The sequence below is a fragment of the Elephas maximus genome, chromosome 26 (assembly GCF_024166365.1).
Source record: "Elephas maximus indicus isolate mEleMax1 chromosome 26, mEleMax1 primary haplotype, whole genome shotgun sequence".
NCBI lineage: Eukaryota > Metazoa > Chordata > Mammalia > Proboscidea > Elephantidae > Elephas > Elephas maximus.
The window spans coordinates 39,500,542-39,612,329 of NC_064844.1; the positions used below are offsets into that span (position 1 = coordinate 39,500,542).

Below are 111,788 nucleotides of genomic sequence, written 5' to 3' on the forward strand. Positions count from 1 at the left end.
AGGCACATCAGAGACGCAAAGGGCTGGTACTAGGGTGAGGAAGGCATGATGGGCTACAGGGCAAGGTGGAAACTTTAGGTGCTGAGAATTTACCCTCCTGTCCTCTCACTGAGATGGCTGGGTGGGGCAATTGGTTTGTTCACAGCCAACTTGATGGCAATGGGGTTTGCTCTCCCAAACAACAGTTATGCCTCAGTTGCTCAGGGTAACAGGAATGCCCCTGGACTAGCCACCTAGGGCCAGTCTCCTTTGGCCTGTTCCTCGGTCATGGACTATATACCTATCTCCACTGGTGGCTGCCAAATTTTGTGTGTGCTGAGGCAAGGGCGGGTTAGAAGAAGGTGACAGCTTTCCTTCTATCCTTCCTTCCCAGTGCTAAGTGATCTAGTCCTCTAAAGGCTCTTGGTAACCCCAGGGACCTAAAACAGGGCTTGGCACATAGTGGGCACTCAATAACTCTTTGCTGTATTGAATGTTGAATTGTGGGCCAGTACGGAAAGGTTGTGAAGGTTCCACGCATGGGAGATCTTTGGCTTTTGGCATTACTGACAAGGTGGATCTGGGTGCATGTTAAGGCCTCTTTCTCATGATAGATGGAGAAATTGAGACTGATGGAAATGACACACAAACACACAAGTACTCCCAGGGCTCCTTTCTGCAAGCCTCAGGGATATTGTAGGAAGAAATCCAAGAAGCAAATGCCCCATGTCCCCACAGATTTCACACTTGACTAAACTCAGGAGGATGCACCACTGACTGCTTTGGCAGCTCTAAGATACAGGGCTTAGCAGTTTGGGACCAGGGTGGGGGAAGGTCTTAAAAATTATTTCCCAGAATTCTCAGTCTTAGCTAAGTGAACTTAGAAGGACTGGCTATACAAAGGGTCAGGGACTGATAACAGGAGAGAAGAAGTTTTTTGGTCCTGGGCTTCCCAGCCCAGATCCTCAGAACAGATCAGAAGGTGGCATGGGAGGCGGGGGTGGGGGGTTGGGGGCGAATCCTGTGTCTGACCGACCTGGGCCCGCCCCCAGACGACTCTTCTAGCGTGGGCCTGGTCAGAAACCAGGAAAGTCCCTTTAGTCTAGAGCAGGTGGGCAGGGCTGTCTGCCCCCATAGGCTGCAGCGGCCACCGTTTATAGCAGGCCAGCGGCTGTACCGTAGGCTCTGTGTAAGTGTGGGTGGGAGGAGGGGGAGGGGGGAGAGCACATGTCCAGTCTCCCTGGGCTCACCGAGCTCAACCTCTCAGCAACGACAGGGAACCATTAACTTGGATCCTGGATTTTCCTAACGGATTAAACGTGACATTCCTCATCCCTTAGCCTCCCCTCCATCCATAACAGACTCAGAAATAGCTCGACCCAGGGGGCCTGGGAAGAGGCTCCACCCCTCCCCAGGAGACCGTCCTGGGAGCAGGATGTACAACAGGCCCCAGGCCAAGAGCTGCGTGCTCAGGGAGGGGCTGCCCGCTCCCGCGCCTCTCGAACTGGCAGCAGTGGGTGGGGCGGGTCCGCGCTGTCTCCTGTCCCTGGAGCTCATCTCGGGCCCGCGCGGCTGCGAGGATTTCGGGAACTCCAGCGGGCTGGTGGGGCAGTGGAGCGAGTCGGGAGGTTCAGCCGCAGCAGGCCGGACTTCCCTCCACTGCCCTCGGCTCCGGGCGAGTCCAGGGTGAGCCGGGCCACGCGGAAAACTATGCCAGGAATTCGGCCCAGGAGGGGCGCGGGGTGGGTGGCGTGGTGCAGGCCGCGTGAGCGGTGCCTGGAACCGCAGGAGGTTAAACATTAGCGGCCTGGGACGCCGGGCAGTGGGTGTAGCCGGGAGCGCGCTGCGGGCGCCTCCCCTCCATCCATAACAGACTCAAAAATCGCTCTGCCTGGGCACCCGCGCTTCCTGTGCCCCAGCGCCGTCCTGCTCTGCACCCAGGTACCCCGGCAGGAGAAGGACCCGCGGGGGGCGATGGAGAAGAGCAAGACTAGGACCCGGCTTCTCTGGGAAAAAAGTGACGTGATCTGGGGGACTTGATACTTTGAGGCCTGTTCTGTAGGTAAAGGGGGATTTTTCAGTAATAATATGATTAAAAAAACGAACACTTTTGGCATCTCTAGTTCTCTGAGTCCTGTCCCTAGGCTGGAGTTTAGCAGGAGTAGCAACGGTATTTTCCTTTTGAGGTGGCTGCAGATAAAAATGTACGGGAGACTTGTTTAGCTCAGGGCAAAGGTCCAGGAGGCAGAGAGAGGAGGGATCTGGGAGGGCCTGGCCCTGGGCCCTAACAGAGACTACCTTTCATTGAGCACTCCTTTGAGGCCCAGGTGTTTGGAGGGAGGCCTGGTGAGCTTGAGATGCTCCACTCTGGCCTCCCAGACAGATGGATCTGGTTGATCTGGTTGGCTACATCGGTGGTCCCTCTACTGTGTCACGCCTTCCCCTGGAGCTGGCAACTGGCCGGTAAGGCCAGGCCAACATAGAGGACGCTGGTCCTCCAATGAAGTGGTTAGTAATTGGTTTTTTGTTTGTCACTAAGACATCAAGGGCCTGGAGACATACTGTTTAAGTGGGAATATTTTTGGGCACCATCCAACGTGATAAAGTGGACTCTTGAAGTTGTATGCTTCAGGCTGGGAACAGAAGCCTGAATTCATCTGTGAAACATAATAAGGGTGGGTTCTGCCTAAAGCGGATTTTTTAAAAAAAATAATATTTTATTGTGTTTTTGGTGAAAATATACACAGGAAATTAGGTTCCCATTTGACAATTTCTATGCAAATTGTTCAGTGACATTAGTTACATTTTTCACAATAAATCAACATTCCCTTTAATTGCATTCTGGTTTTTCCGTTTCCAGTGCTCTAGTTTCCCTGCCCTCTCATCTTCTCATCTTTGCCTTAGAGTAATTGTTGATCTTTTGGTCTCATATAGATGGTTTTTTTAGTGGACCACCATACTCATGGGTAATATCCTTTATTTTGTGTGCCAACCTGTTACTTTATTTTTTTTAATTTTTATTGTGTTTTAACTGAAAGTTTACAAATCAACTCAGTCTCTCATACAAATATTTATATACACCTTGCTATATACTCCTAGTTTCTCTCCCCCTAATGAGACAGCCCACTCCTGCCCACCGCTCTCTCTTTTAGTGTCCATTCCGCCAGCTTCTGACCCCCTCTGCCATCTCATCTCCCCTCCAGATAGGAGTTGCCAACATAGTCCCAAGTGTCTACTTGATCCAAGAAGCTCATTCTTTACCAGCGTCTTTTTCTATCCCATTGTCCAGTCCAATCCCTGTTTGAAGAGTTGGCTTTGGGGATGGTTCCTGTCTTGGGCTAACAGAAGGTCTGGGGACCATGACGATGGGGATCCTTCTAGTCTCAGTCATACCATTAAGTCTGGTCTTTTTATGAGAATTTGGGGTCTGCATCCCACTTCTCTCCTGCTCCCTCAGGGGTTCTCTGTTGTGTTCCCTATCAGGGCAGTCATTGGTTGTACCTGGGAACCATCTACTTCCTCTGGTCTCAGGCTGATGTACTCTCTGGTTTATGTGGCCCTTTCTGTCTCTTGGGCTCATAATTACCTTGTGTCCTTGGTGTTCTTCATTCTCCTTTGCTCCAGGTGGGTTGAGACCAACTGATGAATCTTAGATGGCTGCTTGCTAGACCCTAGACACCACTCTCCAAAGTGGGATGCAGAATGTTTTTTTGTGTGTGTGTGTGTGCTTTAAGTGAAAGTTTGCAATTCAAGTCAGTCTCTCACACAAAAACACCTTGCTACATGCTACCAGTTGCTCTCACCCTAGTGAGACAGCCCGCTTGCTCCCTCCACTCTTTCTTTTTGTGTCCATTTCTCCAGCTTCTAACCCCCTCTACCCTGTCATCTCCCCTCCAGGCAGGAGATGCCAACATAGTCTCAAGTGTCCACCTGATCCAAGAAGCTCACTCCTCACCAGCATCCCTCTCCAACCCATTGTCCAGTCCAATCCCTGTCTGAAGAGTTGGCTTTGGGAATGGCTCCTGTCCTGGGCCAAAAGAAGGTCTGGGCACCACGAGCACTGGGGTCCTTCTAGTCTCAGTCAGACTATTAAGTCTGGTCTTTTTAGGAGAATTTGGGGTCTGCATCCCACTGCTCTCCTGCTCCCTCAGGGGTATTCTGTTGTGTTCCCTGTCAGGGCAGTCATCGGTTGTAGCCAGGCACCATCTAGTTCTTCGGGTCTCAGGCTGACCTAGTCTCTGGTTTATGTGGCCCTTTCTGTCTCTTGGGCTCGTAATTACCTTGTGTTATTGGTGTTCTTCATTCTCCTTTGGTCTAGGTGGGCTGAGACCAATTGATGCATCTTAGATGGCTGCTTGCTAGCGTTTAAGATCCTAGACGCCACTCTCCAAAGTGGGATGCAGAATGTTTTCTTAATAGACTTCATTATGCCAATTGACTTAGATGTCTCCTGAAACCATGGTCCCCAAAACCCCGCCACTGCTACGCTGGCCTTTGAAGCATTCCATTTATTCAGGAAACTGCTTTTGGTTTAGTACAGTTGTGCTGACCTCGCCTGTATTGTGTGTTGTCTTTCCCTTCACCTAATGTAGTTCTTATGTACTATCTAATTAGTGAATACCCCTCTGCCTTCCTCCCTCCCTCCCCCCTCTCATAACCATGAAAGGATATTTTCTTCTCTGTTGTTGTTGTTGTTAGGTGCCGTCGAGTTGGTTCTGACTCATAGTGACCATATGCACAACAGAGCAAAACACTGCCCGGTCCTGTGCCATCCTTACAATCGTTGTTATGCTTGAGCTCATTTTTGCAGCCACTGTGTCAATGCACCTCGTTGAGGGTCTTCCTCTTTTCCACTGATCCTGTACTTTGCCAAGCATGATGTCCTTGTCTAGGGACTGATCCCTCCTGAGAACATGACCAAAGTATGTAAGACGCAGTCTCACTGTCCTTGCTTCTATGGAGCATTCTGGTTGTACTTCTTCTAAGACAGATTTGTTCGTTCTTTTGGCAGTCCATGGTATCATATTCAATATTCTTTGCCAACACCACAATTCAAAGGCGTCAATTCTTCTTCGGCCTTCCTTATTCATTGTCCAGGTTTCACATGTACTTGATGCGATTGAAAATACAATGGTTGGGCCAGGTGCACCTTAGTCTTCAAGGTGACATCTTTGCTCTTCAACACTTTAAAGAGGTCCTTTGCAGCATATTTACCCAGTGCGATGTGTCTTTTTATTTCTTGAATGCTGTTTCCATGGGTGTTGATTGTGGATCCAAGTAAAATGAAATCCTGGACAACTTCAATCTTTTCTTCATTTATCATGATGTTGCTCATTGGTCTTCTCTGTTTAAACTATTTCTTGAGTTCTTGTAATAGTGGTCTTATACAATATTTGTCCTATTGCAGCTGACTAATTTCATTCAGCATAATGCCTTCCAGATTCTTCCATGTTATGAAACGTTTCACAGATTCATCATTGTTCTTTATCGATGTGTAGTATTCCACTGTGTGAATATACCATAAATTATCCATGCATCCGTTGGTGGGCACCATGGTTGCTTCCATCTTTTTGCTATTGTCAACAGTGCTGCAATGAACATGAGTGTGCATATTTCTGTTCGTGTAAAGGCGCTTATTTCTGTAGGATATATTCCAAGGAGTGGGATTGCTGGATCATACGGTAGTTCTATTTCTAGCTTTTTAAGGAAGTGGCAAAACAATTTCCAAAGTGGTTGTACCATTTTACATTCCCACCAGCAGTGTATAAGTGTTCCAGTCGTTCCACAACCTCTCCACTATTTATTATGTTGTGTTTTTTGGATTAATGCCAGCCTTGTTGGAGTGAGATGGAATCTCATTGTAGCTTTGGTTTGCATTTCTCTAATGGCTAGTGATCATGAGCATTTCCTCACGTATCTGTTAGCTACCTGAATGTCTTCTTTAGTGAAGTGTCTGTTCATATCTTTTGCCCATTTCTTAATTGGGTTCTTTGTCTTTTTGTAGTTGAGTTTTTGCAGTATCATGTAGATTTTAGAGATCAGGCACTGACCGGAAATGTCATAGCTAAAAACTTTTTCCCAGTCTGTAGGTAATCTTTTTTATTCTTTTGGTGAAGTCTTTGGATGAACATAGGTGCTTGATTTTTAGGAGCCCCCAGTTATCTAGTTTTACGTCTGCATTCTTAACAATGTTTTGTACACTGTTTATGCCATGTATTAGGGCTCCTAATGTTGTCCCTGTTTTTCCTTCCATGATCTTTATCGTTCTAGATTTTATATTCAGGTCTTTGATCCATTTTAAGTTCGTTTTTGTGCATGGTGTGAGGTATGGGTCTTGTTTCATTTTTTAGCAGATGGATATCCTGTTGTGCCAGCACCATTTGTTAAAAAGACTGTCTTTTCCCCCATTTAACTGTTTTGGGGACTTTGTCAAATATCAACTGCTCATATGTGGATGGATTTCTGTCTGGATTCTTAATTCTGTTCCATTGGTCTATGTATCTGTTGTTGTACCAGTACCAGGCTGTTTTCACTACTGTGGCAGTATAAAATCAGGTAGAGTGGGGACTCTCACTTTGTTCTTCTTTTTCAGTACTGCTTTACTTTTTTTTTTTTTTTTTTTTTTTACTTATCAGGGGCCTCTTTCCCTTCCATATGATGTTGGTGATTTGTTTTTCCATCTTATTAAAAAATGTTGTTGGAATTTGGATCTGAATTTCATTAAATGTATAGATGGCTTTTGGGAGAATAGACATTTTTACAATGTTGAGTCTTCCTATCCATGAGCAAAGTATGTTTTTCCACTTATGTAGGTCTCTTTTGTTTTCTTGCAGAAGTGTTTTGTAGTTTTCTTTGTATACATCTTTTACATCTCTGGTAAGATTTATTCCTAAGTATTTTACCTTCTTGGGGGTAACATAAATGGTATTGACTTGATGATTCCCTCTTTGATGTTCTTTTTGTTATTGTAGAGGAATCCAACTGATTTTTGAAAGTTTATCTTGTCTCCCAGTACTCTGCTGAACTCTTCTATTAGTCTGAGTAGTTTTCTTGAGAATTCCTTAGGGTTTTCTGTGTACAAGATCATGTCATCTGCAAATAGGGATAGTTTTACTTCTTCCTTGCCAATCTGGATGCCCTTTATTTCTTTATCTAGCCTCATGGCTCTGGCTAGGACCTCCAGCACAATGCTGAATAAGAGTGGTGATAAAGGGCATCCTTGTGTGGTTCCTGATCTCAAGGGGAATGCTTTCAGACTCCCTCTATTTAGGATTATGTTGGCTATTGGCTTTGTATAAATGGGCTTTATTATGTTGAGGAATTTTCCTTCTATTCCTATTTTGCTGAGAGTTTTTATCATGAATGGGTGTTGGACTTTGTCAAATGCCTTTTCTGCATCAATTGATAAAATCATGTGATTCTTGTCTTTTGTTTTATTTATGTGATGGATTACATGAATTGTTTTTCTAATGTTGAACCATCCCTGCATACGTGGTATGTATCCCACTTGATCATGGTGAATTATTTTTTTGATATGTTGTTGAATTCTATTGGCTAGAATTTTGTTGAGGATTTTTGCATCTAAGTTCATGAGGGATATAGATCTGTAATTTTCTTTTTTAGTGGTGTCTTTTCCTGGTTTTTGTATCAGGGATATGCTGGCTTCATAGAATGATTTTAGGATTATTCTGTCTTTTTCTATGCTCTGAAATGCCTTTAGTAGTAGTGGTGTTAACTCTTCTCTGAAAGTTTGGTAGAACTCTCCAGTGAAGCCATCTGGACCATGGCTTTTTTTTGTTGGGAGATTTTAATTACCTTTTCAATCTCTTGTTTTGTTATGGGTCTATTTAGTTGTTCTGTTTATGTTAGTTTAGGTAGGTAGTGTGTTTCTAGGAATTCATCCATTTCTTCTAGGTTTTCAAATTTGTTAGAGTATAATTTTTCATAGTAATTTGATATGATTCTTTTAATTTCAGTTGGGTCTGTTGTAATATCACCCATCTCATTTCTTATTTGGGTTATTTGCTTCCTTTCCTTATTTTCTTTTGTCAGTTTGGCTGATGGTTTATCAATTTTGTTGATTTTTTCAAAGATCCAGCTTTTGGTCTTGCTATGTGTTTCAATTGTTTTTCTGTTGTCTATTTCATTGAATTCTGCTCTAATTTTTATTATTTGCTTTCTTCTGGTGCCTGAGGGTTTCTTTTGTTGATCTTTTTCTATTTGTTCAAGTTGTACGGATAATTCTCTGATTTTGGCCCTTTCTTCTTTTTGGATGTGTGCATTTACTAAAATAAATCGACCTCTGAGCGCTGCTTTCACTATGTCCCTAAAGTTCTGATAGGAAGTTTTTTCATTCTCATTGGATTCTGTGAATTTCTTTATTCCATCCCTTAATGTCTTCTATAATCCAGTCTTTTTTGAGCAGAGTATTGTTCAATTTCCAAGTGTTTGATTTCTTTTCCATATTATTTCTGTTATTGATTTCTGCTTTTATGGCCTTATGGTCAGGAAGATGCTTTGTAATATTTCAATGTTTTGGATTCTGCTAAGGCTTGCTTTATGGCCTAATATGTTGTCTATTCTAGATAATGTTACATGTGCACTAGAAAAGAAGGTATACTTGGCTACTGTTAGGTGCAGTGTTCTGAATATGTCTATGAGGTCAAGTTGGTTGATTGTGGCATTTAGATCTTCCATGTCTTTATTGAGCTTCTTTCTGGATGTCCTGTCCTTCACCGAAAGTGGTGTGAAGTCTCCTACTATTATTGTGAAGCTGTCTATGTCACTTTTCAATGGCGATAGTTTTTTTTATGTATCCTGCAGCCCTGTCATTGGGTGTCTAAATATTTAATATGGTTATATCCTCCCAGTATATTGTCCTTTTAATCATTATATAGTGTCCTTCCTTATCCTTTATGATGGAATTATCTTTAAAGGCTATTTTGTCAGAAATTAATATTGCCAGTCCTACACTTTTTGGATTGTTGTTTGCTTGAAGTTTTTTTTTCCATCCTTTGAGTTTTTGTTTGTTTGTGTCTCTAAGTCTAAGGTGTGTCTCTTGTAGGCAGCATATAGACGGATCATGTTTTTTTATCCATTCTGCACTCTTTATCTCTTTATTGGTGCATTTAGTCCATTTACATTCAGCGTAATTACACATAGGTGTGAATTTAGTGCTGTCCTTGTGATGCCTTTTTTTGTGTGTTGTTGACAGTTTCTTTTTCACACTTAATTTTTCTGTGCTGAGTAGTTTATCTTTATATATTGTCTTTTCCTCATATTTGTTGTTGTTGATTTTGTTTCTGCTGAGTCTCTATTTTTTTAAATTTTATTTTGATGTATAGGATAGTTTGTCTTCTTTGTGGTTACCTTAATATTTACCCCTATTTTTCTAAAGTTAAACCTAACTTTTGTTTCTTTTTATCACCTTGACTTCTTCACCATATGAAAGATCTATGACTACATTTCTTAGTCCCTCTTTATTGTTTGAATGTTGTCTTCTTTTACATAATAACATCGCTGTTTCCCTATTTTGAGCGTTTTTTTTATCTTGATTTATTTTTGTGATTTCCCTGTCTGGATTGACATCTGATTGCTGTGCCCAGTGTTCTAGTCTTGGGTTGATACCTGATACTATTGATTTTCTAACCAAAGAACTCCCTTTAGTATTTCTTGTAGTTTTGGTTTGTTTTTTATGAATTCCCTAAACTTCTGTGTATCTGGAAACGTCCTTATTTCACCTTCATATTTGAGAGACAGTTTTGTTGGAGATATGATTTTTGGCTGGCAATTTTTTTCCTTCAGTGCTTTGTATAAGTCATCCCATTGCCTTCTTGCCTTCATGGTTTGTGCTGAGTAGCCTGAATTTATTCTTATTGACTCTCCTTTGTAGGTGACTTTTTGTTTATCCCTAAAACCCTTTGTCGTCGAGTTGATTCCGACTCATAGTGATCCTATAGGACAGAGTAGAACTGTCCCATATGGTTTCCAAGGAGCGGCTGGTGTATTTGAACCACTGACCTTTTGGTTAGCAGCTGTAGCTCTTAACCACTATGCTACCAGGGTTTCCTGTTTATCCCTAGGTGCTCTTAAAATTCTCTCTTTATCTTTGGTTTTGGCAAGTTTGATTACAATATGTCTCGGTGACTTTCTTTTGAAATCTACCTTATGTGGAGTTTGATGAGCATCTTGGATAGATATCTCCTCATCTTTCATGGTATCAGGGAAGTTTTCTGCCAATAAATCTTCAACAATTTTCTCTGTATTTTCTGTTATCCCTCCCTGTTCTGGTACTCCAATCACTTGTAGGTTATTTCTCTTGATAGAGTCCCACATGATTCTTAAGGTTTCTTCATTTTTTAAATTCTTTTCTCTGATTTTTCTTCAAATATATTAGTGCCAAGTGGTTTATCTTCAAGTTCAAAACATCTGCCTTCCACTTGCTCAATTCTGCTCCTCTGACTTTCTATTGAGTTGTCTAATTTTTTAAATTTTAATGTTAATCTTCTGAATTTCTGATTGCTGTCTGTCTATGGATTTTTCCAGCTTATTAATTTTTCATTATGTTCCTGAATAACCTTTTTAATTTCTTCAGTTGCTTTATCTATGTGTTCCTTGGCTTGGTCTTTGTATTGCCTGATTTGCTCCCTGATGTCTTGAAGGGTTCTATATATTAATCTTTTGTATTCTGCATCCGGTAATTCCAGGAATGCACTTTCATCTGTAAGATCCCTTGATTCTTTGTTTTGAGAGCTTGTTGAGGCAATCATGGTCTGTTTCTTTATGTGAGTTGATAATGCCTGTTGTCTCCGAGCCATCTGTAAGTTAGTGTATTAGTTTATTTTATGTTTGCTTACTGTATCCTAGCTTCTAGCTTTGTTTTGTTTTGATATGCCCAAATGTGTTGCTTGAGTGAGCTAGCTTGATTATTTTTGCCTTTGGAGTTCTCACGGTCTGTCCCCAGATGGCTAGAGCTGTTATCAGGTATATTAGTCTAGGAGTCCATTCACTTTTCTTGTATGAATTCAGCTTAAGTGTCCAGGTAGCTGATCATCAAGTGTGTGGTACAGGGTGTGTCCTACAGTCTTAGAGGGTGGGGGGTGATTGGTGTAGGTACCGGTATCAGATTGCAGCAGGGAGTCATGCTCTGAACAAGGCAGAGGACTGAGAATCATCCTCTAAGTATCTCTGAGGAAAGCATGTCCCTCTTCCCTAGAGCATACAGTTGGTGGGTTCTGCAGATGGACCATGGGCACCCAGTGTTTTTGGTTGTGAAGGCTGGGAGGTACCAGTTATCCTTGGACCCCTGTCGTGTTTGGCTGGGTGACCTGAGTAGAGCCGCCAGTCCTTAGACCCCTCATGTGGGTAGGTGAGGACCCTGTTTAATAGGCAAAGTGGTGTCAAACATCAAACGCCCACCTCTTCACTGCATACCGATACAGTTGTAGTCTGCTAACAAGGGCCTATTCTCCTGAAATAGGCTCACACAGGTCCATGCAGGGGAGAAAGGTACCCAAAGTCTATGGACTATTTACACCTGGACAGGAACCGCTTCTGTCCTGAACTCCCTAGGCTAGTCCCTAGGTTAGTAGAGCTGGCAAATTACCTTTTCCCTCTATTGGAATTTATTCTCTCTCTAAGCCTGGGAGGATGGCTCTAGGCACTCAACAGGGGCTACCTCAGGCCCAGGGAAATCAACAGCTGCTGAAGCCAGCTTGGGGGCTGAGGTGGGGGTGGGGTGCAGTAACGTACAGGCAAGTACTTAGCTTTTGCTGAGAGTGCCTTTCTTCTCTGGTTTTGGAGATGTGAATAGGCTGTGCAGCTGCCTGCTTCTTCCTGAGGAAACTGCAGCTGACGCTACTACCAGCCTGCTGCAGCCATTCCCGGGAATGGTGCCTGAGGGCTCCCGGCAATTCAGGTCCGGTAACACCTCTCTGTTTCTGAACCATCTCTTCCTCCTGCTGCACCGTTCGTTTTCTAACTTTGCCTTTGATATTCAGGGCTCCTAGCTTGTCATAAATATACTCGTTTCACTTGTTTTTTCGGGTCTTTGTTGTAAGAGAGCTCACTGGAGTGTCTGTCTATTCCAACATGTTGGCCCTGCCTCCCCCCAAGGTGGATTTTGTGCGGTCAGTTGGCCCAGGGACTGGAGACAGGAGAAACTCTGCCAAGAAGCAACACCTACTCCAAAGGACAGAAATCACCAGTTATATTCTAAGCTGTTTTCTTCTAGATGTGAAAAGCAGTTTTGGTTTGTGGTGATTCTATCCCTGGGAAGGTAGACAACATCAGAACCTAGTCCTCTTTTCTAAAATACATTTGAGGGGTGCCAGTTAAATCTTTATTTTTTAGAAAATCTTTTTGTTGCAAAAACTTAAAATAAGCTTTTGACAAAACCTTAGGCACTGTCTTTTAAAAATGTCACCTTAAAGTTACTGGGAATGGGAAGCCAGCTGTAAGGGAAAAAGCTTTGTACCTAGTGGAGTCAATCTTTCTTTTGCTACTTGGTGGATCCCCGAGTAGGTGTAGCTCCCCTAGCCCCAGGACACGAAAGAGCAGGAAGGGGTACTGGTTTCTTCAGAAAACAACAGAATCAGAGAACACTGCCAAGGTCTGTAACGGTAGTGCTCCAGAAGAGTCCCTGTGCCCCTGTCATTTCCATCTCTGTTGGGGTCTCCAGTGCACCTTTGCCTACCGTGTACGCACAGCCTGTTTGCAAACTGTGTGAAGGTTTCCTTGGCAGCCACAACAATTAGCACTAATGATACATCTGAGCTCCCTGGGGCAGGCACTTGTGAAGTTAGTTTGGGAGCCAGGGCAGGTTTGTAAATGATTGCCTGGCAGCAGTCTTAGAAGCTTGGCACTTGGCTCCCTCCAAATTCTTCTCTTGGCTGCATTTTTGAGGCAGCAGAAGAGACACTAAGATGGTGGTGGTGATGGTAGTGGTGTAGTCTAGCTGTCAATTTGTATCAGAAAATCAGTAAGAATTTATTTTAAAAAATTCATTGTTGATTTTGTGAAAGTTATCTTTACAGTTTGGAGTTTGTAGGTGGGTAGGTTTCAGAAGAGCCATAAAATCTCCAGGAATTGTTTCACAGTGGAATGGCTACCTTTTGAGGTGGTGGATGTCTGATCACTGGGGGTATACGGTCTTCCTATGTTGGATGTGATCACCCAACATAGAAATCATCATTTCAGTAATGAAGCAAGTTTGGGGTATGAGCATAAATATAAGTTTTTTGGTTCCGCTTATTCATTGCATTTGTCTAGACTTGTCAGGTTTTCTGGGACCTCATCAAAACATCTAGTGGTGGTTAACACAGCTTCAGATTTCCTAATGACAATGAGTATTTCTGCCTTGTTTTTCTATTCCCAGATGTGGGTAAAGGAGTCTGCTGATAATTCAATCTGGGGAAAGCATGGGCCTGGGGATGTGTGGTTTCCAGGTAACCTGGAGTACTCTCATTTGACTTCGCCCATCCAGGACTAAAGCTGTGGAGCTGCATTGCATCAGCCAAGCCCAGGCAAGATACAGGGAGAATTCAGGGTCTCCAGCACAAACCCTGTTGCAGGGGCAAATTAACCAATAAGCAAGGTACACATGGGCTTACCTGTGCTTACTTACTAACTGGTGAAATTTTGCACTACAGATTAGTAGGTAAGCACAAATAAGCCCATGTGTACCTTGCTTACTGGTTAATCTGCCCTTGCCCTGTTGTGATTAGCTGTAAACTCTGTCAGCCCTTGCAATTTGGTCAAGAAATCTCAGGTATTGTAAAATTTCCATCGTGGGAATAGTTCGTTTTTTAAAAATTTTATTATTGTGCTTTAAGTGAAAGTTTACAGTTCAAGTTAGTTTCTCATACAAAAATTTATACACATATTCTTATGTGACCCTAGGTGGTCTCCCTACAATGTGACAGCACACTGCTCCTTTCCACCCTGGATTTCCCTTGTCCATTCAACCAGCTCTTGTCTCTTTCTGCCTTCTCATCTCACCTCCGGACAGGAATTGCCCATTTAATCTCATGTATTTACTTGAGCTAAGAAGCACTCTGTTCATGAGTATCATTTTATGTCTTATAAAGTCCGGTTTAATCTTTGTCTGAAGAGTTAGCTTCGGGAATGGCTTCAGTTCTGGGCTGTCGGAGAGTCTGGGGGCCACATCATCCAGGGTCCCTCCAGTCTCAGTCATATGATTAAGTCTGATCTTTTTACTAGAATTTGAGGCTCTGTATCCTACTTTTCTCCTGCTCCATCAGGGACTCTCTGTTGTGTTCTCTGTCAGGGCAGTCATTGGTGATAGCTGGGGACCATCCAGTTCTTCTGGTCTCAGGCTAGTGGAGTCTCTGGTTTATGTGGCCCTTTCTGTTTCTTGGGCTCTTATTTTCCTTGTGTCTTTGGTGTTCTTCATTCTTCTTTGCTCCAGGTGGATTGGGACAAATTGATGCATCTTATATGGCTGCTTGCTAGCTTTTAAGACCCCAGATGCCATTCACCAAAGTGGGATGCAGAATATTTTCATGGGAATAATTTGTATATTATTATTATTGAGAGGTAGTTTGGCATAGTTCAAAAGCTTTGGAGTCAAACAGAACTTGGCTTGAATCTTGGCTTCATTACTTAGTAGCTAATTTGGGGGCAGTTCTCTTAGCTTCTCTGAGCCTTAGTTTCTTCATCTGTCAGATGAGGCAAATAATATTTACTTACAAGGTCGTATGACGACAAGAAATAGTATAATATTTAAAAGCTGACACAGCGCCTAGCATATACATGCTTAATAAATGATAGCTGCTTTCTTCGTCATTATCATGATCATCCTCAAATTCCCACAGCTCTGCTTATCTTTTGATGCTGGAGACCTATAACTTCTGGGGTTCTAGAGAAAGATAGGCATGGCATTTTAGGGGTGCAGTAAAACCTCAGGAACTCAGACTCCTAACTCAGAATTCTGTATTAGGAGACTGGCCTGCCACCCTCTGTGTTTACAGAGTATGCTGTGAGTGTCAACATGAGGGTATAAGGGCTGTTAAAGGAACAAGTGGTAACACTGTGGCCTCAGCATTTTTGTAGCCACTTCTCACTGATGTGCCTGAGCCCACCTACAAGGGCTCCTATACTCTAAGCCTTCATTAGCAGCCAGTTGGATTAAGTTAAGGATGGCACATGGTCAACAAATTAAGCATTTTACTAAGTTACTAAATTTACTAAGTCCAAATTAAGGACTTCTAACTCCATTTTTACTCTTTACCCAATTCTCATTTCTCCAAGACCCCAAACTGAATTGTAGGATTTAAGGTGGATATTCTAAGATTTTGAGAGCTTTGCTCAGTTCAGCAGCAATCTGTGTTGCAGGTATTGTGCTAGGAGCTGGAATAGAGATAGGAATAAGCCGTGGTCTCAGCACTTGTGGAGGTCATAGCCAGGGGATTGTGTGTGGGGGAGATAGAAATGTCCTGGTATGGGCCTCTCCTTGGTGCACCCACACACCCGGTCCTGGCTCCTACCCTAGCACTTATCTAATTTCTGTACATTTTTTTCTTTCTAGAGATTAAACTCTGGAGCCAGACACTGTCACTTGTTGTGTGATTGTGGAATAATCATTTCCCCTCTTTGTTCACCCTTCAGTTTCTTCATCTGTATAATGGGTTGTCGTAAGAATTAAATGGGACAATTCCTTTTAAGCCTTAGAACTGTGTGTGGAGCATAGTAGGATTCCAGAAACACTTATTCTGTTTATTCATGATGGCAGAGACTATTGCCTTTATTGCTTTTATGGTTCGTTTTATGTGTCAGCTTGGCTAGGCTATGATTCTCAGTGGTTTGGTAGTCATTGGACTGATTGCTCTTCCATAATATAGTATAATGTGATCACCTCAATGATGAGATCTGATACAATCACCTTCATGATGAGATCTGCTATGAGCAGCCAATCAGTTGAAAAGGGAGTTTCCTTGCAGATGAGACCTGCCTCCAATATACAAATGGATATTCCAGGAAGGTTCTCACTCTTGCTGTCATTCTCCCTCTGCCCTTTAGTTCTTGGGACGTGAGTCAGCAGCCCGCCACAGGACCTGCAGGTTTTGGGATTCATCAGATCCTGCAGCCCCGTAAGCCAGCAGCCTGCTGTCTGACCTGGGTTCATCAGCCCCTGCAACCACGTGAGTCAGGAGAAGCCTCCAGCTTGACACCTGACTCGTAACTTGCCAGTCCCTGCAACTTGCCAGCCTCCACAACTGTGTGAGCCATTTCCTTGAATTAAACCTCTCTCCGTATATTTACATACATATGTTTTACTGGTTTTACTCCTCTAGAGAACTGAGCCAAAGATATCTGCATCAATCCTGAGTGCCAAGTGTTATGCCTGGTACTTAATAGGGAATCAGGAATTGTTTGTTGATGGGATGGATGAGTGAAGGTTGCACAGCCACTCAAAACAGGGCAGAGTGTGGTGAGAGTAACCAAAGGAGTGTACACTTTATGCTCTGGGAGCCTAGGAGTTGTTGTTGTTAAGTGCCATTGAATTGGTTCTGACTCATAGTAGCCCTATAGGACAGAATAGAACTATCCCATAGCGTTTCTCAGGAGCGGCTGGTGGATTTGAACTGCTGATCTTTTGGTTAGCTGCCTAGCCTAGGAGAGGGGCAGGGAATTCTGACTGTAGCTCTGGAGAGATTTGTGGTGGTGATCACTCATGAACAAAGCCTTGAAGCATGTGTCCAACTTCAGAAGAAGCAGAAGGAGGTGGTGGATGGCCATCTATACTGAGAGGAAGGATAGCATAATGACTAAGAGCCCAGTCTCTGGAGCCAGGCTGCCTAGGCTTGATTCCTGCTTTCTGGACCTTGGGAAAGATTTTTTTTTCTCTTTAGTTTAGATAATAATAGTACCTACCTCAACAGGTATTGTCTTGGTCATCTAGTGCTGCTGTAACAGAAATACTGCAAGTGGATGGCTTTAACAAAGAGAAATTTATTCTCTCATAGTCTAGTAGGCTACAAGTCCAAATTCAGGGAGTTAGCTCCAGGGGAAGGCCTTCTCTCTCCAACTCTGGAGGAAGGTCCCTGTCATCAATCTTGCCTTCGTCTAGGAGCTTCTCTGCACAGGAACCTTAGGTCCAAATGATGTGCTGTGCTCTGGGCGCTGCTTTCTTGGTGGTATTAGGTCCCCAGGTCTGTCTCTTCGCTACTCTCTTTTATATCTCAAAAGAGATTGGCTTAAGATACTATCTAATCTTGTAGTTCTCATTAATATGACTGCCACTAATTCATCTCATTGCATCACAGTGGTAGGATCTACAATCACTTCAATGACAAAATGGTAGACAATCGTACAATACTGGGAATGATGACCTAGCCAAGTTGACAGATATTTTTGGGGGACACAATTCAATCCATGGCAGGTATTCTGAGGAGTACATGAGCTATTCTTTGTAAAGCACTTAAAAATACAATAAATATGTTATATATTATATAAAATATAATAAATAAATATAAATAAAATAAACAGCCCAGAGGTATGAAAGTATGGACAGTAATATCGTAAGTGGAGATGTAGCTAGAAAGGTAGTTTGGAACAGTTCATAGATGTCTTTGAATGTCTTCTTAAAGAATTTCAAGCCCATGTGGAACACATAAAATCCATTCCCATATGGCTGAAGCACAATGGTGACTGCCTTTTTTAAAGAAGACCTGTACTCTTCAGGTTGTCACAATCCCCAACACTCCCTACTGCAGTGGTTTTGAGTCAGTTGGCCTAGGTTGAGACCAAAGGACCTGCATTTCTAACAAGTTTCCAGGTGATACTGATGTTGCTCGTCCAGGGACCACACTTTGAGAACCACTGATTTATTATATTTTGGACTCCAAGATGGGGAATCAGTTGCCATTTATCATCAAGCTTGTACTATGGCTTCTCTTATTCTTGGCCCATTTCAGGCATTTATTTATTTTATGAAAAATTATACTCATGCATTCTTGGCCCCTGTGGCACTTGAGCCACATTTCCTGGTATAATCAGTATGGGAGGGCTGGGTCTAGAGGCCTCAAGAAATAAATGCCCAGAAAGAGATTTGGGAGAGTCTGAGGCTCAGCTTGAAGAAGGGTTATGGGTAGCTGAAGCTGCAGCCATGTGTGAACTCATCCCCAGGAAGAGTGTGCAGGGAGAAATGGGTTGTGGGTGAACAGCAGAGTATCAAGGGGGCACTAGGAAGGATGGAAGAGGCTGGGAGGAGAATTCAAAGAGGTAGGAGGAAAGCAGAGAGAGAGTTGATGGAGAGTTCTCTGTGTTGTTATTAGAGAGAGGGCTGTTGGCAAACATCTGAAGCCAAAGCTTAAATAGTTAAACAAGTAGTTCTCGGGTGAGCTCACAGTCTGTGGGAGGTCAGGAAGCAGGTATCCTGTTACCCTTGCTCACAGCATGCCTGGTAACCTGCTGTTGCTCCGAGGCACGGCTTGTTGTGAGCAATTGTCTCTGAGGCTCAGGTAGCTTGGAGCTGAGCATGGTGAGTATTGTGTCGCCTACCCTTTTTTTTTTTTTTTTCGTAACCCTGCATGTTAAGTAGAAGTGTGCTTGTCTTTCTCTTGATGGTCATGGTAGGGGTACTTGCAGCTGGATAGTTTTGTTTCTGGAGCACTTATTGGGGAAGAGTGTCTGAGAAGGGAAAGATGGGAGCTAAAACTGAAAAGGCGAGTGGGCAGCATTCAGTGGGTGGTCTTGAAGACCAGGGTTTGGACTTGGTACTGTGGAAAACAAGCAGCTGTGAGGAGCTCTTGAGATGTGGTTAATACATGTTGGTAACCCAGCACCGGGCACTAGGGCTGACACACGTAGGCGTTCTGTAAATGAAGATAAAAAAAAAAAAGATATATATATATATTTTTTAAATTGGCAAATCAATGAATTGGAGTTTTGAGGGACGAGAAATTTTAGAACAAATAACCCCAAGAGTCAGTGTTGGGTGGTTCAACATCCACAAGTTTTGGAGCTAGAAACACCTGCAATTGTACTTCAGCTCTGGCCTCCCTACCTACAGTTTAACTTCTCTAAGACATCAGTTTCATTGTTTATAAACAATAATGATACTTGTTTGTGGGTTGGTAGGTGGTATTTGTATCTAGCACAGAGGCTGGTACTCCCTGCATAGGGGCCAGTATTATTATTCTTTTTTTAATTAATTTTTATTGTGCTTTAAGTGAAAGTTTACAAATCAAGTCAGTCTCTCATACAAAAATTTATATACACCTTGCTATACACTCCTAATTGCTCTCTCCCTAATGAGACAGCACACTTCTTCCCTCCACAGGGCCAGTATTATTACTGAGTGCTTTCCCCTCACATCTTCTCCGATCCTGTCCTGTGAGGTAGGCAGGACAGGCATTATTGCTACCTTTTACGGATGAAGCCAGTGAGGTCCCGTGAGGTGCCTTTCCTGGAGGGCCTTCCCTTGTTGCATACCCAGCCCTACCATTTCTTCAAGGCCTTTCTCTTTCACGAGGTCAATGACCCTGTAATTACAGGAGAAAGAGAGGACACAGTGTGGTGGTCATTTGGTGGCTCTGCACCCGTGTTAAGTTGCTGTACTTTATCCTGAGGTAAATGTAGGCTGCAGAAGGACCAATTCATACATTTGACAGCTCTTTCCCTGACCGAGACCTCTGACAGGCACTTAGGCAGTAGAGGTGAGTCTGGGGGAGGGGGATTCACTGGGGACCTACTATGTGCCAGGCTCTGGGCTGGGTACTTCAAATGCCTCGTTCCTAACCACAACCTTACAAAATGGGCCCTGTAGTCCCCAGTTTACACAGGAGGCTTTAAGATATGGAGGGACTTGCTGAAGGCTAAGGAATTGAATCCATATCTGTGTGACTGCAAAGACCACACCCTTTCTTTCCACAGCTCTGGCCACATTAGCTCATATCACACAAACCACAGTCGCTAGGTAGACACGTCACCTCACCCTGCTTAGGCTCTTACTAGCCAGGTGTGTGGTGCATGTAACCACATGCACCTTGACCAACTTGGACTCACTTCTAATTTTCTAGGCCCTCTCTCAGGTCATTGGCCTGCTGCCGTGGCCTTGGTGGCACCCTTCTTCGGTGGTCAGCCCCAGGCTTCTCCCTCCCATGCAGTCCTCTGCAGCCACTACTGAGGGCCTCAGCAGCCCGCTCTTTGGGGCCTACACATTCCCTGCCTTCAAGTTCCAGCTGCGCCATGACAGCGTGGACTGGAGGCGCATCAGCGCCCTGGATGTGGAACGAGTGGTGCGGGAGCTGGACGTGGCCACCCTGCAGGAGAACATCGCTGGCGTCACCTTTTGCAACTTGGACGGGGAGACGTGCAGCCGCTGCGGACAGCCTGTGGACCCAGTGCTGCTCAAGGTACTGCGCCTGGCGCAGCTCACCATTGAGTACCTGCTACACTGCCAGGATTGCTTGAGTGCCAGCGTTGCCCAGCTTGAGGCCCAGCTGCAGGCCAGCATGGGTCAGCAGGAGCGTGGTCAGCAGGAGCTGGGCCGCCAGGCTGATGAGCTCAAGAGCATGAGAGAGGAGAGCCGCCGGTGCCGCAAGATGATCAGCACCCTGCAGCAGCTGCTCCTGCAGACAGGCACCCACGGCTACCACACGGTGAGGAATCTCCAGCACGGCTGGAAGAGTGGGAGGGCTGTGAGCCCCAGCCACTGGGCCACCACCTTGGACCCCGAAGCCACTGAGGGACATTCTCACTGGTTAGGAGCAGATTTTAGAGATACTGCTCACGGCCAGAGAGCCCAAGGGCATCTGATCAGGTTCTACCAAATGTGTGTGTGTGTGCTTCTGTGTGTAAACTACAGGTAGTCCCTGATTTAACATGGGGTTCTGTTCCGAAGACTCCATTGGAAGTTGGTCCAGACGTAAATCGAATATCTCTTTTTCTTTTTTTTAGTTTTCATTATTATTGCCATTTATTATCAGTATCTTTGCAAAGCCAATCTTTGAACATCTGCAAGTGAACAGCTGAGGATGATAACTTCAGCAAATTATATGGTGCAATATTGTATGTAGTCCATATTACTAATGATAAGATGTACACAAAAAAATGATGGTTGTAAATGCAGCTCATTATAATTTGAATACATCCTAAGTTGGCAGCCTGTACATGTGGGGGTTGTGTATGCATAGAGTGTGTTTGTATTTATCAAGATGGTGTGTGTCTGGTGTATATATGTGTAAATGTATGAAGGGTGTGTGTGTTATGGATACTGTGGATATGTGTGTGTGTTTAATGTGTGTATGTGAATTTTTGGAGGGTATATCCATGTGTGGTGTGTGTGTGTGTAGAGTTTGTGGTGTGTAATATGTGCTTGTTTGTGTGTATAACAACAACAAAAAAACCAAACTCATTGCCCTTGAGTCGATTCAGTTTTATAGTGACCCTATAGGACAGAATAGAACTTCCCTATAGGGTTTCCAAGGCTGTAAATCATTTTGGAAGCAGATTGCCACATCTTTCCCCTTTGGAGTGGCCGGTGGTTTGAACCACCAACCTTTCAGTTAGCAGCCAAGTGGTTAACCACTATGCCACCAGGGCTTCTTTTAGAAGGATGTATATAAGGATGTATTTATGGAGGGTGTGTGATTTATTCATGGGTACTTATGTGTGTATTAACAGAGGGTATGAGTGTGTCTGTATATATGGAGGGCTATGTGAGTATGATTTGTGTGTGTATGTAGAGAGGGTGGTGTGTAAAGGCTTGTGTGTATGTGTGGAATCAATGTGTGGTGAGGGGCTGGTGGAGGCAAGCCCTTTTTGGAAAAGTGACTCCATTATCCAACCAAGTGACAGTTCATCATTCAGAGCAGCATTTGAGTGTTTGCCTCTATCTCCATGGAAAGTGTAGGCTGAGGATACTCACCCTTTAAGAAACCATCATGGGAACCAGGTCCTGTGCCAGGCTCTGAGGATGTAGGCATAAGTCATGCTGGTTCAGGTCTTCAAGGAATTCATGGTTTGGGGGTAGGTGGGACAAAAAGAATCATTATGACACAATATTAATTGATAGAATGGTAATTGATATAATACGATATAAAGTTAATTATGATTTAAAAAAGGGGTAAGAATCCTTTCAGTAGGTGACAAAACAGTAACCTAACTAGGCTTAGGCCAATAGGAAACTTATTGGTTAATTTAAGTGAAAAGTCCAGGGATATGGTTGGTCTCAAGTGTGGCTTGCCCCAGGAATCAGATGATGTCACCAGAATCTCACATCTTTTTCCGCAGCCCTAGGCTCCTCTTCCTCTGTGTAGGTACCATCCTCAGAAAGTTTCTGTCCCTTGCAGTGGCAAGTTGTTCACTGCAATGCCAGCTGCTCATTTTCCTGGATTCAAGGCTGGCATGAAAGAGGGCCTACATTGGTCCCAGAATCACAGCCGATGTCTCACCATGTCTCATTGACTGTATTTGGGTCTTCTGCCCATCTCTGAACCAATCACAAGGCCTAGAGACTGTAGGTTCTGATTGGCTTCCATGGAGCCCAGGATGGACTGAAGGACTGAGAGTAAGGGAGAGGGTGATTCTCCTGAGGAAAGTTGAGGTGCTGTTATCAAAGGAAGAGGGTGCAGCTGCTGTTCAGCCAAAAGTGAACAAATGTCCACTACACATCAGGAAAGTGTTAGGAGTTGTGAAGCATAGAGGAGGGAGGGGGAGAGTCCTCCCAAGGTGGTTTTTAAATTGAGCCTCGAATGCTGAGCACAGTTTTGTGAACAAGTGTTATAGGCAGACATCAAGGTGCCATGCCAATGTGATGGAGGATGGCTTTTCATGGCTTGGGGGTGGGGTTTGTGTGGAGGTTGAAAGATGGTTAAAGATGGCACAGGAGAGAATAGCAGAGCCAGATCATGGTGGTCTTGAATGCCATACTAAGGAGTGTGAGTTTTAGTCTGATGACAGCGGGTAGCTGCCCAACTTCTGGTGCCTGGTTTGTGGCTGTGCTGTTTGAAGTGAGAAGGGGGAAGAGAGAAGGGTGGGATGAAAGAAGAGACTTGTGATTTGGAATAAGATGCCTTATACAATATCCTCTACCCCATCTAGCTGATTCTAACAACTAGAGGTTTGTTTGTGTCACTTTAGAACTACAGAGTACACAAAGTCTGTCAATCCAGGCTGTATCTTGATTGGGTTTGACTATGGGTGACAGAAAACCCCAAATAACATTTGTCTAAACTGGATAGAAGATTATTTCTCTCTCTCATGAACAAAATCTAGAGATAAGCAATCCAGGGACGTTATGAGATGCCACGATTATCAGGGACCCAGTTTTTTCTGTGTGTTGCTCTGTCAGCTTCATCGTGTGGCTCCTGCCTTATGGTCCATGATGGCTGCCTGAGTTCCAGCTCTCAGGTCTACATTCTATCCAACAGGAGGAGGGAGTGCGAGGAATGGCATGACTTGTTCTTTAATGACACTTGCTGGAAATTGCCTGTACCACTTTTTCTTACATGTCATTGACTAGCACTCGATCACACAGCCACACCTGGTTGTAAGGGAGACTTGCAGCCTTCCTTGGCCTCATGGCCAGCTACAGATCAGGGTTTCTATTACCAAGTAAAAAGGAGAAAATGGACATTGGGGAACAACTGGCAATTTCTGGCTCATTTGCCTTAATGCAAAAAGATAGGTTTTATTTAACCTGCCAACTTACCCCGATTGACTAGTAACGGAAGCTTGCAAAGCTGTGCTGGGAAAGATTTCTGAAGTTTAACGGTGGAAATGATAGATTGGCAGTGTCTGAGATGCATTTGGAGAGGGATGTGGAATTATAGCTGCTATTTATTTGCTGTTTTTGCCTCTGGTGATTCTTAACCCTGGGTGAGACCTCAGGATTTTTTTTTTTTTTTTGAAAATTTCAGACATATACAAAAGTAGAGTGAGTAATATAATGATCCTCCATCTACAACCACCCAACCCAACAGTTACCAACTCATGGCCAATGTTGTTTCGTCTGTTCCTATACCCGCTTTCCCCTGCCCCTGGATTGTTTTTAAGCTTATTTGTTACATAATTTTATCTGCAAATATATCAGTATTTGTCTAAAAGGCAAGGGCTTCCACTTTTAAGCAAACACACAATATCATTTCCACACACAGAAATCAAGAAGCATTCCCTTAATGTCATCAAATATTCAGCCAGTGTTCCCCATCCCTCAGGGCACTGGTAGTTTTTTAAATCTCCCCAGGTGTTTCTAATGTGCACTTGGGGTTGATGTCACTGCGTTACTCAGTAAATCAGATTCTTCATTTCTGAAGCAGCTCAGTGGTCCTGAGGGAATGGGAGTTTTTATGTGAGGGGAACCTAGATGACTCAGGTGATCCTAATCATGCCCTCCCCACTGCATCCTTTCTGTGTAGTGCCACCTGTGTGACAAGATGTTCATGAACGCCACCTTTCTCCGGGGCCACATCCAACGCAGGCATGCAGGCATGGCGGAAGGCGGTGAGTCCAGGCGGCAGCCCAGGGCCCTCCTGGGACTGTGGAAGGGCCTGGGGCTGGTGTTTAGTGGAGTAAGGGTGGGACATACACCAACAAACCTGCCTTCAGAACCCCATCATCTAGTTGAGGATGTGAGGCCTACCTAGGACGCTGGGCAGGGTTTCTGACCACGTGTGTTGGGGAGAAGGGGTGGGAGTCAGACAGGTGGGTTCCAGTCTTTTTCCCTTTCTATCGCACAATTATTTTCCCCTTCCCCATCACCCTTGAGTCTCAGTGGCCTCTACTGTGAATAGGGGCAGTCAGACCAAGTGACTTTGAAGGGCCCTTACCTCCCAGCCCTACCGTGAATCTGCCATTCTCTGACGCTAACTACCCATTGCCATCAGATTGATTCTGACTCACAGCAATCCCATGTGTGTCAGAGTAGAACTGTGTTCCATAGAGTTTTCAGTGGCTGACTTTTTAGAAGCAGATCACCGGGCCTTTCTTCCAAGGTGCTTCAGGGTGGCCTTGAACTGCCAACCTTTCAGTTAGTAGTTGAGTGAGTTAACCGTTTGGAGTAACCAGGGGCTCCAATGCTAACTACAAATGAGCTCAAATGGGGCAAATGAGCAGCTGACCATTTCTTTGACTTCTGTATTTAACATAACCTTATCATGACATAAAGGAGCCCTGGTAGTACAATGGTTAAGCTGAGGTTAATGGTTCGAACCCACCAGCTGCTCTGAGTGAGGAAGACCTGGAAATCTGCTCCTGTAAAGATTTCGGCCAAGAAAACCCTACTCTGCCACATGGGGTTGGTATGAGTTGGAATCGACTTAACAGCATGCAACAACAACAGTCATGACTTAATGACTTTAATTTTACCTTTTAAAACAACAAAATAAGTAGCAAAACTATGTTTTCCTCATGAAGAAATTTGCAGACTTCATTCATTTTTTAAGGTTCAACAAGAAATATCTTTTAAAATGTATAAATATAAAAATCCTACTAAATAAAACTTTTTTCTTATTTTTTCGTCTTTTCAACTTTTGAATTGCTGACTTTTCGGTTAGCAGTCGATCACTTTACATTGTGCCACCAGGGCTCCTGAACACGCTTAGAGTTTTAAGATAGTGTCATTTACCTAATTCTGTGCATTTATTACATGTCTAATTCTTCTTGGAGCTGCAGTAGAGGCTGCTAAGGAAAACTACATTTTCCATTTTTAAAAAATTTTTTATTGTGCTTTAAGTGAAAGTTTATAAATGAAGTCAGTCTCTCATACAAAAATTTATATATACCTTGCTATGTATTCCTAGTTGCATTCTCCCTAATGAGACAGCACACTCCTTCTCTCCACCCTCTATTTCCGTGTCTGTTCAGTCGATTTTCCATTTCTTAAGTAAACTTATTTTGATGAAAATATGTCTTTAATATAGAAAATATAAATTTAGAGAAGGGAAAATTAAAAATAATGAATAATATCACCAGTAAATGTTTTGGTGTATTCTGTCAGTTTATTTTTCTGTGTACATATATGGTCATCATATAGTATGCAGTTTTGACCACTGCTTATTTTCATTTAAGAATATATCATATTGTCCAGTGTCATGAAATCATCTTTGAAAGCATGATTTTTATTTTTTATTATTGTACTTTAGGTGAAGGTTTACTGAACAAACTTCTCATTATACAGTTAGTACACATATTGTTTTGTGACATTGGTTACCCAGCTCATGGTGTGTTGCCAGTCTCCCTTTTTGACCTCGGGTTCCCTATTACCAGCTTTCCTGTCCCCTCCTGACTTTTAGTCCTTGCCCCTGGGCTAGTGTGCCCCTTTAGTTTCCTTTTGTTTTATGGGCCTGTTTAATCTTTGGATGAAGGGTGAACCTCAGGAGTGACTTCCTTACTGAGCTAAAAGGGTGTCTGGGGGGCCATATTCTTGGGGTTTCTCCAGTCTCTGTCAGACCAGTAAGTCTGGTCTTTTTTTGCAAGTTAGAATTTTATTCCAGCTCTGTCCAGGAGCAGTCAGTGGTGGTAGCTGGACCCAGTCTGGTGGAGGCTGTGGTAGTTGTGGTCCATTTACCATCATATTTGGGCAAGAGTTTTTGGTTAGCAATTTTTTTCTTTCATGGTTTTATGTATGTTATCTCACTGTCTTCTTGCCTGCATGGCTTCTGCTGAGTAATCAGAGCTTAGTCTTATTGTGTCCCCTCTGTATGCGACTTTTCATTTTTCTTGAGCTGCTCTCAGGATTCTTTCTTTGTCTTTGGTTTTAGCGAGTGTGATTATGACATGCCTTGGTGATTTTCTTTTGGAGCCTATCCTATATGGGGTTCATTGAACTTCTTGGATGATCGGCTTTTCATCTTTCATGATACCAGGGAACTTTTCTGGCAGCAATTCTTCAGTGATCCTCTCTGCATTTTCTGTTTTCTCCCCCCTGTTCTAGAACTCCAATCACTTGCACATTTTTGCTTTTGATTGTATCCCACATCGTTCTCAGGGTTTCTTCATTCTTTTCTCTGATTTTTCCTCAAACAAAGTGGTATCCAAGTATTTGTCTTCAATTTTGCTGATCCTGTCTTCCATTGTTTCACACCTGCTCCTCAGACCTATGACACTGTCCATTTCTGAAATCTTGTTGTTTATCTCTAGAATTTCTAATTGCTGTTTTTGTGTGATTTCTAGTTGTGAATTTATTTTGACATTTTGTTCCTGTATTATTTTCCTGAATTCTTCCATTGTTTTGTCTGTCTTTTCCATGATTTTCTCTCCCTTTTCCATGATTTTCTCTGCTTTTTCCATGATTTTGTTTATTTTTTCCTCATTTTTGCCTACTTTTGCCTTCAACCCTTGGGTAGCTCTGAATATTAGAGATTTGAGTTCCCTATCAGGTAGTTCCGGTGGCTTTTCTTCTACTGGAAGGTCATCTGGTGTTTTATTTTGGATGCCTACTGGAACCATCTGTCCTTTTTTTTATGTTTTGATATAGTCTGCTGTCTTCAGGATGTTCAGTAGTTATTTTCTTTATTGATTGATTATAGATTTGTTTATTTTGTCCTCCTTTTTTGTTTATTTGGTTATGTCTGAGCTGACATGTTGGAGGTTCTCTGTTGTTTGCTGATCTGTGAGCACAATACTTCTCACCACCTTGTCCAATAGACAGGGCCATTTGCTCAGCTATGGACCAGTAGGGCAGGTCCAGTGCAAGGGGAGGGGCTGGGATGGGTTGTTTGTGGCACATACTGGGGCTGACAGGGCAGGGGTGGGGGTTAGTGCATGGTATGTTCTGGTAGACTCCCTGTGCTGCTTGGGAGTGTGATGTTCAGTGTATGCTGCAGATAGGGAGGAGGGGAAGGGGTGAGGTTGTGATGTGTGGAGCTGAGTGGGTGTGGGAAAGAAGAGAAAGAGGAGCAAGAAACAGGAGCCAAAAAAGAAAAAAAAAAGTGCTGATGGAGCCTGCCATTGGATTGGTACAGACCTGAGGAAGCTGGTCCTGGTGGCTTTCTAGACAGGCAGTGAGGCACAGCCTGTCAAGAAGGGACAGATACAGCACATGCAGCTAGATGGGCAGGAGAAAGGAAAGGTAGGAAGGGAGAGAGAGATAAGAAACTGATTTAAGAAAAAAAAGGAGAGAGAAAGGCACACATGGCTAGGTGATTAGGAGAAAGGAATGGAAGGAATGTAGAGAGAGACAAAAAAACATGAAAAAAAAAAAAGAAGAAGAGAGAAAAGAAAAACGCCCCAAGGGAGCCCACCGGAAGTGGGTCCCCAGCTAAATGGTGCTGCACAGCTTGTCAAGAAGGAGCAAGATGGTGGACGGTATCAGGTGTTCAGAAGAAGGGTAAGGAAGGAGGATAGAGAGAGATAAGAAACTGAGAAAAAAAAGAAGAAAGAAAGTAAAGAAGAAGAAAAAAAGGCCCCAAGGGAGCCCACTGGAAGTGGGTCTCCAGCCAAGTGGCACTGCACAACCTGTCAAGAGATGGCACACAGCACCAGGTGTTCAGGAGAAGGGTAAGGAAGGAAGGTAGAGGGAGACAAGAAATCGAGAAAAGAGAAGCAGAGAGAAAGAAGGAAAGAAAGAAAAAAAAAATACCCCAAGGGAGCTTACTGGGGTGGTAGTACGGACCGGAGAAGTGATTCTCCAGCCTCGCAGCACTGCACAGCCTGTCTAGAAGGGGCAGAGATGGCACACAGCACCAGGTGTTCAAGAGAAAGAAGGGGAAGATGGTAGAATGAGACAAGACATCAAAAAAAAGAAAAAAAAATCTGCAAGGAAGCCCACTAGCTTGGCAGCGCGGATCAGGGAAGTGGCTCCCAAGCTGCTAGGCATTTCACAGCTCTTCTAGAAGGGGCAGAGGTGGCACCCAGTGCCAGGTATTCAGGAGATGGGAAAAGAAGGAGAGTGGAGAGAGACAAGAATCCAAGAAATGAAGAAAAACAAAAACGAAAAAAGAGAGAGAAAAAAAATGCCCCCAAGAATCCCACTGACATAGCGGGGAAGTGGTTCCTCAGCTGAGTGACACTTCACACCTGTCAAGAAGGAGCAGAGATGGCACACAGAGCCAGATGTTCAAGAGAAAGGAAGGGAAGGAGGTGAGAGAGAGAGAAGAACCAAAAGAAGCTGAAAAAAGCAGTAACAGGAACAAAATATGGCACCGGAGGAGCTGTCCAGTGTGGGCAGGGTGAATCCAAGTGGCATGGAGCCAGTGCCTTCCTGGTTGGGCAACCGTGGCCCACTGGGAAGTGGCAGAGGCCAAGCAAGCGAAGAAGAGTCGGGGGTGGGAAAGCATGTATTGGTGGTTTTTCGGTGCTCAGTCTCCTGCTGGGAGCCCGGTGGCTGAGGAGCTGAAGATGGTGAATCTGTGCCACGTTAGCTGATAGGGCACCTCCACTCTGTATCTCTCCTCGCTCTCTGTTCTCTTTCAGTTTCTTATTCCCTTTGGTGCTTGGTTGAGTTCTTCATCTCTTCATTTGACACTTAGAGTTCCGCGATTGATGTTTGTCTCTGTTTTACTTAGTTTTTTGGGTCTTTGCTATGGAGGGATGGCATGATGCTTCTGTCTATACTGCCATGTTGGGTCTGCCTCTCCCTAAAAGCATCCTTTTTAAATATCTGAATAGTGTTCCACCATGTGGCTATCATAACTTATTTCACAATATCCTTCTCTTGAATATATGGGTTACTGAAAAATTTCCCTATTATAAATCACAGTATGGTGAATATTCTTGATTGTAAATCTTTGTGCATATCTCTGATTATTTCCTTAATGTAAAGTGCTGCAAGGGGAGAGAAAATTGGCTCTCAAGAAAGCTCTTGCTATGTTATATTCATGAGCATTTTGTTCTCAGGCAGGCGGCTTCCCTGATGCCCCAGTGCTTGTGTTCTACACTTACTTGAAATCACTTTATTAAATCAAATTAATTTTTACTGCATCTAAAAATTGCTTGTTTCCAAAAAGTCCAACCTGAGAAAAACCATGTCTCTTTTCAAAGAAGAGGCTTCGAGTTTTAATAATAGCACCATCTATCTAATAATCACTAAATATATGTTAAAAAATAGTAAATGTTTAAGTACGATTGTCTTTCTCACTAACCCTTAACTCTTGCTTTACCAGTATGTGGTTTAGTTAGAATGTTCTTTTATAATTCATTCTGAATCTATTCTTTTTTTTTTTTTTTAACTTAAACATTTTAGAGTATACACTTAAAGCAGCTGTGGTTAAAATGTTCCTTCATAACACATGCTGCCTTTCTTTCCTTCGAAATTTAAAACTATGCACTTAAAGCTACGTTACTCGTTCTGTATCTTGATTGTAATGGTGTTTTCTCAGATATATGTATTTGTCAAAACCCATTGAACTATATATTTGAAATGGGTGCTTTTTTTGGTAGGAGTTGTTTTAAATATATATTGTGGTAGCAAAACATTTGCCATTTCATCAGTCTTCACATGTATAGTTCAGCGACATTAATTCTGTTTGTTCATCATGCTGTTCAAATATCACCATGAACTGTTCTGGAAATTTTCCAACACAAATGAGTGCATTTTATTGTATGTAGATTATAATTCAATAAAGTTGGTTTAAAAAAAAAAGCTGTATTACAGAAAAAAGAGCAAATTTAAAACTACAATTATTTTCATTGCTTTAAAGTCCCCTCTGCTGTCAGGTCAGAGATGTGTTCTTTGTACAGTGTGTACTTAATCGTGTGCGCATGCTCATTGGTACTCTGCTTCTGTTATTCTAGAAATTTTGCATTCACATCTCCACACGTCAGTACTGTCAAAATATATATTTTAATTGACAGCACCGTGGTGGTGGTATTGTTAGTTGCTGTTAAGTCGATCCCAACTCATGGCCACCCTGTGTGTGCAGAGTATAATTGTGCTTTATAGGTTTTTTAAGGCTTTGCCCTTTGGGAAGCAGATTGCCAGGCCTGTCTTCTGAGGTACCTCTGGGTAGTAGTCACCCTGTTGGCTAGTAGTCGAGTGCTTTACCATTTATGCCACCCTGGGACTCATCACTGCAATGATAAAAATGATAGTTCACACTTATTGAACTGTCATGTCAGGCATTATGCTAAGCATCTTGCATTATTATCACATTACATCCTCACAACAATTCTCTGAATTAGATGTCATTATTATCCCATTTTGGAGCCCTGGTGCTGCAGCGGTTAACAGCTTGGCTGCTAACCAAAAAGTCGCAGTTTGAATCCACCAGCTGCTCCTTGGAAACCCTATGGGGCAGTTCTCTGTCCTATAGGGTCACTAGGAACTGGAATTAACTCGATGGCAACAGGTTTGGTCTTTTTGGTGTATTATCCCATTGTGCAGTTTGGGGAAACTGAGGATCAAGGAGTTATGTAATCTGCCCAAGGTCCACCTACAATGCGGGAGACTGAAGTGTGACTGCAGAGGCTAGGAACTATATACACTTTATTGCCCTTTTGATTTAACTTGGTCACCTTCTCTTTGCACAGACCCCACGGGAAAACAGAAGAAGCAGGAACAGCCAGTGGAAAAGGTGCTGGAAGAGCTGCAAGCCAAGCTGAAGTGGACCCAAGAAGAGCTGGAAACCCAGAGGGAGGCTGAGAGGCAGCGGCGGCTCCAGGTGGGCACGGAGAAGAAACGTCAGGGAGACTTGGGGTTGTGGACTACCCAGGAGACCCACGAGGCTCATATATTCCTCAGGGCCAAAATTCCTGCAGCCTTTTCCAGAGTTGGGAGTCAGAGCAAGACTAATGCCTTTCTGGACTTGGCAAATGATTTTAGGTAGCCTGGAAAGGAAAATTAAATTCTATTGCCAGACCTGTACGGCCAAAAGTGGAGCAGAGAGTTATAGTCTCCAGCAATATTCAACATTCTCTGAGGGTACTCCGGCCTGAATTTTAACTTCTTATACTGTTCTGTTAGCTAGCTCTTTGAGGACAAAGGCTGGGTCTGATCCTAAAAGCTCCAGAACCTAACCCAGAGGAGATGCCCAATAAATATTTTTAGAAAGAAAATGCATAAACTTACCTCATTGATTTCTTCATTTATTCCTTATTTACCCAGAATGCATTTATTGATCAGCTGTGCCAGGTATTGTGAAGAATATAAAGAGAGAGAAGACATGATCCCTATCATCGACAGACTTTATGATTTAGATAAGACTGTGCCTCACTCCAAGTCTAAACAACGGGGACTGTGGGATAAATGTTCTTTCGGTCTCCCTAGCAGGTCTTTGGTAAATACTTGCCATAATGTGGAATTAATGATTCCATCGTGCTTGCTTTTCTTTGTAGGAAGCAGAGATCATTCGTCAGAAGGAAATAGAAGCTAAGAAAGAATTTGATGAATGGAAAGAAAAAGAGATGAAGAACCTTTATAGAGAAATAGACAAGCTAAAGAAATTATTTTGGGATGAATTTAAAAGTGTTGCCAACCAGAACTCTGTGCTAGAAGAGGTACCCTAAATAAAAGGCTTTTCGAATTCCTTTTGTTGAAAATCTGCTTCTTCTCAAAATTCGTTTCTTAGTTTGTACAAGTCTTATAGATTCCAGAGGCCAGGGTCTGGCTTTGAATCCTTGCTCCATCACATACTGTGTGACCTTGGGTGAGTTACATAACCTCTCTGTGCCTCAATTTCCTTTTTGCAAGATAGGTTGCTGAAAGCATTAAATTAGCACATATGCAGCACTTAGTACAGTGTCTGGTATATAGCAAGAACTCCCTAGATAGGATCCTTATTTTCGCAAAGGGTTTTTTGTCACTGGACAAGAAATGAGACAAAATTTAAGTGAATTCTTTTCTTTCCCAACAAATATTCGCTGAACTCTAGCTGTTGCCCAGACACTCTGTTGGGCTTTGTGGGGGATCACAAAAAATAGGTAATATTTACAGATTGTATTTAGTATTTTCCAGCCCTGGTACAGAGCAGTTTGTACAGGCTAACTTTTAATCTTTATAACAACAAAACAGCCATTATATTCTCCGTGTAGGTACATCACTAGCTTATTAATTTCTTTTAATGTTCTTAAAAAAAAAAAGCTTTACAGGTAAGGAAATTGAGGCCAGTAACTTCCCCAAGGTCATTCAGCCAGTAAGCGATAGAGCTGGGATTTGAACCTAGCTCTTTAAACTCCAAAGACCCTATTTTTCTACTGGATGTACTATCAAGTTTATTCAGAAAAACATTATTAAAGCTATCACTGGACCATATCTTTCCATACAAGCTTGTATGACTAAAATTGTATCAGGGAAAATTTTTGAGGAATAGTATTTTCAAAATGTGTTTAGTTCTCATAAGCTATCCTAAGATCAAGGAAAATCTTTTCTTGTGTTTTTGAAAGTAAACTGACTTCTAGTGTTTTTCACAATCATTCTACGTTTCGCCTAAAGAAACACCCAGGTAACTTTCCTAAAAGAGGATTGTCATAGGAGATGGCTGGTGTGTTGGGTGATCCACCAACTCAGCCTGAGATGGAGAGTTAAGGATGGAGCGCAGTGGGGTATATGTGTGTAATCTATAATGGCCGTAGCCCTGTCATCCTAAATGTTCCCCCACAGTGGCCAGAGATGACTTGTGGAAGACAGGGTGCTGCTCCACAATATGGAGCATGCTCTTAACACCCACCTCTGTGGCTATGATTCTGGAGTCATCTAAACCTCCTCTGACTTGCACATTTCCCCGGACGCAGCTGAGTTATTGCTGCAATACATGGCGTTTGAGTTCTTAACTGCTGCTTCCATCAGGCGACCTTGGGTTTTGAGTACAGCACAATTTCAGTGAAATTGAAATTACGCTCTTGAATTCTGTTCTTCGATGGGAACCTGCTTCTCCTGTACAAGGGCTGACCCCTCAGGAGAACTCTAAAGAGAACGAGTTGCCATCAAGGTGATACTGACTCATGGTGACCCCAGGTATATTAGAGTAGAACTGTGCTCTGTCAGGTTTTCAATGGTGATTTTTCAGAAGTAGATTGCTAGGTTTTCTTTTGAGACGCCTTTGGGTGGACTCAAACCTCCAACCTTTGGTTAACAGTCAAGTTCGTAGCCTGTAGGAGAACCATAGTGAAGGGGAATGTTGATTTTTGTGACTATTTGTAGGGATGTAAGTATTTAGTTGGGGGTTCTTGTTCGGGATAAGGTGTGCCCTTTAGACGCAGTTCAAGGTATAAAAGACATCATGATCAGATGTTCATCTAAATAACTGTCTTGGCCTTTTCAGAAACTGCAGGTGCTGCAGTCCCACAGTGTGGCAGAGTCTAATCTTGAGTTCCTGAGGGATGAGGAGCCTAAGGAGCGACTCAGGCTTGCACAGGAGCTCCAGGCCCTGAGGGAGAAGATGGGAATTCAGGTAAGCTGATGCCCCAGGCTTTTCTTCCCAGATCTGGCCAAGAACCATGTTTAGTCTCTTTTTCTTGCTGTATGGATTTAGATAAGTTCTGCAACACTTCCAATAGGGTTCTAGGTGAGGATGGTGACATGCATGTGTGCAATATCAGATTTACCTGGGGCTCTTTTTCAAAATACATACAGCTGTGCCTCCTGTTTGACACTTCTGCCCCCATTCTGATCTCAATCCAGTTGAAAAAAACTCTCAGAAAGTGTGGTAGTCTCCTAATTTAAGATCCCAGTACCCAGTGCCTTGGGATGAATTCAGTGGTATTTAATAACCAGCTCTCCAGAATGAAAAAAACTCTGATTGTAGCATTTGCCGGTTTCCATGGTGTAAATATTCCCACCATGGATGATTGCAAGCTACCAGTATGATGGTTACTGTATGTAGAGGACATGTGCTCCATCTGCTCTTGCAAGCCTGTAGGAGACAGTTGCAGCCCCACTGAATGAATCTTAAGTCCATTTATATGATGGTCTGTTCGCTGACGAATTCAGTGACAAGGAAGGACAATGGGCTCAGTCCATAAATCATGCTGTGCTTCTGTTTCGTTCTCAAGTTTGTTGAGAAAGAGCTTAGTGTCTAACTTTTCACAAGTCTCACATTTTGAAAAAGGCCATTCTTTATCTGTGAACTGTGTTCACATCCCATGCTGACTTTTCTGTTAATGGTGCTTTTCTTACCAATTTGTGAGTTTGTATAAGGCATGGAAATGAACCCTTTGTTCTTGTTAGGCTATTTTCCTCAGTTTTCTATGGGTTCTTCAAATTTGTTTATCATGAGTTTGGACATCCAAAAATTTATAATGTTTATGTGGTCAAAATTATAAAATTATCGATCTTTTCTTTGTGGCCTTTCCTATTCTAAGATTAAAAAAACTGTGTTTTTGTTTAGTACCTTTATGGCCTTATTATTTTTTTTTTTAAGTGTTAAATTATTTTTAGTTTTAAATATATTTTATTGTGTTTTTGGTGAAAGTTTACACAGCAAATTAGGTTCTCATTTAGTAATTTCTATGCATATTCCTTTGGACTAATCTTTCCCTTGTATCTTTAGTTTTCTTCATTTTCTCTTGCTCCCAAAAGAATGAGACCAGTGGAGTACCTTAGATGGCCACTCACAGGCTTTTAAGACCCCAGACGCTACTCACCAAAGTAGAATGTAGAACATTTTCTTTATAAACTATGTTATGCCAATTGAGCTAGATGTTCCCCAAGACCATGGTTCCCACAGCCCTCAGCCCAGCAATTTGGTCCCTCAGGGAGTTTGGATTTGTCTATGGAGCTACCAGGACCTTGCCTTGTACGGGCTGTGCTGGCTTCCCTAGTATTGTATACTGTCTTACCCTTCACCACAGTTACCACTTCTCCATTGTCTATTGAGCATTTTTCCATCCCCACCCCTCCCCTCCCTTGTAACCATCAAAGGTTGTTTCTTTTTGCTTGTAAACCTTTTCATGTGTTTTTACAGTAGTGGTCTCATACAATATGTGTCCTTTCGTGATTGACTTATTTCACTCAGAATAATGCCCTTCAGATTCACCCATGTTATGAGATGCTCTGCAGGTTCATCATTGTTCTTTGTCTTTGCGTAATATTCCATTGTTTGTATGTACCACAGTTTGTTTATCCATTCATCTGTTGATTGGCATCTAGGTTGTTTCCATCTTTTTACTATTGTTAACAATACTGCATTGAACATGGATGTGCATACGTCTATTCGTGTGAGACTCTTATTTCTCTAGGATATATTCCTAGGAGTGGGATTGCTGGATCCTATGGTATTTCTATTTCTAGCTTTCTAAGGAAGTACCATATTGTCTTCCAAAATGGTTGTATCATTTTGCATTCCCACCAGCAGCGCATGAGTCTGATCTCCCCGCAGCCTCAAAAACATTTGTTATTTCCTGTTTTTTTGATTCATGCCAGTAATGCCAGGGTGAGAGAGTATCTCATTGTGGCTTTAATTTGCATTTCTCTAATGGCTTGATCGCGAGCATTTCCTCTTTTGTCTGTTGGTGGTTTGAATATCTTCTCTGCTTAAGTGTTCATTTCCTTTGCCCATTTTTTAATTGGATTATTTGTCTTTTTGTTGTAGAGGTGTTGGATTTTCTGTAGATTGTAGAGATTAGACCTCTTTCTGATTTGTAACCGCCAAAATTTTTTTCCCAGTCTGTAGGTTCTCTTTTTACTCTTTTGGTGAAGTCTTTTGATGAGCATGAGTGTTTAATTTTTAGAAGATCCCAGTTATCTAGCTTATCTTTTGGAGTTTGTGTGTTGTTGGTTATTGTTTATATCTTGTTAATGCCATGTATTAGGGCCTTCTAGCTTTGATCCTATGTTTTCTTCTATGAACTTTATAGTTTTTGGCTTTGTATTTAGATCTTTGATCCATTTTGAATTAGTTTTTGTATATGGTGTGAGATATGGGCTCTGTCTCATTTTTTTGCAGATGGACACCCAGTTTTGCCAGCACCATTTATTAAAAAGACTGTCTTTTCCCCATTTGATGGACTTTGGGTCCTTGTTGAAGACACGGTGACCGTAGGTGTATGGCTTTACATCTGGGTTCTCAATTCTGTTCCATTAGTCAATGTATCTGTCGTTGTACCAGTACCAGGCTGTTTTGACTACCGTAGCTGTATAGTAGGTTCTGAGGTCAGGTAGTGCGAATCCTCCTACTTTATTTTTCTTCTTCAATAGTGCTTTACTTATTCCGGGCTTCTTCCCTTTCCATATAAAGTTAATGATTAGTTTTTCCATCTCTTTAAAGAATATCATTGGTATTTGGATCAAGATCGCATTGTATTTGTAAATTGCTTTGGGTAGAATTGTCATTTGCACAAAGTTGGGTCTGCCTATCTATGAGCATGATATGTTTTTCCCTTTATGTAGCTCTCTTTTGGTTTCTTGCAGCAGGGTTTCGTAGTTTTCTTTGTATAGGTCTTTTACATCCCTGGTTAGATTTACTCCTAAGTATTTTATTTTTGGGGAGGCTATTATAAATGGTATTGTTTTCCTGATAATCCTTCTCATCATTCTCTTTATTGGTATGTAGGAATCCAACTGATTTTTGTGTTTATTTTATATCCAGCTACTCTGCTGAATCTTTCTATTAGTTCCAGTGGTTTTCCTGTGGAGTCTTTTGGGTTTTCTATGCATAGTATCATGTCATCTGCAAACAGGGACAGTTTAACTTCTTCATTACTGATTCAGATGCCCTTTACTTCTGTTTCTTACCTTATTCCTCTAGCCACGGCTTCCAGTACTTCCTACTCAAGTACTTTGCTTTTGCCAAGAGCACCATTCTTCTCTGGTTCCAGAGGTGTGACTAGGCTGTGTGGCTGGCTGCTTCTCCCTGAGGAAACTGCAGCTGAACACTAGTACCAGCCTGCCGCCTCCGTTCCTGGGAATGGTGCCTGAGGGCTCCCCCTGATTCAGGTCTGTTAGCTCCTCTCTGCTTCTGAACCATCTCTTCCTCCCCCTGCCCCTCGGTTCATTTTCTAAGCTTGCCTTTGATGTTCAGGGCTCCTAGCTCATCATAAATACACTCATTTCACTTTTTTTTTCGGGTCTTTGCTATAAAGAGGGCTCTCCGAAAGCGTCTGTCTGTTCCGCCACCTTGAGCAATATTTCATTCTGTTATAAAGTTGTTGCAGTAAATTGGAGCTGACTATGCAAACGGTGGTGGCTATGGCTGATAGCGAAAATGTCGGCAGTTGGAATCCACCAGGAGCTTCTCGGAAACCCTAGGAGGCAGTTCCACTGTGTCCTATAGGGTCGCTATGAGTTGGAATCGACTGGAAAGCAACGGGTTTGGTTTCTCTTGTTTATTTTGATGAGTAGGTTTTTTAACTTTCTTTGTGGTTACCTTGAAATTTACCCTTATCTTCCCAGGTTTGAAGCAGTCTATTATTACTTGTTATTGCCTTGTCTTCCTCTCCACTAGAAGGTTCTATACCTACACTGTTTATTCCCTCTTTTATTGTTCTGAGGTTGTTGTCATTTACGGAGTAACCTCTCTGGTTCTCTGTTGCAATTCTTTTGGTTTGGATAGTCCTTGAGAGTTCATTTCCTAGGTTGATATCTGGCTGGCACAATCTTGTATCCTAGATTCAGGCTGTGGTCTGATGTTTTTCTTAGACCAAAGGACTCCCTTTAATAATTCTTGTAAGTTGGGTTTGGTTTTTACATACTCCCTTAATTTTTGTTTATCTGAAAATGTTGTAATTTCACCATCATATTCGAATGAGAGTTTTGCAGGATATATTATTCTTGGTTGGCAATTTTTTTCTTTCAAGGTTTTATATATGTCATGCCATTGCCTTCTTGCCTGCATTCTTTCTTTGGACTAATTAGAGCTTAGTCTTATTGTTTCTCCTCTGTATGTGACTCTTCATTTTTCTCGAGCTGTTCTCAGGATTCTTTCTTTCTTTGGTTTTAGTGAGTGTGATTATGATATGTCTTGGTGATTTTCTTTTGGGGTCTATTCTATGTGGGGTTCATCGAGCTCCTTGGATGGTCAGCTTTTCATCTTTCATGATATTAGGGGGTTTTCTGTCAGCAATTCATCAATTTTCCTGTTTTTTCTGTTTTCTGCCCATGTTCTGGAACTCTGATCACTTGCAGATTTTTGCTCTTGATTGTATCCCACATCATTCTCAGGGTTTCTTCATTTTTCTTTGTTCTCTTTTCTAATTTTTCCTCAACTAGTTTTTTAGTGTTGTAACCCCAGTGTTTGTCCTCAATTTCACTGATCCTGTCTTCCAACATTCCAAACCTGCTCTTCAGACCTTCTATGACACTGTCCATTTCTGAAATCTTGTTGTTTATATTTTGGATTTCTAATTGCTGTTTTTGTATGATTTCTAGTTGTGAATTTATTTTGGCATTTTGTTCCTGTATTTTCTACTGGAAAATCATCTGTTGTTTTATTTTGGATGGCTTACTGGAACCATCTTGTCCTTTTTTTTTTTTTAATATGTTTTGATATTGTCTGCTGTCTTCTGGACATTCAGTAGTTATTTTCTCCATTTATTGATTGTAGATTTGTTTCCTCTTGCTTTTTTTGTTTTATTTGGTTGTGTCTGAGCAGGTGGGCTGTGTGTTCTTTGTTGTTTGCTCATCTGTGTGGATGATACTTTTCACCTCCTTGTCCAATGGGTAGGGCCAGCCACTCAGCTACGGTGAAGCAGGGCAGGCCAAGCTGAAGGGGAGGGGGTTGGATGGATTGTTTGTGGCATGTTGAGTTGACAGGGTGGGCTGGGAGTCACTCCAGGCAGGGTACTTCTGGTAGACTGTGCCTGTCCTGCTTGGGGGTGTGATGTTCAGCATACGGTGTAGCTAGGAAGGAAGGGGGGGAAGGTTGTATGTGTGGAGCTAAGATGGGTATGGGAAAGGGGAGAGAGAGAAGAGAGAAACAGGAGCTAAATACAAACAAGAAAAAGATTTCTAAGGTAGCTTAGAAATCTAAAGTAGCTGAGGGCTCCCCCCGATTGAGGTCTGGTAAATCCCCTCTGCAGGGGGAGTTGAGAGGGGAGAGATGAGAAACCAAGAAATGTAGAAAAATAAAACAGGGGGGAAAAAGAAGAAAATAGTAATAAATATATAAAAATTTAAAAAAAAAAGAAAGAAAAGAAAAGCCCCCAGGAATCCCACCAGTGCAACTACAAGACCAGGGAAGTGGCTCCCAGGCCACTTGGCACAGCCTGGCTAGAAGGGGTAGAGATGTCATACAGCACCAGGTATTTAGGAGACAGGAAAAGAAGGTAAGTACAGAGAGACGAGACACTGAGAAATGAAAAGAAAAAAAGAAATGTCCCCATGATCCCACTGATGTGGCTGAGTAGACTGGGGAAGTGGCTCCCAAGCCACACAGTACAGCCCGGCTAGAAGGGGCTCCCAAGCTGGGAAAAGAAAAAAAAAACAAACAAACACAACAAAATAAAAGAAGAAAACAAACCAAAAACTTCCCAGGAATCCCACCAGCATGGCAGCTTGGGCTGGGGAAGCAGTTCCCTAGTCAAGCCGCACTTCATATCCTTTCAAGAAGAAGCAAAGATGGCACTCAGAGTGATGTGTCTGAGAGAAAGGAGAGGGGACATGGTGAGAGGCATGGAAGAAACCAAAAGAAGCGGAAGAAAGCAACACCAGCAACAAACAAATGGCACTCTGGGGCCGGCCATTGTGAGCAGGGTAAATCCAAGCAGCAAGGGCCCAAAGCCAGTGCCTCCTGGCTGAGATACTGTGGTCAGTGGGAAGCAGAGGAGGCTGAGCAGCAGGAGCAAAGATGGGGGGGTGGGAAGTCGTATATCGCTGGTTGCTGGGTACTCTGTCTCCTGCTGGGAGCCCCTTGAAGCCACTTTCCTGTACTCCCTGTCCACCCATCTCTGATGTGGGCTTGGCGAATCCAAGCGGCATGGACCCTGTACTTCCTGGCCAGCTGAGTAACCACAGTCAACTATGAAGCAGGGGAGGTTCAGCAAGGTGGAGAATGATGGGGGGGTGGGAAAGCATATGTGGTTACCAAGTGTTCTGTCTCCTGCTGGGAGCTTCCTGAAGCTGCTTTTCTGTACTCCCTGTCCACCAATCTCTGACAGGAGTCCAAGATGGCGGATCTGTGCTGCATTATCTGATAGGGGAGCTCCGCACTTATCTCTCCTCACTCTGTGTTCTCTGTCAGTTTCTCATTCCATTCAGTGCTTGGCTGAGTTCTTTATCTCTTCATTTGACACTTAGGGCTCCAGACTGACATTTGTCTCTGTTTTACTTAGTTTTTCAGGTCTTTGCTATGGAGGGATAGGGTGGTGCTTCCGTCTATAGTGCCATGTTGACTGAAGCCCTCATTTTTTTTTTTTTTTTTAAGAAGCACAGTACTCACGGGTGATATTATTCATTTTATGAGTCAATCTGTTATTTAGCTGAAAGGTGACCTCTGAGAGTGATTTTAGTTCAAAATTTAAAGGGTATCTCAGGTTGATAGTCTTGGGACCAGTAAGTCTTCTGTTTTAAAAGAATTTGTGTTTTATTCTACAGTTCTCTCCCATTCTATCTGGGACCATCTATTGTGTTCCTGGTCAGTATGTTTGGTAGTGGTAGCCAGGGACCATCCAGTTGTTTTGGTCTCAGGATAGATGAGGCGTGGTTCCAGTAGGCAATTAGTCCTGTAGATTACTTTCTTCTTTGAGTCTTTGGTTTCCTGCTTTCTCTTTTGCTCCAGATGAGTGGAGACCAATAGTTGTATCTTAGATGGTTGATCGCTTGCAAATTTTAAGACCCCAGAGGCTACTTACCAAACTAGGATGTAGAACATAAACTTTATGCACTATGTTATGCCAGTTTACCTAGTGTCCCATGAGACTATGGTCCTAAGCCTTCAAAACCAGTAAACCAGTTCTGCGAGGTATTTGGTTATGCCTAGGAAGTATCCATGACTGTACCCCCTACATGCTTTATTATATATATGAATATATGAGCAGCACACTCAAACATGTATATATGTAAGCCTACAGATACACCTATGCGTGCATGCATATATACACACATATACCTTCCTAAACACATATTTGCATACCTGTGTAACTCACATATTTTTTGGTTGTTACTGCAGTTGTTACAAAATTGTATATGTTATAGCATTTTCCAGTAACACCCCATATTATTGTGTACTTCTTAGTGTCATCGTTTACCTTTATCAAGCTGTGTACACTTTACTCACATTTGGTATTGCCTTTCCCATTACCAAAAATAACAAATGTCTACTGTCTGGAGAATTATTCCACCTCCCTCCCCTCTCCATCCCTGGTAACCACCAAAGAACTTGATTTCTGTGTGTATGCCTTTTTATAAAAGGAATCATACGGTATTTCCCTTTTTTTGATTTATTTCACTTAGCATAATGTCCTCCAGATTCATCCATGTTACAAGATGTTTTGTGAACTCATTGTTATTCCTTATCGCTGCATAGTAATCCACCGTATGCATATACTGTATTTTGTTTATTCATTTGTTGATGGGCACTGAGGCTGTTTTCATCTTTTTGCTATTGTGAATAGTGCTGCCGTGAACATAGATGTGCATATGGGTCTTATTTTTTATGTTTAAATATTTGACCCACCTGGAATTTATTTTGGTTTAAGATGTGCGATAAGCACTCAAGGTCATATTTTTTACAGGCAGCCAGCCACTTGTTCCAACACCATTTCTTGATAGTTCATCTCCCCTTGACTAAGTTTCCATTTTTTCCCATGTTTATCTATGCTTCTATTCTATTTCACTGCTCTGTTTGCTTTATCAGGAGCTAGTACTTTTTAATTCCTGTAGCTTTATAATATGTTTTAATATCTAGAGGACCCCCTTTGATAAAGTTTTTTTCTTTTTCAGAAAATGGAGTGGAAGAGAAAAATGAAGGAACTGCAGGAAAAGCATGTGGCTCAAAAGAGGGAGGTAGCTCTTGTTGGGCGGCCTGGGGGAGTTTGGTTTCCTGTGACCACCTCTTCTAATTCAGTACTTCCTACCTGCCCTCCCTCCGAACTGGCTGGCAGATATTTTACTGCCTTATATTGTTCCTGGCTGCTGACCCTTATCGATACCTAGAAGTGGTCAGCTGTCCAGTCAGTGGCTTTCTTAGTCAGGAGCAAAGACCTCCAGGCCTTCTCTTTTGAACCCATCGTATCTGTTACTCTGTGGTGTCCCTTTTGCTCTGACCCTTTCAGGCCTTCTGAGCAAGATTGTGCTATAGGCCTGAGATGAATAGCCTTGTCATTTTCTGTTTGGACCCTTTTTGAAATTCCACCCCGGAGAGAAGCAGGTATCTGTGGACTTCAGTAACAGTTCAGGGATAGCTCAAATGGATGGACTCGGATATGGAGGCCAGTGAACAGAGAGCGGCAGACCTCAGATCAGAGAAAACAGCTTCTATAAAAATGTTCCAGAGAAGGAGGCAATTTGAGGGAGATGGCTAACAAGAGCCCCAGGTTCTGCCTGCAGAAAGCTAAGAAGATGAAAATGCTTGGATCAGAGTCTGGCACATGGTGGCTGCTTAAAGTTTCTTCTGGCAAATACGAACAAATAGCCTTATTTTCCTTCTGTTCTTACACCAGAGGTAGCGTGTTAGCACATTTTCTTCACCTCTTTTTTTTAACTGACAACATCCATTGGATGATTTTTGAATGGCCTCAACTTGCCTGACTGCCCTGAAGTGGGCAATCACACCTGGTGGAGAGCTGTTTCTGCTGTGGTCTTAGGGGCTTGCATTCCATTTTCACTTCTCCTCAGGCACAGTTCAAAATGTCCAAAGACTAGAAAGTAGTTTTGTTAGAAAGTCATTTGCCCAGTTCTGGAAATCTGCTACTCTGCTTCAGGTGAAACCCTGACAGCATTTGCATACAGGTGCGAGGCCTGCAGACACAGAGCTCTGAGAGGTCCCTGCAAATGTCTGACTGACAACCATCCTGTTCCCACCAGCTGCAGGAGGAGAATGAGAAGCTCCAGGCCTCCCTGTCCTGGGAACAGAGGAAAGCTGCTGCCCAGTCCCAGCACCATACTGGCACCCTCTGCTCTCAGCTCCAGGATCAGGCCAGGCTCATCGCCTCCCAGGAGATGGTAGGTCCACCACTCCTCTCAGCCAGGCCCTGGTGCCCCTTGGCCTCTTTCCTTTGAGAATCTCCTTAGATTCTTCTGGGGTCATCCACACTAGGAGCCTGCCTTCTTCCAGGGTGAAGATGTGCCTGTCTTCCTTAGGGGCTGCCGGAAGATTGGTTGACTCTATCATCAGAGACTACATTAAATACCAGGTTACCTAGTTGATACTTGTGTTACCTCATTAAGCCTCATGACAGCCCTTTGAGGCAGGCAGCACCTCCTCCCATCTTCATTAGACAAATGAGAAAACTGAGACTTGGGAGGTCATGGACCTTGCTCCAGTTTACACAGGACACTTTGTTTGACAGGGTGAGAATCATCCTTATCCAGGCAGGTGGAGTATAAAGCCAGTGCTGCTTATACTATGTTCCCAGGCATAATTTCCTTCTTTTTTTTCTTTTAATTGTACTTAGATGATGATTTACAGAGCAAACTAACTTCTCATTAAACAATTAATACACCTATTGTTTTGCGACATTGGTTGCCAACCCCACGACATGTCAACATTCTCCTCTTCTTGACCTTAGTTTTCCCATTACCAGCTTTCCTGTCCCCTCATGCCTTCTCATCCTTGCCCATGGGCTGGAGTGCCAATTTAGTCTCATTTTCTTTTATGGGCCTGTCTAATCTTTGGCTGAAGGGTGAACCTCAGGAGTGACTTCATTACTGAGCTAAAAGCGTGTCTGGGGGCCATACTCGTGGGGTTTCTCAAGCCTCTGTGAGACAAGTAAGTCTGGCCTTTTTTTTTTTTGTTAGAATTTTGTTCTATATTTTTCTCCAGCTCTGTCTGGGACCCTCTATTGTGATCCCTGTCAGAGCAGTTGGTGGTGGTAGCCAGGCACCACCTAGTTGTGTTGGACTCAGTCTAGTGGAAGCTGTGGTAGTTGTGGTCCATTAGTCCTTTGGACTAATCTTTCCCTTGTGTCTTTGGTTTTCTTCATTCTCCCCTGCTCCAGATGGGGTGAGACCAGTGGGGTATCTTAGGTGGCCGCTCACAAGTTTTTAAGACCCCAGACGCTACTCACCAAAGTAGAATGTACGACATTTTCTTTATAAATTGTGTTGTTTTTGTTAGGTGCCATCGAGTCGGTTCCGACTCACAGCGACCCTATGCACAACAGAACAAAACACTGCCTGGTCCTGAGCCATCCTTATAATTGTTGTTATGCTTGAGTGCATTGCTGTAAGCCACTGTGTCAATCCACCTCGTTGAGGGTCTTCCTCTTTTCCGCTGACCCTGTACTCTGCCAAGCATGATGTCCTTCTCCAGGGACTGATCCCTCCTAAAACATGTCCAAAGTATGTAAGACGCAGTCTCACCATCCTTGCTTCTAAGGAGCATTCTAGTTGTACTTCTTCTAAGACAGATTTGTTCGTTCTTTTGGCAGTCCATAGTATATTCAATATTCTTTGCCAGCACCACAATTCAAAGGCATCAATTCTTCTTCGGTCTTCCTTATTCACTGTCCAGCTTTCACATGCATATGATACGATTGAAAATATGATGGCTTGGGTCAGGTGCACCTTAGTTTTCAAGGTGATATCTTTGCTCTTCAACACTTTAAAGAGGTCCTTTGCAGCAGATTTACCCAATGCAATGTGTCTTTCGATTTCTTGACTGCTGCTTCCATGGCTGTTGATTGTGGATCCAAGTAAAACGAAATCCTTGACAACTTCAACCTTTTCTCCATTTATCGTGACGTTGCTCATTGGCCCAGTTGTGAGGATTTTGTTTTCTTTATGTTGAGATGCAATCCATACTAAAGGCTGTGGTCTTTGATCTTCATTAGTAAGTGCTTCAAATCCTCTTCACTTTCAGCAAGCAAAGTTGTGTCATCTGCATAACGCAGGTTGTTAATGAGCCTTCCTCCAATCCTGATGCCCCGTTCTTCATATACTCCAGCTTCTCATATTATTTGCTCAGCACACAGATTAAATAGGTATGGTGAAAGAATACAACCCTGACGCACACCTTTCCTGACTTTAAACCACCCAGTATCCCCTTGTTCTGTCTAAACCACTGCCTCTTGACCTATGTAAAGGTTCTTCATGAGCACAAGTGTTCTGGAATTCCTATTCTTCGCAATGTTATCCATAATTTTGCCTTTGCCTAGTCAATAAAACACAGGTAAACATCCTTCTGGTATTCTCTGCTTTCAGCCAGGATCCATCTGACATCAGCAATAATATCCCTGGTTCCACGTCCTCTTCTGAAACCGGCCTGAATTTCTGGCAGTTCCCTGTCGATATACTGCTGCAGCCATTTTTGAATGATCTTCAGCAAAATTTTGCTTGCATGTGATATTAATGATATTGTTCTATAATATCCACATTTGGTTGGATCACCTTTCTTGGAAATAGGCATAAATATGAATCTCTTCCAGTCATTTGGCCAGGAAGCTGTCTTCCATATTTCTTGGAATAGACCAGTGAGCACCTCCAGTGCTGCATCTGTTTGTTGAAACATCTCAATTGATATTCCATCCATTCCTGGAGCCTTGTTTTTTGCCAATGCCTTCAGAGCAGCTTGGACTTTTTCCTTCAGTACCATCAGTTCCTGATCATATGCCACCTCTTGAAATGGTTGAATATCAACTAATTCTTTTTGGTATAATGACTCTGTGCATTCCTTCTATCTTCTTTTGATGCTTCCTGCGTCTTTTAATATTTTCCCCATGGAGTCCTTCACTATTGCAACTCGAGGCTTGAATTTTTTCTTCAGTTCTTTCAGCTTGAGAAATGCCAAGTGTGTTCTTCCCTGTTGGTTTTCCATGTCCAGCTCTTTGCACATGTCAAAGATTTTTATCAGCTGCTGCAGTCTGAAATTGATCATAAAATTGAACATAAATTATGTTATCAGGCATAATTTCTTAGCGAATACTTTTTTTTTCATGTATTAACAGCCTCTGATGAGGTTTTCAGATAAATCGGTATGATGACAAGGCACTTACTAAGTGGCTCCCTCCTAGAACTGACCCCTGTGACTCATATTGCTGATAATTCTCTGCCCAGCCCAGACTCAGCTCCCCCTCCTCAACCCCAGGTTTGTGGAGAAGTTGCATCTTGCCCTGTTTGGAGCCCTTCTGTGGTCTCAGTCCTTGAACGGTCTGACACCACCCACCTCAGGGACCAGCCTCCACACAGCTTAACCGGACTGAGAGCCCACTTTTTTGGCTGAGCCTGCTTTTCCTGTGCCTGCATCCCTGGATTTTCTGTTTTCCCAGCCACACTTCACCCAGTCAACATATCTAATCCACCCCTCTGCTGATTTTCTTTTCATTGTTTCCTCCAAAACACTTTTAGCTCTTCACTGCTGTGTCTACCTCAGGTCTAGCCTAGAGATTTCCTCATTGTATTATCCAGACTCTTGTTTGCAGTTATTCAGTTTGGAACCCACTGGCTAAATTAACAGAAGAGTTTAATAGGGGTTAGTTTTTATTGTAACAGCAAGAGAAGTGAACAGGTCCTGGCCTTGGTTTAGCTGCAGAATTATGCTATTGGGAATCCAGACTTTGTCTTTCTTTTTCACCATCTTTAGTGTGTTAACTTTTGTTCTCATGCTTGACTTTTCATAGTTGCAAGATGGCTGTCATAGCACCAAGCATCACAACCATATTCAATGGAAGATGTTAAAAAGGCCCCTTCCGAAGACTTTAGTTTATATCTTACTGGTCAAAATGAATTATTCACTTGTACAGCTTTCCTTGCTAAAGTTGCAAGGGAAGCTGTACAAGTGAATAATTCATTTTATAATCTTTAGAGTAGAGGTAGGCAAGGGAGGAAACAGTTGGGAGTTGATGTTGGCTCAGTTATACTTCAGTATGTGACACAGTAAGTAGCAAAAGACAACTCAAGCTTAAATAGAGGAAGAAATTGGTCATAAGGATGAACAGGGTATCTCACAGAGCCCAAGGCAGGGGAGCAGTGAGTGTGGGAATGAACTGCAACCAGAGAATTAGTCAGGTGTTTTCCTCTGCTGTTTGTCTGTGTTCCTTTCTCTATATCTGTTTCATTTTTTTTCTTTTACCCTGAAGATTAACTTCCTCTCCTTATCTGTTCTGTGTGGCGAAATAAACAACAAACCCCAAAGAGCAAAAGCAAAAGAAAAATGGCCACTGACAGCTGTTGACTTTAGAAGTTACTAGTCCTGGATTCTTTTTTTTTCCCCTGAGGGAATGTGGGGGGGCAGGAATCAGCATTAAAATTTTTTTTTTTTATTGTGCTTTAGGTGAAAGTTTACAGAGCAAATTCGTTTCTCATTGAACAGTTAACGCACAAATTGTCTCATTGGTTGCCAACCCCTCAATGTGACAACACTTTCCCCTTCTCCACTCCAGGTTTCTTGTTTTCATTCATCCAGTTTTCCTGTCCCTTCCTGTATTCTTGTCTTTGTTTTTGGGCTGGTGCACCCATTAGTCTCATATACATGATTGAACTATGAAGCACATCCCTCACATGTGTTACAGTTGGCCCTATAGACCTATTTAATCTTTGGCTGAAGGGCAAACCTCAGGAATGACTTCAGTACTGAGTTAAAAGGGTGTCCAGGGGCCATACTCTCAGGTTTTCTCTAATCTCTGTCAGACCAGCAAGCCTGGTTTTTTTTGTGTGTGTGTGTGTGAATTTGAATTTTGTTCTACATTTTTCTCCCCCTCTGTCCAGGACTCTGTATTGTGATTCGGGTGAGAGCAGTTGATGGTGGTAGCCTCCCACCATCTAGTTGTTCTGGGCTCAGTCGTTCGGGTAGAGATTGTGGTAGTTGTGGTCCATTAGTCCTTTGGACTAATCTTTCCCTTGTATCTTTGTTTTTCTTCATTCCCTTTGCTCCAGCCAGGATGGGACTAATAGATGTATCCTAGATGGCCACTTGCAGGCTTTTAAGACCCCATCATAGTTGGATATAGAATATTTTCTTTATAGCCTGAGCTAGATGTCCCCTGAAACCATGGTCCCCAGCCCTCAGCTCAGTAGCTCAGTCTTTCAGGGCATTTGGATGTATCTGTGAAGCTTCTATGACTTTGCCCTTGTCAAGTTGTACTGACTTCCGCAGTATTGTATACTGTCTTACCCTTCACCAGAGTTACCACTTATCTACTATCTAAACCAAAAACCAAACCTAGTGCCATTGAGTCGATTCCGACTCATAACGACTCTATAGGACGGAGTAGAACTGCCCCATAGAGTTTCCAAGGAGCACCTGGCGGATTCGAACTGCTGACCCTTTGATTAACAGCCGTAGCACTTAACCACTACACCACCAGGGTTTCCATCTACTATTTTTCCTCCCCACCTTTCCTCTCCCTCGTAACCATCAAAGATTGTTTCTTTCTGTGTGGAAATCTTTTCATGAGTTTTTATAATAGTGGTCTCATACATATTTATCTTTTTGTGATTGACATACTTCCCTCAACATAATGCTCTCCAAATTCATCCATGTTGTGAGATATTTCACAGATTCATCACTGTTCTTTATTATTGAGTAGTATTCCATTGTGTGTATGTACCATAGTTTGTTTATCCATTCATCTGTTGATAGGCACTTATGTTGTTTCCATCTTTTTGCTATTGTGAACAATGCTACAGTGACCATGGGTGTGCATATGTCTATTCATGTGATGACTGTTATTTCCCTAGGATATATTCATAGGAGAGGAATTGCTGGATCATATGGTATTTCTTTTTCTAGCTTTTTAAGGAAGCACCATATCATCTTCCAAAATGGTTGTACCATTTTGCATTCCCACTAGCAGTGCGTAAGAGTTCCAGTCCCCCTGCAACCTGTCCAACATTTGTTATTTTCTGTTTTCTTGATTCCTGCCAGTAATGTTGGAGTGAGACGGTATCTCATTGTAGTTTTGATTTGCATTTCTCTAATGGCTTGGCTAGTGATCATGAGCATTTTCTCATGTGTTTGTTAGCTGCTTTAATGTCTTCTTTGGTGAAGTGTCTGTTCATATCCTTTGCACATTAAAAATTTTTTTTATTGTGCTTTAAGTGAAAGTTTATAAATCAAGTCAGTCTCTCATACAAAAATTTGTATACACCTTGCTATGTACTCCTAGCCGCTCTCCCCCTTCTCTCGTGCCCATTCAGCCAGCCTCTGTCTCCCTCTGCTGTTTCCTCTCCCCTCCAGACAAGAGCTGCCCACATAGTCTCATGTGTCTACTTGATCCGAGAAGCTCACTCCTCACCAGTATCATTTTCTATCCCATAGTCCAGTCCAACCCCTGTCTGAAGAGTTGGCTTTGGGAATGGTACCTGTCTTGGGGCAACAGAAGGTCTGGGGACCATGACCTCCGGGATCCCTCTAGTCTGAGACCATTAAGCATGGTCTTTTTACGAGAATTTGAGGTCTGCATCCCACTGCTCTCCTGCTCCTTCAGGGATTCTTTGTTGTCTTCCCTGTCAGGGCAGTCATTGGTTGTAGCCAGGCACCATCTAGCTCTTCTGGTCTCGGCTTTTGCCCATTTTTAATTGTAGAGGTATTGAATTTTCCTATATATATTAGAGATTAGATCTTTGTCAGATATGTCATAGCCAAAATTTTTTGTCCCAGTCTGTAGGCTCTCTTTTTACTCTTTTGGTGAAGTCCTTTGATGAATGTGTTTAATTTTTAGAAGATTCCATTTATCTATCTTATCTTCTGGTGTTTATGTATTAATATTTATGGTTTATATCCTGTTTATGCCATGTATTAGGACTTCTAGTGACTAGTCCTGAATTCTTGACCCAAACCTGGACAGGCAACTATGGCTGTGGTGTGAGGTCATGTTCAACGTGGCTGTCTTGTCAGCAAAATGTGGAAGAAGGAAGAAAGAGGCAATTCCTGGAAAAGGGAGACAATTCAGTAAATATCCACATTCTGCCACCTGACAGAGATCACTGTCTGCCCCTCTTCCTTCTAGGGGAACACTCTGCTCAGAAGGAGGGGAGCCTCTTCCTTGCCCTGGCAGTTTTCTATTAATTATATCAGTGGTACTTACTGTGTGCCAGGAAGCATGGGTCTCCCACCCTGCAAGCTACAATCCTTCTCTGAAGAGGGGAAATCTTGTCTTCCCACCTGGGGAAAATGGAATATGATGCCTTCCAATTGCCAGTGTTCAGCTTTGGTGCAACCCTCTCTCATGTATGGGCAGCAGGAGATATGTGGAGGGCTTGGGTGGTACATTCAGAGCCCTTTCTGGCTCCCATTGGGTGGCATGGAAACTGGCTGTCCTTTCATCACTCTGCTAAGCAGATCCATTGCTCTGAGCAGAGTTCTGACAGTATTCCGTGCTGCCTGCAACCTGCTCTGTTCCATCTCTTTGCAGATCCAGACCATGTCCGTCAGGAAGGTGGAGGGTAAGTCTGCTTGGGGGTTTTGTAACAACCTTGGCTGCTATCTTGGGTTTCTTACCCCTTCTTTTCCCTGACCAATGTATTTATAGGTTGGGAATTGGTGACAATAGCCCCTGGGACATGTGGTGTCTGGCTTCCCAGCTGGGGTGAGGGAGGGAGAGAAGACATTAACATGTGGGACAGACAGGGCTCTGGCCTGGCATTTGCACTGAAGGCTTTCCATATAGCCAGCTGGGTTTCTTGCCCAGCCTGGTTTTCTCTGTAAGGTAGTAGAGACGATGAGAAAGGGTGAGATACTGGGGATGGTGATTGATGGAGCAGGCTCTTTCTAATTCACCACACCTGTGGTTCAGGTCTTGGAGTTGGACATATCTTTATCTTGTTCCCAGTGTGTAGCAAGTTGGCCCCAAATCCATGTAGATGTGACTGATTTGGCATATGCACTTTCCTCCTCCTCTTGAGCACCCTGGTGTGCTGGGGAGGGGTGGTGGTAGAGGAGGAATGGAGTGTAGGGGCTGGCATCTAAAGGTATACAATAACTCACAATGGGCTGTTTCTGCTTGGAGGATCCTGGCCATCCCCTTATGAAACCCCATACTCCACACTCCACCCCAATTGCCCTGTCCTGTCCTTTCTGCATTTTCTTGCAAACCCATATGTCTCTCTCATCCCCTACCTTGAGGCTAGACATTCATTTCCTAGCCTCGCAACCTAAGTGCTGGAGCCAGAATGGTACCAGTAATAAAAGCTTTGCCAAGTGCTTCCAATTCATTGTCTCATAACATTGTCCCCACAATTTAATGGGGAGTTGGCATTATTATCTTCTTTTTCTGTATGTGGAAACTGAGGCTTAGAGAGGTTCAAGGACTTGCCATCTCATGCTCAGCTAGTGAGGGGCAGAGCTGGAATGTGGGCTCTGGTCTCTCTGCTTCCAGGGTCCATGGTTGTGACCACTACTCTGTCCTGCCTCTCTCTGGTAAAGATGAAATGACTGGAGGGGTTGTGCCTTCTAGCTGGCACTCACCTAGTGTTCCACACTTTTCTTAAGTTGAGGATGGGGGTCCAGGGCACTGGAATTGTTAACTGTTCCTTCCTCTCCCCAGGGACCCTCCAGGGACCAAAAGCTGCAGACACAGAGGAAGACTCTTCTGAGGAAGGTGGGGCCTCCTTTTCTTACCTGCATGTCCAATGCGGAAAACAGATTTACTGCCTTCTTCATTGTTTAGTTTGTCTCTACTTTACCTGGTCACCTGAAGCTGGGATGGAGGGAACTAAAAACCTGAAATAAATGTTTCTTAAGCACCTCATATGTGCCAGGCATTTTATACATAGGTACTTACCTGCAATCTGCTGGTTCACTGATGGTTTAGTAACTTGTCCAGAGTTGTGGAGGAGTCAGGATTAGGAGCAGCACCTGAATCAGAGCCTGTGCCCCGTGCCTACCACCCTGTCTCTTGCCTGGTACTATCCAGAGCAGTGGAAGAGAACCTGCTGTATTGGCTTGAAAATGGTCTTTGCTATTTTAGTCTCTGTGGCAAGTGTGTTGCAGATCACACAGGGCTTCACTAATGTACAGGAATCCTCCCCACTCCCTCTTTGGAGCACTGGGTGCCTACTGTTTTTATTCAGTCCACTGAGTGACTGATTCTGATTCACAGAGCTCTCACTCAGATGTTGAGTGAGAATACAAAAGAGCGGTAAAAAAAAAAAAAAAAAAAAAAAATAGACATGTTCCCTGACCACTAGGAGCTCCCAGGATAGTCAAGGAGAAGAAACTCTTGTGGAAAGATCAGAAAGCGCTCACAGGCCAACCTACTGACTGGTGCCTGCCATTCGAATGAGGCTGCTATATGACAATTTCATTTACCCAACAGACACATCCAGGAGGCATTTTATTTGCATGACCAGAGTTCATTACGGGGTATTTTAATATAATTTTTTTCTTTATATTTTGAGAAGGTAATCTATGCACTTGGCAAAAAAGTAGAGTATACCCACTGCACTTATTGACATGGTTAGGGTCCAAAGACCAGGTGGTTATTTTAAAATTGACATTATGCAAAAATGGAAGATGACCACATTTGCTCACAAAATGGAGGATGACTGCATCACTACATAACTGCCACACCACTGAGAATCATGGCCCAGCAAAGTTGACACATAACCTTAATCATTGAAGCCAGTGTTAACTCTTGCCTTACATCTTGGCATTTGTCACGTCATTAAGGCACAAAATAGTTGGGTAGTAGATTTTTTACTATTACTGTAAACGTGAAATGTAAATAACAAGACAGTTGGTAAGTGAGAAGTAGGTGTAACGTAAAAGGATGTACAGTGAGAAGTAGGTCTCTCTCCTGCTCTGTTATCTAGTCTCCTTTCCAGCGGTTCCACTGTTAGGTAATGTTTTCTCATGAGTCTTTCCAGAGACACTCTGTGCAAATACAAGCACGCTGCTTTCCTTTTTCCCAAATGGGAGCACTCTATACATATTGTCCTATAGATTTATTTTCTTAACAACTTATCTGGGAAATCATTTCATGTTCCTTTGTATAGAGCTACTTCAGTTTTTTTCCCAGAGCTTTGCAGTGCTCTATTAGATAAACAAAGATTAATTTAATCAGTCTCCTCCTGTTCCTGCCCCCAGATATTTTTTTTTCAGCATTCACAATGCTTAATTCCATCTCTCCCATTAGCTACCACTCCATTTCTTTGCTCCATTCTACAGCAAAACTTAAAACATTGTCTATCCTTGCTGTCTCCAGCTTCTTCCCATTCTTTTCTTAAATCCACTTTGTTGTTTTTGTTTGTTGCAGTCCAGTTGGTTCTGACTCAGGGCAACCTTATATATAATAGTATAATACGTTGCTCAGACCTGTGCCATCTTCATGATCTTTATTGAGATATAACGCACATACCATCCAATTCACCCATCAACATGTACAATTAAATGGTTTTTAGTATATGTATTCACAGATGCGTGCAACCATCACCATAGTCAATTTTAGAACATTTTTGTCACCTCAAAAAGAAACCCCATACCCTTTTGCTATCACCTGTATCCTCCCACCTCCCCTCAGCCCCAGCCCTAAGCAACTACTAACTACTTTCTGTCTATATAGATTTTCCTATTCTGGACTTTTCATATGAATGAAATTATATACTATGTGGTCTTTTGTGACTAGTTTCTTTCACTTAGCATAATATTTTCAAGGTTCATCCACGTCGTAGCATATGTCAGTACTTCATTTCTTTTTATGGCTGAATCCCCTCTCCCTCAGATATTTTAAATGTTGTATCGTCTAGTGCATTTAACATTGGAATATAGTAGTAAAAGTGAGTTACATATCACTTTTAGGGAAGGTCTCTGTTGAATAACACAAGGTCCACAGGTGGAATGAACCACGTTCTCACAAACTAGGAACCTAACTCCTAGGGAGGGAGGGTCTAAGATGAAGAGTTGGGAGACCCTGGCTATGCCCCTGCTCTGTTACAGTGGGGTCTCACTTGGTGTCATATTGTGCTGTGGCTGTTTCTGTGCTTGCCTACCTCCTCCCTTACAGTGGTTCTTGGAGGTCAGTTCCAGACGAGCAGACCCCCCTCACCTCCCCGCCCCCTCCTCCGCAGCACTTGGGAACTTGTTAGAAATGCAGATTCTCAGGCCCCAGCCCACGCAAACCGAATCAGAAACTCCGTCAAGTTTGAGAACCACTGCTAGACTGTGCCTCTCTACAAGGGGCTGCACATTAAGAACCACCTGGGGGACTTGTCAATAACTGAACACCCTAGACCAATTAACTCAGAACATCTGGGGGCAGGGGCCGAGGTAGGAGTAGTATTTAAAGCTCCTCGGCTAATTCCAACGCACATCTAAGGCTGGGCCCGTGCTCCATTGTAGACTCTAGCGATCGCCAGTCACATGGAAGGCTTGTTACAATGCTGATTGTGGGCCCTGCCCCCAGAGTTTCTGATTCAGCAGGTCTAGAGTGAGGTCTGAGAATCTGCACTTCAGCAAGTTACCAGCTGGTACTGAAGCTGTGGTTCACAGTTTGGGAAACACTGGCCTAGAACAATTGGTTCTCAGGCTTGAATGTTTGTTAGAATATTAGGGAGTTTTTTTTTTTTTTTCTTTTTAGAAAAATTGAAGCTTGGAGTCCACCTTCAGAGATTCCAATGTAATTTAATTGGCTTAGGATGGGGCCCAGATGTTTCCAGCATGCAACCAGGGTTGGGATTCACCACTCTGGACTGTGAGCTTGTTGAGAAAAGAGAGATGGTTTTCTTCTGTGTCTCAGCACCCAGCACTATCTGGTCCACACACTGATTATTCAATAAATGTCTGTTGAGTGAATGAAAGGGCTCAGAACAACTCTAACCGTTGAGGCCCCCCACATTAGACCTGAGGAGTGCTTCTGGGAGCCTTCTCTGACTCACTCAGGAATGTTCCTGTGTAGCAGTTACCACATTTTATTGTAATTGCTTATTTTGTTACCTTCTGGATCAATATTTCTGAAAGTGTAGTCTGTGGCTCACCTATATCAGAACTATCTGTGTGTGCTAAAATGCAGGTTCCAGGGCCTCTCTGCAGACCTACAATATTAGATTCTCTTGGGGTGGGGCCAGGGAACATGCATTTTTAATCCACACCCAGGTAACTTTGATATGAGCTAAACTTGAAGGGAGAGCCACTGCTCTAGACAGTAAACTTGAAGGAAGCAGGGACCTGTCCTACCTGTCCACCATTTTATCCCCAGGACCAGAATAGAACCTAGCATGGTGATGGCCATGGTTGAGTTGGAGGTGGCAGCAGGTGGGGCTTGCATCCTGGGATCAGAATGGAGCCCCAGCAACAGGCTGCTGTCAGTGCTCAAGTGCTGAGTTAATCCACAGGCTGACTAAGCCCAGATCTTGGTGGTCCAGACCCGCAGGGGAAGAGAATTCTGAAGGTGGGTGGAAGGTCTGAGGCAATGGAATCCAGGAGCAGAAACACCCCTGCTTCTGACCGAGCAATTGACACTTCAGCAGAGCTCGCAGACCTGAGACCAGGGTCACTGGCAGAGTGAGGGCCAGGTGGGTGCAGAGGGCCTTAGGGAATGGCGGTCGGATGTCCAGGCTGACCTCAGTGATTGTCTTGTGCTGCAGAGCTGCTGAACTCCCAAGATGGACAGCAGAAGGTGCTGGCAGCTCTGAGGCTTAACCCTACCTTGCTAATGCAGTTCAGACCACTCCTGGAGGAGAACCTGGAAGAGAAATTGGAAAGCATGGGGATTCGGAGGGTAAGTTCCAAGGCCTCTATCTTAAGGGCCGATACCTACAATTTAGATACAAAGTGTTCTTAGGCCGACAAATGATTTGTTGTCCTTTACATTGTAAGCTTATTCATCTCATGTATTCTAGTTGGGGCACCTTTGGTGTCCAGGAATCGAAACCCATGACACAGCTTCTCCCTAATCTTTAACTTTTTCTACTACTGCTTAACCTAGTTTTGCCCTATGTTCAGACTTGATTAAACCATTTCTTTCTAAACTTGATTAAATCCTCATTTTGCATTCAGATGCCTCCCAAGACTCTTAGATGGGTTGAAGTCAAAAGTCAAAGCAACTTTGACTAGGTTTTGGAAGGGTACCTGGCTCTTGTCTTTTGCAGTTTATTTTTTCAAACATTGACAGTCATAGACATCGTGTCTGGGAATACAAAAAGGAACAAACTGTGGTCTCTCACCCTATAACCTGTTTGGTGGGGAGCATGTCCCGTCTAAGTGACTTATGCTGTAATGTGGAAGAAGGGATGCAGCCACATGACATTATCCTGCTGTGCACATTTTGATGGGCTTGCAAACACTGAGCTATCACACTTCCAGCAACTGGTGGAGCTGCTGCTCATCCTCCTCTGATCCTCATCTGGTGCCCTCCTAGAAAGCATCAGATGCTGGTCACAGTGACTCCCTAGTCAGCAGGATTGAGGAGCTTAGGGGAAGAAGAGGGAGAGCCTCTGTCTCCAAAGGTGAACTTCTGTCTCTTTGAGGGTGCAAAGGGAATCTCAGTTCAGACTCTCAGACATATGGAGACCATCCTAAAAGCCCAGCGGGAGCAGAAGGCTGGAAGGTTTTCTGAATTTCTGAGCCTGAGGGAAAAGCTTGTCAAGGAAACTACCAGCAGAGTGAAGGAGAGACAGAAGAATGGGGCCACTGTGGCCCAGACAGATGGTGAGCCTCCAGGTAAGCTGGGGAGTTGGCTTGCTTGGGGCCCTTGCCCTGGAAGGGTCCAGTTCTCACCAGAGCTTGTTTGCACAGTAGAAGGATGTGATCCCTGCTTACCTTCAGGGACATTGCTTTGAAAGTCCAAGCTGGCAGGGTCCTCAGTGGTTACTGAGTCCAAGAGCCCTCTGTTGGGAAAACTGAGTCAGTGGGTGGGGGCGGGTGTGAGCCATGTGTCCAGGGTCAGTCAGGGAGTTGGAAAAAGATCTAGAGCTAGAACTTGTGGTCACCCCTGGACTTCCTCTACTAAGACATGCTGCCTCACTTTGTTTAAATTCTGTGTTGCTTTACTTGCTTCGACCACAAGCTGAGCTTCTCTCCCACAGAGTACAACTTCCTTCCATTTCTGGATGTACAAACCAGGCATGTCAGTGCTGGGAGACAGGCCCAAGGACTGAGAGCCTTGAGGCTGCAAGTGGAGGCAAATAAAAAGCAAATGAAAACTTTCTCAGAGCGGAGCTATTCCCTCCTCTTGGAACCATGGGAGGGCGCAAGAGGCTGGGCCAATTCTATGTGTGAGCAGATCCTCAGAGCTCAGGCTTGGTTTCCTGGACCTGGCCACAGCTGCTGCTTTGCCGCTTGTCCCTGCCCCTGGGGGCCAACACAAGGAACGCCCAAGTCTGTGGATAAGGGCCCTGGAATGTCTGTCCTCAAGGACGTTATGGAGCTAGAGAATTTGTGAAAGCCCCAATTTCTAGAGGATTGCCAGATCCGCTGGCGGGCATTAGTGCACCTGGGTCCTCTCACATAGAGTGATGCCCCAGCTCCTCTCATAGTGTCTCCTCAGTCGTGAACATGTGCGACCAGAGGGAGGTCAATTCAATTGTCATCTTGGGCCTAGACAGACCCAGCTCTTCTCACAAAGGGATTTTCCAGAATGTGGTCCACGTATCTCTGGGGATATGAGAGAGGATTTTAATTGGTACATAGACCAATATTTTTAAAATTTAACCTTTATTTTTCTTCATGTGAATTAGAAAACATTACTAGTATATCAATCCTGTGATCTCATGGAAATTACTACTTAGACAAGTGTAAATCAGGTATCTTATGTATAAAAGTGATGTCATTTTATATAAAAATGTTAAACAGATAACAGGAGAGTTGGTATGAGAATATGGTAAAAATTGTGTCTATGATTTGGGAAACTCTGTCCTATTTAGTTTAAACTTGCAGTCTTAAAATCTCTAAGGAAAGGACAGCTCTTAGCCTCTTGCACACAAATCTCAGGCAGAATTCCTTCATTTCAAGAGTATTTGTCTTGGTTGCTAACTTGTCTTTCACACTTCAATTTAACCTTGTATTTCTCTGCTCATTTGTTCAAACTTTCACTTATGCATTCACTCATTCACATAGTATAGTGTTTGCTGAGCCTGACTGTGCTAGTATGTGCTTCTCCCCTGGAAAACCAGTTTGGACAAGGTAGACTGGGACTGTGATGGAGCCACGCACAGGGGTAGTGGGAGCTCAGAGGAGGGAGGGGCCAGGGACTTGGGGAAGATGAATGGAAATGGCGACCAAGTGCCAGCTTACAAGAGAAAGGAAAGGGTCTTGCTCCTTCTAGGTGCCATCCTCCCCATCCAGTCATTGTTCTGTGGTCAGAAAGCAGGGGGTAGAGACCCTATTTGCCTTGTCTCCCTTCGCCTGCCTTGTGGTTCTGCCTACTCTGGGGTACCCCTGAGGTGTGAGGTGGGCATTGTGCTTTTAGGGCAGACTTTGTAGCCTTCCAGCTTTGTGCCCACATGTTCCCTTTCTGGGTCCCACAAGTGCTATACTAGTGCTCTTCTCCTGCCCCCACTCAGACAGTGCCTCTTCTCTTGTTTTGGAGCAAGGCCATGCAGTATAGCAAAGGCAGTGGCAAGAGCTCTGAATTTGGGGCTGATGACTTGGGTTCACATCTACCACTTCCATGGAATCCTGGGCAAGCAAATCTCTTAATCTCTTGAAGCCTTTGTCAAGTAGGGAAATAGTCTCTGAAGATGCTCTGAGGTCCACTTCTGAGTAAATGCACTCTCTGAGAGCAGTGTATTTCAAATGTTTTTGACCTTGAACTACAGTAAGAAGTGCATTTTACATTGTGACTGAGTCCACACTTACGAGTTTTATGGAACAGTACTTACTCTGACTCTGTAATACACTTTCTCTCTTCTTCTGTTTCCATAAAAAGATTACTGATCTTGGACTCCTCCCTGTGTCTTGATGCAGTTTGGAAAACAAGAGTGTGTGTGTCTAATAGCATGTCTTTGGCACCCTCTTGCAACAAGCAGCATTGAGGAGGAGGGTGTGGGTGGACCTTGAAGGCCCATGTGGTCCTGTGGTGACCTCTGGTGGCAGCAAGGCCTTCCTGCAAGGCTGTCTATACTCCAATGGCTGCAGTTTGGGTGGGTAGAGAGGGGAGATGGCCTTGGTGAGGCCATTCTCTAGGACTTCTGACGTGAGCTGCAGACTTGCTCTTCTTGAGGCTGGCTGACTCCTGTTTGTCTCCTGTAATGACGATATGACCCTAGGACAATCGGCTTGCCCTCCTGGTCTCTGATGAAATGACAGTCCCAACCAGGGACTGGAGTCAGGCCAGTGGTGGGACATCTGGATGGGGTGGGGGTGGGGGAGTAGGGAGTGTAACTACCAAATCTGCTTTGGCTGTTACAGTGTAAAAGTGACTTGTTCGTTCTCTTTCCAATGCTGGACCCTTTTTGTACATTCAGTCCAGCCTGAGGGCCCCGCATAGGTATGCTCTGAAAGTCATTCCTGTGTTTCCAGTCAAAAGCCAGCAGAGCTCACTGGTCACCAAAGAGGCCTATCCGAAGGCTGGGACTCTGCATGTCAAGTCACCATCCAAACCAGCAGAGCTGCCCACGCTGACTCTTCAGAGCTGTGGCCCTGGCCTGACCCAGATGCCCATTCCCACTCCATGCCCCCGAGTGTATGGCTCTGCCAGCAGCCCCGCTTCGTTGGGGCCCCGGCTGAGGTGAGCTCCAGACTCTGCACTCTCATTGGGTTTGTGGTGGAGGGGCCAGCTCCAGATAGCCCTGCTCTGGGCTTCCCACAGGCTTCTGCAGACAAGTGAGGGACAGAGACAGATATGAACAGGAGATGCCTCAGGTGTGATCCAACCTGCACTCTGAAGAAGAAACTGGGGATCCTTTGTTCTCAGCCAAGTAGAGAGAAAGAGAGAGAGAGAAAGAGAGAGATTTACTTCAAGAGATTGACTCATGTGATTGTAGAAGCTAGCAAGTCCAAGATTCATAGGTCAGGCAGCAGGCTGAGACTCTTGGAGGCTTGCATCCCAAGATCTGTAAGGCAGGCAAGGGAAAGAGTGAAGAGTTGAGAAGGAGAGCAAGAGAGAGCAAGTTCTACAGAAATATCTATTTACAGTCTAGAGGCCGAACATACCCTAAGGAAACTCAATTTTCCGTAATGTAATGTAATTGATTGATTACATTATGTGAGGTCATTACATTAAATTGCATTATGGAAGGTCATTATGTTACACTACATGAGATTACATTATGGAACAGCAACTAGTGTTTGGCCAAACTACTGGATACCATAGCCTAGCCAAATGGCACGTAAAATTAACTGTCACACCTCCCCTCCTTTTACCCATTTCTCCCCTAAGCCCCAGTCACCACCTGAAAGGGCTGGGTTCTCAGGCAGGCAGGGATGCCCCTCTGATCCTCATCTTCTGCAAGGAGAAGCTGGTGTGATGGCTGTACTTCAAGATAGTTCCTGGCTGTTGTCTGGGCCCAAGTGACGGGGCAGGACTTGCTCTGGACAAACCAAACCAGTTTGCAAGGTTGTGAAGTTTAACTTAAACTTTTCTTTCTGATGTGTGTACCCCTAATTTTCCCTCCTACATGCAATGTCTCAGTACACCCCCATTTAGTTCTGAAGATGACTCGGAGGGAGACACTGTGCAGTGCGTGTCTCTTCAGCGGCCACAAGTTCCTTCCAGGATGGGGTCCCGGCTGGAAGATGACTGGGACTGGTCTGACACAGAGACCTCAGAAGGAAATGCCCAGCTCTCTGGCAAGGGCTCAGGTGGGCTGGCTTCCTCAGGTGAGTGAACTGTGACGCTGGGGTAGCCCTTTTCCACCCCAGATTTCTCTAAGCCCTGGAAACACCCTTTAATTTTCTTTGGGCCTTCTGATTTGGCATATCTTTCTATTGTGATTTGGAGAGGTTGATCCTCCCTGCCATCAGATATAAGGAGCTCTGGTGGCACAGTTGTTAAGTGCTTGGCTGCTAACCAAAAGGTCAGCAGTTTGAGCCTACCAGCTGCTCCATGAGAAAAAGATGTGGCAGTCTGCTTCCATAAAGATTACAGCCTTGGAAACCCTATGGGGCAGTTCGACTGTCCTATAGGGTTGCTGTGAGTTGGAATCAACAAAATGGCAATCTTGTTTTTTTTAAATAGGCCATCAGACATTTTCTCGGAATAGCAGAGATATCAGTAGAAAGACAGAATTTGGGTGAGATTTATTTTGTCCCTTGTTTCATCATTGAATTGTTTAATTGTTTGAAGTTGTGCGGAGTCCACTTACCCTTTTCTTATCCAGGTTCTTAGCAGTAGAGAATAAACACCAGGCCAGATCCATGAGATGAAATCCTTGCTCTAATAATTGTGAAGGGGCCTAGTAATGCATAAGGCATAGTCTTCTGGTTAAGGATGGATTGGAGAACATTCAGCACCTGAAGCTCCAACCTTCTTAAACCCAGACCATGGTTGTACTTGTGCTCGGGCCTGGGTTGGCAAAGCAGACCCTGAGTGGGCTTAAATAGGCAGCTGTCTGGAAGATCCCAGCCAGTCTCCAAGCCCAGTCGCAGGTGCAGGATGAAGGCCAGAGAGAAAAAGAAAGTTGGTGTTGCATTTTTAACGCAGCAACCCACTCCCAGGTAAGACATGGCCCAGGGGATGCTGTGGTCCTACCCTCTGGCTGGCTACTTTTCCTGAGTAGGAGAGAGTAAGAAGGTAGAGAGAGAAACTGAGAAGGTGAGAGAAATTGAGAGGGTATCTCTCTTATATGCACCCATCTTGGGGAATAGACCAGACATTTTCTGGTCTATGGAACCCTGAGGCAAGAGAGAGAAGGGTTTCTTTCTAAGTTGTCTCTGGGTTTTGTAAACGGTTAACCTGCTAGGCTGTTAACCAAAAGCTTGGCGGTTCTAGTCCACCCAGAGGTACCACAAAAGAAAGGCCTGATGATCTACTTATTAAAAATCAGCCACTGAAGACCCTATAGAGGACAGTTCTTCCATGAAATACGTGGGGTTGAAATAGGTGGGGTTTGATTTTTTGGCTTTCTGTGTTGTCATTCCTGGGTGCCCACCAAGTGTGGCACTGAGCAAATCTCTTTGCATGTGTCCCTCATTTACTCCTCACCCAACCCATGAGGTAAGGCTGTACTACTCACATCCTTACACGTGTAGGAACTACGCCTCCCAGATGCTCAGTTACTTGTTCAAGATTACAGAACCAATGTTATGGCCCATTGATATTATTCTGCATTATGTTTTTGAAGTTAATGTGTTAGAATCGTTTTTACTTGTAAAATAAATTTTTTTTTTTCAGAAAAAAATACCTTTAGCCATTTTCCTAATTTTAAGAATATGGGCACCATCTTTTATGCTGCTTAGGCTCATTAGGTCTAGAGGTCACGCTCAGCACGGTTAACGCTCATGATGGTAAAAGCAGCCTCCGGGGTAAACCTAGGTTACAACTTTAAGGGAACACAGTTTGCTGTGACATTTTCACCTGTATGTATGAAGTCTAACAAACGTAAATTTTGATAACAAAAGAATAATGAGGAGTGGATTTCCCAGCTAGCCTTGAGATATGGAGGGTGACAGCCACAGAAGGTCACATATTGCCTAAAGTCTCCATCCAACAGTCTTTGGGCCATAGCAGTCCTTTTAATATTATAGGAAAGTTCTTTGTCATTTTAAGCAAAGTGACACTGTTTCCTAGAGCTGCATAACAAAGTACCACAAAGTGGGTGGCTTAAAACAAGGAAATTAATTTTCTCAGAGTTCTGCAGGCCAGAAGTCTGAATTCAGGGTGTCGGCAGGGCCATGCCGTCTCGAAAGGCTCTAGGAGAAGATCCTTCCTTGTCTCTTCCAGCTTCTAGTGGCTCTAGGCATTCCTTGGTTTGTGGCTGCCTAACTGTAGGGATGCTATCAGTCGGAATTGACTCGATGGCACTGGGTGGGAACTCCATTTCCTGCCTCTGTTGTCACACAGTGTCCTTCCCTGTCTGTCTTCTCACAAGGACACCAGTTGTAAAGAGATTTGGGCCCACCCTAATGATCTCATCTTAACTAATTGCATCTGCAATGACCCTATTTCCAAATAAAGCCATTTCCTGAGGTTCCAGGGATTAGGACTTCAACAGACCCTTGTGGAGGACATAATTCAAATCATAACAGATATTCAGTCTGTTGATGAACAGGGTATTATAGAAATTTAAGTTAAAGTTATGGTAACTGGAATGAAAATACTCATTAAACTTGTGGTTTTATTTATTTTTTTTCACCTTCACTCACTATATATTTTTTATTGTGCTTTAAGTGAAAGTTTACAAATCAAGTCAATCTTTCATACTAAAATTTTTATACACCTTGCTATATACTCCTAATTGCTCACGCCCTAATGAGACAGCCCTCTCCTTCCCTCCACTCTGTCTTTTCATGTCCATTCAGCCAGCCTCTGACCCCCTCTGCCCTCTCATCTCCCCTCCAGATAGGAGATGCCAACATAGTCTCAAGTGTCTACTTGATCCAAGAAGCTCATTCTTCACCAGTATCTTTTCTATCCCATTGTCCAGTCCAATCCCTGTCTGAAGAGTTGGCTTTGGGAAGGTTTCCTGTCTTGGGCTAACAGGAGGTCTGGGGACCATGACCACTGGGGCCCTTCTAGTCTCAGTCAGAGCATTAAGTCTGGTCTTTTTACGAGAATTTGGGGTCTGCATCCCACCGCTCTCCTACTCCCTCAGGGATTCTCTGTCGTGTTCCCTGTCAGGGCAGTCATCGGTTGTAGCTGGGAACCATCTTGTTCTTCTGGTCTCAGGCTGATGTAGTCTCTAGTTTATGTGGCTGTTTCTGTCTCTTGGGCTCATAATTACCTTGTGTCTTTGGTGTTCATTCTCCCCTGCTCCAGGTGGATTGAGACCAATTGGTGCATCTTAGATGACCGCTTGCTAGCGCTTAAGATCCCAGGCCCCACTCTAAAGTGGGATGTGGAATGTTTTCTTAATAGATTTTATTATGCCAATTGACTTAGATGTTCCCCGAAACTATGGTCTCCAAACCCCTGCCCCTGACACACTGGCCTTCAAAGCATTCAGTTTATTCAGGAAACTTCTTTACTTTTGGTCTAGTCCAGTTGTGCTGACCTCTCCTGTACTGTGTGTTGTCTTTCCCTTCACCTAAAATAGTTCTTGTCTACTATCTAATTAGTGAATACCCCTTTCCTTCCCTCCCTCCCTCCACCCTCTCGTAACCATCAAAGAATATTTTATTTTCTGTTTAAACTATTTCTCGAGTTCTTGTAAGATAGTCTTATACAATATTTGTCCTTTTGCAACTGACTGAAAGGACAAATATTGTATAAGACCACTCAGCATAATGCCGTCCAGATTCCTCCATGCTATGAAATGTTTCACAGATTCATCATTGTTCTATATTGACGCATAGTATTCCATTGTGTGAATATACCATAATTTATCCATTCATCTGTTGATGGGCACCTTGGTTGCTTCCATCTTTTTGCTATTGTAAACAGTGCTGTAATAACACGAGTGTGCCTATATCTGTTTGTGTAAAGGCTCTTATTTCTCTAGGATATATTCCAAGGAGTGAGATTGCTGGATTGTACGGTAGTTCTATTTCTATTTTTTTAAGGAAGCGCCAAATCAATTTCCAAAGTGGATTGTACCATTTTACATTCCCACCAGCAGTGTATAAGTGTTCCAGTCTCTCCACAACCTCTCCAACATTTCTTATTTTGTGTTTTTTGGATTAATGCCAGCCTTGTTGGAGTGAGATGGAATCTCATTGTAGTTTTGGTTTGCATTTCTGTAATGGCTAATGATCGTGAGCATTTCCTCATGTATCTGTTAGCTACCTGAATGTCTTCTTTAGTGAAGTGTCTGTTCATATATTTTTTAATTGGGTTCTTTGTCTTTTTGTAGAGTTTTTGCAGCATCATGTAGATTTTAGAGATCAGGCGCTAATTGGAAATGTCATAGCTGAAAACTTTTTCCCAGTCCGTAGGTAATCTTTTTTATTCTTTTGGTGAAGTCTTTGGAGGAGCATAGGTGCTTGATTTTTAGGAGCTCCCAGTTTTTTTTTTAGTTATCTAGGTTTTCTTCTGCATTGTTAATAATCTTTTGTATACTGTTTATGCCCTGTATTAGGGCTCCTAACGTTGTCCCTATTTTTTCTTCCATGATCTTTATTGTTTCAGATTTTATATTTAGGTCTTTGATCCATTTTGAGTTAGTTTTTGTGCATGGTGTGAGGTATGGGTCTTGTTTCATTTTTTTTCAGATGGATATCCAGTTATGCTAGCACCGTTTGTTAAAGAGACTGTCTTTTCCCCATTTAACTGACTTTGGGCCTTTGTCAAATATCAGCTGCTCATATGTGGATGGGTTTATGTCTGGATTCTCAATTCTGTTCCATTGGTCTATGTATCTGTTGTGGTACCAGTACCAGGCTGTTTTGACTACTGTGGCTGTATAATAGGTTCTTAAATCAGGTAGAGTGAGGCCTCTCACTTTGTTCTTCTTTTTCAGTAATGCTTTACTTATCCAGGGCCTCTTTCCCTAACATATGAAGTTGGTGATTTGTTTCTCCATCCCATTAAAAAAAGCCGTTGGAATTTGGATCAGAATTGCATTGTATCTATAGATGGCTTTTGGTAGAATAGAGATTTTTACAATGTTAAGTCTTCATATCCATGAGCAAGGTATGTTTTTCCACTTGTGTAAGTCTCTTTTGGTTTCTTGCAGCAGTGTCTTGTAGTGTTCTTTGTATAGGCCTTTTACATCTCTCGTAAGATTTATTCCTAAATATTTTATCTTCTTGGGGGTTACTGTAAATGGTATTGATTTGGTGATTTCCCCTTTGATGTTCTTTTTGTTGATGTAGAGGAATCCAACTGATTTTTGTATGTTTATCTTGTATCCTGATAACTCTACTGAACTATTAGTTTCAGTAGTTTTCTTGAGGATTCTTTAGGGTTTTCTGTGTGTAAGATCAAGTCATCTGCAAGTAGAGATACTTCTTCTTCTTTCTTACCAATCTGGGTGCCATTTATTTCTTTATCTAGCCTTATTGCTCTGGCTAGGACCTCCAGCAAAATGTTGAATAAGAGTGGTGATAAAGGGCATCTTTGTCTGGTTCCTGATCTCATGGGGAATGCTTTCAGATTCTCTCCATTTACGATGATGTTGGCTGCTGGCTTTGTATAAATGCCCTTTATTACATTGAGGAATTTTCCTTCTTTTCCTCTTATTTGTTGTTGTTGATTTTGTTTCTGCTGAGTCTCTATTTTTTTTTTAATTTTATTTTGATGTGTAGGATAGTTTGTCTCCTTTGTGTTTACCTTAATATTTACCCTTATTTTTCTAAATTTAAACCTAACTTTTAGTTCTTTACATCGCCTTGTCTTCCTCTCCATATGAAAGATTTATGATTACATTTCTTAGTCCTTCATTGTTTTCATGTTGTCTTCTTTTACATAATAACATCGCTGTTTCCCTGTTTTGAGCGTTTTTTATCTTGATTTATTTTTGTGGTTTCCCTGTCGGAATTGACATCTGGTTGCTCTGGCCAGTGTTGTAGTCTTGGGTTGATACCTGATATTATATTTTCTAACGAAAGAACTGCCTTTAGTATTTCTTGTAGTTTTGGTTGTTTTTTTTTTGAATTCCCTAAAGTTCTGTGTATCTGGAAATGTCCTAATTTCACCTTCATATTTGGGAGGTAGTTTTGCTGGATATATGACTCTTGGTTGGCAATTTTTTTCCTTCAATGTTTTATATAAGTCATCCCATTGCCTTCCTTGCCTGAATGATTTCTGCTGAGTCGTCCGAGGTTATTCTTATTGACTCTCCTTTGTAGGTGACTTTTCGTTTGTCCCTAGCTGCTCTTAAAATTCTCTCTTTATCTTTGGTTTTGGCAGGTTTGATTTTGTCTTGGTGACTTTCTTTTAGAATCTAACTTATGTGGAGTTCGGTGAGCATCTTGGAGAGATAGCATCTCATCTTTCACTATACCAGATGTTTTCTGCCAACAAATCTCCAACAATTCTGTCTGTATTTTCGGTTATCCGTCCCTGTTCTGGTACTCCAGCCACTCTTAGGTTATTTCTCTTGATAGAGTCCCACATGATTTCTTCATTTTTCAAAATTCTTTTATCTGATTTTTCTTCAGATACATTTGTGCCAAGCGCTTTATCTTCAAGTTCAACAATTCTGCTTTCCACTTGCTGAATTCTGCTGCTCTGACTTTCTATTGAGTTGTCTAATTCTGTAATTTTATTGTTAATCTTCTGAATTTCTGATTGCTGTCTCTCTATGGATTCTTGCAGCTTATTAAATTTTTCATTATGTTTTTGAATAATCTTTTTAATTCCTTCAACTGCTTTATCTGTGTGTCCCTTGGCTTGTTCTGCATATTGCCTAATCTCCTTCCTGATGTGTTGAAGGGTTCTGTATATTAATCTTTTATGTTCTGCATATGGTAATTCCAGGAAGGCACTTTCATCTAGAAGATCCCTTGATTCTTTATTTTGAGAGCTTGTTGAAGTTATCATGGTCTGTTTCTTTATGTGATTTGATATTGACTGTTGTCTCTGAGCCATCTGTAAATTATTGTATTAGTTTATTTTATGTTTGCCTACTGTATCCTAGCTTCTTGATTTTTTTTTTTTTTTTGATATGCCCAGATTGGTTACTTGAGTGAGCTACCTTGGTTATTTTAACCTTTGAAGCTGTGACATCCTGTCCCCAGATGGCTATAGCTGTTATGAGGTATATCAGTCTAGGAGTCCATTCACTTTTCTTGTATGGATTCAGCTCAGGTGTCCAGGTAGCTGCTCATCAAGTATGTGCTAAAGGCTGTGTCCTACAGCCTTAGAGGGGTGGGGGTGGTTGGTGTAGATACTGGTATCAGGTTGCAGCAGGGGCTCACACTCCGAACAAGGCAGGGGGCTGAGAATTGTTCCCCAAGTGTCTTTGAGGAAAGTGTGTCCCTTTTCCATAGAGTGTACAGGTGAATGGGTTCTGCACATGGGCCATGGGCACCTAATGCTTTTGGTTTTAAGGACTCAGAGGTACCAGTTATCCTTGAATTGCTGTCGTGGGTGGCTGGGTGCCCTGAGTGGAGCCACCAGTCCTTAGGCCCCTGATGTGGGTAGGTGGACCCTGTTTAATAGGCAAAGTGGTGTCAAACATCAAACGCTGACCTCTCCACTGCACAGCTGAAATGGTTGTAGTCTGCCAACAAGGGCCTATTCTCCTGAAATAGGCCCACACAGGTCCATGCAGGGGGAAAGGTACTCAAAGTCCACGGACCATTTATGCCTGGACAGGAGCTGCTTCTGTCCTGAGCTCCCCAGTTTAGTGGAGCTGGCAAATTATCTTTTCCCTGAATTATGAATTTATTCCTTTTCCAAGACCGGGAGGAGGGCTCTAGGTGCTTAATACAGCCTATCTCATGCTCAAGAAAATCAACAGCCACCGAAGCTGGCTTGAGGGGTGGGTGTGCGGTAAAATAAGTGCAAGTACTTAGCTTTTGCTGAGGGTGCCATTCTCCTCTGGTTCCGGAGGTGTAAGTAGGCTGTTTGGCTGACTGCTTCTCCCTGAGGAAACTGTGGCCGAATGATAGTACCAGCCTGCCACAGCTGTTCCTGGGAATGGTGCCTGGTGGCTCCCAGTGATTCAGATCTGGTAACTCCCCTCTGCTTCTGAACCATCTCTTCCTCCCCCTGCCACTCAGTCCATTTTCTAACTTTGTCTTTGATGTTCAGAGCTCCTAGCTTGTCATAAAGGTAAGTGTTTCATTTGTTTTTGGGGTCTTTGTTGTACAGGGCTCACCAGAAGCATTTGTCTATTCTGTCATCTTGGCCCCACCTCTCCTTATTTGTTTTTGTACTTTAGATGATGGTTTACAGAGCAAACTAGCTTCTCATTAAACAGTTAATAAACGTATTGTTTTGTGACATTGTTTACCAACCCCACGACACGTCAACGCTCTCCCCTTCTCAACCTTGGGTTTCCCCATTACTAGCTTTCCTGTCCCCTCCTGCCTTCTTGTCCTTGCCCCTGGGCTGGTGTGCCCCTTTAGTCTCGTTTTGTTTTATGGGCCTATCTAATCTTTGGATGAAAGGTGAACCTCAGGAGTGACGTCATTACTGAGCTCAAATGGTGTCTGGGGCCATACTCTCGGGGTTTCTCCAGTCTCTGTTAGACCAGTAAGTCTGGTCTTTTTTTTTTAGTTAGAATTTTGTTCTACATTCTTCTCCAGCTCTGTCCAGGACCCTCTTTTGTGATCTCTGTCAGAGCAGTTGGTAGTGGTAGCCGGGCACCATCTAGTTGTGCTAGACTTAGTCTGTTGGAGGCTGTGGTAGTTGTGGTCCATTAGTCCTTTGGACTAATCGTTCCCTTGTATCTTTTGTTTTCTTCATTCCCCCTTGCTCCTGATGAGGTGAGACTAGTGAAGTATCTTATATGGACTTTCAGAAGCTTTTAGTACCCCAGATGTTACTCACCAAAGTAGAATGTAGAACATTTTCTTTATAAACTATGTTATGGCAATTGAGCTATATGTTCCCAGAGACCACGGTCTCCACAGCCCTCAGCTCAGTTATTTGGTCCCTCAGGGAGTTTGGATGTGTCTATGGAGCTTTCATGCAAACTTGTCATTTTCTAACAGGCTACAATGACTAATTGAATAATTTTCTTCTAAAACAACCATGTCAACTCCCATTCTTTCAAAGTTTTCTTGGGCTGTACCTTCTGGCTTCATTTTCTAGCCAAGGCTTAATTCAAGAACATAGAACTCATAGTTTTGTGTTTCCAAAGCTAGTAAGTGGGGGCTCTGGGATTTAAGTTTAGGACTAAGTAATCTGCAAAATTCATGCTTTTAATGAGTTTTGCGGTGCTTTGTCATGCCCACAGCATAATCTCAGCCTGCCAGTCCTTCAGAAACCACCAGAATCAGATCTTCGGAGAGGTAGCAATGGTCTGGCAGGTGGTGTGATAGGATGGAAAGAACACTGAACTGGGAGTCACAAGTACTCAGATACTTCTTGGCTCTCTCACTTGCTTGCCCTTTTACAAGGGGCTTCGATTCCTTTGATGAAAAACGAGGTATTTGGACAAGTTGATTAATGAGGGAGTGAGGAACACAGTACCTTGTACATTCATTGTTGTTAGCTGCCATCAGGTAGGGTCCGACTCATGGTGACCGTATGTTTAATAGAATGAAGGTCTTGCATCATCCTCACAATTTTTGGTGTGTTTGGGTCCATTGTTGCAGCTATTGTATCAATCCATCTCTTGAAGAGATTTCCTCATTTTCACTGACCCTCTATTTTACTAAAAATGATGTCCTTTTCTAATGAACTTGATACATAGCAAAGCCTTAAGAAACATTTCTTAAGTGAATAAATGAACCATGGGCTGTTGCAATGGTAAAAGTCTGTTTGGGTCCTCAGACATTTGAATCCTAGCAGATTGTTGTTAGCTCCCTACTTCTTGATCATACTTGGGTCATGGACGTCGTCTTGGTCTACCATGTCACCAGGGGTCCATTGATAATCTCTGTTACTGTTTAGCCCTCCCTTTCTGCAGAGAGTTCTGCAGAAAGCCTGTCTTGCCTGTAGCTTGCCTGTGCTGATTTACATCTATGATGTTTCTTCTTGTTTCTGTGTGGAGACATTGAAGGAGGATGTCTGCATGTCGGCCACACAGTTCATGTACCAAACTAAGCCGAGGTCACACCTCAGCCTCCTATTAAGAGGGGAGAACAACTTCCTAAGCCTTTGTCACCAGCCAGGTTGCTTAAGTCTGCACGGTTACATTTTTTAAATATTCAGGCCTCTTTTCACCATGCTCATGTTGGCCTGGGCCTTCTCTTTCTCCTTATCCTACTTCTTTGTGGTTACCTTACCTTCTTTCTCTGACCCTTCTCCACACTCCCTATATCCACACAGAACCCTGGACCCAATTCACATGAATGAAGCAGTCATTCTCCGGGTTTTCCCGCTGACACAGCCACTTGTTGCTCTTCCAGGAACTCTGGTACAGTCCATGGTCAAAAACCTGGAGAAGAAGCTCAAGGTTCCGGTGAAGAAGCCATCTGGAGGGGTCAGTCTGTTCTTACTGCCCAATGCTGGGCCACAGAGAGCTGCCATGCCAGGACAGAAGCCTCAGGTAGAGTATAGGATGCTTGGATGCAAATCTCTACAGTGCCTACTCCTAATTTGAGGGGTCTGGGGTGAGAGCTGGGGTGGGAGATCCAACAAGTGGCAGCCTTGTCCTAGTGGGACATTACAGGTGACCTCACTGCCTCCCTCTGCCTCTGCCCAGATCGTGGGATGGCCACCTTGAAATCCTATTTTATTTATTTATTTATTGTGCTGTAAGTGAATGTTTGCAGTCAAGTCAGTTTCTTATACAAAAACTTATACGCACATTGTTGTGTGACCTTAGTTGCTCTCTCTACAATGTGACAGCACAGTTCGCCTCTCCACCCTGTATTTCCCGTGTTGATTCAACCAGCTCCTGTCCCCCTCTGCCTTCTCATCTTGCCTCTGGGCAGGCGCTCCCCACATAGTCTCATGTGTCTACTTGGGCTAAGAAGAACACTCACCAGTAGCATTTTATGTCTTATAGTCCAGTCTAATCTTTGTCTAAAGAGTTGGCTTTAGGAATGGTTTTAGTTTTGGGCTAACAGAGAGACTGGGTGCCATGTCCTCAGGGGTCCCTCCAGTCTCAATCAGACCATTAAGTCTGGTCTTTTTACTAGAATTTGAGTTCTGCATCCCACTTTTCTCCTGCTCCATCAGGGATTCTGTGTTGTGTTCCCTTGTCAGGGCAATCATTGGTAGTATCTGGGCACCATCTAGTTCTTCTGGTCTCAGGCTGATGGAGTCTCTGGTTTATGTGGCCCTTTCTGTTTCTTGGGCTCTTATTTTCCTTGTGTCTTTGGTGTTCTTCATTCTTCTTTGCTCCAGGTGAGTCGAGGCCAATTGATGCATCTTAGATGGCCGCTTGCTAGCACTTAAGACTCCAGACGCCACTCACCAAAGTGGGATGCAGAACATTTTCTTAATACACTTTGTTGTGCCAATTGACCTAGATGTCCCCAGACCCTGACCCCTGCTTCTCTGTCCCTCAAATGGTTTGGTTATATTCAGGAAACGTCTTAGCTTTTTGTTTAGTCCAGTTGTGCTGACCTCTTCTGTATTGTGTGTTGACCTTCCCTTCACCTAAAATAATTCTTGCCTACTATCTAATTAGTGAATACTCCTCTCCCTCTGTTAGCCATCTGAATATCTCCTTTGGTGAAGTGCCTGTTCATATCCTTTGCCCATTTTTCAGTTGAGTTATTTGTCTTTTTGTTGTTGAGGTTTTACAGTATCTTGTAGATTTTACAGATCAGATGCTGATCGGATTTGTCACAGCTAAAAATTTTTTCCCAGTCTGTAGGTTGTGTTTTTATTCTTTTGGTGTTTGATTTTTAGGAGCTCCCAGTTATCGAGTTTCTTTTCTGGTGTTTGTGCATTGTTAGTAATGTTTTGTATACTGTTTATACCATGTATTAGGGCTCCTAGTGCTGTCCCTATTTTTTCTTCCATGATCTTTATCATTTTAGATTTTATGTCTAGGTCTTTGATCCATTTTGAGTTAGTTTTTGTGGATGGTATGAGGTATGGGTCTTTTCATTTTTTTTGCAGATGGGTATCCAGTTGTGCTAGCACCATTTGTTAAAGAGACTGTCTTTTCCCCATTTAACTGACTTTGGGCCTTTGTCAAATATCTGCTGCTCATCACCTTACCCTTGCCATTGAGTCAATTCATAGCGACCCTGTAGGACAGAGTAGAACTGCCCCATAGAGTTTCCAAGGAGCGCCTGGTGGATTTGAGCTGCCGAGCAGCTGCTCATAGGTGGATGAATCTATGTCTGAATTCTCAATTCTGTTCCATTGGTCTGTGTATCTGTCGTTGTACCAGTACCAGGCTGTTTTGACTACTGTGGCAGTATAATATGTCCTAAAATCAGGTCTTGTGAAGCCTCGCACTTTGTTCTTTTTCAGGAATGCTTTACTTATCCAGGGCCTCTTCCCTTTCCATATGAAGTTGGTGATTTATTTCTCCATCTCGTTAGAAAGTGCCATTGGAATTTGGATCAGGATTGCATTGTATCTGTTGACTGCTTTGGGTGCTTTGGGTAGAATAGATATTTTCACACTGTTGAGTCTTCCTATCCATGAGCAAGGTATGTTTTTCCACTTATGTAAGTCTCTTTTGGTTTCTTGCAGTAGTGGCTTGTAGTTTTCTTTTTATAGGTCTTTTAAATCTCTGGTTAGATTTATTCCTAAATATTTTATGTTCTTAGGGGCTATTGTAAATGGTACTGGTTGGTGATTTCTTCTTTGCCATTCTTTCTGGTGGTGTAGAGGAATCCAACTGATTTTTGTATGTTTATATTGTATCCTGATAATTTGCCAAAATCTTGTATTAGTTCCAGTAGTTTTCTTGTGGATTCTTTAGGGTTTTCTGTGTATAAGATCAAATCATTTTCAAGTACAGATACTTTTACTTCTTCCTTACTAATTTGGATGAGCTTTATTTCTTTAGCCTAATTGCTGTGACTAGGACCTCTAGCACAATGTTGAATAAGAGTGGTGATAAAGGGCATCCTTGTCTGGTTCCCGTTCTCCAGACTCTGTCCATTTAGGATGATTTTGGCTGTTGGCTTTGTATAAATGCCCTTTATTATGTTGAGGAAGTTTCCTTCTATTCCTGTTTGCTGAGAGTTTTTATCATGAATGGGTGTTTGACTTTGTCAGATGCCTTTTCTGTATCAATTGATAAGATCATGTGGTTCTTGTCTTTTGTTTTATTTATGTGGTGGATTATGTTGTTTGTTTTTCTGATGTTGAATCATCCCTGCATACCTAGTATGAATCCCACTTGGTCATGGTGAATTATTTTTTGATATGTTGGTGAATTCTATTGGCTAGAATTTTTTTTGAGGATTTTTACATCTAAGCTCATGAGAGATATAGGCCTGTGATTTTATTTTTTTGTGCTGTCTTTACCTGGTTTTGGTATCAGAGTTATGCTGGCTTCATAGAATGAGTTTGGGAGTATTCCGTCCTTTTCTATGCTCTGAAATACCTTTAGTAGTAGTGGTGTTAACTCTTCTCTGAAAGTTTGGTAGAACTCTCCAGTGAAACCATCAGGGCCAGGGCTTTTTCTTTTGTTGGGAGTTTTTTAGTAACTTTTCAATCTCTTCTTTTGTTATAGGTTTATTTAGTTGTTCTACCTCTGTCTTAGTTTAAGTAGGTAGTGTGTTTCTAGAAACTTTTCCATTTCCTCTAGGTTTACAAGTTTGTTAAAGTACAATTTTTCTTAGTATTCTGTTATGATTCTTTTAATTTCAGTTGTGTTTGTTGTGATATCATCCATCTCATTTCTTTTTTGGGTTGTTTGCTTCCTCTCCTGTTTTTCTTTTGTCAGCTAGGTCAGTAGTTTGCCACTTTTATTGATCTTTTCAAACAATCACCTTTTTGTCCTGTTAACTCTTTCGATTGTTTTTCTATTCTCTATTTCATTTAATTCTAATTTTCATTATTTGCTTTCTTCTGGTGCCTAAGGACTTCTTTTGCTGTTCTCTATTATTATTATTTTTTAATTTGTTTGGGTTGTAGGGTTAATTCTTCGATTTTGGCCCTTTCTTCTTTTTGGATGTGTACATTTATTGTTATAAATCGACCTCTGAGCACTGCTTTTGCTGTGTCCCAAAGGTTCTGGTAGGATGTGTTTTATTCTTATTTTATTCTATAAATTTCTTCATTCCATCCTTAATTTCTTCTATAAGTCAGTAGTTTTTGAGTAAGTTGCTGTTCAGTATCCCTGTGTTTGATTTTTTTCCTTGATTTTTCTGTTATTGATTTCTGCTTTTATGGTCAGAAAAGATGGTTTATAATATTTCACTGTTTTGGGTTCTGTTAAGGCTTGTTTTATGGCCTAATATGTGGTCTATTCTGGAGAATGTTCCACGTGCGCTGGAAAAGAAAGTATCCTTGGCTGCTGTTGGGTGGAGTATTCTGTATATGTCTATGAGGTCAAGCTGGTTGATTGCGGCATTTAGATCTTCCGTGTCTTTTATCGAGCTTCTTTCTGAATGTTCTGTCCTTCACTGAAAGCGATGTGTTGAAGTCTCCTATTACTGTGGCCCTGTCTGTCTCTCTCTTCAATGATGTTAGAATTTGTTTTATGTATTTCGGAGCCCTGTTGGTGGGTGCGTAAATATTTATTATGTTTATGTCCTCCTGCTGTGTTGACCCTTTACTCATTATATAGTGTCCTTCTTTATCCTTTGTCGTGGGTTTTACTTTAAAATCTATTTTGTCAGAAATTAGTATTGCCACTCCTGCTCTTTTTTGATTGTTGTTTGCTTCATATATTTTTTCCCATACTTTGAGTTTTAGTTTGTGTCTCTAAGTCAGAGGTGTGTTTTTTGTAGGCAGCATATAGACGGATCGTGTTTTTGTTTTTTTTTTAAATCCATTCTGCCCCTCTCTGTCTCTTTATTGGTGCATTTAGTCCATTTACATTCAGCGTGGTTATTGATAGTTTAGTGCTGCCATTTTGGTGTGTTTTCTTTTGTGTTGTTGACAGTTTCTTTGTTCTAAATTTTCTGTGCTGAGTCGTTTTTCTTTATGTATTTTCTTTTCCTCTTTTTCATTGTTGTTGCTTTTGTATTTGCTGAGTCTTTATGTTTTTCTTGTTTTTTTATTTTGATGCATAGAATTGTTAGTTTCCTTTGTGGTTACCTTAATATTTACCCCTATATTTCTATGTTTAAACCAATCTTTTATTTCTTTGTATCACCTTGACTTCCTCTCCATATGAAAGATCTGTGACTATTCTTTTTACTCCATCGTTTTTGTTAGAGTTGGATTTTTTTGGTTAGAACTGTTAGTTGGTATGTGGGCTCAGGAGTCCGTTGACTTTTCTTGTATGGATTCAACTCAGATGTCCAGATAGTCACTAAGTGTGTGGTGCAGGGTCTTACCTACAGTCCTAGACGAGCAGGGGTGATTGGTGTAGGCACAGGGGCAGTAGGGGGTCATGCGCTGAGCAAGGCAGGGGGCCAACAACTGCCACTGGGAGTGTGTTTTGAAAGCATGTCCCTGTTCCTTAGAGCACATAGGTGGGTGGGTGTTGCATCCGGACTATGGGTACACAATACTGTTGGCTATAAGGACTGGGAGACACTACTTATTCTGTACCCCTGTTGTGGGTGACTAGGTGTCATGGGTGGAGCCACCAGTCCTCAGGCCCCTGATGTGGGTAGATGAGGACCCTACATAATAGGCAGAGAGGTGTCAAATGTCATGAGCCTGCCTCTCCACCATATAGCTGAAACAGACTTCAGGTATATACACTGTTGTACTGTGCTAATGAGGGCCTGTGCTGTTGAAATGGGGCCACACAGGCCTAGGCAGGGGTGAAAGGCATTCAAAGTCCATGGACCCCGTTTGCCTGTGCCCAGGCAAAGGATCTGTTTCTGCCCTGAGTTCCCAGTTTAAGGGAGCAACCAGATTATTATTTCCCTATTTGTTAATTTGTTCCCTCACCAGGGCCTGGAGAATGACTCAGGGCGAATGCAGGGTCCTTCTTCTGGCCCAGGGGATGCAGCTGGCTGGGATCCAGTGCAGAGTGGGAAGGGAGCAGGTAAGTGGGTGAGAGGTTTTTCCTGAAGGGGGGTATTTTTAGATTGCGGTACTTATCGTTTGCTGACTGCAGGCCATTTCTCACTTGTTCTGGATGGTTGAGGAGACTCTCCGATGTTCAGCATCCCCCAATGTGGAAAATGAATCCTGAACGCCTCTGCTTGCCTCACCATATTTCTTCCTCTCCCTGCCATTCTGTCCGATTCATCAACTTTGCCTTTGATATTCAGGGCTCCAAGTTTGTCATATATAATTGATTCATTTTTTTTTTTCCTGGTCTTTATTGCAAGAGTAACCACAGGAAGTGTCTGACTACTCTACCATCTTGACCCCGCCTCCAATCTTTTATTTCTTTATGTGCCTTGACTTCATCTCCATATGAAAGATCTGTGTCTACATTTTTTTGTCCCTCTTTTTTGTTTTAAAGTTGTCATCTTTTATGTAATGATGTTTCTCTGTTTTAAGTGTTTTAGCTTTGATTTATTTTTATGATTTCCCTATCTGGGTTGATATCTAATTGCTTTGTCCTGTGTTCTCGTCTTGGAATCGTATCTGATTTTATTGACTTTCTAACCAGAGGACTCCCTTTAGTATTCTTGTAATTTTGGTTTGGTTTTTTGCAAATTCCCTAAACTTCTTTTTGTCTGGAAAAGTCCTAATTTCACCATCATATCTGAGAGACAGTTTTGCTGGATATATAATTCTTGGCTGACAATTTTTTTCCTTCAAGGCTTTATATATGTCATCCCATTGCGTTCTTTCCTGCATAGTTCCTGCTGAGTAGTCTGAACTTAGTCTTATTGACTTTCCTTTGTAGGTGACTTTTTGTTTACCCTTAGCTGCTCTTAAAATTCTCTCTTTATCTTTGGTTTTGGCAAGCTTGATTATAATATGTCTTTGTGACTTTCTTTTGAGATGTTTCGTGTGGGGTTTGATGAGCATCTTGGATAGATATCTTCTCATATTTCACAATATCAGGGAAGTTTTCTGTAACAAATCCTCAACAATTCTCTCTCTATTTTCTGTTATCCCTCCCACCCCTTTCTGGTACTCCAAGCACTCGTAGATTATTCCTCCTGATAGAGTCCCACATAGTTCTTAGAGTTTCTCCGTTTTTAAAATTCTTTTACCTGCATATAGAACTCTTCAAAAGATCAGGAAAGAGATAAGGCAAAGTGCAGAACAAGCCAAGAAACACACAGACAAAGGATTAGAGGAACTTAAGCAGATTATACAAGAGCATAATGACAAATTTAATAGACTGCAAGAATCCACAGACAGCAAGCAGAAATTCAGAAGACTAAAAATGAAATTTCAGAATTAGATAACTGTTTTTTTTATGTTGTTGTTAAGTGCTTCATCTTCAATCTCACTAATTCTGATTTCCATTGCCTCAATTCTGCTCCTATGACTTTCTATTGAATTATCTAATTCTGAAATTTTATTTTTAGTCTTCTGAATTTCTGTTTGCTGTCTCTCTGTGGATTCTTGCAGTCTATTAAATTTGTCAAAAAAATTTTTAATTAAATTTGTCATTATGCTCTTGTATAATCTGCTTAAGTTCCTCTAATGCTTTGTCTGTGCATTTCTTGGCTTGTTCTGCATTTTGCCTTATCTCTTTCCTGATCTTTTGAAGAGCTCTGTATATTCATCTTTTTATTAGCCTCTGGTAATTCCAGGAAGTTATCTTCATCTGGAAGATTTCTTGATTCTTTGTTTTCAGACCTTGCTGAAGTCATGGTCTGCCTCTTTATCTGATTTGATATTGGCTGTTGTCTCTGAGCCATCAATAGGTTATTATATTTATTTACTTAATGTTTGCTTACTGTGTACCAGCTTCTTGTTTTCTTTTGTTTTGATATGCCCAAATAGGTTGCTCAAATGAGCTAGTTTGATTATTAGCACTTTTGAAGCTCTGACATCCTGTCACCAGGGGGTTAGACCTGCTACTAGGTATATGAGCCCGAAGTCCATTTACTTTTCCTGTATGGATTCAACTCAGGTGTCCAGGTAGTCAGTCATCAAGTAAGTGGTGCAGGGTCTCACCTACAGTCTTAGATGAGTAGGCATGATTGGTGTAAGCACAGATGTCTGGGGGCAGTAGGGGGTCATGTGCTGAGCAAGGGAGGGGGCTGACAGCCACCCCTGAGAGTGTGTGAGGAAAGCGTGTCCCTGTTACCCAGAGTGTGTAGGTGGGTGGGTTTTGCAGCTGGACTATGGGCACCCAATACTGTTGGTTGTAAGGACTGGGAGGCACCACTAATTCTTGGATTCCTGTCGTGGGTGGCTAGGTGGTGTGGGTGGAGCCATCAGTTCTCAGGCCCCTGATGTGGGTAGGTAAGGACCCTTCTTAATAGGCAGAGTGGTGTCAAATATCACGAACCTGCCTCTCCATCATATAGCTGAAATAGTTGAAGTTAGACTTCTGGTGTATACCCTGTCGGATTGTGATAATGAAGGTCTACACTGTTGAAATGGGTCCACACAGGTCTGTGCAGGGGGGAAAGGCATTCAAAGTCCACGGACCCCTTATGCCTGTGCCTAGGCAAAGGATTTGTTTCTGCCTTGATTCCCTAGCGTAGGGGAACTGGCAGACTTTTTTTTCCCGTTTGTTAGTTTGTTCCTTCTACAAGGCCAGGAGAATGGCTCAGAACGCACAACAGGTCCTAGTTCTGGCCCAGTGAAAGTGACTATCACTGAAGCTGACTTGGGACCCAGTGCAGAGTGGGGAGGAGTCAGGTAAATGAGAGAGAGGTTTTTTTCCCAAATGGTTGTATTTTGCTCCACGTGGTAGATTAGATGCAAATATTTTTCTTTTGCTGATTGCGTGCTGCTTTTTGCTGATTCTGGAGGTGTGAGTGGACTCTCCGCTGCTTGGTCTCTACCGATGTGGAAAATGTGTCCCGAATGCCACTGCTTGCCTCACCATGCTTGTGCCAATGGATCTGGCCTGTGGGGTGCCGGTTCCCATTGGGCCAGGTCTGGCAACTCCTCACTGCTTCTGAACCATCTTTCCCTCCCCCTGCCATTCAGTCTGATTTAACTTTGCCTTTGATGTTCAGGGCTCCTAGGTTGTCATATATAATTGATTCACTTGTTTTTTCAGGTCTTTGTTGTAAGAGGGACCACAGGAAGCATCTGACTACTCTGCCATCATGGCCCCGCCTCTTTGAAATACTATTTGTACATGCTGTTTGTGGCAATGTTAACATTAAAAGGTCTTTCAGTTCATTATACAAGCAGCTACTCAGTAGGTTTAGTTTCTGCTGACCAATGCATGCTCCCATTTCCTACCTGTGAGAGAATCTCAGAACTGGTTCTGTGTCTGGCTTCCCACATTTGCTGCCCTCTTCCAGTTCTGTTTCACCTCACGTGGACTGCTCCCTATTCCTTTACTCTGCCAGCGACTTCAACAGAATGGGGTAGTGGAGTGGCAATCACACGGCATGTCAGAATAGGCACAACAGGAAACGGAATATTTAGATCACTGAGAATGTCCTGATGGCCTTGGTGTGCTCAGGCTCTGGCCACCATCAGATTTAGAGCTTAGATGTTCAGCCTCCCCACCATTACCAAACCCTCCTCACTGCCCTCTTCTCCTCCTTGCCAGGGAACAACTCTCACATTCCTGTTATTTTCTTAGAAAAATTTAGATATCTCTTTACACTCTCATTTCTCACCTTTCTCAACCAAAAAGGTACATCTTAGGATGAGCAATGTTAAAAAACCCAAAAACCACTCTGTCGAGTATGTTCTGACTCACAGTGACCCCATAGGGTTTCCAAGGCTGTAAAACTTACGGAAGCAGACTGCCATATCATTCTCCTGAGGAGTGGCCTGTGGGTTCCAACTGCCAAAGTTTTGGGTAGCAGCCAAGTGCTTTAACCACTGTGCCATCAGGGCTCCTATGAGCAATGGTACTGCTCTGAAATGCAGAAATAGTGGGCAATCAGTTTTTGGTTTTCTGTTGCCCCGGTTTTTCTTCATACTGTATTTAGTTTATCACACAGCTCATGTATGTTTGTGAGTCATGAGTCCAGATGATAAAAAAAAAAAAAAAAAAAATGATTTAACCCTTTTCCTACATTGTAAAGTAAGGTCAACAGCCCAAAATGGGTTGAGGCCCTATTCAGAGCATGCCTGCTACCCTGGTCCCTGGCTGGTTTCTGATTGGTTGACCTTATATTCTAGGAGAAAATGCATAGGATGGCTTATGTCAAAACCCAGGTGACCATGGAGCCTCTGGGCTAGCAGGGCACTGAGAACCCTGGTGGAGAAGGCCTGGGCTGCGTGCAAGTTCCTGTAGTCCGAGGGGAACCTGGCCAACTCTGAACCTTACATTGACTGCAGTCCAGACACTTTTCTGGCTGAAGGGTTCCCGGTACTCCTGAGCTCCCCTCATGTTCTTTCAGTCTCAATGCTCACCAGGCCTGAGAAAGCCAGTCTGAGAGGCTGTAGGTATTTTAGCCCATAGTGTATTCAGCTCAAGAACCTGGAATGGTCAAGGCTTTGGGCTTTCAGCTCTATCAAGTGTGGAGAATTAAAAAACATGCACAAAGTTAAAACAAGAGCAACCTAATCTGCACATAGGCCTTTCCAAGGAACTTGTCTTGGTTTGCTTAGTGGTATTGCAGGGGATACGTTACAGTGATTGAAATCACTCTGGCCCCAGGTTTCAGAAGTAGGCTTTCAAAGACAGGGAGACTTGAGAAGGCAGGAGGAGCAGTATCTCCCTACTGCTTCCTTCCAAATCTGCGTTTTGTCCCCATTTTCATCCTGTGTCTGCTGCCTCCTCCCTGGTCCCATGCATTTTCTTCTCCCTCTCCTCTCCTGCAGGTATCTGAAGATGAAAGTGACTTGGAGATCTCGTCCTTGGAGGACCTCTCCCAGGACCTGGACCAGGAGAAGCCGAAAACCTTGTCTTGTTCACAGCTCCCTGAGAAGTTTGGCAGCAGCCCTTGGAGCTCCAGTCGATCCAGGGTCCCTGGATGGTGATCTGGCCCAGAGCCTGGCTGGCCAGAAGGACCCGCCTTGTCACTCTGCTGGGGCCACCTCAGGTCCCACCCAACAGAAGGGGCTGCTGGGCTTCTTGTTTTCACCAATGACCAAGAAGTTTTCTCCCTTTGAAGAGAAACTGAGTAGGGGAGAAATATGATTTCTTCTCACCCCACCTATGAGGGGTCCTGCCCCAGAGGGCCAAGAGTGCCTGGCTGGGTGCCCGTGGGTCTCAAGGATGGTGAAATGGCTATAATAGGACCTCCAAGCACTTTGTTTCCATGACCTCCACGTCCACACCAGGCTGGAAGGAGCTACATGGTTTTCATTCCTGAGCATTTAATAAACCTGGAGGAACTCTGTGGAGATGGGTCTTATATGTGGAGATGGGTCTTATATGTGGTCCTTTTCAGGACAGATGCCTCCATCAATCATTCAATGATTGGTCCAAAGTCATTTATAGAGTGCCTACTCTGTGCCAGGCCCTCTAGCATTTCACTACCAAGTTGGGAGTACAGGCAGAGGTGAGTGGGGCAGTAAGTCTACAGCTAATGACAGTAAACCGAAAACCAAACCCTTTGCTGTTGAGTTGATTCTGACTCATGGCAACTCCATCTGTTATAGAGTAGAACTGCTCCATAGGGTTTTCTTAGCTTTAATCCTTATGGAAATAGATCTCCAGGCCTTACTTCTGCAGTTCTGCTGGGTTGATTTGAACCATCAACCTTTAGGTTGGTAGCTGAGTGCAAACTGTTTGAGCCACCCAGTAGTAAATCCAATGGAAGAGATTAGGGTGTTATGGGAACATAGAAGAGGTTACCCGACGCAGCTGGTATTATCTTGGAGAACTTCCAGAGTTGTGATGTCTAGAAGGATTTATTCATGGTAGGAGGGAAGAAGGGCCATTTGGCTGGGGGCTTATACCCCAAAGGACCACAAATTTCATTTTTGACATCTCTAAAATCTAAAATACATAACCATTGTATATTTTTTTAGCTTTGGGATGAAGTTGATAAGAGTGCAAGAGGTTTATTGAGGAGTAACAGTTGTGAAAGGTAAAGGTTGGGGAAGCAGGGTTGGGCAGGGAGAGAGAGCTTCAGACTGTGAAGCAGATCTTACCCCTATGAGAGGAAAGAAGAGGAAGCAGAAAGGGCAGGGAGAGCCCTAGACTATAATTGCAGGGCTGACCAACCCTCCACCAATCCAATAGGGAGCTCCAGATCAATAACTGCCCCCTACAGAGTGGCCCATTGGGCAGGCATGGCCAAGCCCTTGTACTCCCACCCTGCTCAATCATTGTCTGGGCTGCCCAGGAAGAGCTAAGCCTCTACTTGTAAAGCTGAGATGAATCTTGTCAACTAACTGCAGTCCTCATGGCTAAACAGCAATTTCTTTCCTGAAGAACTTCTGTGTCTGTCACAGCAAAATATATATTTAACTTTTTATTATGGAAAATTTCAAACATATGCAAAAGTAGAGGGAATAGAGTGATGAGTCCATGTCCCCATCATCCAGCTTCAGCCATTGTCAACTCATGGCCAATCTTGTTTCATCTATAGCCCACCACCTTTCTCTCTACAATCCTGGCTTCTTTTGATCTTTGGTAGGAGAAACCAGGGGAAGCATGACAGAGGAAAGACATTGCAGAGAGCAAAAGGGATCTGGTGGTGGGGTGAGGTTGTAGGAGGAAATGAGGGTTAGAGTATCATGAGACTAGAGTATTGGTGGTGGTGGTGGTTAGCTCCTGTTTAGTTGTCCTGGGACTCATGGAGACCATGCACAAGGGAAAGAAACAATGCCCAGTCATGTGCCATACCCACGATTGGTTGTGGATCGGACTGTTGTGATCCATAGGGTTTTCACTGGCTGATTTTCAGAAGTAGATTGTCAGACCTTTCTTCCTAATCCATCTTAGTCTGGAGGATCCGCTGAAACATGTTTCACATCATAGCAACTTGCAAGCCTCTGCTGACAGATGGGTGGTGGCTATGTATGAGGTGCATTGGCCAGGAATGGAACTCTGCTGGAAGGCGAGAATTCTTACAAAACTTTATGTGGGGATTGGGTCCAGAATAGACAATTTGATCCCATTTTAGATCTCACACCTTTGAACAACTGAGGGAGTATAGAATGGATGATCCCAGTAGTGTGAGAGGAAGGGGAAGGGACAGCAAGTGGGAGTAGTAATGGGCGTTCATCCCCCTCATATCTCCTTTTCTGTAAACAGCCAAGTTTTCCTATTCACTGGGGTTAGGTAAGGTCCTGGTGGTGCAGTGGTTAAGAGGTACGGTCTGCTACGGCTGCTAACCAAAAGGTCGGCAGTTCAAATCCACCAGCCGCTCCTTGGAAACCCAGTGGAGCAGTTCTACTGTCCTGTAGGGTCACTATGAGTTGGAATCGACTCAACAGCAATGGCTTTTTTTTATTATTATTACAGGATTAGGTAGGGGACATGTAGACTATGCTTGTGGTGCCTGGAGCTGCATTCTTGATTTCTCCTACTGCATTCTGATTTCACACAGCTTTGAGCATACTTCCCAGCACATTGCTAGCCTCCCACATCACACACATGCCCTGGGATCTCTGCTTTTTGCCTGAGCATTCTCTCTGATGCTATGGAAATCTGCACAGCATACTTGCAGGGGCAACCTGGAAGTAGGGGAGAGAGAATGCTTCCAGGGACAGTCCACAACCAAGGAGGAATGGGAGTTGGCGAGTAAATGCTCCAGCCTTCTTGGGCTTCTGTGGGACAACTTTTGAGGCTTATTTCACATAGTTCTTCAGAGAGCCCAGTGCAAGTGAGTCCCACATGCTCATAGCAGTTACCACTTATGTGCACCCGTTGGTTGGCCTTTCTCCCTCTTGTTTATTTTTCTCACTCACTTCTGCAATTTAGGAGCATCTCTGAAATAAATTAACCTGCATCCAAGTCCTTACCTCAGACTCTGCTTTCAGGGGGAACTGAAATGAAGATAGGAAGAATGTGTGTGTATGTCTGTGTGTGTGTATGCTGGTGATAATTACCAGTGAGAATACTTTGTTTTTGAATGTTCATTATAAAATTCAGTGTTTCTAAATGTGGTTTTCTATGGACTTTGACTTGTCTACTAGCATTACTTTTGCATCGCTATGCTGTTCACCCCTCCTCACTTTCAAATACATTACTTTTTTTTTTTATTAACTTTTATTGAGCTTCAAGTGAACGTTTACAAGTCAAGTCAGACTGTCACATATAAGTTTATATACACCTTACTCCGTACTCCGACTTGCTCTCCCCGTAATGAGTCAGCCCTTCCAGTCTCTCCTTTTGTGACAATTTTGCCAGCTTCCAACGCTCTCTATCCTCCCATCCCCCCTCCAGACAGGAGATGCCAACACAGTCTCAAGTGTCCACCTGATATAAATAGCTCACTCTTCATCAGCATCTCTCTCCTACCCACTGTCCAGTCCCTTTCATGTCTGATGAATTGTCTTCGGGAATGGTTCCTGTCCTGTGCCAACAGAAGGTTTGGGGACCATGACCGCCGGGATTCCTCTAGTCTCAGTCAGACCATTAAGTATGGTCTTTTTGTGAGAATTTGGGGTCTGCATCCCACTGATCTCCTGCTCCCTCAGGGGTTCTCTGTTGTGCTCCCTGTCAGGGCAGTCATCGGTTGTGGCAGGGCACCAACTAGTTCTTCTGGTCTCAGGATGATGTAGGTCTCTGGTTCATGTGGCCCTTTCTGTCTCTTGGGCTCTTAGTTATCGTGTGACCTTGGTGTTCTTCATTCTCCTTTGCTCCAGGTGGGTTGAGACCAATTGATGCATCTTAGATGGCCACTTGTTAGCATTTAAGACCCCAGACGCCATATTTCAAAGTGGGATGCAGAATGTTTTCATACTAGAATTATTTTGCCAATTGACTTAGAAGTCCCCTTAAACCATGGTCCCCAACCTCCCGCCCTTGCTCCGCTGACCTTTGAAGCATTCAGTTTATCCCGGAAACTTCTTTGCTTTTGGTCCAGTCCAGTTGAGCTGACCTTCCATGTATTGAGTATCGTCCTTCCCTTCACCTAAAGCAGTTCTTATCTACTAACTAATCAGTAAAAAACCCTCTCCCATCCTCCCTCCCTCCCCCCCTCGTAACCACAAAAGTATGTGTTCTTCTCAGTTTATACTATTTCTCAAGATCTTATAATAGTGGTCTTATACAACATTTGTCCTTTTGCCTCTGACTAATTTCGCTCAGCATAATGCCTTCCAGGTTCCTCCATGTTATGAAATGTTTCACAGATTCGTCACTGTACTTTATCGATGCGTAGTATTCCATTGTGTGAATATACCACAATTTATTTAACCATTCATCTATTGATGGACACCTTGGTTGCTTCCAGCTTTTTGCTATTGTAAACAGAGCTGCAATAAACATGGGTGTGCATATATCTGTTTGTGTGAAGGCTCTTATTTCTCTAGGGTATATTCCGAGGAGTGGGATTTCTGGGTTGTATGGTAGATCTAACTGTTTAAGATAACGCCAGATAGATTTCCAAAGCGGTTGTACCATTTTACATTCCCACCAGCAGTGTATAAGAGTTCCAATCTCTCCACAGCCTCTCCAACATTTATTATTTTGTGTTTTTTGGATTAATGCCAGACTTGTTGCAGTGAGATGGAATCTCATCGTAGTTTTAATTTGCATTTCTCTAATGGCTAATGATCGGGAGCATTTTCTCATGTATCTGTTAGCTGCCTGAATATCTTCTTTAGTGAAGTGCGTGTTCATATCCTTTGCCCACTTCTTGATTGGGTTGTTTGTCTTTTTGTGGTTGAGTTTTGACAGAATCATGTAGATTTTAGAGATCAGGCGCTGGTCAGAGACGTCATAGCTGAAAATTCTTTCCCAGTCTGTAGGTGGTCTTTTTACTCTTTTGGTGAAGTCTTTAGATGAGCATAGGTGTTTGATTTTTAGGAGCTCCCATTTATCTGGTTTCTCTTCATCATTTTTGGTAATGTTTTGTATTCTGTTTATGCCTTGTATTAGGGCTCCTACGGTTGTCCCTATTTTTTCTTCCATGATCTTTATCATTTTAGTCTTTATGTTTAGGTCTTTGATCCACTTGGAGTTAGTTTTTGTGCATGGTGTGAGGTATGGGTCCTGTTTCATTTTTTTGCAAATGGATATCCAGTTATGCCAGCACTATTTGTTAAAAAGACTATCTTTTCCCAATTAACTGACACTGGGCCTTTGTCAAATATCAGCTGCTCATATGTGGATGGATTTATATCTGGGTTCTCAATTCTGTTCCATTGGTCTATGCGTCTGTTGTACCAGTACCAGGCTGTTTTGACTACTGTGGCTGAGTGAGGCCTCCCACTTTCTTCTTCCTTTTCAGTAATGCTTTGCTTATCCGAGGCTTCTTTCCCTTCCATGTGAAATTGGTGATTTGTTTCTCTATCACATTAAAAAATGACATTGGAATTTGGATCGGAAGTGCATTGTATGTATAGATGGCTTTTGGTAGAATAGACATTTTTACTATGTTAAGTCTTCCTATCCATGAGCAAGGTATGTTTTTCCACTTAAGTATGTCCTTTTTAATTTCTTGTAGTAGTGTTTTGTAGTTTTCTTTGTAAGGTCTTTTATATCTTTGGTAAGATTTATTCCTAAGTATTTTATCTTCTTGGGGGCTGCTGTGAATGGTATTGATTTGGTTATTTCCTCTTCGATGTTCGTTTTGTTGATGTAGAGGAATCCAAGTGATTTTTGTATGTTTTTCTTATAACCTGAGACTCTGCCAAACTCTTCTATTAGTTTCAGTAGTTTTCTGGAAGATTCCTTAGGGTTTTCTGTGTGTAAGATCATGTCATCTGCAAATAGAGATAATTTTACTTCCTCCTTGCCAATCCTGATGCCCTTTATTTCTTTTTCTAGCCTAATTGCTCTGGCTAGGACTTCTAGCACAATGTTGAATTAGAGCGGTGATAAAGGGCATCCTTGTCTGGTTCCCGTTCTCAAGGGAAATGCTTTCAGGCTCTCTCCATTTAGAGTTATGTTGGCTGTTGGCTTTGTATAGATGCCCTTTATTATGTTGAGGAATTTTCCTTCAATTCCTATTTTGCTGAGAGTTTTTATCATAAATGGGTGTTGGACTTTGTCAAATGCTTTTTCTGCATCAATTGATAAGATCATGTGGTTTTTGTCTTTTGTTTTGTTTATATGGTGGATTACATTAACGGTTTTTCTAATATTAAACCAGCCTTGCATACCTGGTATAAATCCCACTTGGTCGTGGTGGATTATTTTTTTGATATGTTGTTGAATTCTTTTGGCTAGAATTTTGTTGAGGATTTTTGCATCTATGTTCATGAGGGATATAGGTGTGTAATTTTCTTTTTTTGTGATGTCTTTACCTGGTTTTGGTATCAGGGAGATGGTGGCTTCATAGAATGAGTTAGGTAATATTCCATCATTTTCTATGCTTTGAAACACCTTTAGTAGTAGTGGTGTTAACTGTTCTCTGAAAGTTTGGTAGAACTCTGCAGTATAGCCATCTGGGCCAGGGCTTTTTTTGGTTGGGAGTTTTTTGATTACCGTTTCAATCTCTTTTTTTCTTATGGATCTATTTAGTTGTTCTACTTCTGATTGTGTTAGTTTAGGTAGGTAGTGTTTTTCTAGGAATTCATCCATTTCTTCTAGGTTTGCAAATTTGTTAGAGTACAATTTTTTGTAATAATCTGACATGATTGTTTTAATTTCAGTTGGATCTGTTGTGATGTGGCCCTTCTCGTTTCTTATTCGGGTTATTTGTTTCCTTTCTGTATTTCTTTAGTCAGTCTGGCCAATGGTTTATCAGTTTTGTTAATTTTCGAAGAACCAGCTTTTGGCTTTGTTAATTCTTTCAATTGTTTTTCTGTTCTCTAATTCATTTAGTTCAGCTCTAATTTTTATTATTTGTTTTCTTCTGGTGTCTGATGGATTCTTTTGTTGCTCATTTTCTATTTGTTCAAGTTGTCGGGACAGTTCTCTGATTTTGGCTCTTTCTTCTTTTTGTATGTGTGCATTTATCGATATAAATTGGCCTCTAAGCACTGCTTTTGCTGTGTCCCAGAGGTTTTGATAGGAAGTATTTTCATTCTCGTTGCATTCTATGAATTTCTTTATTCCCTCCTTAATGTCTTCTATAACCCAGTCTTTTTTTTTTTTTTTATTGTTCAGTTTCCAAGTATTTGATTTCTTTTCCCTAATTTTTCTGTTATTGATTTCCACTTTTTTTGCCTTGTGGTCTGAAAAGATGCTTTGTAATATTTCGATGTTTTGGATTCTGCAAAGGTTTGTTTTATGACCTAATATGTGGTCTATTCTAGAGAATGTTCCATGTGCACTAGAAAAAAAAGTATACTTTGCAGCAGTTGGGTGGAGAGTTCTGTATAAGTCAATGAGGTCAATTTGGTTGATTGTTGTACATTACTTTAAAAAAAATTCTTTGGAAAGATTTCTAAGACTGTGTCTGTGGAACAAATGTAACTTTAAATTATTTAAAAATTATACAACTAAGATGTAGAAAAATTAGAAAATACAGGTAATCAAAAATAAAAATAAATTGGAATAACCCCAGCTCCAAACACCCAGTGTCATGATAAAGGCCCCAGTTGCTGTTGAGTAGATACTGATTCATGGCTACCCATGTGTGTCAGAGTAAAACTCCACAGGGTTCTCAATGGCTGGTTTTTCAGCAGTAACTTGCCAGGCCTTTTTTCCAAGGCACTGCTGGGTGGACTCAAACCTCCAACCTTTTGATTAGCAGCTGAGCACGTTAACCATTTGTACCACCCAGGGACACACGTGCTCCCTCTCTCTCTCTCTACAGACTGCCTTGTTTTTCCGGGTCCCGCAAGTTTTCTGCCTTTGAAATGGTGCAGTCTTACCACTTTTCTATCACTTATTTTAGTAGAAAATATTTGTGTTTTCCTTCTCTGATAAGTTTTGGCTTTACATAGGCTCTGGCTTTCACAGGTTTTACTGTGTGTGTATAGATATATGTATGTATATGTGTAGGTATATATGTGTATATATATACATATAAGTATATACAGTATATACGGCATAAGTGTATGCTGTATATATATGTATACAGTATATATGGTATATACTGTATACATATATATTGCATATCATGGTTTACACTAATTCAGACAGGAAGTGATAATGACATAGCTCTACAAGCAGAGTGTTTTGTGGTTAATTGGGAAGGATGAGTTGTTAAGGCCACACCAGACCTTGGGCTTTTTGTGTCCAGGACAGCTTGGAAAGAGCCCTTCACAGACCCTCTGGCTCAGAAGTTAAATTCAACTGTAAGCTCTATGAGGTCAGGGTTTTTTTATTAACTTCTAATAGTACCTAATAGTACTAATAGTACAGTTCCTGGAACATACCAAACCAAACCTAAGTCTAATGTTTGGTGTATATATATACCTAAGTATATACATACTTCCTAGGGTTCAACTATATTTATTCTCCTCTGCCTTGATTTTCTTCTTGAAAATAGATTATAAATGTCCTGACATCAATACACATATATCAACATAATTATGTTTAATGGCCACATAGTATTTCAAGGTAAAGATTATAAAAGTTTATTTAATCAGACATTTCCACTTTTGGCCTTCTATAAATCATAAAATGATAGACAAATGTGGATATACATCTTTGTGCACTTAATTAAGATTTTCTTGGGATAAATACTTAGAAGTGAGTTTGCTGGATCAACCTAATAATGAAAGCAACACTTTGTGACAGGCACTGGTCCAAGTTCCTTATGAATGTGAATTGATTTAATCCTCACAGTAACCCTATGAGATGGGTTGTTGTTAGTTGTTGTTGTTGTTAGTTGCTGTTGATTTGATTCCAACTCATGGCAACCCCATGTGTTATAGAGTAGAACCACTCCATAAGGTTTTCCTGGCTGTAATCTTTACGGAAGCAGACCGCTAGGCCTTTTCTTTCACAGTACTGCCTGGTGGGTTCAGATTCCAAACTTTACTTTGGCAGTTGAGCGAAAACTGTACCACCATTCATTTTTCAGACTAGGAACTGAGGCACAGAGCAGTTAAGAAACTTGCTCTGAGTCCGACTACCAGCAAGTAGGGCAGCTGGGATTCCCCTGGGCAGGCCGGCTCTGGAGTTCTGGAGCTCCCAGTGCTCATGCTGTGCTCTGTCTTGGAAGCCATGTATTTTAAGGGACTTCTGTTACATATTGCCACCTGCTCTCCAGGCAGCCTGAGCCAGTTCAGTCTAATGTTTGCAGTGCCTGAGAGTGCTCATTTATGCATTCCCTTAACACCAGTGGTATCATTCACTTGTAAATGTTTTGGTAATGTGATAGGTGAAAAATGAAGCCACACCTTTAAAAAAAAATTGTGTTTTTTAATTTTCTTCTAGAGTATATTCTTTTTTTCATTTTCATATTCCCACCACCACTGCTGTCGAGTCGGTTCTGACTCATAACAACCGTATAGGAGAGAGTAGAACTGTCCCACAGGATCTCCAAGGCTGTAAATCTTTACGGAAGCAGACTGCCACATCTTTGTCCCACAGAGTGGCTGAGCCACCAAACTTTCAGTTAGCAGCTGAGTGCTTTAACCACTGTACCACCAGGGCTCTATTGGTCACTTTTATTCTTCTTTTATGAATTGCCTAATTCTTAGTCCTTTATATTTTTTAGTTGATGTAGTTAACTTTTCCTTGCCGCTGTTTTCTTTATCTTTTTATTATGGAAAATTTCAAGCATATATAAAAATAGAATTGTCTAATGACCTCAATGTCCTCATCACTCAGCTTTACTAATTATCAGCACATAGCCATTCTTGTTTCCTATATACCTCTCACCAACCTTCTCCTGAATATTTTGTAATATATCCCAGGTGTCATATCATTACGTCTACAAATATTTCCATAACTACTCTCAAAGATAGTCCCTTTTCAGAAATAATCATTGTAGACAAAAGTGAATGAATAAATGGGTGAATAAATTTAAAAAATATCCATTATATCACCATCACTAAAACAAAAATCAATATTTTCTTAAAAGCACCAACTATCTGTTCAGTGTTCACATTTTAGACTTCTTTTTTTCCGTGCAGCTTTGTTGTTGTTAGGTTCTTTTGAATCAGTTCTGACTCATAATGACCCTATGTACAACAGAACAAAACACTGCCCGGTCCTGTGCCATCCTCGTGATCGTTGTTATGCTTGAGCCCATTGTTTACAGTCACTGTGTCAATCCATCTTGTTGAGGGTCTTCCTCTTTTTTGCTGACCCTCTATTTTCCCAAGCATGAGGTCCTTTTCCAGGGACCGATCTCTCCTGATAACATGTCCAAAGTATTCGAGACGAAGTCTCACCATCCTTGCTTCCAAGGAGCACTCTGGCTGTACTTTCAAGACAGACTTGTTCGTTCTTCTGGAAGTCCATGGTATATTCAATATTCTTCTTCAACACCGTAATTCAAAGGCATCAATTCTTCTTAAACTTATGCAGGTTTTAATCTATAGGTTCTTCTTCCACTCTTCTCTCCTCTTTTGCCTTCCTTCTTCATTTTCTCCCTCATGATTTTTTTTTTTTTTTATCATTTTTGCTGTTGTCAAGGAAATTGAGTTGTTTGTCTTGTAGAATTTCCCCTTGTCTGGATTTTGCTGAATGCCTTATTACGGTGGTATTTAATGTATCCTCGTTCCCCTGAACTATCTGTAAGTTTGTAGTTAGAACTAAATACTTGATCAGGCTCAGCTTCGATTTTTTTGGCAAGACATTTCATAGGTGGTGGTGTGTACCACCATCAGGAGGGACATAACGTCTGGTGCTCTCTTTTTATATGATGTTTAGCAGCATTTGATGGTCATTTCCTAAATCCATCTACTGATTAGAGATTTCCTAAACTGTGACATGCTATCATTCCTTTGGCATTTACTATACCTCTGTAAAGAGAACTTCCCCTTATGAAACTGGTTGCCCTGAGGTGCAGTTCATGTAGGAAAGGCTTGATTCTTTTCCCTTTCAAAACAATGAGTTGGTTTCCTAGTGTCCTCCATAGGTACTATATGAACTCAGATATTTAAACGTGTTTTATATATATATATATATATATATATATATATATATATATATATATATATATATATATATATTTTGTTGTTGTTGTTTAAATCCATTGTAGCTATCCTTATTGACGCTCAGATTGTCCTGTCTTTGGCGAACGGGTGCCTCTTTGAGTTGGTTACTGGGTCTCTTTGATAGGACTTTAATAGTCTGATAGTTCCCTTGCTATATGGTATGAAAGATGTTCCAGGCTCATATTCTACATTTTTTGCCCCAGACCTGAAATTAGTAATTTCTCTGGGGAATCTTGGTTCCTTTTGGAGGGAAATGGATTTATAGACACAATCTGGGTGCTAAGGTGCTTATTGCTACTGGGTTGGTCATTGTTTATAAGTGCCGTTGTTTCGAGGCCCTTTCTGTGGACAGAGATAGGAAATACAATTAAACAATGTATAATGAGTTCATATTGATATTTCCCATTCAAATTCAGGACAGCAGGATTTTTATTTTACCTCATTGATCTAACAGCTGTGTCTCTTTTCTTCCATGCCCAAAATCTTGGTTCATCACAATCATAGTCTCAGAATAGCAACACCAACACAATTGTCCACAATATGAATACTGAAAATAGTTTAAGATTTATTGTATATTTTTTGGAGTTCTTTTTGTTCTAGGTTCTTTTGTCCCACTAGGGTTACCCTGTTAAAATTACTGGGTTTTAAAGCAACTTGAAATATTTTTTCTCTGTGATTATGCTGCCAATTGGATATATAATTAGGTTTGCTTGCTTCATTGTTCTTTTGATTTTTAGAGATTGCATTTTTATTATTTAACGTTGTTTCTGTTGCTTTTAAGAATTCTTTACATAATGAGACAATTAATCCTTTGTCATATAGGTTACCTTTTCTCCTTCCTACTTCGTTGTTATTATTATTTTAAATTTTGTTCACAGGGTACCTGGCTATAGAGAAGTTTTAAGCTTTTATGTGTCTAATGTTCTGCATTAGAATTTCTGCCTTTGGTGTCATAATCATGGACCTTATCCACTACATTTTCTTTTACTAGTTTTAAAATTTGAATTAAATCAATTCAAATAATTAAAATTGATTTTTTAAGGGGTGTTGGTACTGTTATTTGTGAGACAGGGATCTATTTTATTTTTTTCCAAACAGCCAGTTTTCTCAACATCATTACTTGACAATCCATCCTTTCTTTACTTTTAAAAAATCTCCTTTATCAAATATAAATTATTATATGTGCTTGGGTCTGCTTCTGGACTTTCTATTTATTCCATTAATCTGACTAGTACTCTGTCATTAGTATTATACCATTTCTATCATTGAAATTTTATCGTGTATTTTGTCATCTTGTAAGAAACAAGTACCCTGATTATTTTTCTCTTTCAGGTATTTTATATTGACTATTTTTCAAAGTTAAAATTGTATCACATTCTTGTTAGAGCATTTGTCTCAGTTACCCTAGTGCTGCCATAACAGAAATACCACAAATGGGTGGCTTTAAAGAACAGAAATTTATTTCTTCACAGTTCTAGAGGGTGAAAGTGCAAAACAGAGTCTTGGCTCTGTGGATTTCTTTTGAGAGCCTCTCTTCTAGTTTTTGGTGTCTGCTGGTGATCCTTGGCATTCTTTGGTATTCCTTGGCATCTGTCTTCCCTTGTGTGTCTGTGATTCTGTTTTTTTTTTTTTTTATTTTAGTAACTTAGAGTTGAGCCACCCTACACCAGTATGACCTCGTTAATGTAACAAAAGAAAAACCCTATTTCCAAACAGGGTCATATTTACCTATACAGGGTTTAGGATTTCAACAGATATTTTGGGGAAGACAATTCAATTCATAACAGCATCCCAGTCCTCATGTATGAACAAATAAACATGGATGGCTTGGACATGTGCCTCCATGAATACTAATTAGAATTCTTAATTGAAGACGAGCCTTAGCAAAGCTTTTTCTTGAACCTTAGTTGTGGATGTCTTTTGAATACTTCTAAGTAGAACATCTCATTTCTCACAAATTTTCCTGCTCAGAGTTTTTATCAGGCTAGGTCTTTGTAAAAAGCGGTGTAAATCCCTGGTAGTATGGGGTAGCAGTGTAGGATAGGCTCAGATAACAAAAAGTTTTGCAAGTAATCCAGGTTACCAACTTTTATTTTGCCAAGTAAGAACATAAAAGAAAGAAAAATAAAAAAGTACCATCATTTTATAAAAGACATTTTAACACCAGGAGAGTAAGATGGAATTAATCTTAGAATAAAAGACAGAACTTCGAAAACATGAACAATTGTCCACTCACAATGACACACTCCCTCATTTCCCAAGTGAAAACTTGGCTATGGACCAGCTCTGGTCCACAGCCCAGCATTTAAGAGCCTCTGCTCTGGTTTGTATCTATGGACCAGCTCTTACATTCCATTATTGCGTGATTCATGCAAGAAGAAAATTTAATTAGCTGTGTCTTCTGAGCTAACTTCATAATGTCCTTAAATTATGCACACAGAGATGACATTGGCTAGAAATTTGTAACAGGTTTGTAGTTACAACCTGAGAAAGGATTTTTACCATTCAAAAACCTGAACCCCAATTTGGAGCATAGAAGATGCTTTGATCCCAAGGCTGGAATCTAACCATTTTCAGCTTTTGAAAATCTAAAATAAAATGTTGTATTTTTATTTTATTATTTTTTTAAATTTTTGTGGAACTTCAGATGAAGGTTTACAAAACAAACGAGTTTCTCATCAACGTACACACATTGTTGTATGACATTGGTTAACAACCCCAAGATGTGTCAACACTCTCCCTTCTCAACCCCGGGTTCCCTATTACTAGCTTTTCTGCTCCCTCCTACCTTCCAGTCCCTGCTCCAGGGCTGGTGTACCCCTTTAGTCTTGTTTTGTTCCATGGGCCTGTTCAGTCTTTGGCTGAAGGGTGAACCTCAGGAGTGACCTTATTACTGAGCTGAAAGGGTGTTTGGGGGTCAACTCTCAGGGTGTCTCTAGTCTCTGTCAGGTCAGCAAGTCTGGTCTTTCTTTTTGAATTAGAATTTTGTTCTACATTTTTCTCCAGCTCTGTTGTGATCACTGTCAGAGCAGTCAGTGTTGGTAGCCAGGCACCATCTAGTTGTACTGGACTCAGTCTGGTGGAGGCCATGGTAGATGTGGTCCATTAGTCCTTTGGACTAATCTTTCCCCTGTGTCTGTTGTTTTCTTCATTCTTCCTTGCTCCTGAAGGGGTGAGACCAGTGGAGTATCTTAGATGGCTGCTCACAGGCTTTTAAAACCCTGGAGACTACTCACCGAAGAAGAAAATAAAACATTTTCTTTATAAACTATGTTATGCCAACTGAGCTAGATGTTCCTCAAGACCATGGTCCCCACAGCCCTCAGCCCAGCAATTCAGTCCCACAGTGAGTTTGGATGTGTTTTATGTGCTACTACGACCTTGCCTTGTACAGGTTGTGCTGGCTTCCCCAGTATTGTGTACTGTCTCACCCTTCACCAAAGATACCACTTACCTATTGTCTGTTAAGTGCTTCTCCATCCCCACCCTTCCCCTCCCTCATAACCATCAGAGGTTGTTTCTTTTTGTATGTAAACCTTTACATGAGTTTTTACAGTAATGGTCTCATACAATAATTGTCCTTTTGTGATTGACTTAACTTCACTCAGCATAATGCCCTCCTGATTGATCCATGTTATAAGATGCTTCACAGATTCATCGTTGTACTTTATAGTTATGTAATACTCCATTGTGTGTATGTCCCACAATTTGTTTATCCATTCATCTGTTGATGGGCATGTAGGTTGTTTCCATCTTTTTGCTATTGAAAACAATGCTGCAATGAACATGGGTGTACATATGTCTATTTGTATGATGGCTCTTATTTCTCTAGGATAGAGAGTAGGATTGCTGGGTGATATGGTACTTCTATTTCTAGTTTTCTAAGGAAGCGCCATATTGTTTTCCAAAATGGTTGTATTATTTTGCATTCCCACCAGCAGTGCATAAGAGTTAGATCTCCCGCAGCCTCTTTGACATTTGTTATTTCCTTTTTTATTGATTTGTGCCAGTCATGCTGGGGTGAGATGGTATCTCATTGTGGTTTTGATCTGCATTTCTCTAATGGCCAGAAATTGTGAGCATTTCCTCATGTGTCTCTTGGCTGCTTGAATGTCTACTTTGGTGAAGTGTCTGTTCATTTCTTTTGCCCATTTTTTAATTGGATTATTAGTCTTCTTTTTGTAGAGGTGTTCGATTTTCTTGTAGATTTTAGAGATTAGACCTTTGTCTGATTTGTAGTAGCTAAAAATTTTTTCCCAGTGTATAGTTTCTCTTTTTACTTTTTTGATGAAGTCTTTTGATGAGCATAAGTGTTTAATTTTTAGAAGATCCCAGTTATCTGGCTTATCCTCTGGAGCTTGTGTGTCATTGGTTGTGGTTTGTATCCTGTTAATGCCATATATCAGGGTCTCTAGCATTGATCCTATGTTTTCTTCTATGAATTTCATGGTTTTTGCTTTATATTTAGGTCTTTGATCCATTTTAGGGTTTTTTTTTTTTTTAATGGGCCCTGTTTCATTTTTTGCAGATGGACATCCAGTTTTGCCAGCACTGTTTGTTAAAAAAGACTGTATTTTCCCCATCTGATGGACTTTGGGCCCTTGTTGAAGATTAGGTGACCATAGATGGATAGTGTATCTGTCGTTGTACCAGTACCAGGCTATTTTGACTACCACATCTGTATAGTAGGTTTTGACGTCAGGTAGCGTGAGTCCCTACTTTATTCTTCTTCTTCAGTAGTGCTTTACTTATTTGGGCCTTCTTCCCTTTCCATATAAAGTTAATGATAAGTTTTTCCATCTCTTTAAAGAATGTTGTTGGTTTTTGGATCGGTATTGCATTGTATTTGTAAATCGGTTTAGGTAGAATTGTCATTTTCACACTGTTGAGTCTACCTATCCATGAGCATGGTATGTTTTTCCATTTATGTAAATCTCTTTTGTTTCCTTGCTGTAGTGTTTTGTAGTTTTCTTTGCACAGGTCTTTTACATCCCTGGTTAGATTTATTCCCAAGTATTTTATTTTTTTAGGGGCTATTGTAAACAGTATTGTTTTCCTGATTTCCTTTCATCATTCTATGTATTGGTGTATAGGAATACAACTGATTTTTGTATATTTATCTTGTATCCTACCACCCTACTGAATCTTTCTATTAGTTCCAGTAGTTTTCTTGTGGAGTCTTTTGGGTTTTCTAAGTATAGTATCATATCATCTGCAAATATGGAGAGTTTAACTTCTTCATTACCAATTTGGATGCCCTTTATTTCTGTTTCTTGCCTTATTTCTTTACCTAGGACTTCCAACACAATGTTAAATAGGAGTGGTGATAGACGGCATCCTTATCTTGTTCCTGTTCTCAAGGGGAATGCTTTCAGCCTCTGTCCATCAAGAATGATGTTGGCTGTTGGTTTTGCATAGATGGCCTTTATTGTGTTGAGAAATTTTCCTTCTATACATATTTTATTGAGAGTTTTTATCAAGAATGGGTGTTGGATTTTGTCAAATGCCTTTTCTACATTGATTGAGAGATGATCATGTGATTCTTTTCTTTCCTTTTTTATGTGGTGGATTATGTTGATTGATTTTCTAATGTTGAACCATTCTTGCATAACTGGTATGAACCCTATTTGGTCGTGAGGTATTATTTTTTTGATAAGCTGCTGAACTCTATTGGCTAGAATTTTGCTGAGAATTTTTGCTTCTATATTCATGAGAGATATTGGTGTGTAATTTTATTTTTTTATGCTGTCTTTGCCTGGTTTTGGTATCAGGGTTATGTTGGCTTCATAGAATGAATTTGGAAGTATTGCTTCCTTTTCTATGTTTTGAAATAGTTTTAGTAGTACTGGTGTAAACACTTCTCTGAATATTTGGTAGAATTCTCCAGTGAAGCCATTTGGGCCAGGGCTTTTTTTGGTTGGGATTTTTTTTATTATTATTAACTTTTCAATCTCTTCTCTTGTTATGAGTCTGTTCAGATTTTTCAATGTCATTTTGTGTTAGTTTGGGTACATAGTGTGTCTCTAGAAATCTGTCCATTTCGTCTAGGTTTTCAAATTTGTTGGAGTATAGTTTTTCATAATACTCTGTTATGATCCTTTATATTTCAGTTGGGTCTGTTGTACTGTCTCCCATTTCACTTCTTATTTGGGTTTTTTGCATCCTCTCCAGTTTGGCCAGTGGTTTGTCGATTGTGTTGATCCTTTCAAAAACCAACTTCTGGTTTTGTTGATTTTTTTCTATTGTTCTTCTATTCCCTATTTCATTTATTTGTGCTCTGATCTTTATTATTTCCTTTCCCCTGGTGACTGTGGGGCTTCTTTTGCTGTTCTCTATTTGTTTATGTTGTGTAACTAATGTTTTAATTTTGTCCCTTTCTTCTTTTTTGATGTATGCATCTATTGCTATAAATTGACCTCTGAGGAGTGACTTTGCTGTGTCCCAGAGATTTTGGTATGAAGTTTTTTCATTCTTGTTTGATTCTAGGAACTTTTTTGATTCCATCTTTGATTTCTTCTATTAACCAGTGGTTTTTAAGCAGGGTGTTATTAAGTTTCCATGTAATTGATTTTTTTCCCTTACCCTTCCTATCGTTAATTTCTACTTTCATGACATTGTGGTCAGAAAAGATACTTTGTATAATGTTAATGTTTTGGATTTTGTTGAGGGTTGCTCTGTGGCCTAAGATGTGTTTTATCCTGGAGAACGTTTCATGAGTGTTAGAAAAGAACTTGTACTTTGTGGCTGTTGGTTGGAGTGTTCTATATATGTCTATGAGGTCAAGTTGGCTGATTGTGCTCTTTAGCTCTTCTGTATCTTTGCTGAGTTTCTTCCTAGATGTTCTGTCCTTTACCAAGAGTGATGTGTTGAAGTCTTCTACCATTATTGTGGAACTGTTAATTTCTGTTTTCAGTGCTGTTAAAGTTTGTTTTATGTATTTTGGAGCCCTGTCCTTGGGTGTGTAGATGTTTATTATGGTTAAATCTTCATGATAGATCATCCATTAAATGATTATATAGTGCCCTTCTTTGTCTTTTATGGCAGATTTTGTTTTAAAGTCTATTTCATCTAGATTAGTATTGCCACTCCTGCTCTTTTTTTGGTAGTTATTTGCTTGATATATTTTTTTCCATCCTTTGATTTTTAATAAAATTGCATCTTTGTTTCTAAGGTGTCTCCTGGAGACAACATGTTTTTTTCTCCCTCTCTTTTCCCCTTTCTGTCTTTCTTTATTTCTCAGTTCTCATCTCTCTATGCTTATCTTCTTTTCTTGTCTCTCAAATACCTTGTGCTGTGTGACATCTATATCCTCTCCAGCCAGGCTATATTGTACAGCCTGGAAGCCAGTTCTCCAGTCTTCGCAACCCTACCAGTGGGACTCCAGGACTCCTGGGGGCTTTTCTTTTCCAAATTTTTATTTAGTTTTTTTTCCTTCTTTTTCCCTTTTTCTTTTTGCTTTTCTTCCTTTGTCCATTTCTCATCTCTCCACTGCCCAGATTGAGGGAGTGCCTCTTAAGCTGTGCAGTGCAGCCTGGCTAGAAGGGGCTCCCAAGCCGTGAAAAGAAAAAGAAAACAAACAAAAGAAAACAAAATAGTACAAAGCAAACAAAACAAAAGAAGCAAAAAAAAAAAAAAAAAAAAAGCCCAGGGATCCCACCAGTGTGGTGTTGTGCGCCAGGGGAGTGGTTTCCCAGTTGAGTGGCGCTTTGCAGCCTTTCAAGAAGAAGCAAAGATGGCACACAAAGCCAGGCATTCGAAAGAAAGGAGGGGGAGGTGGTGGGAAGCAGGGAAGAAACCACAAGAAATGGAGAGAACCAACACCAGCTCAGCAGGCTGGCCAGTGTGCATGAGGCAAATCCAAGCAGTCTGAAGTTAAGAGACTGTGGCCTGTGGGAAGCAGAGGAGGCCGGGCGAATGGGGGGTGGGGGTGGGAAGAAGAGTGGGAGTTAGGAAAGCGTATATCGCTTGTTACTGGGTGCTCCGTCTCCTGCTGGGAACTTCATGAAGCTGCTTTCCCGTACTCCCTGTTTGCTGGGTGGGATGAATCCAAGTGGCACAGATGCTGCACTTCCCGGCTGGTTGAGCCACACAGCCAGCCAGGAAGCTCAGAGGTAAAACAGCCTGGAGAGGACAGAGGGTGAGAAAGCATGTATCACTGGTTATTGGGTGCTTTGTTTCCTGCTGGGAGCTCCATGAAGCTGCTTTTCTGTATTCTCTGTCTGCTGATCCCCAACAGGAGTCCTAGATGGTGGATCTATGCTGCCTTAGCTAATATCTCTCCTTGCTTTTTGTCCTCTGTCAGTTTCTTATTCCATTTGATGCTTGGCTGAGTTCTTTAACTCTTCATTTGATACTTCAGGTTCAAGGAATGATGTTTGTCTCTGTTTTACTTAGCTTTTTGGGTCTTTGCTGTGGAGGGATGGCATGGTGCTTCTGTCTCTGGTGCCATGTTGGCCGGAAGTTTTCAAATGATCTATTTTTAATAAGTTGATCTGCACAATGCAGTCAAACAGGGCATGTAAGTTAAACAACCTTTAAAGTCAACAGAACCTCTAGTGTGATTTTGCACTTTTCCGTTTTCCCTCCATGCCTTCCTGCCAGTTTTCCAGGAAACTGCAAGGATCCGTTAAATTCTTGGGTGGTGCAAATGGTTAATGTGTTCAGCTGCTAACTGAAAGGCTGGAAGTTTGAGTTCACCCTGAGGTACTTCAGAAGAAAGGCCTGATGATCTACTTCTAAAAAATCAGCCATTGAAAACCTTATGGGGAAGTTACACTCTGACGCATGTGAGGTCATCAAGAGTTGGAGTCAACTTGATGGCAACTGGTTAGATTTAGGAGGAAAGAACGTGGAAGGAATTGTATGTCATCTGTATGGCCTGCTCTAGGCCAGTTTTCACCTGTGGCTTTTACCAGCAGTTGCTAGCCTGTGTCCCTGGTAAAGGGAAGATGAAGGCTCAACATTGAGAATAATAGACAGAAAATGGAGCTTCCTGCTGTGGCACTAACATTTGTGAAGTTCTTTGAGGAAAAGGATGTGTTACTGATCCTTATATACCAGTATCTATACAGAACAGACACTCACAGACTCAGAAACCAGCTGGAGTTAGTCAAGCCAGGAATGTCTACTTACATTATTCCAACTAATGACAACACAAGGAGGCAGGGAAAAAAAAATACAACTCAAAGGGATAAAGAGGACTCAAAACAAAGACCAGAGGCTGGTGAATGGAAAGGCCTGATATGAGAAACAGACAATGAGCTGAATTGTTCAGCCACTGGTCCTATCTGGGCAGGGTTAGGCTCTTGTGGAAGATGAAGCTGCATTTCATACTCAACAAAGTCATTCAGTCCATTAGGATCTGAAGCAGTAGAGATCTGCCCACTGTTCACTGAGTCCGTGATTCTGACCAGTCAGAGATCTTACAGGGATTGGTGAGAACTTGGGCCTGATGGATAATCATTATAAATCCATTGAACCAATGCAGCCTTTTGTCTGCATTGGTTCAGCACTAATAGCCCTACAGGGAAAGTACTTTGGGATTCCTGCCCAGAAGAGATATGATTGTTAAGATTGTGTGTCAACTTGCCTGGGCCATGATTCTCAGCGGTCTGGTAGTTATGATGTAGTGTGGCAGTCATATAGTGATATGATTTACTTCTGTCTTGGTTTTCAAGTGCTGCCATAACAGAAATACCATGAGTATTTATGGTTTTAATGGCCTTAGCAAAGAGAAATTTATTCCCTCACAGTCAGAGGGCTAGAAGCCTGAATTTAGGGCACCAGCTCCAGGGGAAAGCTTTGTCTCTGTGTGGGCTCTGGGGAAAGGTCCTTGTTATCAATCTTCCCTGGTCAAGGAGGTTCTCAGTGCAGGGACCCTGAGTCCAAAGGATGTGATATTCTCCTGGCTCTTGTTTCTTGGTGGTATGAAGTCCCCACATCTCTCTGCTTGCTTTTCTCCTTTACATCTCAAAAGAGATTGGTTTAAGACACATAATCTTGTAGATCAAGTCCTGCCTCATTAACAAACTGCCGCTAATCCCACTTCATTAAAATCATAGAGGTGGGATTTACAACACATAGGAAAATCACATCAGGTGACAAAATGATGGGCAATCACACAATACTGGGAATCATGGCCTAGCCAAATTGGCACACATTTCTGGGGGACACAATTCAATCCATAACAACTTCCACGATGAGATTTCATATAACCCGACCACCTCCACAATGGGATCTGCTGTTAGTAGCCAATCGGTTGAAAGGGAGCTTCCTGGCCTGTGTCCAATACAGGTAGACTTTCTGGCAAGGCTCACGGGCTTTTGCTTGCTCTGGATCCTGAAGCTGGCTCCTGTTTGTCTGACCTCTGGTTCTTGAGACTTAAGCTAGCAGCTTTCCTCCAATCTTGCCTGCTGATTTTAGGATTTGTCAGTCTCTGCAGCCTGTGAGCCAGGAGAAATCTGACCCACGGGCTTGGGACTTTTCAGCCTCTACAGACATATGAACCATTTCCTTGATATAAATCTCTCTATATATTTATATGCTTTACTGTTTTGCTTCTTTAGAAAACCCAGCCTAAGTCAGGATATGTTGGTAAAAAAGCTGCTATTACTGTTTTATTTTGTTCAGCACCAGTTGACCTGTGTCTACCACACGGTGGTGCTGTGGGCCACAAAAGTATATGGCTACACAAGCACTTTTAAAAGACTTCAGGGCATGAGATAATCTGCGGTCTTTCCAGCCTGCACCATCTACCTGTCGTTGCACAGGACTTGGCAAATCGTCTTATTTAGCCAGGCAACTCTCCTATGATAAAAACACCTTTAGAGATAGGGTATAGAGCAGGCGAAGGGCCTGGTCTGTCTTGCTTTCCTGCTTACCTTTGTATTCCCAAAGGTTAGCTCAGAGCCTTGCACAAAAAAGGTAATCAACAAATGTGCCTGGGTTTTCACAACCTGTCTCTGCGCTCAAGGAGCCTCACTGTTAGGAAGTTTTCCCCAGCCTAGAAATATCCGACATGAATGGCAACCCACACTGAAAATTCCGCGTGATTCTGTTGCTTATTTAATTACTGTAAAATTTCTTTCATTCTGTTTACAGACGCTTCTAAATGATTTGTCCATACCTCCTGCATCCCTTTCCTCATTCCACCAATTTCTTGGATATAACCAGTCACAACCTAATCTCAGCTTTGGTGGGCATGTCCTTGAGCTGGCCCTACTCCTCAACCTGCAGGCACGTATATACACCACCACCACTTCTACCACCGTGACTGCCACCTCCACTAACTCCACCACTATCACTACTGCCACAATCATCACACTGACCTTTACCAACACCAGAACTACCATCGCTACCACCATGTCTGCCAGCTCTACTACCTCCACCACCACTACTGTATCTTTATCCAAGTAACTCTGGGGATTGTTGCACATTTATGAAAGCAGCTTCTGTGATACAGTGGGTGCTAAGGCTATGAAGGTGGAAGTCAGGGGCCCTGATTTGAACCCTGGCAGGAACAAACCTGTTTTGTGACCTTGGGAAAGTCACGTAAACTTTTGTTTGATCATCTGTGAAGTGAGGAGGTTGTCAGATGATCACCTAGACTCATAAAAAAAAAAAAAAAGACTCATAGTATTTTATAATTCCATGAATGCCTTGGGCTTTAGATATTCACTTTTACCTTAAAAAATGTTAGTCAATGTACTAATTATAACCTGAAAACTGTTTTGATATTTAAAAAATCCTCTTGCTTTTTCTTTGAAAATTTAGAGCTGCCTCATTATATAATGCCTGAAGCCTGTATTTATAATCAGCATCTATTTCATGATTCTGAGTCAGTTTTCACATTATTGTCTTTTTTTTTTTTTTTGCTTTAGAATTAGCTCGTTTGTGGTTAATGTATAGCAGAAACAAAATGACTTTTGAAAAACCTCTTTAGGAATCCTAGGGTTTGCAGCTATATCATTAAGAACCCACACAGATTTGTGACAGAACTGGGTCTTGGAAGGAGAAAGCAGCCCCGTCTGGGAGATTCTGAGCAACTGGGTTTAGAGGCAGGCGGTGTGCAGTAGAGCTGCAGTGGTGTAGACAATGGTTTGAGGGTGGCCTGGGAGAAGCAAGAAAATGATCAGCTGGACTCCAGAGGGGAGCCCTAGTGGCAGTGGTTAAAGTAGCGGTCCCTGGGTGGTCCCAGGCACTCTGGTCCCTGGGTGGTGAAAAGATTAACACACTTGGTTGGAAGTTCAAGTACACCCAGAGGTGCCCGGCAATTGACAGCTGAAAAGTCAGCCATTGAAAACCCTATAGAGCACAGTTGTACTCTGACACACATGAGGTTGCTGTGAGTTGGAACTGACTCCACTACAACTGGCTTTTCTGGCTACTCTGGGAGGGAATATAACTTTACCTAGGATCCATAGAATGGTAGATCTAGGTGCATTTTGGCTTCACATGTAAATTCTGAGAGTTCTGAAAATGTTTGGTGAGGGAAAGGTTAAGCACTTGGGTGCTAACAGAAAGGTTAACAGTTGGAATCCACCCAGCAGCTCTGCAGAAGAAAGACCTGGTGATCTGCTTCTGTGAAGGTTGCAGCCAAGGAAACCATATGGGACAGTTCTTTTCTGTCACGTGGGGTTGCTGTGAGTTGGAGCGGGCTTGATGGCATCCAACAACAACTACCACCACCTCAGCAAAGAATAGGACTTCCTACCTTCCTACTAAAAGTAAACAAACAAAAAAACCAAAACAAAAAACAAGTCAAACCCATTGCCATCAAGTTGATTCTGACTCGTAGTGACCCTATAAAAAAAAACAGTAAAACTGCCCTATTGGGTTTCCAAGGCTGTAATCTTTAAGGAAGAAGACTGCCACATCTTTCTCCCTCAGAGCTCCTAGTGGTTTCGAGCCAACATTTTGGTTGGCAGTAGAGCTCTTTAACCACTGCGCCACCAGGGATCCTTTGGTGTGGTTATATATAAATGATTATATTATTTCTACTCAGCAGCAACTGAAGCCTAGGCGGCAAGCATACTTGGATTTAAACTTGTATATATTTTTTAATTTCGGATGTGAATTCAGGCATTCTTAATACATACTTTCTGTGAATAGTGTGAAGCTGACTTTCAAGTTTCATTTAAAAAAAATTTGGGTACTTAATTGACCTAGACCATTTATTTAAAAGGCCATCTTATGCCCAGTACTCTGCAGTGACCAGTTATGAGTGAGTCTCCCTCTAGCCTCTATTCTGTTCCCTTTGGCCTTGTTATGCTTGTACCAAGGCTATACTGTCTTTATTAATGTAAAATTATAATAAGTCTTGATACCTGATAGCATAACCTTTTCCTCATATTTTTCTTCCATTCTTGCTCCTTTGCATTTTCATATAAATTTAAGAATCATCTAAAATGATCAATTTCCATGAAAAAGCCTGCTGAGATTTTGATTGGGATTGCCTTGAAATATAGATGAATCTGGAGGAAATTTATATTTTTTACAGTATTTAATCTTCTTAGTCAGAACATTGTATAGCCCTTCATTTTATTTAGATCTTCTTCCTTTTCTCCGATATCTTTTTTTTTTTTTTTCTGTCCAAGGTCCTGTACAGCTAACATGTTTCCTTGCTTCCCAGGTGTAGTTTGCTGGAGGTTGTAAAGTTTTTTTTTCATAGATTGGGCAGTATTCAAGATTCTGCACTGAAAGCAGGGGATTCATTTCTGGCCCACGTGTTTCCCAAAGCTCTGGCCACATTTCATTTCCTAAGCCCACATGGGCATTTTAGTCCCAAACCCAGCCATTAGGGTCTAAATCTGAGTTCAAACCCTCCTCATTTAATGCTCTGTTGTTGTTGTTTAAATTTCTGTGTTTATATCTATCTTCTGGGGGGTTATCTTTCTATTTTTCTTTCTTTGAGTGTGTATATACACTTGGTACATTTTACCCTAGAGTTTTGTGTGGTTGCATTGGAAGTGGAAGGCTCATCTTCAATAGCCCAGTCTACTAGAAAATGACTTGGATAAGTCACTAGAAAATAAAACAAAAGCAAACATGTGATTTCTTAAAAAGGTGTACTTTCAGATAAATGAGATAATTAACTGGATTATATAGAAATAGAATCTAGGATTTTATTTCCCCCATCATCCTTACCTGCCTCCTGCTGTCCTAGGAGGGCCTTGGGGGGCAGGTCAGGGGAGGGGAGACACAGGTTCCACTAACTAGCACTTAGTCACTGATCTGTGGTAGCCAAGAAAATGTGCCACTCAGCTTTCCTGCCTCCCAGCTGCTGCTCCTGGCCCCACCCCACGTTTGTGCCATGTAGCCTGCTCCCAGCCAATGCTCAAGCAAGGTACTGAAGTCGGCCCAGTTTAATGGCCCCTGTCACAGAGCCCCTCTTGGCCTGATGGGACTTTCTCAGAGCTGCCCTGTGATCCCAGGCTCTTCCTGCCCAGTCCTACTTCCTGTCCCTCTCCTTTCAGAGATGACAGACCTGCATCCCAGTCTGAAGGCTTTCTTGCCTGCTCCTGCTTCCTCCCCCTTTATCCTTGTGTGTCTTATTCCATCTCTGCATCTGCTTCTCAGAGGACCTGCATTAACAGTCTCCTCTCTCTGTTCTCATATCCACATGGTCCCCTGCTCTGTGTCCAAATAAGCCCTCAGAGGAGGATCTGAAATGCCTTCACAACCAGGAGCAAATCACGTAGAATTGGCCCTACAGTCACCCTTCCCAGGGGATGTATTCTAGTGGGGCCAGACTGGAACTTCCATTTCAAGGAACAGAGTGATGGTGGAGCTTCAGATGAAGGTGAGGAAGGCATCTGGGGTTTCTAAGGCAGATTTTGGCCCCATGGGAGAAGGAGGAATTTGCAGAGGTGCAACTGGGCCAGGCTCTGAAAATCAGATGTAGCCTTTATCCTGACAGTGGCAATTCCCTAGGAGGAGCAAACATGGGGGTCAGAGTAGCAGCAGAGGCCACCCTAGAATCATTCTTACCCCTACCCTGTCCTCAGCCAGAAGCAGAAGCCAAATGTGGCCCCAGCATCCTGCCCAGAGAGGTGCTATGGGAAGGCAGTCGTGGTCAAATGTGACATAACAGGAACTGATCAATTTCTTCCACAGTTCAGAAATTGGTCAACATCTTCCAGAATTTACCAGAGGTACTACTATTATCCACCCATTTCCCAGACGGGAGTACTGAGACTTAGATGGGTTCAAGGTCACAATGCCAGTAAATGATAGAGGCAGGGTTTAAACCCAGGCTAATTGGCTTTAGAGCCTGCATGTTTAACTACCCTGCTATGTTTTCTTTTGACATTAGTTTGAAATTTTCAAACCTTTAGATTGCTCATTTTTCTTTTTCAAATTTTATTTCCACTATATTTTGAGAGGCATGGCGGGGGGGGGGGGGGGAGGGCTAATGAAGATTATATGAGGAGAAATAAAGCTTCCATTCACAACCAGGTTCTCTTGTCCTTAGGTTTGAAAGTACCCTTCTAAGCATGATTCTGCCAAGTTCTTCCCCCCAGACTGCATTCCTCTGCCTCGGAAAGATTTTACAGGGTCCAAGACAACTATTTTTCATGGGGCTGTCTACATAAACAATTTGATTAAAAAAAATTACAAAATTCATGGCTCATATGAGGTATAGTGATTTATCATTGGCAGTGGACATATTGGCTCACACATGTGACTCAAGCCCAAGGGTCAGTAATGGACCTTTGATAGTCCAGAGGACTGAACTCATTACATGAAAAATGGGAGCAAGAGTCAGCCAAAATCAGCATGTTGACACTATTTTAGGGGGCCAATCTTGTGCAATCCTGCGGAAAAATACTTTATAACTAGGAGGAACCATCTGCTTGCCTGGCTGCTATTCTGGAACTGGGGCCACATGTAGGCACAAGTCCTTGAGCTCTTTGGGGCATCTGATCAACCCCATATACAGTGTAGAGTCAGAGATCACCTTGTAGGGAAGGATTGGGGTTCTTGTGGGTTCTGGCCTGGACTCAAATGCTCTTCCTAGGTGACACTGCTGACCCCAACCAGTTCCAGCTTCTGGTGGGACACTAAAAAAAAAGACAAATAAGCCCCCTGAGTTCTGGGGCACTGGACAGGAGCCTTTCTTGCCTGGGTCTAAGACTGAGTGGTGTTGCTCCTGCCCCTTCCCATCACTAAGATGACCATATCTACATGTGCGGTTGTACAGTAGAGCTTTAACCCTCCGCACATTGGAGGGCATGGGAGGGTCAGCGAGGCGGTGTTGAGTTCCAGTTTGATGGGTGAGGCTCCTCTAATTTAAGACTTCTGTTTAATATACAGTAAGTCCCTGGGTTAAGAATGTCTGGCTTACGGACAGCTTGTACTTAGAAACTGACTGCTGTAAAGCCTATTATATTAAAAATTTGAGTTAAATACAATGGTTCATAATAATGAATGCAAGCACTATTTTGTGATGTGCATGAAAACATTGCACAGTTTGGAAGTGTTTCTTAGTGTTTTATATACAGAAAGGTAAAATATATACTAAGATAAACATTTGAGTAACTGATGCTAAGTAAGAACCGAATGTACCTGTTCTGACTTACCTACAAATTCAGCTTAAGGACAGACTTAGGAATGGATCTCATTCATAACCAGGGGACTGCCTGTAATCATCACTTTTATCAGCTGATCTATTAGAGCAAATACTCTTCTGAGGACAAACGTTTATTTTGTTCTTGACCGTATAGTCTTTACCCATGTTGAGGAAAGGATATTTCTTCCATCTAAAGAAGTTCATCCTAACTTCGGCCTTAACTGTCTCCATTTCTGAATGGAGGAGCTTTTGGTTTCTTTCTTGCTTCATCTGGAAACTTCCCATTAAATGTTTGTTTTTTCATTACCTGGGGGAAGTCATTTGCCTTAGGTAAATCCTTTCAACTATGGAGTCACCCTGTAGTGATTGTGAACATCTGTATGTGTGTTTAGGGGCTACTGGGGTGGTTATTCTTTTGGTTTTTGTCAATTATTGTTGTAACATAAAGCATTTCATATTTACGTGTGTTTCTTGTTACAGTAGGTGCTGGATTCCTGATTTAACAGAGGAGTATAACTGGATATTTTCTTGGCTCAAGAAAGCATCTCCAAGAAATTTGGAAGACAGCTACCTGGCCAACTGACTAGAAGAGATCCATATTTATGCCTCTTCCAAAGAAAGGTGATCCAACGGAATGTGGAAATTTTTGAACAATATCATTAATATCACATGCAAGTAAATTTTTGCTGAAGATCATTTAAAAGTGGCTGTAGCCGTACATCGACAGGGCACTGCTAGAAATTCAAGCTGGATTCAGAAGAGGACGTGGAACAAGAGATATCATTGCTGATGTCAGATGGATCCTGGCTGAAAACGGAGAATGCCAGAAAGATGTTTACCTGTGTTTTATTGACTATGCAAAGGCATTCGACTGTGTGGATCATAACACATTATGGATAACATTGCAAAGAATAGGAATTCCAGAGCACTTAATTGTGCTCAGGAGGAACCTGTACATAGATTAAGGGGCAGTCATTTGAACTGAACAAGGGGATACTGTGTGGTTTAGAGTTAGGAAAGTTGTGGATCAGGGTTGTATCCTTTTACCATATTTATTCAATCTGTATGCTGAGCAAATAATCTGAGAAGCTGGTCTATATGAAGAAGAACAGGACATCAGGACTGGAGGAAGACTCATTGATAACCTGTGATATGCAGATGACACAACTTTGCTTGCTGAAAGTGAAGGGGACTTGAAGCGCTTACTGATGAAGATCGAAGACCTCAGCCTTCAATATGGATTACACCTCAACACAAAGAAAACAAAAATCCTCACAGCTGGACCAATAAGCAACATCATGATAAATGGAGAAAAGATTGAAGTTCTCAAGGATTTCGTTTTACTTGGATCCATAATCAACACCCATGGAAGCAGCAGTCAAAAATCAAACGACATTTTGCGTTGGGCAAATCTGCTGCAAAAGACCTCTTTAAAGTGTTAAAAAGCAAAGATGTCACCTTGAAGACTAAGGTCACTTGGCCCAAGCCATGGTGTTTTCAATCCCCTCGTGTGCATGGGAAAGCTGGACAATGAATAAGGAAAACCGAAGAA

At 42.3% G+C, this 111,788-nt stretch overlaps 1 protein-coding gene across 9 annotated transcripts; it reads left to right on the forward strand.

The window, feature by feature from the left end:
• The first annotated feature begins 1,577 nt into the window (after nt 1–1,577).
• Nucleotides 1,578–86,727, forward strand: DZIP1L (DAZ interacting zinc finger protein 1 like). 9 transcript variants are annotated; one of them, XM_049870275.1, is made up of 17 exons: nt 1,578–1,665; nt 16,018–16,218; nt 20,022–20,603; nt 24,363–24,447; nt 31,414–31,544; nt 32,218–32,379; nt 34,143–34,271; nt 42,695–42,757; nt 43,778–43,915; nt 51,265–51,295; nt 52,396–52,449; nt 56,432–56,565; nt 57,314–57,506; nt 60,306–60,513; nt 61,417–61,604; nt 71,847–71,986; nt 82,360–86,727. In XM_049870275.1, the coding sequence occupies exons 3-17, from the start codon at nt 20,103–20,105 to the stop codon at nt 82,516–82,518; spliced, it is 2,316 nt and encodes a 771-aa protein (XP_049726232.1). In that variant the 5' UTR covers nt 1,578–1,665; nt 16,018–16,218; nt 20,022–20,102; the 3' UTR covers nt 82,519–86,727. The 9 variants fall into 9 exon arrangements, with proteins under 9 accessions (XP_049726232.1, XP_049726237.1, XP_049726233.1 ...); XM_049870276.1 differs by lacking the exon at nt 1,578–1,665 and adding an exon at nt 1,675–1,920; XM_049870274.1 differs by lacking the exon at nt 1,578–1,665 and adding an exon at nt 1,938–2,041.
• The last annotated feature ends 25,061 nt before the right edge of the window (nt 86,728–111,788 follow it).

Bases quoted from the DNA above. Each gene is read 5' to 3' on its own strand.
- DZIP1L (XM_049870273.1), top strand. The intron at 31,545-32,217 runs GTGGGCACGGAG...TTTTCTTTGTAG, and splicing joins AGAGGCAGCGGCGGCTCCAG to GAAGCAGAGATCATTCGTCA. The intron at 71,987-82,359 runs GTAGAGTATAGG...CCTCTCCTGCAG, and splicing joins TGCCAGGACAGAAGCCTCAG to GTATCTGAAGATGAAAGTGA.